The sequence below is a fragment of the Desmodus rotundus genome, chromosome 2 (genome assembly GCF_022682495.2).
Source record: "Desmodus rotundus isolate HL8 chromosome 2, HLdesRot8A.1, whole genome shotgun sequence".
NCBI classification, from domain to species: domain Eukaryota; kingdom Metazoa; phylum Chordata; class Mammalia; order Chiroptera; family Phyllostomidae; genus Desmodus; species Desmodus rotundus.
In genome coordinates, this window is record NC_071388.1 from 109,901,217 (window position 1) to 110,045,395 (window position 144,179).

Below are 144,179 nucleotides of genomic sequence, written 5' to 3' on the forward strand. Positions count from 1 at the left end.
ATTGGGTTTAGTGTGTGACAGGCAGCACAACTGCCAGTGTCTTTTCCTGTTTCAGTCCTGCTGGAGTAACTGGGAGATAACCTACTCCTCCCATGTCCTGCTCTGTGAAGACCCTTTTCCTTCTTTCAAGTCTCATTCACAGGCTCCTTGACACCAGAATGGATATTCCCCTTTAGGCTAACTGCACCACTTCTGGAGTCGGCTCCGCCTTCTGTCCTTGACTGTCATCAGTGCTCTGCCCAGAGCACAGGTGGGTACAGATCCCAGTCCTGTATTGTGGGGATCAGTAAATGGCACTGAGGCAGAGGGTGACCATGGTTTCTTTTTATTTTTTCCACTGAAAAATTACCAGATAATTATTTTTTGCAGATTTAATTTAATGGAAGTAGAGACCTTAACACAATTAGGAGCTTTTTAAAAAAATAATAATTATTATTTTCTTTATTGTTCAAATACAGTTGTCCCCATTTCCCCCCCATTAATCTCTGCTGCCCTACCCTACCCCACATTCAATCTTTATGGATTAATACTAAGTGTGGAGAATTAGAAACATTAAAACCAAACTTTCTGCTCTTTTGCATTTGTCTACTGGGAGATATTTGGAAGGCCAAGAGCAAGTTCGGGGGTGTCAGCCCTAAGTGATATATCCCCCTAAAACTCCCACCCATTGGTTTTGTTGCAGCAGCCTTTGATTTCAGATGTGCCTTGTAGGAAGACCATTTTGGTCATAGCAAGCCACCTAAGGATGGGTTGTATTGGGTATATGGTGGTGTGGGGAGGGATCAAATTCAGGTCCCTGGATGTATTCTCTTGGTCCTCATATTTCCAGCTGATGGAAAGTCTATTTCCTGAGTTTGGAATGAAATCTGAGCACATAACTCCCGAGCGTAAATTTCATTTTGACTTCTGCACACCCACAGAGCCTGCCCCTGCCTGCCTTCTACCAGGCTTTATAGGGACAGTGTAGAGTCTACAGAGCATGATGTTTCACAGGGAGTGCCTGTACTGTCCCCTCTTTCCTAATACGTAATCTTTCCTAATACATCTGGCTAATACTTATTGACCTGCCAGGGCTCAGAAAGTCATGCTCAAGTCCCAGAACAAGCTCCTGTCACACTTCTATAATGCATTCCTCTCTATATTAAAATCAATACTTTCTTTTATTTCTCATCATGGATTGGTGAGATCTGTGAGAACAGATTCTATACCTCATTTCCTTCTAGGTCCCTGGCCCCAGAGGAGTACCTGGCCCAGAATGCCACTTAATAGTCCAACACTGAATGAACAGCAAGAGTATGTTATCTGTGGCCAGAGGAAGACCAGCCCAATTTCCTCTGGCACAACTGACCTGTTAGAAGCCTTGCACAGCTGATATGGATCACTAGCCTCCTGACTGATAATTTCTTAAAGCAAAATGGTGTTTGAGATGCCACAGAAAGCACACCCCTCTATTCCTTTCTGGTGTTACTTCTATTAAATATTTGTGCCTAGATGCAATCATTCCTGCTGGAGGCCTTTAATAGCCCACTTGACCTTTTCCATTTTTCAGGTGGTTTTTCCTATTACCAGAAAATTGTTGTAATGGAACAAATAAATTTTATCTTTTTCTTCTTCAAAATCTGTTTCTAAATGGACTGTTTTTACCAATTTTTCAACAGCAGTAGGTATTCCCTGCATGAACGAGCTGGTGGCTTGAAAGAAATCATCAATGTGGGCCATAGAGCTGGGCCTGAGAAGATCTCCTCTAGTTCTTTCATTTCAGAGGTGAGGAAATGAGAGTCTAGGATGGAGGTCACTACTATTTTCACATTGACTGTGGCAGACTTGGCATACAGAACAAGGAGCCCTCATTGTTTATAAGTGTATTTATTTTTCAATTATCAATGATTGTCATTAAAACATTCAACAGTTCTTCCCTGAACTGTTGAAGCATGGGGATAAGAATAAAAAATATTAGACTATATTTTCAGCACCTGAGATGATGACAATATTTTAGTATATTTTTTGTTGTTTACCATGTATACATATTTTAACTCATTTAATAAATATGCAAATCTGAAAAGAAAAAATATAAAATATGAAGAAGGAAATAAAAAAGCTACTGATAACTATTAGCAATTTGATGTACAATCTTTGGAAATGCTTTTGTCTCGCTCTAATAAATTTTAAAAAGTCACACCACTCATCCTGTTGGCAACTTGCTTTTGTCACTTGCTAATATATAATTAACAACTTTGAGAACCAAGAAGTACCAATAGCCTCAGTTTTAGTAATTGGATAAGAGCCTATTACATAGATTTACCACCAATTATTTAACAGAATTGTTTTTATTTGAAATGTAAGCTACTCTAAGCTTTTGCTATTATATGTAGTACTTTGATAAATATCTTTGGCTATAGAAGAATACATTTTCACACTTTTATTTATTTATTTTTAATGGTAAATTTGCAAGGGTAATTCATAGACCACTGTGCCTGCATGTTTTGGAACCTTTGACATGGTCCTCCAAATTGCATTCCAGAAGAATGATTACTTCTTGATGAAAGGAAGATGGTAGAAGAGTGAATGGAAGTCACACTGACCTCCACCCAGAGCCAGTCTGGAATTACTACTCACTTGTGGAAAAAACACTCAGAACGAATGCCTGCAAAATAGCCAGAGACAAGCATATATGCTCGACATACAGAACCAGCTATGGTACAACAGTATGGTAAGGAGTACAGTAGAGACTCAAGAGGGTTGGCTGGGCACCCACTGGCAGCAGTGACAGCAGGATAACTAAGTGGCCGGTTGGACCCCATGAAGAAGATTGGGGTCTAAACCCTAAGCTAGGATTCCCAGCCTAGAACACCAGAACCCAAAGAGTACACAGATAACAACCAGTGGAAAGAGCAGCAGGGTTGCTCTCTGCTAGAGACAGACGGTTGGAGACTCAAGGACCGTTTTAAGGGCCAACACACAAATTTTCACTTGCAGCCACTTACCTGGGGCTCAAGCAAAGGCAGGGGCAGCATGGACTAGAGGTGCTTGAGGAGAGACTGGGTACAGAGGCTTTGGAGAGAGAACTGACAGAGTGGCTGCCAGCCCCTCTGGGGCAGAGGGCATACTGCATCCCCCAGATGGCAGCAGCCTTTGTACTCAGGCAGACCACTCCCCTCTGAGCAGCAGCAGCCTGAGGGGAAGCAATATCCCTGACCCCAGGAGGGTCTCTGCCCTGGCCCTTTGGTGCTTAAGCCTGACTGCTGAGTTCTAGTGACCAGATAAACAACCGAAGGAGACAGCCAGAGACAGTAGATCACTGGCAAAGGAGGGGCAGAGTGGACTAGAGAGACTTGAGGAGAGACTAGGGACGGAGGCTTTGGGGAAAGAACTGAGAAAGCAGCCACCAGGAACCAGTGCTGAGCCAACATCCATATGCAGCAACCATCCTGCTCAGGCAGACCACTCCCCTCCAAGCAGCAGCTACCTGAGGGGAGACAATGGCTCCCACCTCAGGAGGGATTCAGCCCTACCCTACAGTGCTTAAACCTTTCTGCTGAGTGCAGAGGGTCCATATTAACAATTGAAAGAGACAACCAGTGGCAGCAGATCACTGGAAGTATAGAACAGGCTGCCTAAGCTCAGATAGGGTTAACATCTGACATCACCAGAGGCACATCCCAAAAGAAAGAAAAACAGAAGTAAATACAAGAGACTACTGATGCAAAAGCCAGTGTGGTCTCCTTCATGACTTGCGATATTTTCTTTCCTGCATAGCTTAATAACATTCATTTACTGCCCAGCGAGTCTGTATATAATAAGTCACTAGATTTTATACTATAGTGTATTTCAATCCACATCTTTTTCCCCCTCCCTTCTCTTAGCCCATCTTACCCTCCTCTTTCCTTGCAATATTCTCGTTTCAAATTTGGTTTTCTCTCTAGCTACAACTTGTTTTTCCATTCTACATTCTTATTATTTCTCCCCTGTCCAGGCACTCAAAATGAATGAAAATGAAGAGTCATTTCATCTCATTTTGCCCAGCTATGAAAATACCCGTGTTTTCTCTACACCTGTAAAAAACTTTGCTAGTTGATTGTGGGTAGGGTAGTTGTTGTTGCATTGTTTTTTCAAGGTTGTCTCTAGAGCTTCACTAATTCTGTATTTCAAATATAAAATTTTACTGGACCCCTCTCCTGCTCATTTACTTTTTACTCAAATTTTAATGATGCCTTCTTAGCTTGTTTATTTCCTTTTTCTTTTTTGTCTTTCTTCTATTTCTCTTTCATACTGCCCTTTTAATTTTCTTTATTCTCCTTTTTTTCTTTTCCTTACATCCCAAATTTTAATTTTCCCTCACTTAGTCTAGTGTGTGTCCCTCACTCCTAGTATTCCCTCTCCCTCTATTATTACAAAATCCCTTCCCATTCCTCTAAACATCTCTTAGACTTTTCTTTGTTTCTTTTTTCCCTCTTATTCCTATACCACCTGTATTAATTTTAGCTCATTTGTTGGTGATAGTACTATGGTGGATCTTTCTCTCCAACTTGGCTCCTATAGATTTATTAATTATTTAATATTTTCCTTCCTTTTTCTTTCTCTCTGTCACTTATTTTATACTATTTTAATTTCTGTTTAAACCTAATATCATATGCTTCCTTTCTCATACTCCATTCCACACTCTTCATTCCCTTTCTTTATTCATGAGGTAAGCTTTATTTTCTCTATGTCCATTTCTCCAACTCCCAACCCTTCTCATTGCTCCTTCCTCTGACTTCTCAAAATCATTTCTTTTTCAGCAGGTCATCTCATATCCACTCTCTTTTCTTTAAATAGCCTTAATCTCATTACACCCTTATTAATACTGGTTCATTAGCTATAGATAGTAGATTGGGGGGAGTTATATTTGTGGTTGTGGGTTTGTTTCTTGGGCTCTGTGGTTTTGTCTGAGAGCACCTGCACTACAGCACACAAGACATGGTGGGGGAAGTGATCCTCAGTCAACCAGTGAAAGGGAAGGACACATGAAAGAATGACCCAACATTAATTAAAACTCTATTACATTGAGAAAACCAGTATAAAAGGTATAGATGGCATCCCAAGAACATCAAGTTCACATTATCAAAGAGACTGTACAACTGTACCTCACAGGCCTCCCACCATAGATGTTCACACCACAAAGTCATAAAATCAAAAAAGATCAATTTAATAAACAGAAGCAAACAAGAGGATTCCCACAAACAGTGGGAAGACAAACAACTCCCAATCTAAAGGAAATCAGGATCCTCAGAAAGAATGCTAAATTAAATAGAAGCAAGTCAACTATCAGATATGGAATTCAAGACAATGCTTATAAGGAAGCTCAATGAACTCAGTACGAACCACCAAAAACTACAGGGAAATAACGAGGAACATACTGCAAACTATATCAGCATGAAAAAAGACATAGAAACAATCAACAAGGGCCAAGAAGAAATGAAGAATACAATTTCTGAATTAAAGAACACAGTAGAAGGAATCAAAAACTTGATTGATGAAGCAGAGGATTGATTCAGTGAGTTGGGGGGCAAAGTAGAAAAAAACCTCCCTAAAAGAGCAAGAAATAGAAAAAAAGAAAGAAGAAAAAAAGGAGAGGGCTTAAGAGAAATGCAGGACAACATGAAATGGAAAAATATCTGTATAGTAAGGATACCTAAAGGAGAAGAAGAGCAAGGGATAGAAAACCTGTTTGAAAAGTTATGATGGTGGGGTGGGGTGGAGGGAAGGGGAGAAAATGCAGACAATTGTAACTGAATAAAAATAAATAAATTAATTAAGAAAAAAGAAAAGTTATGATGGAAAACATCCTTAATTTGATGAGAGAAAAAGTCACACAAATCCAGGTAGCAGAGAGGGTCCTTATCTAGAGGAACACAAAGAGGCCCACTACAAGACACATCATAATTAAAATGGCAAAATTTAAAGACAAAGAGAGACTCTTAAAAGTAGCAAAGGAAAAACAGGAAGTAACATACAAGGGAGCCCTGATAAGGCTAGCAACTGATGTCTCAATGGAAACATTACAAGCAGAACAGAATGGCAAGACATATTCCAAGTAATGAAAATAAAGGCCTGCAATTGAGACTACTCTATTCACCAAGGTTCTCAATTAAAACAGAAGGCCAAATAAGTAACTTCCTAAAAAGAAGGCTAGGGAATACACCACCAAAGCATCACTGCAAGATATGCTTAAAGAAATGCTTTAAGAAGAGGAAGAAAAACAGTGAGAGAGAAAGGAACAATGGTACAAAGGGAGTAAAATGACAATGAATAAGTACCTATACATAATAAACTTAAATGTAAATGTATTAAATGCTCCAAGCAGAAGATATTGGGTAGCTAATTGGATAAGAAAACATGACCCACAAATATACAGTCTCCAAGAGACCTGTGACAGAACAAATGACCTACACAGACTGAAACTGAAAGGCAAGAAAAAAAAATATTCCATGCAAACAAACAAGAGAAAGAAGCCGGGGTAGCAATACTTATATCTCACAAAATAGACTTCAAAACAAAGGCCATAAAAAGAAACCCAGAAAGACACTTCATTATACTCAAGGGAAGAATCCATCAAGAAGACATAAACATTATAAGTATACATGCACCCAACATAAGAGCACCCAAATACATAAGGAAAATTGTGGAGGACCTCAAGAAAGATATAAACAGCAACACAGTTATACTGGGAGATTCTAACACCTCACTGTCAAAAACAGACAGTTCTTCCAAACAAAATATCAACAAGGACATGGCAGCATTGAACAAGGCCCTGGATCAAATTGACTTAACTGATTATATATATATAGAACCTTTCATCCTAAAGAAGCAAAGTGTACATTCTTTTCAAATGCATATGGGACATTTTCAAGGATAGACCACATAATAGGACACAAAACAAGCCTCAACAAATTCAATAAAATTGAAATCATAGATAGCATCTTCTCAGACCACAACGGTCTGAAAGTAGAATCTAACCCCATGGAAAAAACCTCAGAAACACTCAAACTCACAGAGATTGAATACCATGCTATTAAACAATAAATGGGTTAAGAATGAGATAAAGGAAGAAATCAAAATTTTTTCAAAACAAATGAAAATTATCTCACAGCAGTCCAAAACTAATGGGACACAATGAAGGCAGTCCTGAGAGGGCACTTCATGGTGACACAGGCTTACCTAAAAGAGAAACATTTCAAATAAGCAACCCTACATCTACAAGAACTCTAGGAACAACAACAAAGGCAGCCCAGACCAAGTAGGAGGAAGAAAATAACCAAGATCAGAGCAGAATTAAACAACACAGACACTAAAGCAACAATTCTAAGGATCAATAAATCCAGGAACTGGTTCTTTGAAAAGATAAAAAAAATTGACAAGCCCTTATGCAGACACATCAAGTAAAAAAGAAAGAGGACCCAAATAAACACAATTAGAAATGAAAGAGAAGTTAGAAGTAACACCACGGAAATACAAAAGATTGTAAGAAATTTTGACAAAGAATTATATGCCAAGAACTTGGAAACCTATGTGAAATGGACAAATTTCTAGAAAAAATATAATCTTCCAAAACTGAATGAAGAAGCAGAAAGCCTGAACAGACCAATAACAGCTGATTAAATCACAGCAGTAATGAAAAATTTCCCAGCACACAAATCACTTGACTGGATGGTTTCACAGAAGAATTTTCAAAACATTTAAGGCATAGCTAACCCCTATTCTTCACAGACTATTCCAAAAAATCCAAAATGATGGAAGACTCCCAAACTCTTTTTATCCAGCCAGCATCATCATAATCCCAAAACCAGATAAAGACACAACAAAGGAAGAAAACTACAGGCCATTATCGCTGATGAACATAGATGTTAAAATCCTCAACAAAATATTGGCAAACTACATACAGCAATACATTAAAAAGATCACACAGCATGATTAAGTGGGATCCATCCCAGGGATGTAAGGATGATATAATATTCAGAAATAAATAAATGTAATACATCACATAAACAAACAAAAGCCAAAAATCACATGGTCATATCAATAGATGTGGAAAAGGCATTTGATAAGGTACAGCATCCATTTATGATTAAAACACTCAGTAAAGTGGGAATGGAGGGAGCATTCCTTAACGTAATAAAGGCTATATACCACAAACCTACAGCCAACATTATACTCAATGGACAAAAACTAAAAGCTTTCCCACTAAGATCAGGAAGAAGACAAGGATGTCTGCTTTCCCCACTTGTATTCAAAATAGTATTGGAAGTCCTAGCCACAGCAATTAGACAAGAAAAAGAAATAAAAGGCATCCAAATTGGAAAGGAGGAAGTAAAACTGTCATTGGTGGCAGATGACATGATAGTGTAAATAGAAAACCCTCATCTGTGGGAGGGACTCCAAGATGGCGGCAACATAGGTGGGAGCGGAGTCCACTTCCCCTCAACGCCAGGGAAATACCTAGCTGATCTGAGGAGCAGAGCGAACAGCCAACAGTATTCCAGCATATACGAAGATCAGAGACCAAAGATAGAGGACACTGAAAGATCTGACGGTGAGACAACAAAACCTGGAGTGCTGAAAAGACTAGAGTTAGACCGTGTTAAACACATAAACGTCAGCTCAAGACCAGTGAGCACAGGAGAGTAAGGAGACAGCACCACCGAATCCCATTGGCATTCTACCATAGAAGTTCATATCATAAATCCAGGGAGTCAGAACAAAGCAATTTAAGACGCAGAGGCCAACAAGAAGAGCCTCACAAACAATGGGAAGACAAAGAAACAATTCCCAAATGAAAGGAAAGGAGGAAGTCTCAGAAAAAATACTAACCGAAAAAGAGGCAAGTCAACTATCAGATACTGAGTTCAAAGCAATGGTCATCAGGAAACTCACTGAGCTCTCTGAGCTCAAAGAGAACTACCAGAAACTACAAGGAAACTACAATGAACTCACTGCAAACTATATCAACATGAAAAAGGAAATAGAAAATATCAACAAGAGCCAAGAGGAAATGAAGAATACAATTTCTGAATTGAAGAACACAGTAGAAGGAATTAAAAGCAGACTTGACGAAGCAGAGGATCGGATCAGCGAGCTGGAGGACAAAGTAGAAAAAAACACCCAGAAGGAGCAAGAAAAGGAAAAGAGGCTCAGAAAGAATGAAGAGGCAATAAGGGAAATGCAGGACAACATGAAACGTAACAATATCCGTATAATAGGAATACCAGAAGGAGAAGAAGAAGAGCAAGGGATAGAAAACCTGTTTGAAAAAGTAATGATGGAAAATTTCCCTAATCTGAGAAGAGAAAAAGTCACCCAAATCCAGGAATCACAGAGAGTCCCAAGCAAGAGGAACCCAAAGAGACCCACTGCAAGACACATCATAATTAAAATGGCAAATTTCCAAGACAAAGAGAGGATCTTAAAGGCAGCAAGGGAGAAAAAGGAAGTAACATACAAGGGAGCCCCAATAAGGTTAGCAACTGACTTCTCAATGGAAACGCTCCAAGCCAGAAGAGAATGGCAAAAAATATTCCAAGTACTGAGAACCAGAGGCCTGCAACCAAGACTACTTTACCCAGCAAGGCTCTCAATCAAGATAGAAGACCAAATAAAGAGTTTCCCAGACAAAAGAAGTCTAAAAGAATACACTGCCACAAAACCAGCTCTGCAAGAGATGCTAAAGGGACTGCTTTAAGGAAAGGAAGGAAAAGAGAAAGACAGAGGAACACAGGTAGGAAATAATGGCAATGAATAACTACCTATCGATAATAACCTTAAACGTAAATGGATTAAATGCTCCAATCAAAAGACATAGAACAGCTGAATGGATAAGAAAACATGACCCACACATATGCTGCCTACAAGAAACCCATCTCAGGACAAAAGACTTACACAGACTGAACGTGAAGGGCTGGAAACAAATCTTCCAAGCAAACGGACAGGAAAAAAAAGCAGGGGTAGCAATACTCATATCTGACAAAATAGACTTCCAAAGAAGGGCCATAAAGAGAGACCCAGAAGGTCACTTCATAATACTCAAAGGAAGAATCCACCAAGAAGACATAAACATTGTAAATATATATGCACCCAACATAGGAGCACCCAAATACATAAAGAAAATCTTGGAGGATTTCAAGAAAGATATTGACAGCAACACAATTATAGTAGGGGATTTTAACACCCCACTATCAAAAATGGACAGATCTTCCAAACAAAATTTCAAGAATGATATTGTGTCACTTAACAATACCTTAGAGGAAATGGACTTAACTGATATATACAGAGCTTTTCATCCCAAAGAAGCAAAATACACGTTCTTTTCAAGTGTCCATGGAACTTTTTCAAAGATAGACCACATGATAGGACACAAAGCAAGCCTCAACAAATTCAAGAAAATTGAAATCATATCAAGCATCTTCTCTGACCACAAGGGTCTGAAACTAGAAACCAACGCCAAGGGTAAAAACCCAAAACACTCAAAAGCATGGAGACTGAATAGCATGCTATTAAACAATGAATGGGTCAAGAACGAGATTAGGGAAGAAATCAAAATCTTCCTGGAAACAAATGAAAACGAACTCACAACAACCCAAAACCTATGGGACACAGCAAAGGCAGTCCTGAGAGGGAAGTTCATAGCAATACAGGCCTACCTTAAGAAGTTAGAAACAGTTCAAACAAACAACCTAACCCTACGCCTACAAGAACTGGAGGAACAACAACAAAGACAGCCCAGAGCAAGCAGAAGGAAGGAAATAACCAAGATCAGAGCAGAACTAAATGACATAGAGACTAAAAGCACAATTGTAAGGATCAATGAATCCAGGAGCTGGTTCTTTGAAAAGATAAACAAAATTGACAAGCCTTTAAGTAGGCTCATCAAAAAGAAAAGAGAGAGGATCCAAATAAACAGAATTAGAAATGAAAGTGGAGAGATTACAACTGATACCACAGAAATACAAAGGATCGTAAGAAATTACTATGAAGACCTGTATGCTAAGAAATTTGAAAACCTAGATGAAATGGACACATTTCTAGAAAAATATAATCTTCCAAAACTGAATGAAGAAGAAGCAGAAAACCTGAACAGACCAATATCAGCAAAGGAAATTGAAGCAGTCATCAAGAAACTCCCATCACACAAAAGCCCTGGACCAGATGGTTTCACAGGAGATTTCTACAAAGCATTTAAGGAAGAACTAACCCCTATCCTTCACAGACTATTCGAAAAAATCCAAACTGATGGAAGACTCCCAAACTCTTTTTATGAAGCCAACATCATCCTAATCCCAAAACCAGATAAAGACACAACGAAGAAAGAAAACTTCAGGCCAATATCGCTGATGAACATAGACGCTAAAATTCTCAACAAAATATTAGCAAACCGCATCCAGCAATATATTAAAAAGATCATCCACCATGACCAAGTGGGATTCATCCCAGGGATGCAAGGATGGTACAATATTCGCAAATCAATAAACATAATACATCACATCAACAACAGCAAAGACAAAAATCACATGATCATATCAATAGATGCGGAAAAAGCATTTGATAAGATACAGCACCCATTTCTGATAAAAACACTCAGCAAAGTGGGAATAAAGGGAGCAGTCCTCAACATAATTAAGGCCATATATGAGAGACCTACAGCCAACATCACACTCAATGGACAAAAACTTAGAGCTTTCCCACTAAGATCAGGAACTAGACAAGGATGCTCTCTCTCACCACTCCTATTCAACATAGTATTGGAAGTCCTAGCCACAGCAATCAGACAAGAAAAAGCAATAAAAGGCATCCAAATTGGAAAGGAGGAAATGAAACTGTCACTGTTTGCAGACGACATGATAGTGTACATGGAAAACCCTATAGACTCCACTCAAAAACTACTCGACCTAATAAATGAATTTGGCAAAACAGCGGGATACAGAGTCAATACCCAGAAATCAAAGGCATTCCTGTACACCAGCAACGAAACTGCAGAAACAGAAATCAGGAAAAAAATCCCATTCGATATAGCAACAAGAAAAATAAAGTACCTAGGAATAAACCTAACCAAGGAGGTAAAAGACCTGTACTCAGAAAACTACACAACACTGAAGAAAGAAATTAAGGAAGATACAAACAAATGGAAGCATGTACCATGTTCATGGACTGGAAGAATCAACATTATCAAAATGGCCATACTACCCAAAGCAATTTATAGATTCAATGCAATCCCTATTAGAGTACCCATGACATATTTCACAGATATAGAACAAACATTGCAGAAATTCATATGGAACCATAAACGACCTCGAATAGCTGCAGCAATTTTGAGAAAGAAAAAGAAAGCAGGAGGGATCACAATACCTGATATCAAACTGTATTACAAGGCCACTGTAATCAAAACAGCCTGGTACTGGCATAAAAACAGGCACATAGACCAATGGAACAGAATAGAGAGCCCAGAAATAAACTCAAGTCTATACGATCAATTAATATTTGACAAAGGAGGCAGGAGCATAAAATGGAGCAAAAACAGCCTCTTCAACAAGTGGTGTTGGGAGATCTGGACAGCTACGTGCAAAAAAATGAAACTCGATCACCAACTTACGCCATACACGAAAATAAACTCAAGATGGATAAAAGACTTAAATATAAGCCGTAACACCATAAAAGTCCTTGAGGAAAACATTGGCAGGAAAATCTCAGACATTCCACGCAGCAACATCCTCACAGACACATCCCCTAAAGCAAGGGACATAAAGGAAAGAATAAACAAATGGGACCTCATCAAAATAAAAAGCTTCTGCATGGCTAAAGAAAACAGCACCAAATTACAAAGAGTACCAACAGTATGGGAAAACATATTTGCCAACGATACCTCAGACAAGGGCCTGATCTCCAAAATATATAAAGAACTCACTCGACTCCACTCCAGGAAGACAAACAACCCAATTAAAAAATGGGCAAAGGACTTGAACAGACACTTCTCCAAGGAAGACATACAGAGGGCCCAGAGACATATGAAAAGATGCTCAGCATCACTAGCCATCAGAGAGATGCAAATTAAAACCACAATGAGGTATCATCTCACACCAGTCAGAATGGCCAACATAAACAAATCCACAAACAAATGTTGGAGAGGATGCGGATAAAAGGGAACCCTTGTGCACTGTTGGTGGGAATGCAGACTGGTGAGGCCACTGTGGAAAACAATATGGAATTTCCTCAGAAAACTAAAAATGGAACTGCCCTTTGACCCAGTAATTCCGCTGCTGGGATTATACCCTAAGAACACTGAAACACCAATCCAAAAGAATCTGTGCACCCCAATGTTCATAGCAGCACAATTTACAATAGCCAAGTACTGGAAGCAACCGAAGTGCCCATCAGCAAACGAGTGGATCCAAAAACTATGGTATATTTACACAATGGAATTCTACGCAGCAGAGAGAAAGAAGGAGCTTATACCCTTTGCAACAGCATGGATGAAACTGGAGAGCATTATGCTAAGTGAAATAAGCCAGGAAGTGAGGGACAAGTACCATATGATCTCACCTTTAACTGGAACATAAGCAATAGAAGAAAAAAGCAAACAAAATATAACCAGAGACATTGAAGTTAAGAAAAATCTAACAATAGCCAGGGCGGGGGTGGGGGGTGGGGGCGGGGATAGTGGGAAGAGGGTATTACAGGAACTACTATAAAGGACACATGGACAAAACCAAGGGGGAGGGTGGAGAGGGGGGAGGGAGGTGGGTTCACCTGGGGTGGGGTAGAGGGATGGGGAGAAAAGGCATACAACTGTAATTGCATAACAATAAAAAATAAAAAAAAAAAAAAAAAGAAAACCCTACAGACACCACTAAAAGACTACTTGATCTAATAAGTGAATTTGGCAAAACAGCAGAATACAAAGTCAATATTCAGAAATTGAACACATTTTTATACACAAAAAATGAAATATTGGAAGCAGGATACAAGGAAAAAAATCACATTTGCTATAGCAACAATAGAAATAAAATAGTTAGGAACAAACCTAACCAAGGAAGGAAAAGACCTGCACTCATAAAACTATACAACACCAAAGAAAGAAATTAATGCAGACATAAATAAATGGAAGCATACACCATGTCCATCGATTGGAAGAATAAACATCATCAAAATGTCAATACTACCCAAAGCAATTTATAGATTCAATGCAATCCATATTAAAATATCAATGACATATTTCACAGATATAGAACAATCATTTGAAAAATTTACATGGAACCATAAATGATCCCGAATAGTTGCACACATTTTGAGAAAGAAGAACAGAGTAGGAGGGATCACCATAACAGACCTCAAACTGTATTAGAAGGCCACAGTAATCAAAACAGTCTGGTAGTGGCATAATAACAGACACACAGACCAATGGAGTAGAATAAAGAGCCCAGAAATAAACCCAAGTCTGTACGGTCAATTAATATTCCACAAAGGGGGCATAAACATAAAATGGAATCAAAATAACCTCTTCAACAAATGGTGTTGGGAGAGCTGGGCAGCTACATGCAAAAAAAAATGCAACTTGAGCACCAACTTACACCTTAGACAAAAATAAACTCAAGATGGGTAAAAGACTTAGATATAAGTCATGATACCATAAAATTCCTAGAGGAGAAGACAGGCAGGTAAATCTCAGGTATTCCATGCAGCAATATTTTCACTAATATGTCCCCTAGAGCAAGGGACATAAAGGAAAGAATAAACAAATGGGACTTAATCAAAATAAAAGGATTAGCATGGCTAAAGAAAACATCAGCAAAAAGAAAAGGCAACCAACCCTATTGGAAAATATACTTGCCAATGATATCTCAGACAAGGATTTGATCTCCAAAATATATGAAGAACTCACAGGACTCCACATCAGGAAGACAAACAATCCAATTAAAAAATGGGCAAAGGAAGTGAACAGACACTTTTCCAAGGAGGACACACGGAGGGCCCAATGACATATGAAAGGATGCTCAACATCACTAGCCATCAGAGAGAAGCAAATTAAAACCACAGTGAGATACCACTTCACGTGGGTGAGCATGGCCATCAAAAACAAATCAGCAAACAGTAAGTGCTAGCAGGGTTGTCGAAAAGAAGGGAACCCTAGTACATTGTTGATGGGAATGCAAACTGATGCAACCTCTGTGGTGAACAGTATGGAATTTCTTCAAGAAACTAAAAATTGAATTGCCTTTTAACCCAGCAATTCTGCTGCTGGGTTTATACCCTGAGAATTCTGAAACACTAATTCAGAAGAACCTATGTACCCCAGTGTTTATAGCCAAGTGTTTTATACCACACAATTTACAATAGCCAAGTGCCGGAAGCAGCCTAGATGCCCATCAGTAAATGAGTGGATCAATAAACTGTGGTACATTTACACAATGGGATGCTACACAACAGAAAGAATAAAGGATGTCTCCTGTCTCCTGTCTCCTACCCTTTGTAACAACATGGATGGAACTGGAAATTATTATGCTAAGTAAAGTAAGCCAGGTGGTGAAAGGCAAACACCATATTACCTCACCTATAAGCATAACCTAATGAACAAAACAAACTGGCAAGCAAAATATAGTTGGAGACATTGAAATCAACAACAAACTGTCAGTAACCACAGGGGAGGGGAGAGGGAAATAATGTGGAAAGAAGGGAATGGGATGTAAAAGAACATGATAGAGGGACCCATGGACAGTGCCAAGGTGGGGTGGGATTGAGTATGGGAGGTAGACATGGGCAGGGCGGGGCAAAGTAGTGGTGGGAAAATACTGTATTCGAACATCAATAGAAAAAAGTAAAAACAAACAAACAAAAAATGTTTGTAAAAAGGAACCCTGGAAATATAAGATTTTATTTCAGAAATCTATGTGTCCAGGCAAATAACTGAAGAAGAAAACAATTTTTGCTGTCAGAGGTTTTCTTACCCTGCCCATATATCATGAGTGAAAATAGGCCTTCTAAATGAGGACTCCATCACTTTTGATTTTTTTCTTTAATTTTTAGAGTATCTCACAGCAAAATAAATTTGTTCATTCTAAATGTGACTAAAGATCCAATATAATATGTAATCTTACTTAAAATAAAGAATTTGTTTTAAATATAAAAAAATCACTTCTTACATAAGCATTAAAAAAAGCTAATTTCTCCATACCTTTCCTTGCTCCATTTGAATTTTCTCCTTATTTCATCAGTTTTGGTCAATCTATGTCTTGAAGACCATTTCTCTGAGTTTTAAAATTTTATGGTTGAGTTGTGCATAGTTTTCTTTTAAAAATATACAAACACATATCAGATGCCTGTGTTTGTAAGTCATTTCTCATAATATTTTGTTAAGAAGAACAGCTCTACGAATATTTCAAAATGGTTCCCTTCCCCTCTCTGTGTTACAAGGGGGTTTTCCTGGTATCTTCACTATGTATATGGGACAACTTCTGGATATAAAGACCACAAAAGTGTGGAGGTTTTGTCAATTACAGTTGGTTCTCCTCCCAGAACTGGGTTCCATGGTGGTGTCTGCCCCTGGGCTTCTTCCATCAGGTTCTGATTCCTGCACCCACTTTTCTGGGGACAGCGGTTTGCACAGTGATCTCAATTCTCTGATGGGTCTAAAAAGAGTTGTTGATCTTCAGTTTGCTCAGCTCTCTTTGTGCTGTGAGGACAAGAACAAACAGCAACTTCAAAGTCCTGGCCATATAAGACTGGGAATCAGAAGTCCTCCATGGAGAGTTCTGTCCGAGATGGAGGTATAGGTAGAAACAGTTTGCTTCCTCACACAACCAAAAGAAGGATAACAACCAATTTAAAAACAAAAAACAACCAGAAAAGCCAGAAAGTCATACTGCATGGAACTCTGACAACAGAGGAGTTAAAGAAACATTCATTCAGACTGGTAGGAGGGGTGGACATGGGCAGCCAGAGGAGAGGATGCACAGTAAAGCAGCAGACTGAGTGGCTGAGGCTGGGGCTGGCTAACCAGGTGGTCCCACATTCATGTGTGGACAAGCTGAGAGGAAGAAGGGGAGCCAGACAGACCGTGACACCCAGGCTTTCAGTGCGGGAAACTAAAGACTCTAAAGCTCTGGCTATAAAGTCTGTGGTGGTTGCGAAGGTGGGAGAAATTCCCAGTCTTACAGGAGAGTCCATTAGAGAGGCCCATGGGATCCTAGAACATACACAACCTACCTGAGAATAAGCACCTGAAAGGGCACAATCCACTTGTGAGAGTGAGGGAAGTGATGGAAAGTGGGGCGAGACCTGAGCAAGCAACATTGTTCCCTCTTAGTCCACTCCCCCACAGACAGCACTACAATGCAGCAAAGAGGGTTTCCCCACCCTGGTGAATATATAAGGCCCTGCCCCTTACAACCTAACCGGTGCACAGAGACAAAGAAATATGACCCAAATGAAGAACAGATCAAGACTCCTGAAAAAGAACTAAACACTGACGAAATAGACAAACTCCTATCAGATGCAGGTTCACAATACTGTAATCACAATCCTCACAGAAATGACTGAGTTCAGGCACAAAATGAAGGAAGAAATGAAGGATATACAAAGTGAAATAATGGAAAATATACAGGGAACCAACAGTGAAGGGAAGAAAATTGGGACTCAAATCAAGAATTTGGAACTAAAGGAAGAAATAAACATCCAACTGGAACAAAAGGAAGAAACAATAATTTTTTTAAAAATGAGGAGAGGCTGAGGATCCTCTGGGACAACTTTAAATGCTCCAACATCTGAACCATAGGGATGACAGTAGGAGAAGAGGAAGAGCAAGAAATTGAAAACTCATGTGAATAAATAATGAAGAAAAACTTCCCTAATCTGGCAAAGGAAATAGACTTCCAGGAAATCCAGGAAACTCAGAGAGCCCCAAGGAAGTTGGATCCAAGAAGAAACACACAATGACACAGCATAATTACATTACCCAAGGTGAAAGATAAGGAAAGAATCCTAAAAGCAGCAAGAGAAAAGGAGACAGTTACCTACAAAGGACTGCCCATTAGACCATCAGCTGATTTTTCCAAAGAAATCTTATAGGCAAGGAGGGGCTGGAAAGAAGTATTCCAAGTCATGAAAGGCAAGGACCTACATCCAAGATTACTCTATCCAGCAAAGCTTTCACCAAACCCTTATTATATGAACTGTTAAATGGACTTATCTAAGAAAAAGATAAAAAACTATGAACAGTCCTGGCTGGTGTAGCTCAGTGGATTGAGTGCCAGCTGCGAACCAAAGGGTTGCTGGTTCAATTCCCTTCAGGCCACAAGCCTGGGTTGCAGGCCAGGTCCCCAGTAGGGGCCATGTGAGAGGCAACCACACATTGATGTTTCTCTCCCTCTCTTTCTCCCTCCCTCCCCCTCTCTCTAAAAATAAATAAATAATATATTAAAAAATAAAGTCCCCCCAAAGCTTTAAAAAACAAAACTGTAAACAGTAAAATGACAACAAACTTACAACTATTAACAACTGAACCTAAAAAAAAAAAAAACAAAAAAACCCAGCAAACAACTTGAACAGGAATAGCAGCACAGAAATGGAGATCACATGGAGGATTATCAGTGGGGAGGCAGAGGGGAGAATGGGAGGAAAAGGTACAGGGAATAAGAAGCATATTTTGTAGGTACAAAATAGACAGGGGGAGGTTAAGAATAGTATAGGAAATGGAGAAGACAAAGAACTTACATGTACAATCCATGAACATTAAATAAGGGGAGGGAGGATACTGGTGGGTAGGGTGGTGCAGGGTTGAGGGGGATCAAGGGGAGGAAAAAGAGACAACTGTAATAGCATAATCAATAAAATATACTTAAAAACAAGTCCTCCATGCATAATCTTTTAATTTTTTTCTCCTTTTTGTCAATCAGTATTGTGAGATGTTTGTCTTTATTATGTGTCTTTTTACAAAGGATTTGAATGAATTATTTTCAACTGTTTTATAGTTAATAATTCTTTCTTTTTTAGGTTTTATTTTGCCACTTTTTAAAGCTGTTGAGTTAATTTTATTGTGTTATCTCTTAACTTGATCCTTTTGTTCTTCTAAAATCCTCAGTAAAACAAATTATGTGTATGTTTCTAGGTTATAAACTTCTTTAGGGCAAGGATCATGCATATTTTCTTCACCGTTTCCCTTCAGTTTGTGAAGCACAAAGAAAGTGCATAATCCACAATGGTTGAATAAATGATGAAAAAATGTGTGAATGCTAGATTTACATGGTCTGTAATTTTTATTCCTATATTTTCCCTCTTTAAATTTATGTGACTGTTTCTTCAACATTAAATTTTCTGCATAACAAAGTCCTGATTTTAAGCCAATTGTACCATATATACAATTTTATGTCTTGCTTTGTAAAATGTAATCTGGTTATTATATTTTACAGCTATAAGCAACTGGTGACTGGTGGTTTCATCACAACAATGAGCCCACTCAGGCATTACATTTCATGCAGAGATTTTTAGCAAAACATCAAATCACCCAGTTGACTCAGCCCCCCTACAGCCCAGATTTGGCAACCTGTGACTTCTGGCTTTTCCCAAAAGTAAATTCAGCTTGGAAAAGGAAAAGATTTCAGACCACTGATGAAATTCCAGAAAATATGACTGGGCAGCTGATGGTGACTAAAAGAACTGTATGAAGTCCTATGGTTCCTACTTTGAAGAGGACTGAGGTATCATTGTCCTATGTACAATGTTTCTTACATATTGTACATATATATCTAATATATATGTACAATATATATACAATATGAATGAATATATATCTTATATATTCTTCTCCATTAAATGTCTCTATTTTTCTTAGTACATGGTGGGATACCTTCTGGACAGATCTTGTATGCTTCCATTTATTTGTACCTCCCTTAGTTTCTTTCTTCAGTATTCTAAAGTTTTCTGAGTACAGGTCTTTTACGTCTTTGCTTAAGTTTATTCATTGGTATATTATTTTTTGTTGTCATTGTTGCTATAGTAAATGTGATTTTGTTCTTGGTTTGTCTTTGTGATATTTCATTGTTGGTGTAGAAAAATTTTGTCAATTTCTGGGGGTTTTTTTGCATTAAAATTTTTTTATTGTTATTCAATTATAGTTGTCTGCCTTTTCTCCCATCCCTCCACACCATCCCAGCTGAACCCACCTCCCTCCCCTACCTCCACTCTCACCCTTGATTTTGTCCATGTGTCCTTTAGACTAGTTCCTGTAAAACCCTCTCCCCACTGTCCCCTCCCCAGTCCACTCTGGTTATTGTTAGATTCTTCTTAACTTCAATGTCTCTAGTTATATTTTGTTTGCTTTCATCTTTTGTTGATTATGTTCCAGTTAAAGGTGAGATCATATGGTATTTGTCCCTCACTGCCTGGCTTATTTCACTTAGCATAATGCTCTCCAGTTCCATCCATCCTGTGGCAAAGGGTATAAGCTCCTTCTTTCTCTCTGCTGCGTAGAATTCCACTGTATAAATGTACCATAGTTTTTTGATCCACTCATTTGCTGATGGGCACTTAGGTTGCTTCTAGTACTTGGCTATTGTAAATTTTGCTGCTATGAACATTGGGGTGCATAGATTCTTTTGCATTGGTGTTTCAGGGTTCTTAGGGTATAATCACACCAGCAGAATTGCTGGGTCAAAGGGCAGTTCCATTTTTAGTTTTCTGAGGAAATTCCATACTGTTTTCCACAGTGGCCTCACCAGTCTGCATTCCCACCAACAGTGCACTGGGGTTCCCTTTTCTCCGCATCCTCTCCAACATTTGTTTGTGGATTTGTTTATGTTGGCCACTCTGACTGGTGTGAGATGGTACCTCATTGCGGTTTTAATTTGCATCTCTCTGATGGCTAGTGATGCTGAGCATCTTTTCATATGTCTTTCGGCCCTCTGTATGTCTTCCTTGGAGAAGTGTCTGTTCAAGTCCTTTGCCCATTTTTTAATTGGGTTGTTTGTCTTCCTGGAGTGGAGTCTTTATATATTTTGGAGATCAGACCCTTGTCTGAGGTATCATTGGCAAATATGTTTTCCCATACTGTTGGTTCTCTTTTTATTGTAATGCTGTTTTCTTTATCCATGGAGAAGCTTTTTATTTTGATGAGGTCCCATTTGTTTATTCTTTCCTTTATGTCCCTTGCTTTAGGGGACATGTCTGTGAGGATATTGCTGCATGGAATGTCTGCGATTTTCCTGCCAATGTTTTCCTCTAGGACTTTTATGGTGGTACAACTTATATTTAAGTCTTTTATCCATCTCGAGTTTATTTTTGTGTATGGCGTAAGTTGGTGAACGAGTTTCATTTTTTTGCACGTAGCTGTCCAGATCTCCCAACACCATTTGTTGAAGAGGCTATTTTTACTCCATTTTATGCTCTTGCCTCCTTTGTCAAATAGTCAAGTACTGGAAGCAACCTAAGTGCCCATCAGCAAATGAGTGGATCAAAAAACTATGGCATACTTACACAATGGAATTCTATGCAGCGGAGAGAAAAAAAAGGAGCTTATATACTTTGCAACAACATGGATGGAACTGGAGAGCATTATGCTAAGTGAAATAAGCCAGGCAGTGAGGGACAAATACCATACAATCTCACCTTTAACTGGAACATAATCAACAAAAGAAAAAAGCAAACAAAAGATAACCAGAGACATTGAAGTTAAGAAAAATCTAACAAGAGCCAGTGGGGGAGTGCGGAAGGGACAGTGGGGAGAGGGGATTGAAGGAACTACTATAAAGGACACATGGACAAAATCAAGGGGGAGGGTGAAGGTGGAGGAGGGAGGTGGTTTTGGCTGGGTTGGGGTGGAGAGATGGGGAGAAAAGGCATACAACTCTAACTGAAAAACAATAAAAATAAAAAAAGATTTTATTTATTTATTTTCAATACTTTTTTATTTTTATTTTTATTCATTTCCAGCAAGTACAATTTTTAATGTAATTTTTAAAAATTGTTTTTCAAGTACTGTTGTCTCCATTTTCTCCCCTCCACTCTTCCTCCTCTGCAGGCATGCCCACTTCCCACCGTTGATCCTACCACCCTTTGGTTCTATCCATATGTGCTTTTCATTTTAAATGGAAGGATATATTCTATAGCCATTACTAAGAGAGTTGAGAGTGGTAATAACTAGTGCAAGATATAGAAGTGATTTATGGATACTTAGGTTATTTAATTTGATTGCTACTCTGGAAAGATCCCTTAGCTAGCTGAAGTGCAACAGAGATAAGTGGAACAGGAAAAGGGTGTCTGAGGGAGTTTCTTCACCTTGTCTGCATGTCCATTGATGTGCATGGAATGCGAAGGTACAATAGAAAGACTAAACAAAACAAAACAAAACAAAACAAAAAAACCAACCAAACAAACAAAAAAACACCCTCCCTCCATTAACTTGTGGTTATAGAGCAGTTCCCTTCCTTAGAGTCACATTTGATATGAAGCTTGTCAAACTCCTCTCTCCAGCTCACCTCTTTCTCATCATTCAGTGACTGCTGACAGTGGGGACATTTACAGGTCAGCCATCATGTTCATGGCTGCTGACAAGCCTGTTACCCTGAAAAGAATTGAGACAGTTTGGCGACTGCCCTCCTTTTCAGAGTTTTCCCAAGAAATAGATCATCTGCAGTCCTCATAACCAGTGACAGTGTTGAACACCTCATAAGATGTCTCAAATTAACACAGTCAATAGTAGAGCAATCAGTAATGCAGCTTTGTGTTTGGTATGTAGGTTATGCATCTGAAATAAAAGAGGCATGAAGATCAAATACATAAATGTTAGAAACAACTGATTCAACTTGTCACCCTGGGCTCTGGCCATTTTTGCTTACCGTACATCTAGAGTTCCTGTGGAAAAACACCTCCACAGCAAGATCCTCTTTTCAATTCTTCCAGATGCTGTGTTATTAGACTCAAGGTGTGAGTCAATTATATGGTTGGCACCTCATTTTATGGACAAATAATTTTTCCTGTGCAGAGCTGGTCCTTAGTGCAGATATATGGCAGTTATCTCCTGGGTATGATTCGAGGGTCTCCAAAGTCCCCAGTGATTAGAATCTTTACAGCCTGGACATTTTGAATTTCCCTGTATCACACACCTGTCTCACATCTCCACACACATAGGCTCTATTATTATGCCAGCATTTCTCTAGAAATAAACACCATATACTGCCTTAAGAGTTTTTAAAACTGGTACTCTGGGATGACCCTAGGCTGATGGCTCAGTGCCAACTACTGAAACCAGAGATGTCTGGCTTGGTACAACTGAGAACCCTTTTTTAAAATAATATATCACTATTTTGGCCCTAGCTGGGTAGTTCAGTTGGCTAGAGCATTATCATGATATAACAAGGTTGTTGGTTTGATCTTCGATCAGGGCACATACAAGAAGCAACCAATGGATGCATAAACAAGTGGAACAACAAATCAATGTCTTTCTTCCTCAAACCAGCAGAGACACACACACACACACACACACACAAGAGTGAGGGATAACACTTTTACACTACTGAGATTTTGTGTTGTTTCGCAGCAAAAATTGGTAACTGGGGAGACATAATAATGAACAAATATACTAGGCCCTCATCAGCAGTTTTGCTTTTTGTGGTTTTAGTTAACAGCTGTCAAGTGCAATCTGAAGATATGAAACAAAAAATTCCAGGAATAAACACTTCATAAGTTTTAAATTACAGCCATCCTAAGTAGTGTAATGACATTTCATGTTCTTCTCTGTCCCACAGAGATGTGGATCATCTCTTTATCCAGTGTATCCACACTGTATGTACAGTATATAATATTTTGAGAGCAAGAAACACTCACACAACTTATATTATAGTTACTTCTATAATTATCCTATTTTCTAACTATTGTGGTCACTTTTCTAATCTCTTACTGTACCTGATTTATAATTTAACTTCTCATAGATATGTATGTATTGGGAAAAAACCCATAGTATATGTAGGATTTGGTACTATCTTTGATTTTAAGCATCCCCTGGGGGTCTTGGAACTATCCCACAAATAAGAAGGGAACTGCTATAAATGGTAGAGGAATGAATTGGAGAATCTGGAGGAAGCATGGTGCACGGGGTCTTTACCCAGGCATAGCTGTGCTGGTCCCAGCACTCCATGCCCCTTCCTGGCAGTGGAAGCTGGGCTCTGAAACCCTACCTGCATGCTTTATTTAACAAAGTTATTTGCTGGAACACATGCCTCTTTCTTCCATCTCTTACTGTTTAATTTTCTCCATGCTCATCATCTTCAGTTAGTGCTTCCCTAGCAACCTACGTGCAAGTCAAATATTAGCCTCCAGTTCAGCTAGAAACACTGCAATGATTCAGGAAGGACTATGGAGTGGTGAACATTGCACCTTAAATATTATAATATTGTCAAAAATTAAGTGACAAATTTTTGTCTTTTAGAAAGTATTGTGGAAGATTAAGAGATATTTTATATTTTCTCTTTAAACGCAGTTAAATTGCTAGTAACTCCTTTTGCCATATCTCAATTCTGAGGTAACTGTGTTAGTAAAATTATCTTAGTAATTACAGACAGAGCACGATGTTCAGAGGGCAGCACCTCCAGGGTTCAGAAGGCTGTTATTAGGGCCTCGCAGAATGGTGATCATGGAGATAACATGGTCCAAGACCAGCATTTGGACATTTAAAGTCCAGAAAAGTTAAGAGATGTGCCCAAGGCCACATAGCTACTTAGCTGCAGGTAGGAACTAAAATCTGTTGAGTATCTACCATGAGGCTTCTCTCTGCCCCTAAACTTTATGTTATCACATTTTCAACCTTATAACATTATTGTTCTTTCTATTGTTCTTTTTATTGTTGTTCAAGTACAGTTGTCTCCATTTTCTCCCCACCACTCTCCCCACCCCAGCCATCCCCACTCTCCACCCTTGATTCTACCCCTCTTTGGTTTTGTCCATGGGTCCTTTATACATGTTCCTGAAAACCCTTCACCCTTTTCCCCCCATTATTCCCTCCCACCTCCCCTCTGGTTACTCTCAGTTTGTTCTTAATTTCAATGTCTCTGGTTATATTTTGCCTGCTTGTTTTTTTTGCTGATTAGGTTCCACTTATGGGTGAGATCATATGGTATTTGTCTTTCACTGCCTGGCTTATTTCACTTAACATAATGCTCTCCAGATCCATTCATGCTGTCACAAATGGTAGGAGCTCTTTCTTTACTTCTGCTGCATAGCCTTTAAACCCACCAAGTGAGTTATGTGAGTCTTCCTGGATGCTGCAGGCAGAGTGGGGCTGGGCTTCGCTTTTCTCCCTTCCTATGGTTTTGTGAGGATGGGGCCCAGGTCTGGGCAGCAATATTCACAGTTGTCCAGTCTCCAACTCAGGTCCTCCATGAGGTGTTGGGCCCCCACTGTCCATCTGCACCAGGCCAGTGCCTTTAATCCACAGGTTGTGCTGCTGGTGAGGTGATACTAATTAGGAGCAACTCACACACCACCTTCTTCCTCTTTGCTGGTCCCGTGTGCTGTGTAATCTCAAAGTGTCTTCAGGACTGTTCAGCTCCCCCACTAAATTAAGTCTCCCTGGACTGCTAACTCCCTGAGACCTGCTGCCCTCCTTTGAATGGTCTATGTGGTCTGTGTGGTGTGCTTCCTCCTTCCTCTTCTGGAGCTTGCTGTGGCAGGAGCCAACCACGGTGTGAGAGTTCCTTAAACAGTGGCTGAGAGCCTTTTTTAAAAAAAATTATTTTATTTTTCAATTACCATTGTCTGCATTTCTCCCCCTCCCCCTTGGTTTTGTCCATGTGTCCCTTAAGGGTTCCTGAAAACCCTTCCCCCCATTATCCTCTCCCTCCTCCCCTCTGGTTACTGTCAGATTGTTCTTAATTTCAATGTCTTTGGTTATATTTTGTTTGCTTTTTTCTTTTGTTGAATATGTTCCTCGTATTTAAGCCAGCCATTCTTAACAAGCTCTTGGCTTTTCATACAACCCAACTTTCTAACCAGACTGGAGACTATCCAGGTCAGTGTCTGACATGGCCCAACTCTTCTCCCTTCTCCAAGTGTCACCCAGCTCCCCAATTTCTCTGGTACTGAGCTTGCTGGAGTCCATAGTCCAGTGGATGAACAATGCCTCTGTGCATCTCCCACTTCATATTTATTCTCTCCAACTACTTCAAGCATCCAGGTGCCTCCTGGTGCTGGGCTGTCCTCCCTGCTTTGGTAGGGGAAGGAGATGCTGATCTGTTTCTCCTGCAAGGATCCTGCAGCAGGATCTGGCCCTGGGGCCACAGCAGCCTTGGTCCCTGTGCAGGTCCGAAGGACCTTATCATCCCAACGTAATCTTGTTCCTTCTATTGTTCTACAGTTGGAGAAACTGAAGCTCAGAGAAGTTAACTGTGAAGTCCTCAGCCCCATCACCACCACCTCACAAGAGAAAAAGGTATTATTCTTTTCTCAGTAGCCACATACATTTAAGGCTTCAAAGGTAATTTCATTAAATTGAGAGTTTCAAATATCAAAAACACTCAAATATTGTTATGTACTTGATTTCAGTCCATATCCATAGGTCACTATGAGTCAACTTCTAAACTGATGTCCCTTCAGTTCAGCAGATGCTCATGGGAGGTCCAACCACATATTTGACCAGAAAAAGAGTTTTGTTGGATCACATGCAGTATTAAATTAAAATAATTTAAAAATTGGGATATTTCATATCCAAATCTCAATTTCTTGCTTCTTTTGAAAAATCCGAAAGTATAGAAACACTCAGGCCACATTTAAAGAGGTATATCAATGTCCCCAGGTCTTTATTGCCTGATGCTCACTGGGTTTTGTCATCTGCCTGGCCCCAGTAGGCATTGAAATCTGAAATTTCTGTACTTTATTGTGATGGAGTAAGCTATTCCTGAGGGAATGCATGGCTGTTTTCTCCTGGCATGACTCCTATTGATTTGTTAGGTGTTTAGCCTACTTCACCTTGAGGGTTTTCTTTACATGGTGGACATTTATCACAGAATAAGAGAAAAGGAGGGTGCGTGTTGGTGACTATCCTTCTTTTGCAGGTGAAACAGTTAAGTTTAACCATATTATAAAGTGGCCACCATGAAAAAACTGTATGCATTTTGGCCAAAAAAAAAAAAAAAAAGAAATTACTTTGAGAAGAGGAAGTCTTTACTCACTCAGAAATCTGGGGAAATAGATTTCCCCAGAGAGCACTTCACTCACTCCAAGATCAGGGCCATTAATAAATAATGCAAATGATGAGAACAAGAAATATCACTACTACTACTACTACTACTACTACTACTACTACTACTACTACTAATGTATGGGCTAATAAGAGCTATGGGTGGTCTCCTAGAAGCCTTTGGCTCTGGGGTAGTGACATTATTGCCCCTGAAGAAATGGCCAACCTGAGATAAGGTGGGAAATTAGGAAAGTGTGTGGCTTTGCTCTTTACTGGAGAATGTCACTTCATTTCACTTTGTATGCATTTTCATCACCTAAGTCTTCATGGAGGAACTTTATTTAACCACAAGTCTAGGGCTGATATATTATAACCCCTCCAGCATAGGCATGGCCTTGAGTCACTGGAGGCAATGGGGATGTAGGGCTATAAACAGAGCTGAGGCACTACCTGCCTGGGTTGGCTTTCTTGTTTTAGTCTTGTTGTGTACTATATTGTGGCAAATTTTGTGGCTGCTCTGGCCTCGCTGCTGCATATGTAAAATCGGTAGGATTTTAAGGAGGACTGTGTGGTGGTCAATGTAGGTGAAATCCTTAAAACAGAGCTTGGCACGTAGAAGTTTCGAACATGGCATTGGTGTTATTACTTCATTGTGATTGTCAAAGTATTTGCTTTGCTAAGAAAATGGTCATTCAGAGACCTGAAGAAAGACATCGGTTGGAGCCTCAAGTAGAAATACAAAGATTTTGTATATTATTATTATTGAGAATACAATTTATTTTCTCAGAAAGGTATCACTCTATGGATTAATTGTTTTATTTAAGATAATTTTTTGTGCTTGCATATCTATAAATTTTATAAAATAAAACATATTTTCTTGTTCAAAGTAAATAAGGAAGCCTGAAATCTAAAAGATGCAGTTTGCTATGATGTAAAAAGTTGATAACTAAAGACTTCTCTAGCTGTAGGATAAAATAGAAAATACACATGCTTTATGTCTGTTATTCTTCGGGGGTATATGTTCCTTCATCTTTAATTTCTTTTGACTTCAGGGTTAAACACCAGCATCGACAGGCTATCATGGTCAGAAATCATTTTTAGGCACAAGGTATACAATATATTTATACATTATTTCTTCAAATATTTTGAACTATTTATTTAATTTTTTTGATCCACATATTTATTTTGACTGGGAATTCTGAAGGAATCTGCATGCTTGCAAGTAAAAGTATGGCCTTGTCAGTCTTAGACAGCATAAGGAGGGCTCTCCTGGACTCTAGCTGGGGCCAGGGGTTAGGGCTCAAGTCCATAACTGGATATAGGGATCACCCAATTATCACTAAAAACAAACAAATGAGCAAAAATGAACAAATACATCAGACAGACAAAGAAAAAAAACCTCAGTATAGGTACAGAGGAAAGAGAAGTTTCAGAGAGTTTGTAGATTTGATTTTATTCTAATTTAGTTTAACTTTTACCCTAAGTGGTGAAATAGGTGACATAAAGATGCCTGTGTTGGTAGAATGGAGATGAATGTAGTACGCATGGCTTGTGCACACATGTGTACAGATGGATACACTCTCCCATTTTCTCTCTAGAGTGGAGTTGTTTTAGTTCTCCCTGCAGGGAGGGTTCATAAATGATATTCTGAACACATCTTGATCTTCTAAATACTTAGCTCATCTGCTTTCTTAATGGGCTCTCCAAGCTGAGGAGAAGTGATTGCTCCCATTAGTACTTAATGGAAAATCAGATATATTTGATCTTCGGAGCACTTCATTCCAGACCAGGCCTCTGAAAATCACAATAAATTACATTTGGCTTAAGATTGTTTTCTAAACATGTGAAGCAGTGTTTTGAAAGTATGACCCTCAGACAACCAGCATGAGAACCACTTGCTCCTTATAAATGTGTTTTCTAGGCCTTTCCTCAAACCTACTGAGCCATAACATCTGGAAGCAACTCCAAAAAAGCTTTTAGCAAAGTCACCAAGGGATGCAGTGATGATAGTGTCCTTTCTCACAACTCTGTATTGCTGGAACCCACATGAGACATGTGGGTTTGCTTTTGGTTCTCCCTAGGTACATTTGAACTTTTGAATTAAGTTTTTGCAGCTAAAAAGCCAAAGACAGAAAAACTCACCATTTAGAAAGACTGGTCTCCTCCTCTCCTTTATCCTGCCAGGGCCAGAAGCCAAAATAGACTTGCTTAAAGGAGAAGAAGAAAGTGCCTGGGAGTTTTGACAACCTTGAGCATGAAAAGAAATAATAGTTTTGTTATCTGATCATTTCTTTTAGGAATGTTCACCTTAATGTAGTTCTTAGATGGTCTCTGGTTTAAGTCAATTATTTGTTTCTTCTCCTGATTTTTATGCGCTCAACAAACATGCATTAATTGGCCCTGTGCCAGGAGCTATGGTAGTTAGGAGGGGTGAAAAGATGAACCAAACTGAGCTCTTGTTTTTGTTTTTGTTTTTTTTTTTAAAGTATAAAAGCAGATGACAGGAAGGTGTCATGTGTTCTGTGACAGGAATGCAATTATGGGAAATCAGGGTGAGCCTTTTAACTCGGGCTGGTGCCATTCAAGGCTATCCAGAGGAGGCCATCCTTACCCTGAATTTTGAAGGATGAATAGGAGTTGGCCAAATGCAGGGAGAGAAGGACAACTGAGGCAGAGAAGGTGATGTGTATAAAGCATGAAACAGGAGAGTGAGAAGATGGCGGTGAGATAGGTGGGAGCAGAGTCCACTTCCCCTCAACACCAGTGAAATACCTAGCTGATCTGAGGAGCAGAGGGAACAGCCAACAGTATTCCAGCATATATGAAGATCGGAGACCAAAGATAGAGGACATTGAAAGATCTCACGGTAAGAAGAGTGCTTAAGGACAATAAGGTCCCTAGGAACAGCGCGGGGGACCAGGGCAGCTGAAGACCCAGCCCAGGCGCAGGGTCTGCTGCAGGATTCTTGGGGGAGAGCCAGGCTGGGCTGTGTGAGCAGCCAGGTGCTTGTTTGGACCAGGGGGGCTTGAAAGGGAAGAATTTCTCAAAAAGGAAAAGAAAATAGCGGCACTCAGCACCTAGTTAGAGAACTCTCCAGAGCAGCCTTGGCCTCTGGAGCCCCTCCCCCCTCAGCCCCTGGACTGTGAACTCTGAAAAGCAGCCCCAGCGCTCACCTGAAATTCTGCTGGCATGCACCGAGATTAGCGGACTGGGGGCGCACAACTGAAACTCCAGGTGAGTGCGCGCCCTGATAAGCGGCCCAGCTGCCTGGACACAAGACCCAAAGTGCCCCAGTGGGCGCGTACCCCAGTCAGTGGCCTGGGGCCCACACCTGAAACCCCCGGTGGGCACATGCCCTGATAAGCTGCCCGGATGCCTGGGCGCACAGACAAAAAGAGCCTGGGTGGGAGCCCACACCTAAAACCCTGGCTGGGCGCCCACACCTGAAACCTCGGGTGTGTGCCCAACCTGATCAGTGGCTGGCTGCCCCGGAGCAAAGACCCAAAGCAGGGGATCGGAAGCCAAACCAGGCCCAAGGCCTAGATCAGCCAAACAACCTGATAAACTGCCTGGCTCCCTGCAGGCGACCACACCCAAAAGCACCAGCTGTGAAAAACTCCGACCCAGCCCCTGCCCACAGAACTCTGCAGGGCCTACTGGCTCTCTAGGAGGAAGGCAGAATGCCAGAAGAGGGGAGCTGCAGGGCTAGGGGCGAATGCATTCCCTGGAAAGACTCGACCCAGTAAGGGGCTGAACTACCCCATAGCAGCACCAAGAGCCCCTAGCATCTAAGACAGCAAAGAGCAAGAAGGTGGAATGTGAGTTGCCCCTAATTGGTGCAACTCAAGGACAGCACAGCTGGTGAACTAAAGGCCTAGTGGGGAGCAGAAGGACCCGAAGGAATGGGACTGAAAGCTGAACAACAGCAAAGAGTGTGGCTCAGGAAGGGAGAAAAGTGAAACCAATCCTTCCAAACACCCCCTCCTGTTCCACAGACAGGAAGACCAGCAGAACTAACCTGACCAGTTTAAAGCCAACGGAAGACTTTTTTTTTCTTTCCTCCTTTCCCCCTGATTTCCTTCTTCCTTTCTGTCCTTCTTTCTCTTTTTTATTCCTTCTTCCTTCCATCCTTTACCTTTTTTATTCCTTCTTCCTGCCTTCTTTTATTTATTGTTGTGTTTGAATTTTTGATAAAATTCCTTCTTATCTTGCCTCCGATCTTCCTTTGTTCCTTCCCCCTTCCTTCCTTTCCTTTTCTATTCCCTTTTTCCCCCCTTCCCTATTTTGGCCCCCATTCCTCTTTTTCCCACAGGTGAGACAATAAAACCTGGAGTGCTGAAAAGACCAGAGTTAGACTGTGTTACACCCACAAATGTCAGCTCAAGACCAGTGAGCACAGGAGATTAAGGAGAGAGCACCACTGAATCCCATTGGAATTCTACCATAGAAGTTCATACCATAAACCCAGGGAGTCAGAATAGAGCAATTTTGGAGCAGAGGCTAACAAGAAGAGTCTCACAAACAATGGGAAGACAAAGAAACAATCCCCAAATGAAAGGAAAGGAGGAAGCCTCAGCAAGAATGCTAACTGAAAAAGAGGCAAGTCAACTATCAGATACTGACTTCAAAGCAATGGTTATCAGGAAGCTCACTGAGCTCACTGAGCTCACAGAGAACTACCAGAAACTACAGGGAAACTACAATGAACTCACTGCAAACTATATCAACATGAAAACGGAAATAGAAACTATCAACAAGGGCCAAGAGGAAATGAAGAATACAATTTCTGAATTGAAGAACACAGTAGAAGGAATGAAAAGCAGACTTGATGAAGCAGAGGATCAAATAAGCGAGCTGGAGGACAAAGTAGAAAAAAACACCCAGAATGGGCAAGAAAAGGAAAAAAGCTCAGAAAGAATGAAGAGGCAATAAGGGAAATGCAGGACAACATGAAACATAACAATATCCATATAATAGGAATAGCAGAAGGAGAAGAAGTAGAGCAAGGGATAGAAAACCTGTTTGAAAAAGTAATGATGGAAAATTTCCTAATCTGAGGAGAGAAAAAGTCACCCAAATCCAGGAAACACAGACAGACCCAAGCAAGAGGAACCTGAAAAGGACCACTGCAAGACACATCATATTTAAAATGGCAAAATTCCAAGACAAAGAGAGGATCTTAAAGGCAGTAAGGGAGAAACAGGAAGTAACATACAAGGGAGACCCAATCAGGTTAGCAACTGACTTCTCAATGGAAACGCTCCAAGCCAGAAGAGAATGGCAAAAAATATTCCAAGTACTGAGAACCAGAGGCCTGCAACCAAGACTACTTTACCCAGCAAGGCTCTCAATCAAGATAGAAGACCAAATAAAGAGTTTCCCAGACAAAAGAAGTCTAAAAGAATACAGCTCCACCAAACCAGCTCTGCAAGAGATGCTAAAGGGACTGCTTTAAGGAAAGGAAGGAAAAGAGAAAGACAGAGGAACACAGGTAGGAAAATAAAGGCAATGAATAACGACTTTTCGAAAATAACCTTAAATGTAAATGGATTAGATGCTCCAAGCAAAAGACATAGAATAGCTGAATGGATAAGAAAACATGACCCACACATATGCTGCCTACAAGAGACCCATCTCAGGACAAAAGACTTACATAGACTGAAAGTGAAGGGATGGAAACAAATTTTCCAAGCAAACGGACAGGAAAAAAAAAAAAAAACCAGGGGTAGCAATACTCATATCTATTTTGGGAGACAAAATAGACTCCCAAAGAAGGGCCATAAAGAGAGACCCAGAAGGTCACTTCATAATACTCAAAGGAAGAATCCACCAAGAAGACATAAACATTGTAAATATGGATGCACCCAACATAGGAGCACCCAAATACATAAAGAAAATCTTGGAGGATTTCAAGAAAGATATTGACAGCAACACAATTATAGTAGGGGACTTTAACACCCCACTATCAAAAATGGAAAGATCTTCCAAACAAAATATCAACAAGGATATTTTGTCACTTAACAATACCCTAGAGGAAATGGACTTAACTGATATATATAGAGCTTTTCATCCCAAAGAAGCAAAATACACATTCTTTTCAAGTGTACATGGAACTTTTTCAAAAATAGACCACAAGATAGGACATAAAGCAAGCCTCAAAAAATTCAAGAAAATTGAAATCATATCAGGCACTTTCTCTGACCACAAGGGACTGAAACTAGATACAAACCTCAAACAAAAATACCCAAAACACTCGAAATGTTGGAGACTGAGTAGCATGCTATTAAACAAGGAATGAGTGAGGAACGAGATTAGGAAAGAAATCAAAAACTTTCTGGAAACAAATGAAAATGATCTCACAATAAACCACAACCTATGGGACACAGCAAAGGCAGTCCTGAGAGGGAAGTTCATAGCAATACAAGCCTACCTTAAAAAGATAGAAATATTTCAAACAAACAACCTAACCCTACGCCTACAAGAACTCAAGGAACAACAACAAAGACAGCTCAGAGCAAGCAGAAGGAAGGAAATAACCAAGATCAGACCAGAACTAAATGACATAGAGACTAAAAGCACAATTCTAAGGCTCAATGAATCCAGGAGCTGGTTCTTTGAAAAGATGAACAAAATTGACAAGCCTTTAAGTAGGCTCATCAAGAAAAACAGAGAGGACCCAAATAAACACAATTAGAAATGAAAGAGGAAAGATTACAACTGATATGACAGAAATACAAAGGATTGTAAGGAATTACTACAAAGAACTGTATGCTAAGAAATTTGAAAACCTAGATAAAAGGGACACATTTCTAGAAGAATTTAATCTTCCAAAACTGAATGAAGAAGCAAAAAACCTGAACAGACAAATAACAGCAGATGAAATGGAAGCAGTATTCAAAAAAATCCCAACACACAAAAGCCCTGGACCAGATGGTTTCACAGGAGATTTCTACAAAACATTTAAGGAAGAGCTAACCCCTATCCTTCACAGACTATTCGAAAAAATCCAAACTCATGGAAGACTCCCACACTCTTTTTATGAAGCCAGCATCATCCTAATCCATAAACCAGATAAAGACAAAACGAAGAAAGAAAACTTCAGACCAATATTGCTGATGAACATAGATGCAAAAATTCTCAACAAAATATTGGCAAACCGCATCCAGCAATACATTAAAAAGATCATATACCATGACCAAGTGGGATTCATCCCAGGGATGCAAGGATGGTACAATATTCGTAAATCAATAAACATAATACATCACATCAGCAAAGCAAAGACAAAAATCACATGATCATATCAATAGATTTGGAAAAAGTATTTGATAAGATACAGCACCCATTTCTGATAAAAACACTCAGCAAAGTGTAAATAAAGGGAGCATTCCTCAACATAATGAAGGCCATATATGAGAGACCTACAGTCAACACCATACTCAATGGACAAAAACTTAGAGCTTTCCCACTAAGATCAGGAACAAGACAAGGATGCCCTCTCTCACCACTCCTATTCAACATAGTACTGGAAGTCCTAGCCACAGCAATCAGACAAGAAAAAGCAATACAATGCATCCAAATTTGAAAGGAGGAAATGAAACTGTCACTGTTTACAGATGACATGATAGTGTACATGGAAAATCCTATAGACTCCACCAAAAAACTGCTCGACCTAATAAATGAATTTTGCAAAACAGCTGGATACAAAGTCAATACTCAGAAATCAAAGGCATTCCTGTACACCAACAATGAAACTGCAGAAACAGAAATCAGGAAAAAAATCCCATTTGATATAGCAACAAGAAAAATAAAGTACCTGAGAATAAACCTAACCAAGGAGGTAAAAGACCTGTCCTCAGAAAACTACACAACACTGAGGAAAGAAATGAAGGAAGACACAAACTAATGGAAGCATGTACCATGCTCATGGATTGGAAGAATTAATATCATCATAATGGCCATACTATCGAAAGCAATTTATAGATTAAATGCAATCCCTATTAGAGTATCCATGACATATTTCACAGATATAGAACAAAAATTTCAGAAATTTATATGGAACCATAAACGACCCCGAATAGCCGCAGCAATTTTGAGAAAGAAGAACAAAGCAGGAGGAATTACAATACCTGATATCAAACTGTATTACAAGGCCACTGTCATCAAAACAGCCTGGTACTGGCATAAAAACAGGCACATAGACCAATGGAACAGAACAGAGAGCCCAGAAATAAACTCAAGCCTTTACAGTCAATTAATATTTCACAAAGGAGGCAGCAGCATAAAATGGAGCAAAAACATCATCTTTGACAGATGGTATTGGGAGATCTGGACAGCTAAATGCAAAAAAATGAAACTCGAGCACCAACTTACACCATACAAGAAAATAAACTCAAGATGGATAAAAGACTTAAATATAAGTTGTACCACCATAAAAGTCCTTGAGGAAAACATTGGCAGGAAAATCTCAGACATTCCACGCAGCAACATCCTCACAGACATGTCCTCTAAAGGAAGGGACATAAAGGAAAGAATAAACAAGTGGGACCTCATCAAAATAAAAAGATTCTGCATGGCTAAAGAAAACAGCACCAAATTACAAAGAGAACCAACAGTATGGGAAAACATATTTGGTAATGATACCTCAGACAAGGGCCTGATCTCCAAAATATGTAAAGAACTCACACGACTCCACTCCAGGAAGACAAACAACCCAAGTAATAAATGGGCAAAGGACTTGAACAGACACTTCTCCAAGGAAGACCTACAGAGGGCCAAAAGACATATGAAAAGATGCTCAGCATCACTAGCCATCAGGGAGTTGCAAATTAAAACCACAATGAGATACCATCTCACACCAGTCAGAGTGGCCAACATAAACAAATCCACAAACAAATGTTGGAGAGGGTGCAGGGAAAAGGGAACCCTAGTGCACTGTTGGTGGGAAAGCAGACTGGTGAGGCCACTGGGGAAAACAGTATGGAAGTTTCTTATAAAACTAAAAATGGAACTGCCCTTTGACCCCGCAATTCCGCTGGTGGGATTATACCCTTAGAACCCTGAAACACCAATCCAAAAGAACCTGTGCACCCCAATGTTCATAGCAGCACAATTTACAATAGCCAACTACTGGAAGCAACCTAAGTGCCCATTAGCAAACGAGTGGATCCAAAAACGATGGTATATTTACACAATGGAATTCTACGCAGCAGAGAGAAAGAAGGAGCTTCTACCCTTTGCAACAGCATGGATGGAACTGGAGAGCCTTATGCTAAGTCAAATAAGCCAGTTGGTGAGGGACAAATACCATATGATCTCACCTTTAACTGGAACATAATCAACAGATGAAAAAAGCAAACAAAATATAACCAGAGACATTGAAGTTAAGAACAATGTAACAATAGCGGGGGGGGGGGGCGGTGAGGTCATTGAGGAGAGGGGATTACAGGAACTATTTTAACGGACACATAGAAAATCAAGGGGGAGGTGGAGGTGGTGGAGGGGGGGTTCAGCTGGGGTGGGGTGGAGGAATGGGGAGAAAAGGTATTCAACTGTAATTGGGTAACAATAAAAATTAAAAAAATAGAAAAGAATGTTATACCACATAAAATAAAAAGACTGTGGATAGATGTTTGTTCATTTTCCCCTTTTTGCTTGCATTCCCTCTTTCTCACTCTTTTCCTTCCTGTTCTTATAGCAGTCCCTTTAGCATATCTTACAGTGCTGGTTTCATGGAAGCATATTCTTTCAGCCTTCCTTTGTCTAGGAAACTCCTTATTTTGCTTTCCATTTTAATTGAAGGCCTTGCTGGATAGAATAGTCTTGGTCACAGGCCTTTACTTTTCATTACCTGCAATATTTTTTTTTTGCCATTCTCTCCTGTCCTGAAGTGTTCGTGTTGAGAAATCAGCTGCTAGCCTTATTGGAGCTCTCTTGTATGTTACTTCCATTTTCACCCTTGCTACTTTTGAGATTCTCTCTTTGAAAGTTGGCATTTTAATTATTTTGTGTCATAATAGGCCTCTCTGTGTTCATCTTGATTGGTACCCCCTGTCCTTCCTGTACTTGCTTGGTTTTCCTCTTCTCCAGGTTCGGGAAGTTTTCTATCATTATTTCTTCAAACAGGTTTTCTATACTTTGCTCCTTTTCTTCTCCTTCTGGTATTCCTGATTTGAATGTTGTCGTGTTTTACAATGTGTTGGAGTTCCCTTAAGCTGTCTTCATACTTTTTGAGTCTTTTTTTGTGCAGCTGCTCTACCTGGTTGTTTCTTTCCACCTTGTCTTCCATCTCACTAATTCGTTGCTCTGCTTCATTTAACCTGCTTGTAATTCCTTCTAGTGTGTTTTTTATTTCCTAAATTGTATTCTTCATTTCTTTCTGGTTCTTGTTTAGAGTTTCAATTTCCTTTTTCATACTGTGTAGTTCTCACTCAGTTCCTTGTAGCTATCTGTGAGTTCCTTAAGCAACCTTATAACCATTCTTTTGAATTCTATATCTGATAGTTTGCTTGTCTCTTATTTCATTTAGCTCTTTTAGTGGGGAGTTTTCCATTTCTTTTGTTTGCAGGTTCTTTCTCTGTCTCCCCATTTTAGGAGACACTTTTTGTTTGTTTGTACTATTCCTGATTCTTTGCTTTGCTAGCTGTCCTTTGTAGGGTGAACTTCTATGGTAGGAGTTCTTGGGATTCAGTGGTGTGATCTCTTTGAACTCCTTGTCTGGATGTTCTAGGGTGGCTCTTTCTTCTTTTTGTGTGGGATCTCTTCTTGTACTTGGGTTTTATCTGTTGGTGGTTCCTTTCTGGTGGGTTCTCTCCACCAGTGGTTTACTGGTGTGCACAACTCCCACCTTACTTAGTACGTGACCAATAGTCAGGGCAAAGTCCAAATGGATTAAGACACTGGGAGAGTATTCTATGGGATTTAAAGTACCAACAAGTAGAGAACAGAGATGAAATCCTTTGGAGAAATACAGCAATAACCATTATATTTTACCAAACTAGCCATTTTTTATGAAATGTGAAAAAGAGATAAGACTCTTATTAGAGATTAGAAAGAATGTGAGCAGAATTCAGAAAAGAGAGCACTTACTTGTGCATGGTCAGATAATGAGATATAATGAGAATAAAGGATAGAAAGCAGACATAGTGTGTGAGAGAATAGAGTTAACCATGCTCAGTTAACCAAGAATGCTCAGGAAGATAGTAAAATGGACCAAGACCAGGGAAGGGTTCTGTATAGTATTTACAATAACATGGAACAACAGTTATTTACAATAATACAGGAACAACAATATTATGACAAGAAATATATGATCTGAATAAAAAGAATAGAAATTAAAAGACCAACAGTAGTGCGCTTTTGGAATATGAATGAAGTGAAAGAAGAAAAATTGAAGTGCAATATGAAAGAAAGAACAAGGAAAACCAGCCAAACAATGCAATTAAACAATCAAAATGAAGAAAACTAAACAGAAAGAAGAGAAATAAAATATAATAATCAAATAAACAATAAAGATATGAAAATAATAATAATAAGTAATAAAATGCAAATTCTATAGGATAGCAAAGTGAAATTTGTCTCAGTTTCCCAGTTGTTGGTGTTAGCCTTGTGATCCCTCTCTGGATCTGTTTTTAGTCCTTTCACAGCTCCAGGGTTTATTATCTCACACTTGGGAAACAAAATAATCCTCCTGCTGACTTTAAATCACTAAGGGAGTTCTGCTGGTCTTCCTGGATGTTACAGGCAGAGTGGGTCTGGGATTCCTTTTTTTCCTTTCCTGTGGTTTTGCAAGGATGTGTGTAGGTCTGGGCTGCAATTTTCACGGGTGCCTAACCTCCAGCCCAGGCTTTCAGAGCAATGCTGGGCACCCCCTATCCATCTTTGCTTGGCCGGTGACTTTAATCCACCACACTGTTCTGCCTGGAGGTGCCATGATTAGGAGCAACTCACACCCAGTCTCCTCCCTCTTTGCTGGCCAGGGTGCTGAGCACTCTTGAAGTCCCTTCAGGACAGTTTAGTTCCCCTATTGATGCAGATCCCAGCCCGCTGGATCTGTGTGTTGTGGCAGCAATAGACAAATTCAGGTGGACTACAGAAATCCTGTGGAGAAAAAGGGATGGCATGGCCACTCTCTAAGTGAGAGAGAGGGCGAGAGGGCCAGAGAGAGCCCAAGAGAGCCCGACCCCTGCCTGGACAGGCTTTTATTGCTTTTCTGGGCACATTACATCAAGGATGGTCCTCATTTACTATGCACAGGTTCACGGTAGATGATTACCTTTTACAGACAATCAAAAACAGAATGCTGCTAATTACTTCAAAGAGAAGGATGTTACAGCTCAAGGGGGAAAGTGGTTGAACTGGTTACACTCCATACTTGGGAGGTTTAGCACAGACTTTAGGAAGTTAAAGATATTCAGTAAACATTTGCTGCCTCAATCCAGGGTGAGGAAGTTTTAGCAAAAGCAAGTCTCATAGCAGCCTAGGTACAAATGCAGGCATGATTCCCCATGGGAGAACTTATCCACAGGCATGGGTCCTGTGTTCTGGACCTTGCACCCACTGGCTTTTCTGAGTGGGAGCTGGGCTACATTTCTCACATGCGGAACAGTTCCCTATACCCTATAAATTAAGTCTCTCTGGTGATTTCTGCCCCTCTGAGACCTGCTGTCCCACTTTGTTCAGTCCCTGAGGCACCCTGCTTTGGAGCAAATTGCACCCCTCCTTCTCCCTCTTTGCTGGCCTAGCCTGTGCAGAAGTCCTTGAACAGTGGCTGAGAGCCTATTTTTTTTTTTTTAAATAAATTCCTCTTGTTTAGGCCTGCCATTCTTAATAAGCACCTGGCTTTTCACACAGCCCAACTCTCAGCCGTTTGGAGAGTATCTGGGTCAGGGTCCATCACAGCCTAATTGCTCTCTCTTCTCCAGGTGTCATCCAGATCTGCAGTTTCTCTGGTAACGTCCTAGCTGGTGACCACAGTACCAGTGAGGTAACACTGCCTTTGTGCCTCTCCCACTGTGTCTTTATTTCCCCCAGTGACTTTAAACATCCAGATCTCTCCTGGTGTGGCATTGTCTTCCTTGCTCTGGTAGGGAAAGGAACTGCAGAGTTACAATCACTGATCTTGCTCTCCTCCAAGGCTTCTGCCACAGCCACAGACCCTGGAGTCAAGTGCCAGGCCAGGGGCTGCAGCAGTCTTGGTTTCCATGCACAGGTCCCAGTAACTTTACTGTCCCAACAGTACTGTCCTTAATATATGTTTTATAGTGTCCTCTACAATTTTGCCTTCCAAACTTCATAAAAGCTGGGGTTCTGTTGGTGGTTTACTCTGTTCTTCAGAAGAACAGCTAGGTGTTCCTGTTGGGTGCAGAAATAAGTGGGTTCAGATCCCACCTACTTTGCCACCATCTTTAGTCCTCTCTAAATGTTTTTTTTTTTTTTTTTTTTTATTGTTGTTCAAGTACAGTTGTCTCCATTTACCCTCTGTCACTCCCACCACCCCAGCCATCTTACCCCATTTGGCTTTGTCCATGTGTCCTTTATACATGTACCTTGATCATCCTTCCCCCTTTTCCCTCACTGTACCCTCCAACCTCCCTTCTGGTTACTCTTTATAACCAGAAGGTTATATTTCTGTGGTTACTCAGTTTTCTCTTTATTTCAATGTCTCTGGTTATATTTTTCTTACTTGTTTGTTTGTTGATTAGGTTCCACTTATAAGTGAGATCATATGGTATTTCTCTTTCACCACCTAGCTTATTTCACTTAACATAATGCTGTCCAGATCCATCCATGCTTTCGTGAAGGGTAGGAGCTCTTTCTTTCTTTCTGCTGTGTAGCATTCCATTGTGTAAATATACCACAGTTTTTGGATCCACTCGTTTGCTGATGGGCACTTAGGTTGCTTCCAACACTTGGCTATTGTAAATTGTTCTGCTATGAACATTGAGGTGCACAAGTTCTTTTGGACTGGTGTTTTTGGATTCTTAAGGTATAATCTGATTGGGATTTCCTGCTACATAGTTTTTTATTTATTATTTATTTATTTTATAATTTTAATTTTTTATTGTTATTCAATTACAGTTGTGTGCCTTTTCTCCCCATCCCTCCACCCCACCCCAGCTGAACCCCCCCTCCCTCCCCCACCTCCACCCTCCCCCTTGATTTTGTCCATGTGTCCTTTATAGTAGTTCGATCTTCTCCTTTATCAATCCACTGTTGATTTCTTCTAGTGTATTATTCATTTCAGATATTGTATTCTTAATGGTTGACTAGGTGTTTTTATGATTTCTATGTTCTTTCTTATACTTGCATTTTCTTGTTGAAATTCTCACTAAGTCCCTTAGCATCCTTGAAACAATTGTATCTGGTAGAGTGTCCAAGTCCACTTCATTTAGTTCTTTCCCTGGGGATTTATTCTTTTCTTCATTTGGTGCATATTTCTTTGTCCTCTCATTTTGGCTGACTCTCTGTATTTGTTTCTGTGTATTAGTTATATCTGATATGTTTTCCAAACTTGGTAGTGTGTCATTGTTTAGTAGGTATCTTGTTAGTCTCAATGGTGCTGTCTTCCTCATCACTTGAGCTCAGTTCTTCAGGGACGGCCTTTATGTGTATTATGTGAGACCTTTGGTATAATATACTCATGATTATTGTTGACCCACTCATGGTGGCATTGGTCTACAGTCTAGCTGAGTATGAGAGTTGACCCCCAACCACAATGTAAACCCTGCTGTTTGTGAGCTGACTCCATGTAGAAGAATTTGCCCCAGCAGTGTCTCATGCCTGCTGAGACCTTCCTTTGATTGTTCCAATCCTGGAGCTCATCTGGTCATGCTCTTTTCTAGTCTGAAGTCAGCTACTGGGTTTTTGTTTCTGTGACCTCTTGGGAAGCACCCCAGTGCAAGTCAATATCAGACACTCCCTGTGACTGGGATATTTGTTAGGACCTACAAAGTGTCCCATGATTTGTGGCCACTTCTGGGCCTCTGTGAGTGTAGAAGGGACCAAGCTGCATACCAGGGGTGGCTGCTACTAGTATTGATCCTGAAGCATGTCAGTAAAATGCCAAAGGTACCATTATATCTGCCTTCACCTGTCAGCTGCCTGTTAGTTCCACCACTGAAAGACCCTCTACCAGTATGTGTGTTGTTTGAGGCATTTTCAAGGTCACAATATAGGGGAAAAATAGTGTTCATCAGGTGGATACAGATTCCAACTTGGTGCCAGTGGTGTGTGTGAGGCCACTCAGCAAAAGTATCAGGATACACCAAGGCCAACCACAACCAACCCGGGGCCTGCAATTTTTTTTCAGTGGAATGGGATCTTGGGGAGTCATCAGGATGGGGACTATAGAGTTCATCTGGATAAAACAGAATAAGATTTGGCCATATGGAGGGAGGGCTCTGCACACTAATAATGGCACAAGTCATGGAATGTCAGGAAAATGACCCTCACCCAAAGCCTCACAACTCAGTCTTCTCTCTGTGAATCTCTAACCCCTTGAATCGTCCTAGATCTCCTCAAGAGTTTTCCAAGAAAGACCACCATAGAGCCCCAGGCTTGTTGCAACCAGCAGACACCTTTGCTGAGAATGAGCTTGGCCAGGTGGGACCACATGTGTCAGGAGGGTGGGGCTAGTGCATGCTTCCATGCTGAAGCCACATGGAGGTGAAAGATGACATTTGTGGACATTGATAGAAAGGGACTACACATAGGGTTATTGGCAGCTGTTCCTCCAGCCCTCTTTTCCAATCCATACAACCTAATTTCTTCTTGTAGATCCCCTGCCAGAGTCCAGTGTAAGTGCCTGTGAATGAGATTTTGTGTGCTGGCTTTTTAAGAGGGCACCTGGTATTCTAGGCGACTTCCATCTCTTCTTAGGGGATGAAAATCCCTGATGATTTTCAAAGTCAGATGTTATATGGACTCTGTTTCCCAAATTGGTGCTCCATGCTTGTGAGTTAGGAGTGGAGTTGAGACCTCTCAATCCTCAGAGGGGACCTTTGAGCTGAGATATTCCTCTCAATTCTCAACCTTCACACGTGGGTGTGTGCTCAGCCCTTTCCCTGTCTCTGCCCTTCCTACCAGTCTGTATTGTTCTGTATATCGCTAGCAATAAAACTTCTGTTTATATAGTCTTCACTTGGCTTTTCAAGTTGATTGTTCTATATTTTAGCTATAATTCTGTTTTGGTTCTGGGAGAAGGTGAATGTAACTTTTACCTACTCTGTTGCCATTTTGGATCCCCGTTCATCTTCTCAAAGAAACAGATTTTGGTTTTGTTGACCTTTTCTATTGTTCTTTTAAACTCCATTTATTTACTTCCACTAATCTTAATTATTTATTTCCATCTATTAATTTGGGGCTTTTTTCTGATTTTTCTAGAATTTAGGTTTAAATTTAAATAGTTTATTTGAGTTTTTCTTGTTTCTTGAGGTAGTCTTGTAGTTCTATGAATTTTCCTCTCAGAACTGCTGTGGCTATGTTCCATAGATGTTTTGATCATTTTGTTTTCATTTTCATTTGTATCAAAGTCCCCTTAATACTGTTTGTCAACCCATTGGTTTTTAATAGCATGTTATTTAGCTTCCACATGTTTGTGTGTTTTTTGCACAGTTTTTTCTTGTAATTCATGTCTAGTTCAATACCATAGTGAACAGAGAAGATGCTTGATAGTATTTTCTTAAATTTATTTAAATCTTCTTAAATTTATTAAAACTTGTTTTATGGCCTAATAAATGGTCTGTACTTGAAAATGTTCCCTGTGGACTTGAGAATAACATATTGTTCTGCTTTTGGGTGACATGTTCTAACAATTTCATTTATGTTCATCTGGTTTAATGATGAACTTTAATGTGTCATTTAAGGTCATAGCTTTCTCGTTAATTCTGTTTGGATGATCTATCCATGATATCAATGGGGTGTTAAATTCTCCTACTATGACTGCATTACTATGTCTTCCTTTATATTTATCAATATCTACCTTATGTTGCTTGGACATTGGGTATATCAATATTTAAGAGAGTTATTATGTTACTCCTACATTGAACGTGTCAATGTTTAAAGAGTTATCTCCTCTTTTTGATTGATTCTATCATTATGAAATGCTCTTTCCATTGAGAAGTCATTAGGCTATGTGAAATAAGCCAGGCGGTGAGGGACAAATACCATATGATCTCACCTTTAACTGGAACATAATCAACAGAAAAAAAAAAAGCAAACAAAACATAACCAGAGACATTGAAGTTAAGAACAATCTAACAGTAACTGGGGGGGAGTGGTGAGGGGACAGTGAGGAAAGGGGATTACAGGAACTACTATAAAGGACACATGGACAAAATCAAGGGGGAGGGTGGAGGTGGAGGAGGGAGGTGGGTTTGGCTGGGGTGGGGTGGAGGGATGGGGAGAAAAGGCACGCAACTGTAATTGAATAACAATAAAAAGTTTAAAAAAAAGAAATGCTCTTTCTTTTGTTATAGCTCTTGTTTTAGAGTTTATTTTGTCTCATATAGTTATTGCTACCTTAGCTTTGTTTTGTTTTGTTTTTATTTGCATGAGATATCATTTTCCATTCCTTTAGTTTTAGTGTGTGTCTCTTTTGATCTTAAGCGGGTCTTTATAGGCAGCATATATGTGGGTCTTATTTTTTCATCCATTCAGTTATCCTATGTCTTTTGATTGTAATATTTAGTCACTTTACATTTAATGAAAATATTGACAAATATGTAGTTATTTCCATTTTACTAATTGTTTTCTAATTGTTTTTGCATTTCTTTTGTTTTTAGATTTTATTTATTTATTTATTTTTAGAGAGAGGGGAAGGGAGGGAGAAGGAGGGAAACTTCAATGTGCAAGAGATACATCAATCAGTTGTCTCCCACACCCACAAGTGGGGACCTGACCTGCAACCCAGGCATATACCCCTACTGGAAATCGAACTGGTGACCTTTTGGTTTGCAAGCCGGCACTCAGTTCACTGAGCCACACCAGTCAGGGCTGTTTTTGCATTTTTTTTCTGTTCCTTTTTTATTCTCTTTCTCTTTTCTCTTGTATGTTGATGACTTTATAATAGTGTTGTGTTTGGATTCCTTATTTTTTATGTCTTGTGTATTTGTCATAGATTTTTGGTCTGTGGTTACTGTGTGCTTGTTATATACTAAACTCTGTTTATAGTAGTCTGTTTTGAGATGGTGGTCCCTTATGTTCAAACTCATTCTAAAAATCTCTATAATATTTATTCACCCCATCCATATTTATTTTTGTCATTATTTTTTTACTTCTTTTGTGTATTTAGTGTATCCCTTTATTTATTGTCCTAATTTCAAATAATCATTTTACATTTGTCTGTAAATCTTTGTACTAGCTTTATAGTTGGTTGATCTACTTACTTTATTATGTGTTTGCCTTTGTGAAGGAGAATTTTTTTGCTTCATATATTTTCTTATTCATACTTTTGATCTTTTCTTCTTAGGAAAGTCCCTTTAATGTTTCTTGTAATACTGGTTTACAGGTGAAGAACATCTTTAGTGTTTTTCTTCTCTAGGAAACTCTTTATCTCTCCTGTAATTCTCAATGATAGCCTGGATGGTTAGAGTAATCTTGATTGTAGTTCATTGTTTTTTTTTTTGGTTTTTTTTGTTTTTATTCTTTTTTTTTTCTTTTTTTTTTATTGTTATTCAATTACAGATGTATGCCTTTTCTCCCCATCCCTCCACCCCACCCCAGGTGAACCCACCTCCCTCCCCCACCTCCACCCTCCCCCTTGGTTTTGTCCATGTGTCCTTTATAGTAGTTCCTGTAATCCCCTCTTCCCACTGTCCCCGCCCCCCGCTCCCCCCCCCTCTGGCTATTCTTAGATTGTTCTTAACTTCAATGTCTCTGGTTATATTTTGTTAGGTTTTTTCTTCTATTGATTATGTTCCAGTTAAAGGTGAGATCATATGGTATTTGTCCCTCACCGCCTGGCTTATTTTATCACTTTGAATATTTCATACCAACCTTTTTTAACCTGCAAAGTTTCTGTTGAGAAATCAGCTGACAGTCTTATGGGAGCTCCCCTGTAAGTAAGTAACTGCTTTTCTCTTGCTGCTGCTTCTAAGATTCATCTTTAATTTTTTCATCTTTAATTTTTTTTTCATTGTAATTATCATGTGTCTCGGTGTGGGCTTTTTTGAGTTCTTTTTGTTTGGGATTTTCTGTGCTTCCTGGGTTTGTCTATTTCCCTCAGCAGATTAGGAAGTTTTCAGTCATCATTTCCTCATATATGTTCTCAATCTCTTGCTCTCCTTCTCCTTCTGGTACCACTTTGATGCAAATGTTGATATTCTTGATGTTGTCCAGATGTAATTTCAAATATCCTCATTTGCTAAATTTTGTTGTTGTTGTTTTTTTTCTGATTAGATGTTTTTTGTTACCATACTTTTCCATATCAGTGATTCAATCTTTTGCTTCATCTCTTGATATCTTCTAGTGTATTTTTCATTTCAGATATTATATTATTTATTTCTGACTGGTATTTTTCATGTTTTCTTCTCCATTTATGTTTCCTATCTCTTTTGTGTATGTTCTGAGTTCCGTTATTTTTCCCTTAAGTGAATTGAGCATCCGTTTAACCAGTGTTTTGTATTCTGCATCTGGTAGGTTGCTTTTCTTTATTTTGTTTAGTTCTTTTTTGGAGGAGTTTTGTCCTCTTCTTTTATTTGGGACATGTTTCTTTGTCTCTCACTTTGGCTGATTCCCTGAGGTTTTCTGCCCCCCTCCCCCATATATTTGGTAGATGTGCTATGCCTTCCATTCTTGGAAGACTGACATTATATTGTAGATGTCCTGTGAATCTCCGTGGTGCAGTCTCCATTGTCACCTCAACCTGCTATGGAAGAGTATTTCTTGTGTGGGTTGTTATGCCTTCCTGTTGTAGTGAAGCCTTGATTGTTGTTGGCATGTCAGTGGGTAAAATTGACCCTCAGGCTGACTGCAAGGAATGTCTGTGGCAATAGTAGACAAAAGTTTTGTTTTGTGGGAGATGACCTTATGGAGCAGGACTCACTTTAACGGGCTCTTGTGCCTACTAATTCTTTCCTGAATGTGCTTGGGTGTTGCTCTGGTGTTTCTTAAACTTGCCACCAAGTATGTTGGGAGGAACTCTGGGGCAGGCTAAGGTCAACTACTGACTGCATTTGCCCTGGGGTCACCTGGTGCAAGCCACACACTTATCTGTGGTTTGTTGCCACGGATCTGCTAGGCTTGGAGGTATCTGGGAGAAGCTATGCTTCAATCTGAGCCCAGCTGCCATTAGTGTTGGGCTTGGGGCCACTTAGCAATAGGTACTGGGCACACTGAGGCCAGCGGCTGCTTGTTTTGGGTTTGTGAATCTTTGAGAGTTTTTAGAAAATTCTACAGCATGCCTTGAGGAAGGGGTTTCCTCTTATATAGAAAAGCCACTGGAAGTGGTTTGGGCTGCATACATAAGGTAGGGTGGGTGGGGTCTCATGGACTCACTAGTTCTGTACTGACATTATTAGCCAAATTAACGGATAGCTCAGATTTGGTGGCCACCTGCCCCTGCTGACTAGGTGGAGGGCTCCATACAGAAACAATGGTGTCCACCAGTACGTTGGTTCCTGGAGAGAGCTTCCATTCCACTTGCGCATTTAGCCCTCATCCTGAAGTGTGCCAGCTCAGCTCTTCCCTGTATATTCCATACTTTCGAGCTGCTTCCCCAGAACTGAAGAGTTTGTGAGTGAGTGTGTGTGTAGATCTTTTGAAACCTGCTGTTGCCTAGATCTCCAATATTCCTTCACTTCACTAGGAGGAAATCTTTGCTGGTTTTTACAGCCTGACGTTATAGAGACTTCTCTTCCCAACACTGGAGTCCTGGGTTGGGGAGTCTTATGTGGAGCTCAGACCCCTTGTTACTCGGGAGGACATCTGAAGCTGAGATATCCCTCCTGTTTTTTTAACAGCCATACCATGGGTATTAAATAGCCTATTTTGTGTCTCTGCCCCTTCTACCAGTCTTGATGTAGCTTCTTCTTTATATCCTTAGTCACAAAAATTCTGTTTAGCTATCTTCAAGAGATTCTCAATGATTGTGGCTCTGTTATTTAGTTGTAATTTTGATGTGGTTATGGAAGGATGTGAGCACAGAGTTTACTTTCTTTGCCATCTTGACTGGTTGTCTTTATTCTTGAATAAAGTTTTCTATTTTTTTGTGTGTTTGAAAGTTCAATTACAGTTGACATTCAATATGAGATGAGTTTTCAGTGTAGAGCATAGTGGTCAGACATTTATATAATGTACAAAGTGATCCCCCCAATAAGTCGAATACCCTCCTAACACCATACATAGTTATTATAATATGTTTTACTATGTTCTCTATGCTGAATTTTACATACCTATGACTATTTTGTAACTGCCAATTTGAACTTCTTTTTTTATTGTTGTTCAACAACAGTTGTCTCCATTTCCCCCCCGCCACTTCCCCCAGCTCCACCCATCCCACCCGCATTCCTACTCCTTTTGGCTTTGTCCATGTGTCCACTATACATGTGCCTTAATGATCCTTCACCTATTTCCCCAATAATCCCTCTCCCCTCTGGTCTCTGCCAGTTTGTTTTTTATTTCAATGTCTCTGGTTATATTTTGCCTGCTTGTTTGATTTGTTGTTTATAATAAAGTTTTCTTTTTGAGTAGAGAATTATTTATTTAAATCATCACCCAGGAATATGTTCATTGATCCGAGAGAAACAGATAGACAGACAGACAGAAACACTGATGTGAGAGAGAAACATTGATTGGTTGCCTCCTGTATGCACCCCGAGCAGCGACCAAACCCTCAACTTAGATATAGGCCTTAACCAGGAATCAAATCCTCAGCCTTTTGGTGTATGAGACAATGCTCTAAACAAGTGAGCCACCTGGGCAGAGCTTGAGACAATTCTTTTTTTTAAAATACAAACAATAATTTTTATTTATTATTTAAAATGAATCTAGCCATGGAAAAAAGAAGGATAAAAAAAGGAAAAAAAGAAAAGAATACAAGAAATAAACCTGGAAGAACCCCAAATAATAAAAGTTAAAAATAAAATGAATCACACCATGAAGAAAAGAAAAACATAACAATAAAAGCAAAAAAAAAAAAAAAAGAAACAGGTCAAAGAGTGAAGGTAAAACAAATTCAATAGATCCAACAGGTATCTCTAGAGCTGGCTCTGATGCATTTTCCAGAGGCAGCTCCTCCTCTGCAGGAGGACCCAGGGTATGCTAGATAGAGAGCTTTTCAAATAGGGGTGGTGGGGCCTCAGTCAGGTCAGGAGATGTTGCATAGGCCAGCCCTGGCTCTAGAGAGAGATGCGGGTGGAGCCACCACTGGAGGTGGCATGACTACTGGAGGCAGACACCCCTCAAAGTCAGGAGAGACCTCCATGTTTGCCCCTGCATCAAACTCCTGAGGATGTATGACAGTTGTTGAAGCAGAAGCCTGCCCTGCCTCCTGGGCTAGTGCCTGGGGCTCTGCCACTTTGGGCCCAAGGTCATATGACCTTGTGTATTTAACATGGGCACTGTGCTCCAGGATGCAGTTGGAAATGGCAAGCAGGCTACGGAGCCTAGGCAGCTTTGGGGATGGGGTCCTTCTCTGACTGTCAACTGGCCCTGGTTCACCAGACCCCACAGGTGGTCACTGAAGTCTCTGGCTTTAGGTGATATGGCACACCTGCCCCTGGCTGGTGGACATGGGGTAGGTGTGTTCACCGACCAGCTGCCATTCCTCCATGACCTGGGTGGAGCTCTCTGGGTCCCACTGTGAAAACAGCCACAGACACCTGGGATGGGTGCAGATCCAGTGGTGGCCATGATGGAACATATTATCAATGTTGCCTCTTTTGGGGCCATGACCTTGGGACATGGGCATACAACATGAAAATATATTGTTGGGTGTCAAACTTTCCTGCAAAATAGAACCAGAGACAAGGAAATAAGGGATAAACTGACAATGACCAGAGGGGAGGGAGTAGAGGGATAACAGGGGAAAAAGGGGAAAGAGTCTAGTCAGGGAACATGTATAAAGGAACCGTGGTAATGGACAACATGATGGGGATTGACTAGGAGAACAGGGGGTGGGCAGGGTAGGGGAGAGCAAAGGGGAAAAATTGGGGGAACCTGTAATTGAACAATTTCTTAGAAAAATTTAATGTTATTCAATTACAGTTGTATGCCTTTCACCACAAACCTACATGCCACCCTAGCGGAACCCACCTCCCTCCCTCACCTCCACCCTCCCCCTTGATTTTGTCCATGTGTCCTTTATAGTACTTCCTGTAATTCTCTCTCCCCACTCTCCCCTCCCCATTCCCCCCCTGGCTGTCATTACATTGTTCTTAACTTCAATGTCTCTGGTTATGTTTTGTTTGCTTTTATTTTCTGTTTCTTATGTTCCAGTTAAAGGGGAGATCATATGGTATTTGTCCCTGACCAACTGGCTTATTTCACTTAGCATAATGCTCTCCAGTTCCATCCATGCCATTGCAAAGGGTATAAGCTCCTTCTTTCTCTCTGCTGCATAGAATTCTATTGTGTAAATATATCATAGTTTTTGGATCCACTCGTTTGCTGATGAGAACTTAGTTGATTCCAGTACTTGGCTATTTTAAATTGTGCTGCTATGAACAATGGGGTGCATAGGTTCTTTTGGATTGGTGTTTCAAGGTTCTTAGGGTATAATCCCAGCAGTGAAATTGCTGGGTCAGAGGGCAGTTCCATTTTTAGTTTTCTGAGGAAATTCCATACTGTTTTCCACAGTGGCCTCACCAGTCTGCATTCCCACCAACAGTGCACTAGGGTTCCCTTTTCTCCGCACCCTCTCCAACATTTGTTTGTAGATTTTTTATGTTGGCCACTCTGACTGGTGTGAGATGGTACCTCATTGTGGTTTTAATTTGCATCTCCCTGATGGCTAGTGATGCTGAGCATCTTTTCATATGTCTCTGGGCCCTCTGTATGTCTTCCTTGGAGAAGTGTCTGTTCAAGTCCTTTGCCCATTTTTTACTTGGGTTGTTTGTCTTCCTGGAGTGGAGTCGTGTGAGTTCTTTATATATTTTGGAGATCAGGCCCTTGTCTGAGGTATCATTAGCAAATATGTTTTCCCATTCTGTTGGTTCTCTTTGGATTTTCATGCTGTTGTCTTTAGCCATGCAGAAGCTTTTTATTTTGATGAGTTCCCATGTGTTTATTCTTTCCTTTATCTCCCTTGCTTTAGGGGATGTACCTGTGAGGATGTTGCTGCATGGAATGTCTGAGATTTTCCTGCCATTGTTTTCCTCTAGGACTTTTATGGTGTTATGACTTATATTTAAGTCTTTTATCCACCTTGAATTTACTTTTGTGTATGGCGTAAGATGGTGATCGAGTTTCATTTTTTTGCACGTAGCTGTCCAGATCTCCCAACACCATTTGTTGAAGAGGCTGTTTTTGCTCCATTTTATGCTCCGGCCACCTTTGTCAAATATTAATTCCCTGTAAAGACTTGAGTTTATTTCTGGGCTCTCTGTTCTGTTCCATTGGTCTATGTGCTGGTTTTTATGCCAGTACCAGGCTGTTTTGATTACAGTGGCCTTGCAATACAGTTTGATATCAGGTAGTGTGATCCCTCCTGCTTTGTTCTTCTTTCTCAAAATTGCTGCAGCTATTTGGGGTCCCTTATGGTTCCATGTGAGTTTCTGAAATGTTTGTTCTGTATCTGTCAATATGTCATTGGTACTTTTATAGGGATTGCAGTTAATCTATATATCGTTTTGAGTAGTGTGGCCATTTTGATGATGTTAATTCTTCCAATCCATGAGCATGGTACATGCTTCCATTTGTTTGTGTCATCCTTAATTTCTTTCTTCAGTGTTGTAGTTTAGGGAGTAGAAGTCTTTTACATCCTTGGTTAGGTTTATTCCCAGGTACTTTATTTTTCTTGTTGCTATATCAAATGGGATTTTTTCCCCTGATTTCTCTGTCTGCATTTTCATTGTTGGTATAAAGGAATGACTTTGATTTCTGAATATTGACTTTGTATCCAGCTGTTTCGCAAAATTCCTTTATTATGTCAAGTAGTTTTTGGTAGAGTCTATAGGATTTTCCATTAACACTATCATGTCATGTGCAAACAGTGACAGTTTCATTTGCTCCTTTCCAATTTGGATGCCTTTTATTGCTCGCTCTTGTCTGAAAGCTGTGGCGAGGACTTCCAATACTATGTTGAATAGGAGTGGTGAGAGAGGGCATCCCTGTCTTGTTCCTGATCTTAGTGGGAAAGCTCTAAGTTTTTGTCCATTGAGTATGGTGTTGACTGTAGGTCTCTCATATATGGCCTTCATTATGTTGAGGAATGCTCCCTTTATTCCCACTTTGCTGAGTGTTTTTATCAGAAATGGTTGCTGTATCTTATCAAATGCTTTTTCTGCATCTATTGATATGATGATGTGTTTTTTGTCTTTGCTGTTGTTGATGTGATGTATTATGTTTATTGATTTGCGAATATTGTACCATCCTTGCATCCCTGGGATGAATCCCACTTGGTCATGGTGGATGATCTTTTTAATGTATTGCTGGATGCGGTTTGCCAATATTTTGTTGAGAATTTTAGCGTCTATGTTCATCAGCGATATTGGCCTGAAGTTTTCTTTCCTTGTTGTGTTTTTATCTGGTTTTGGGATTAGGATGATGCTGGCTTCATAAAAAGAGTTTGGGAGTCTTCCCTCAGTTTGGATTTTTTTTCGAATAGTCTATGAAGGATAGGGGTTAGCTCTTCCTTAAATGCTTTGTAGAATTCTCCTGTGAAACCATCTTGTCCAGGGCTTTTGTGTGTTGGGAATTTTTGATGACTGCTTCAATTTTGTCTGCTGCTATTGGTGTGTTCAGGTTTGCTGCTTCTTCTTCATTCAGTTTTGGAAGATCATACTTTTCTAGAAATGTGTCTATTTCACCTAGGTTTTCAAATTTCTTTACATACAGTTCTTCCTAGTAATTTCTTACAATCCATAGTATTTCTTTGGTATCAGTTGTAATCTCTCCTCTTTCATTTCTACTTGTGTTTATTTGGATCCTCTCTCTTTTTTTCTTGATGAGCCTACTTAAAGGCTTGTCGATTTTGTTTATCTTTTCAAAGAACCAGCTCCTGGATTCATTGATCCTTAGAATTGTGCTTTTAGTCTCTATGTCATTTAGTTCTGGTCTGATCTTGGTTATTTCCTTCCTTCTGCTTGCTCTGGGCTGTCTTTGTTGTTGTTCCTCTAGTTCTTATAGGCATAGGGTTAGGTTGTTTGTTTGAAATGTTTCTATCTTTTTAAGGTAGGCCTGTATTGCTATGAACTTCCCTCTCAGGACTGCCTTTGCTATGTCCCATAGGTTTTCGGTTGTTGTGAGTTCATTTTCATTTGTTTCCGGAAAGGTTTTGAATTCTTCTCTAATCTCATTCTTGACCCTTTCTTTGTTTAATAGCATGCTATTCAATCACTATGATTTTGAGTGTTTGGGGTTTTTTTCCTTTGGGGTTCGTTTGCACTTGTAGGAGCTTGTGGTCAGAGAAAATGCTTGATATGATTTCAATTTTCTTGAATTTGTTGAGGCTTGCTTTGTGTCCTATCTTGCAGTCTGTCTTTGAAAATGTTCCATGTACACTTGAAAGGAATCTGTATTTTGCTTCTTTGGGAAGAAAAGCTCTATATATATCAGTTAAGTCCTTTTCCTCTAGGGTATTCTTAAGTGACACAATATCCTTGTTGATATTTTGTTTGGAAGACCTGTCAATTTTTGATAGCGGGGTGTTAAAGTCCCCTACTATAATTGTGTTGCTGTCAATATCTTTCTTGAAATCCTCCAAGATTTTCTTTATGTATTTGGCTGCTCCTATGTTGGGTGCATACATATTTACAATGTTTATGTCTTCTTGGTGGATTCTTCCTTTGAGTATTATGAAGTGACCTTCTGAGTCTCCTCTTATGGCCCTTGTTTGGAAGTCTATGTTGTCTGATATAAGTATGGCTACCCCTGCTTTTTTTCCCTGTCTGTTTGCTTGGAAAATTTGTGTCCAGCCCTTCACTTTCAGTCGGTATAAGTCTTTTGTCCTGAGGTGGGTCTCTTGTAGGCAGCACATGTGTGGGTCATGGTTTGTTATCCATTCAATTATTCTATGTCTTTTGATTGGAGCATTTAATCCATTTACATTTAAGGTTATTATTGATTGTTACTCATTCATTGCCATTTTTTCATACCTGTGTTCTTCTCTCTCTCTCTGTTCCTTCCTTTCCTTAAAGCAGTCCCTTTAGCATTTCTTGCAGAGCTTGTTTGGTGGCGGTATATACTTTTAGACTTCTTTTGTCTGGGAAACTCCTTTTTTGGCCTTCTATCTTGATTGAGAGCTTTGCTGCATAAAGTAGCCTTGGTTGCAGGCCTCTGGTTCTCATTACTTGGAAAATTTTTTCCATTTTCTTCTGGCTTGGAGCGTTTCCATTGAGAAGTCAGTTGCTAACCTTATTGGGGCTCCCTTGTATGTTACTTCCTGTTTCTCCCTTGTTGCCTTTAAGATCCTCTCTTTCTCTTGGAATTTTGTCATTTTATTTTTGATGTATCTTGCAGTGGTCTTTTTTGGGTTCCTCTTTTTTGGGACTCTCTGTGTTTTCTGGATTTGGGTGACTTTTTCTCTCATCAGATTAGGGAAGTTTTCCATCAATACTTTGCCAAACAGGTTTTCTATCCCTTATTCTTCTTCTTCTCCTTTCGGTATCCCTATTATATGGATATTATTATGTTTCTTGTTGTCCTGCATTTCCCTTATTGCCTCTTCATTCTTTCTGAGCCTCTTTTCCTTTTCTTGCTCTTTTTGGGTGTTTTTTTCTACCTTGTTTTCCAGCTCGCTGGTCCGATCCTCTGCTTCATCAAGTCTGTTTTTGATTCCTTCTACTGTGTTCTTCAATTCAGAAATTGTATTCTTCATTTCCTCTTGGCCCTTGTTGATAGTTTCTATTTCCTTTTTCATGTTGATATTGTTTGCAGTGAGTTCATTGTACCCTGTAGTTTTTGGTATTTCTCTGTGAGTTCAGTGAGCTTCCTGAGAACCATTGCTTGAACTCAGTATCTGAGAGTTGACTTGCCTCTATTTCAGTTAGCATTCTTTCTGAAGCTTCCTCCTTTCCTTTCATTTGGGATTTGTTTCTTTGTCTTCCCATTGTTTGTGAGACTCCTCTTGTTAGCCGCCTCTTCTTAAATTGATCTCTTCTGACTCCCTGGGTTTATGGTGTTGACCTCTATGGTAGAATGACAGTGGGATTCAGTCATGTCTCCTTAATCTCCTGTGCTCATGCTTCTTGAGCTGATTTTTATGGGCCTAACAGTGTTTAACTCTGGTGTTTTCAGTGCTCTAGTATTTATTGTCTCACCTGCGGGAAAAGGAGAAAGAAGGAAAAAAAGAGGTGAAGGGAAGGAAGAAAAAATGGAATAGAAAAGGCATGGAAGGAAGGAGGGCAGGAAGAAAGAAGAAATAAAGAAAATCAGAGGAAAGATAAGAAGAAGAAATTTAATAAAAATTAAAACAAAAAAATAAATAAAAGAAGACAGGCAGAAGGGATAAAAAAGTATAGGATGGAAGAAAGAAGGAATAGAAAAAGAAAGAAGTACTGAAAGAAAGAAGGAATTTAGGGGGAAATGAGAATAAAAAAAGAAGAGAGAGAGAGAGAGAAGAAAAAAAAATTCTTCTGCTGGCTTTAAACCAGTCAGGTTAGTTCTACTGGTCTTCCTGTCTGTGAAACGGGTGGGGTTGTTTGGAAGGATTGGTTTCACTTTTCTCCCTTACTGAGCCACTCTCTTCACTGTTGTTCAGCCTCCAGTCTAGTTCCTCAGGGTCCTTCTGCTCCCGCCTAGGCCTTTAGTTCACCAGGTGTGCTGTCCCTGAAGTGCACCAATCAGGGGCAACTCACACTGCACCTTCCTGCTTTTTGCTGTCTTAGATGCTAGGGGCTCTTCGTACTCCTTCGGGGTAGGTAGTTCAGCCCCCTACTGGGTCAAGTCTTTCGTGGGACTGCAGTCTCCCCTAGCCCTGCAGCTCCCCTCTGCTGGGTGTTGTGCCTTCCTCCTAGAGAGCCAGTAGGCCCTGCAGGGTTCTGTGTGCAGGGGCTAGGTGGGAGTTGTTTAGAACCAGTGCTTCAGTTATGGTCCCCCGCAGGCAGCCAGGCCATTGATGGTGTTGTGGAGCCAATCCCTGGCTTTGGGCCTGTGCACTGGGGCAGCCAGCCACTGATCTGGGTGCGTACCCACCTGTGGTTTCAGGTGTGATCGCCCATTTGGGGTTTCAGGTTGGGCACCCAGGCCGCTGATCAAGGTGTGCGCCACCCAGGCGCTTTGGGCCTGTGCACCTAGGCAGCTGAGCCACAGATCTGGATGCACACTGATCCCTGGCTTTGGGCCTGTGCACCCAGGACAGCCGGGTCGCTGATCAGGGTGCGCACCCACCCGGGGTTTCAGTTGTGGGTGCCCAGTCCTCTGATCTGGGTGTGCTCCAACCGGGCTTCAGGTTGTGCTGGGGCTGCTTATCCCACGTGTAACTGTACAATTTTTTTAAAATCTTGGAACACTGGTAACCAGGCAACCACATTCTAAAACTACCCCTAGCCAGCTCATTTGAACAGAATTAATTCTTGACCAAAGGAAATACTTTCCTTTAGAATCCTGAGAAAAATATTTTATTGTATTTTTTCATTTAATGCTGTCAATAGAGAGTATTACACTAATTTAATATTTTTTCCTAAGTAAGTTACCTATTTCTACCTGTAGGAGCTTTTGATTGTTTTCTTTTCTTCAGATACTCTTTATGATGAGTACTTATGGGCCTTCATTTGACATTATTTGGGCTCTACCTGAGGTTTCATATCTGTTTTAAATTCTAAGTTTCTCCTATTATTGATTTGTGTATATTTCTCCCATCCTGGTTTCCACTTGGAATTACTATTAGAACTTATTAGAATAGGTACCATATGATTTCGCCTATAAGTGGAACGTAATAAAGCAAACAAACAAACAAACAAACAAGCAAAATATGACCAGAGACAATAAAATTAAGAAAAAAAAAACCGTGACAGTAACTAGAGGGGAGGTGGGAGGGGAGAAAGGTGGTAAAGGGGGAGGGGTTTTCAGGAATATGTGTAAAGGATACATAGACAGTACCAAACGGGGATAGGATCAAGGGTAGGGGGTGGGGATGGCTGGGATGGGGTAGAGTGGTGTGGGGGGGAAATGGAGACAACTGTACTTGAACAACAAGAAAAAATGTAAAATACAAACAAATAAAATTTTTAACAAAAGGGGATGTTTAAGTGGAGACTTCAAATTCTAGAACAAGTAACTATGGCAGTGTGTTTGAGAAAGACTCCCATGTGGACCAGGGGGAATGAAAGGGAGAACATTCCATTGCAGGAAAACACATCAATCCAGACCAAGAAATGAAGCGGTATTGCTTATCTAGGGAACTAAAAGTATCTCAGCATGTTGATGGTACATGACAGTGGATTTTAAATTTGTTCAATTTTGGCCCATAGTAATAAATCTATTTTACAGTGGGATCCACTATCCAACATGTACACACATAACTCCAACTGGAACAAAAGACAAAAGATTCACGGAATAATATTTGCCCCTGATACTTACTTACAGCATGCTTTGATATTTTATTTCCTTATTTCAGTTTTATTTCATTTTTAAAAATGCTAATCATGACATTAATTTGATTAAAATTCATGAATAGATCATTACCCACATTTTGAAAACAACGGTGTGGATTGTAGGAACTTAAGTAAACATTACAGGCTGGAAAGCCAGTGACAATCAGATCAATGCAGGGGAGGGGGTGGGAGTCTTGTTTGAATATAAGTGTCCCAGAGTGAAGAAAATTACTAATGGGGACTTTATAATTTAATTTTCTCTGCTCCTTCTCTCAGTATCTCCATCTTCCCTCTCAGTAAAATTTGTTTGGGTTCTGTTCTGTTATCTCATGATTCTGATGTCTGCTAGCTTATTTTGTAACTCAACTAGCCTACAATGTTAATGGGAACTGCGTTTAATGAGACTACCATTTACATGTTGATTTATAGTTTATAATATTCTATTATTTTTAGAACAATTCTATAAAGTTGTAATTTTACTCTATATTACACACTTTAAGAATGAAGGCTCAGTGAAATTAAGTAACTTTTATAAGATACACTCAGCCAGTCAATGGTGGCTCTAAAGATTTCATGCTAATGAGAACCCCATCCTCCCATATCATACTACCCCTTGTTGGATTGATATTATTACTCTCTTACATAATGTTTAAATTTTGGCTGGGGGTTTCTGGGATTAATATTAATTGTATATGATAGAGACACTTCATATTTATAGCTGGTTGGAGAGGGAGGTATGTTTGAGCAGGAATGCCATTTTGTAGCCTTCTAATTATGCCATAAGTGATCACCTCCTACACCTCTGGGCAGCACTATGGCTGCTTGTATATAAAATGTTCATGACCTAATAAGTATGTATATACCTATATATCTATATATTTAAAGAAGTGGTCTACTCATTTTAAGTTTTGATTTTCCACAGGGAGAAGTTCAGCTTTTTCAAGGTATTTTTCTTTAATTATAATGGAGGTATTTATTTTCTCTTATTTATAATAGGTTAGGACATTTTCTTTCTTCTTATTGTTTTTTTAGTTATAGTTTTACTACCTTTTCCCCCATATTCTTGCTTGCCCTGTCCTCCCTCCCACTTCCACAGTCAATGCCGCCCCCATCCATTGTCTGCCCATGAGTCTTCTATTCATGTTCTTTGGCTTGCCCCTTCCCCAACTTTCTCGCATTATCCCCTTTATCCCTCTCTGGTCACTGTCAGTTTGTTCTTTATTTCCAAGTCTCTGGTTCTGTTTTGCTCATTTGTTTGTTTTGTTGATTAGGTTCCACTTATAGGTGAAATCATAGGGTATTTGTCTTTTACTGCCTGGCTTATTTCACTTAGCATAATGATCTCCAGTTTCATCCATGCTGTTGTGAAGGGTAGGAGTTTCTTTTTTCTTTCTGCTGCATAGGATTCTATTGTGTAAATGAACCAGATTTTTGATCCACTCATTTACCGATGGGTACTTAGGCTGTTTCTAGCACTTGGCTATTGTAACTGTGCTGCTATGAACATTGCAGTGCATATGAATTGTTATTCATATGCACTGCAATGTTCAAAGGTTATTTTTAATTGGTGACAAAGGGAACTTTTTCAAAGTTTGACAGGCTGTATTAAATTTAAAAGACAAATCACCAACTTACGCCATACACAAAAATAAACTCAAGATGGATAAAAGACTTAGATATAAGTTGTAACACCATAAAAGTCCTTGAGGAAAACATTGGCAGGAAAACCTCAGACATTCCATGCAGCAACATCCTCACAGACTTGTCCCCTAAAGCAAGGGACATATAAGAAAGAATAAACAAATGGGACCTCATCAAAATAAAAAGCTTCTGCATAGCTAAAGAAAACAGCACCAAACTACAAAGAGAACCAACAGTATGGGAAAACATATTTGCTAATGATACCTCAGACAAGGGCCTGATCTCCAAAATATATAAAGAACTCACACGACTCCACTCCAGGAAGACAAACAACCCAATTAAAAAATGGGCAAAGGACTTGAACAGACACTTCTCCAAGGAAGACATACAGAGGGCCCAGAGACATATGAAAAGATGCTTAGCATCACTAGCCATCACAGAGATGCAAATTAAAACCACAATGAGGTACCATCTCACACCAGTCAGAGTGGCCAACATAAACAAATCCACAAAGAAATGTTGGAGAGGGTGCGGAGAAAAGGGAACCCTAGTGCACTGTTGGGAATGCAGACTGGTGAGGCCACTGTGGAAAACAGTATGGAATTTCCTCAGAAAACTAAAAATGGAACTGCCCTTTGACCCAGCAATCTCACTGCTGGGATTATACCCTAAGAACCCTGAAACACCAATCCAAAAGAACCTGTGCACCCCAATGTTCATAGCAGCACAATTTACAATAGCCAAGTACTGGAAGCAACCTAAGTGCCCATCAGCAAACGAGTGGATCCAAAAACGATGGTATATTTACACAATGGAATTCTATGCAGCAGAGAGAAAGAAGGAGCTTCTACCCTTTGCAACAGCATGGATGGAACTGGAGAGCATTATGCTAAGGGAAATAAGCCAGGGGGTGAGGGACAAATACCATATGATCTCACCCTTAACTGGAACATAATCAATAGAAGAAAAAAGCAAACCAGAGACATTGAGGTTGGGAACAGTCTAGCGGTGGCCAGCGGGGAGTGGGGTGGGGACAGTGGGAAGAGGGGATTGCAGGAACTATTATAAAGGACACATGGACAAAATCGAGGGGGAGGGTGGAGGTGGGGGAGGGGGGTGGGTTCAGCTGGGGTGGGGTGAAGGGATGGGGAGAAAAGGCATACAACTGTAATTGAATAACAATAAAACAAAAAAGAAATGCTGACTAAAAAAAAAAAAAAAAAGACAAAAAGCCTAGATGAGCCCCACCATCAATATGGACTCAAGATCTCAGTAAACAAAGCCTTTTGGTAGCATGTAAATCCAGATGAGGAGGTAGCTCCTGGCTGTGCCACTTTTCTCAAAGAAACCTTCATTCACTCATTCAATAAATATTTGTTTATCAACTAACAAATGCCAGGATGTTGCAAAAATAAGTGTGAAGGTGGGGAATGAGTTAAGATTTACCTACCCTACTTCCCCTAGTGTTTTCTGTAGAGATAACAGGTTTCCTGTAGAGATAACAGGAGGTGAGAGATACAGTAATGTAGAGGTAGTATGGAACCATGAAATATCTACTTTATTGCATATAATAGCTTTGCCAAAATTAGTGGACGATTTAATATGTCTGTAATTTTCAGGAGGTCCTGGGAGAGCAAACTCACTTTAGCTCCTCAATTCTTTCATTATCTAATCTTTTGATTTGAAACAACTCTATTCAAGATACCTCCCTTGAAGTTTTCAACAGTGTATCCTGTATATGCCATTTGTTGCTTTGACCCTGATTACTAGTTACTTAATTTGTATTTACATTTTCACATTATTAAATCTTTATCATTAGTAGGGAGCCAGTTGTCAAGGCATCTATGAGTGGTGAATGCACAGCTTCTCTTTTACCAAAGGTGTAACTCAGTCACATACCAATTATGTTCCTTTCTCTTCTCCTCTCTTCTTCCCCTTTTCCTCTTCCTCTTCCCCTTTCCCTTCCCTTCCCTCCTTTTCTCTTATCTCCTCTCTCTTCTCTCACTTCCCTTCCCTTCCTTTCCCTTCTCGTTCTCTCTTTTTAAATATTTTATTTATTTATTTTTTAGAGAGAGGGGGAGGGATGGAAAAAGAAAGAGAAATATCAACATGTAAGAGAAACATCCATCAGTTGCCTCTCATGTGCCCCCAACTGGGGAGCTGGCTTGCAACCCAGGCATGTACTCCCAACCAAGAATTGAACCAGTGATCTTAGTTTGCAGGATGCCCAATGTAGTGAGCTACACCAGTCAGGCCCTGGTTCTTCTCTCTTCTGTGTTTGAAAATTGTAAACCATCTACAGATCTTTTGGCATCTTCTTCCTCTTTTGTTCATCTCTCTAAAAGATCTCACTGCCTCTTCCCCAATATTTTTTTCAAAATTTTATTTCATTTTTTAAAGTAATAGGTTAATAGTACTAGAAGATTTATGACAAAAATGTTTGCCTACTGCATTAATTCTTGCCATTACTATCCCTAACTCTTGCTCCCACAGACAACCATTTTTAACACATTTTAGTTGATTATTTCAGTATTTTATTTATATTTCTAAATAAAAACTTAAATGATATATCTTAGTTTTTCAGTTTTATTTATAATCTATTAAATTTATATAGAGAAAGATATGAATTTAGTTTTTGTTTTCTCTGCACTCCCCATTTTTCTCTGATCTTCCTCCTGTCTTTTAACTCAGGTTCTTCTTGCAGCTGCTATCCCAGGAGCTTAGTAAAAACCTTGAAAATAAAGTCAGAAGTGTAGGCATGTGGGACCTTCTAGGTACTGTGAGGATTTGGGTTTTTATCCTAAATGTGATGGGAAGCTACCAGAGAAATTGACCCAGGAGAGTCACATGATCCACCATGACGAAAAATCACTTTGCAAAACTGTCAAGAATAGATTATAAGAGACAAGAGAAATCAGAGAGACCAGTGAGGAACTTAAGTAATCCTGAGGAGACATAATGGCAGCTTTAACCCATGTGGTTGCCACATGAATTTGGAGAGAAATGATCAGATCTGGGACATGTCTTCAAGAGAGAACAGTAGTACATCATGATTAATTGTATGTTAGGAGTTTGTAAAAACTGGAGAGATGAATCAAGGATGACTCTTAGTCATTGGCTTGAACAACTGGATGGATGATAGGATCATTTGTTGAAATTAGCAGTGGGTTTATGTGTGTTTCTGTGCACTTGAAGGGGTGTTAAGCAAGAACTTTGTTTTGAATGAGATAAATTTGGGATGACTATTGATGTTCAAGAGGAGAGAAAAACAGGTAGCTGAGTAGACTTCGCTGTTGAAGATGTCTGGGCCTAGATGTATAAAGTAAATGCCATATGGGTGTTACTTAAAGCCATGGACTTCCTGAGATCACACACAGAAAGAATGCATATAAAGAAGAATAGAGAGCCTAGTTCTTGGCTCAATGTATCTTAAAATGAAAGGATCTAGCCAAGGGAGAAAAGATAAATGTAATCATGGGAGCTGATGGCTAATATAAGGAAGACTAGGTGGCTATGGTGACCTTAAAATACCAGCAAGATAGAGTTTTTAAGAAGAAGGACACTTTCACTTGTCAATGCTGATGAGATGTCAAGTGGCATTTGACAACATGGACACCAAGATTTTCCTGAGTAGGGGAATCACAGGAACTACTACTCAGGAAAATCTTCTTGATCTCCTTGACTAGGCCATGTTCCTTTCTAGTATGTTCTCACTGCCTCCTGGGCTCTGGTTTAGGTTTGAAGTCTGAAGAGTGAGAAAGTGTTAAATATATTGGATGTTAAGGAGAGAAAAGTGTTTCAGGAAAAGGAAACAGCATGTAAGAAGACTCAGAGGCAGGCATAACATGGTATGTGCCAGGAAATGAGAGAAGGCCAAAGAATGTAGGAAAGTGGTATGAGGAAGAGCTTGAGGGGAACTCAGAAAACTGTTTTGTGAGACATGATAATCTATTTGTCTATCCCAAGTGCAACAGGGTATTTTTGAAAGGTTTTTAAAAGGAAGTTTGGTAGTTTTAAAATATAATGTGGATATTATGGTATATAAAAAGCTGACAGGAGATGCGTGGGTGTGGCCAGAGACAAATAAATTATCAGGCTTTTGCAGTGGTCCAGGTGAGAAATGAAAGCAGTTTATTCTAAGCATTTGGGTAAATGAAGGAATTATGTCACAGAAATCCTTCATAGAACAAAGAAGCAATTTCAACAATAGATGTAAAAGTGTCTTATATTTGGATATAAGCATGACTTCGCATTTGACAATATCTCATGATAATCTATTCCATTGTCTAACTGTTCTTTGGGAAAAAATGAACTCATTCACCATTAAGTTTGACATGTTAAATTAATCAGATCTCTTAAAAGTCTTTCAAATTCTGAAAGCAGCAGACACTTCAAAATTGCATCCATATTTGTCAACACTCTTTTTAACATGATATGCAAAGAAAAATAATCTCATCCATTCCTGTCTATGGGGACATTTACTGAATAACAAATTATTTATCCATTATTGAAGATGAACTGATTGCCTTAAACTTGGCTCTGTTATCAATCTATTATTCATTAATAAAAGCCTTAAAATACAACATTTTAAATATAGTAACATAGTAGATCATGTTCTAATTCCTGTAGTGATAAGTTTCTTATCACTACATTTCTGATTTTGATATTATATTCAAAAATATTATCTTATCTCTGTAATGAAATACAATGCCTATAACACATTTCCTATTATACTGCCATTTTACTTTAATGGAGCTCAACTTGAAGGTTCCATTTTTGCTTGGAGCAAAATGAAATTCTTTTGTTAAGCTGTTGTATTAGCAATTCCTGTTGTGATGGTTCTAGTTCTTCAAAACTCCAAGTAACATTTATTCACTCATTTCTCATATGTCATCCATCTTCCCACATATCTGGCTGATCCTAAACACTCTCTTCTAAAATATAATCTTTATGTCTTTTTATTAAGCTTTTATCTTACTTGTTTAACTTTATTTTTAATTTTCTTTATTTTTATTTTTAATTAATTAATTAATTTAGTTTATTGTTGTTCAAGCACAGTTGTCTCCATTCCCCACCCCCCACACACACAAAACACCCACACCCACCTCCCACCCTCAGTACTTCCCCTCTTTGGCTTAGTCCATGTTTCCTTTATACATGTTCCTTGAAGACCTTTCCCCTTTTTCCTCTGGTTTTTAGCTCCCCAGACCAATCTGGTTACTGTCAGTTTGTTCTTTATTTCAATGTCTCTGGTTATATTTTGCTTGCTTATTTGTTTTTTTGATAAGGTTCCACTTATAGGTGAGATCATAAGTAATTTGTCTTTCACCCCCTGGCTTATTTCACTTATCATAATGCTCTCCAAAACCATCCATGCTGTCACAAAAGGTAGGAGCTCCTTTTTTTTTCTTTCTGCTGTGTAGTATTAATTTTGTAAATGTACCATATTTTCTTTTAATTAATATTTTTACTGACATTCAAGTAGAGTCATCTTTATTCCCACCCCACCATCACCCCCTGTGTGACTTATCCCCCCTTCCGCCTTCCAACCTAGCTCATTTGGCTTTGTCCACATGTCCTTTATACATGTTCCTTGATGGCCTTTCCACTATTTTCCCCTGTTATCATTCTTCCCCATCTTCTCTGGTTACTGTCATTTTGTTCTTTACTTCCACGTTTCTGGTAGCATTTGGCTTGCTTATTTGTTTTCTTGATTAGGTTCCACTTATAGGTGAGATCATATGGTATTTGCCTTTCACCACCTGGCTTATTTCACTTAGCATAATGCTCTCCAGTTCCATCCATGCTGTTGCAAAGGGTAGGGATTCCTTCTTTCTTTCTGCTGCGTAGGATTCCATTGTGTAAATATACCAGTTTTTTAATCCATTCATTTCTGATGTGCAGAGGTTGCTTCCAACACTTGGCTATTGTAAATTGTGCTGCTATGAACATTGGGGTGCACACGTTCTTTTGGATTGGTGTTTCAGGGTTCTTAGGGTATAATCCCAGCAGTGAAATTGCTGGGTCAAAGGGCAGTTCCATTTTTAGTTTTCTGAGGAAATTCCATACTGTTTTCCACTGTGGCTGCACCAGTCTGCATTCCCACCAACAGTGCACTGGGCATTCTTTTTCTCCACAACGTCTCCATCACTTATTTGTTGATTTGCTTATGATGGTCATTTTGATTGTTGTAAAGTGATATCTAATTGTGGTTTTAATTTGTATCTCTCTGATGCCTAGTGATGCTGAGCATACTTTCATGTCTCTGAGCCCTTTGTATGTCCTCCTTGGGGAAGTGTCTCTTTAGTTCCTTTGCCCATTTTTTAATTGGGTTGTTTGTCTTTCTGGAGTGGAGTTGTGTGAGTTCTTTATGTATTTTGGAGATCAGGCCCTTGTCTGAGGTATCATTGGCAAATATATCTTACAATATGGTTGGTTCCCTTTGCATTTTGCTGATTTTTCTTTAGCCATGCAGAAGCTTTTTTTTATGAGGTCCCATTTGTTTATTCTTTACTTTATGTTCCTTGCTCTAGGGGACATATCAGTGAAAATATTGCTGCATGGAACTTCTGAGACTTTCTTACTAATGTTCTCCTCTAGGACTGTTATGGTGTCATGACTTATATTTAAGTAGTTTATCCATCTTGTGTTTATTTTTGTGTATGGTATAAGTTGGTGGTCGAGTTTCATTTGTTGCATGTAGTTGTCCAGATCTCCCGATACTATCTGTTGAAGAGGCTATTTTTACTACATTTTATGCTCTTACTTCCTTTGTCTAATGATAATTGACCATAAAGACTTGGGTGTACATCTGGGCTCTCTATTCTGTTTCCTTTGATCTATGTGTATGTTGTTATGCTTATACCAGACTGTTTTGATTACAGTGGCATTATAATGTAGTTTGATATCATGTATTGTGATCCCTCCTACTTTGTTTTTCTTTCTTAAAATTGCTGTGGCTATTTGGGGTCATTTATAGTTCCATATAAATTTTTGAAATGCTTGTTCTATATCTGTGAGATATGGTGTTCGTATTTTAATAGGGATTGTGTTGAATCTAAATTGCTTTGGGTAGTGTGGACATTTTGATGATGTTAATTCTTCCAATCCATGAACATAGTATATGCTTCCATTTATTTGTGTCTTCCTTAATTTCTTTCTTCAGTTTTGTGTAATTTACTGAGTCATTTCTTTTACCTTCTTGGTTAGGTTTATTACTAGGTATTTTATTTTTTCCGTTGCTGTAGAAAATGGGATTTTTTTCTTGATCTGATTCTGATATTTCATTGTTTGTGTATAAAAATGTCTTTGATATGTGAATATTGACTTTGAACCCCACTGTTTTGCCAAATTCTCTTAGTAGGTTGAATAGTTTTTAGGTGGAGTCTATAGGGCTTTGTATATACACTATCATGTCATCTGCAAATAATGACAGTTTTGCTTCCTCCTTTCCAATTTGGTTGCCTTTTATTTCTTTTTCTTCTCTGATCACTGTGGCTGGAACTTCCAATACTATGTTGAATAGAAGTGGTGAAAGAGGACACCTTTATCTTGTTCCTGACATGAGTGGGAAAGCCTTTAGTTTTTGCCCATTGAGTATGATGTTGGCTGTATGTTTCTCACATATGGTCTTTATTATGCTGAGGTATGCTCCCTCTATTCGCACTTTGCTGAGTGTATTTATCATAAATAGAGCCCTGCTGGTGTGGCTCAGTGGGTTGGGTATCATAAATGGGTGCTGTACCTTATTTAATATGCTTTTTGCATATTAATAGATGCATTTACAAAATGCATCTATTGATATGATCATGTGATTTTTGTCTTTCCCTTTGTTTATGTGATGTATTGCATTTATTGATTTTCAAATATTGTACCATTGTTGCATCCCTGGGGTGAATCTCACTTGTTCATGGTGTATGAACTTTTCAATTCATTTTTGGGTCCTGATTGCCAATGTTGTGTTTATTTTTATTTTTGACACTATTATAGATGTCCCTGTTTCTGCTCATCTTTGCCCACCTCTACTCAGCTCCCATACTCTCTTCCATCTGGTCATTACCATACTCTTGATTGTGTCTATGTGTCATGCACATGTTTTCTTTGGCTAATCTCTTCACATTCTTTCATCCAGTCCCCCTTACTCTGCCTCCTTACAGCTATCAGTATGTTGTTCCAGGTATCCTTGTCTATGTTTATATTTTGTTTATCAGTTTATTGTATTCATTAGTCTTCCCTTGCATCTTACTACCTCGTTTAAATTGAGCTTATCATTTTCTATTCTTAAAAATGTGGTTCTTTTTTTAGGTATTCCTAAAACTGACTTTTGTGAAACTTAGATAGAATAAACTTTCAAGGAAATGTTTTCAGTCTTGAAGCAAGATCTAACTACATCTCTGTCTACAGTTTGTAAAGCCTCAATGTGAATGAACGCTTTGTTGATCTCAAGAATTTTGAGAGTGTTTCACTATCTTTGAGCAAAATTGCATTTGTTTTCTTTCTGTCTTTCTCATTATCTCTCTGTAACTCTCTTTGCACTTTTTTGAAAATCTTGACCTGCCTCTTCCTACCCTTTTCTCACATGCATCTTGCCACTGTTCCACTGGCTCATGATAAAAGGCTCCCAATTATCTTTCTTTTCTGGAGATTATATTCATCTTTCCCATGGACTCTTTTCCCATGGCTCTAATAGTCTATATTTTATCTTTTTATCTACTTGCACACTGGTTATGCTTTAATGTACTAGATTATTAGGTGTCATTCATTCATTCATTCATTTGGTCAGTCAGTAAGCCCTAAAACACTCATGATATCCTCACTACTTGTCTGGCACTGTAGTGTATACTAGGAATGCAGACATGAGTGAGACATAATCTGTGTCCTCAAGGAATATACACGAAGGAACAACATATTTAAGCCTGGACTCAAAAGGAAAACTATTGGAAGACTTGCTGTACTGGAGCCTGATTACTGAAAAGCACTAATACCAACAAGAATATAAGGATTTTCTTTGAGCTTCTATTGTATCTAAAAAGGGATTTTTGCATTTTTAAGTACTTACTAAGAGTCTTGCATTATGCAGGCCTATAACAGTCATTAATCTCCAAAGCAATCATGGGGGAAAAAAACCCTTATTATATCTGTTATATTAGTGATAATATCAAAACTCAGAAAACTTAGAACTTGTTCAATATCACACAGCTAATAATTAATTTGCAAAGGTATTTTTCTTTTACCTTTGTTAAGTAAAATACAAAAGGGTCAAACTTAGAAATGCCCTGAACAGACAAAATCATTTAAGCTAGAAAAACAACACTAAATCTAGTTTATTTCATGAACAGAAGTACAACTAAATTTAGGTTAATTTTTTGTAAATGCCTCTGATAATCTTAAAAGAACTTAAATCACCTTCCTAAAATTGTATGAAATAATCACTTTCAACCAATCCTCTGCAAAAACCTCCATTGTAATAACCAATCACTGTCAAGGTTAAACAACTTCCTAATGTTTTGTTAATAAGTGTTCTATATTATCATATCCCTGAGCTTATAAGTGTTCTATAATATCATATCCCTGAGCTTTATATCAGTTTTGAATTTGAAAGCCCCAAGTTCTTATATGCACAATAAGCTGTTCATATATGCACAATAGACTCTTCTAAATACTATTTACCAATCTGGTGATTTTAAATTTGGTATTTCTATATTTTGACACCTCTTATTATGAACATTTTTAAACATGCATTAATTTAGCACCTATCACTCATTTTCATTAATTATCAATGTCTTGCTCCTCTTTTTTTATCCATTAGTATGTTCCTCCACATTTCCTTTTTTGGGGGGAGGAGCATGGGAGTATTTTAAGTAAATTTAAAGTGTCATATCATTTCACCTGTATACATTGCAGAATGTGTCTGCAATAGATATGAATGTAAAACTATACAATGTTTTTATAACAGAAAACCACATTGACAATTTTCATTAATATTTGCTTAATATCATCTAATACTCAAGTGGTGCTCACTTTCTCCTGATTGTATCAAAATGTCTTTTATGGAATTTCTGTTTAATTAACAATTAAGTTATCAAATATGTCCATCCATAAGCTGCATTTGGTTAATACATCTATTAATAATTTCCTCTTCCTCCCCCCTTTTTCATGCCAACTATTTGTCAAACACATTTGGTTGTTTCTTCTGTAGAACTTACGACATTCTGGGTTGGCCTGATTGTTTTGTTTGCTTTTGCTTAACATCTTCCTCTGTGCCCCATATTATATATGAACTAACTGCCAGGTCAATCTAGCAGCATTTTTAGATTCAGATTAGTGTGCTTTCTTTTGGCAAACATTGTTCTTGTTGTTGGTACAGTGTACTGCTTTCTATTGCATCACTTCACAAAACACATGGGTCTGGGTTAGATGTTCCCGGTGATAACTGGGTTCAGGTGTTGTCAATCTGAGCTACACTTTGTAAAATCCCCACAAAGCTTCCACTCATCTTTTGAAGCCATCCATGAGCATTGTCCAGGCCTACTATGTCACTAGGCATAGTAAAAGAATGATTTCTGTAACTCTATAATTCTTGCTACATTCATTAGTTACCATTCTTCTGGAATAAGAATTTTCCCTTCAATTATTTTGTTATTCTGAAAGGCAGAATAAATGCTTGATTCAGACCATTTTTACCAAGGTTCAGAATAGTGAGTTGCATTACAATACAGAGCTAGAACCCAGGATCATGTGGCTCAAAGCATTTTTGATTTCCTGTCATCCACAAAACATGCCCTTACACTGGCTAACTGCAGCCACCTCTGCCTTTTGAAATGTGGTTCCTTGTCCAGAAATTTTATTCTGTAGTAATACATTTCTCTGTTCTAGGAATATTCATTGTGTTACTAGTGTTACATAAGATGTCATAGTTTAAACGAGTCTGTCCATTTGCAATATAGTGATAACTTATTTAAAAGAATGTTAGTTGAATGGATAAGTAAAAGCAGCAGTAGTAATAACAACAGGAAGATATTCCACAAAGGCATCTCAACAACCAACGCATTAAATCTCAGTAGTTTCTTTCCAGTAGTGTACTATTGAGGACAGGGGGAGGAAGGGGGGTTGGATAATATAAATCATTCCACACCAGGAGCCAATCCTGATCTGAGTCTTGAAGTGCTGTACCACCACCATATCACACATGGGAGTGCTGGAGCTTCAGGAGCCTGGCACAGCGTACTGGGTTGACTCTTAGGGCTGCGCACCCATATGTCTATGTGGAGCACCATCCTTTACCCAGGGTGACTATGGCCTGTGCTGCTATGCAAGGCTGTGCTCACCCCCAAGCTGCTGGGCAGTGTGGGCAGGGTGACAAGAGAGGGAGTCACAGGCTGACCCTGTCACACAAGAGGGCTCTACTCCAGGTGCAGGAAGTTAACTTGCTGGCCCAGGTGGAGCTTGTTCTCCTCTGTTGGCCAACAGCAGGGCTGTGTCTGTGAGAGCAGGGTGCTGATTCTTACAATGACACAGGGTCCCCTGATATTTCCTCAGGGACATTTTTTTTTTCCTGATTTATAAATGTGTTCATGTGAGAAGCTCTATCTCCCTCAATACTTATTTCAGAACCAAGAATTGCATAAATACTTAGTTTCTCTACCTACAGAATAGACTACAACTCACCAGGAAAGTCATGTCTCCCTTTTGCTTCAACCCCTCCAGTGACCTATGCACTGGAATCAGATCCAGATGTCTGACCAGGGTCTATTTAACCCATCCCTTGCATTCCCATCTCACATCTTGGTACATTTTCCCTTGGCTCACTTTCTCCTAGTTCCATTCCTTCTGCCTGGAGTTCTCTTTCCTCAGATTTCTCACATGTTCCTCACAATTCTGATGTTAGGTCATGGTAGCTTTTCCTGTGACCCTATGCAATGAAGGCTACCTTCTCCCCTTATTTCCATCCTTTTCCTTAGGACTGAGAATTGGATGGGGTCCAGGAAGACAAGTAAAGATGACTTTCTGGTCATGTTCTAGATACTGTTACATCTCTGTAAATCTATTCTATTTTACTGGTCTTACCCTATTTCCACCATAGACTCCTAACTTGTGACTTGGATGCTCTCTGTCTGTCTAGGAATTGAGCTTTGGTCTAGCTGTGAGGCCAACCTGGTTAGTGGCTATCAGTTCATCTGGCTCCTGGTTCTTGATTCCTTACCACAGCCCAGTGCTGTGTCCTCCTTTGTCCTATGAGTCCATCCATCCCCCCATCTTAGTTTGTCATTCGTAATTCTATATACAGCCCTTTGCAGAACACAATAATCTAGGGCACAAGTGCTGTATCAACTAGAGACATGGCAAACTGGAAGGTTTTATCCATCCAGCAATTCCTTCTGCAAAAATCTCTCAGAAATTACTTATCAGTAGATATTCTGCTCTCATCCCCATCTGAGTGACTGTGAGACAAATGGTAGAAGATGGAGACAAAGACTCTGTTCCAAAGAAACTGGGGGATAGACCAGCACATGAGAAACAACAGTGAGTAGTACCAGGTAGTGCACACATGAATACTGAAACCCTGCTGTCAGTGCCTCCCAGGGCTCTGTATCATTGTCAGTGGGGAGTTTGCTACAACACAGATTCACAGACCCTGCCCCAGGCCAGCCGAGTCTCTGATGATAAACCCATTTTATTGTTGTTCAAGTAGTTTTCTGTACTTTCCTCCCACCACTCCCCACAACCACAGCCATCCACACCTCCCTCCCCTGCTTCCACCCCCTTGTTTTTTGTCCATGTGTCCTTTATAGTTGTTCCTGAAAACCCTTCCTCCCTTAGCCCCCATTATTCCCTCCCACATCCCCTCTGGTTACTGTAAGTTTGGTCTTAATTTCAATGTTTCTGGTTATATTTTGCTTGCTTGTTTGTTTTTGTTGATTAGGTTCCACTTAAAGGTGAGATCGTATAATGTATAGTAAGACTGTACATTTTAAAGCAGTTTTAGGTTGAAAGAAAAATTGAACAGAAAGCAGAATTCCCACATAACCCCATCCACCCTGCCCTCAGTTTTCACCATTATTAACAATTTGCAGTAGTGTGGTAATATTGTTACAATCAATACACTAATATTGATGCATTTTATTTACTGAGTTTTATAGTTTACAAAGAATAGGTTTATTCTTTTTGTATTGTGCAGTTCCTATGGAATTTGTTAAATGCATAATGCCATATATCCATGACTGTATTATTATATGATAGAGTTAACTGCCCTAAAAATCCTCTGTGATCCACCAATCTCTACCCTTTATCTCCCTGCTACCCCACAACCATTCCCAATCAATAATCTTTTTAATGTCTCCATCATTTTTCCTTTCCCAGAATGTCATGTAGTTGGAATCATACAATATTTCACATTTTTCGGACTGGCTTCTTTTACTTAGCATTTGAACTGAGGTTCCTCTATATGTAATTATGGCTTGTTAGTTGATTACTTTTAAGAACTGAGTAATATTTCATTGTCTGGAAGTCCCAAAGCTTATTTATCCATTCACCTACTGAAGAACATCTTGTTGCTTCCAACTTTTGGCAATTATGACTAAAGGTGCTACAAAGAAAATGCATGCACAACCATGGATATGGGCAACAATATGAGTATTGGCTGGGGGTGGGGAGAGGGTGGGACTGGATGGAGGTGAGGAAAGGGACATAAATCAGGAGCAACTGTAACAGCATAAACAGTAAAAATAAAACTAAAAATGGTGATATAAACATTCATTTGCTGTTTTTTGTTTGGATGTAAGTTTTAAAGTCTTTTGAGTAAATACCTAAAAGTGCAATTGCTGAATTGTGTAAGTCTATATTTAGCTTTGTAAGAAACTGCCAAACTTTCTTCTGAAGTATCTATAATTTTTCATTAACACAAGAAAGGAATGAAAAATGTTGCTCCTGTTGCTCTACATCCTTCCTGGCATTTGTTATTGTTAGTATTTTGGGTTTTAGTTTTTCTGATAGATGTGTAGTGATATCTCATTGCTACTTTAATTTGCATTTTCCTACTGACATTTGATATCGAGCATCTATTCATTGACATATTTATCATTAGTATACCTTCATATGGTGAGGAGTAACAGACCTTTTGCTCACTTTTTAATAGGGTGTTTTGTTTTCTTATTGTTGAGTTTCAAGAATTCTTTGCATATTTTAATACAAGTTTTTTATCAGTTGTATATTTTGTCAATATTTTCTTTGAGTTAGTGACTTACATTTTCATTCTTTTAAAGGTCTTTAAGAAATTTGCCAGGCCTTTTAGGATTACTGGGCTACACTACTGGGTGTATCAGACTTCAGAACAGAAGGTAGAGTCATCTATGATAACTGAATGGAATTGGTACTTATAGCCACTAAAAACAGCCTCAGGATTTCATAAAACAAAACGAACATAAAGTAAAATAAGATAACTAAATGAAAATATTTTAAGTAGATGACACTTTATATGAACATTAAAGACAGAGAAGATATTAGATAGTTAGGATGGAATGGAAATTAACTCATTAATAAAATGTGAGTGGGGAATCCAAGATGGTGGAGGAGTAAGTGGAAGCTACATAAACCTTTCAGGACCAATCTAGGATTACAACTAAATTACAGAGAACTCATCCTGAATGACCAACTGAACGCTAGCTAGAGAGAAGCCTTATAAACAAGGAGAGACAGAAGAAACCAGTTAATGACAACAAGATTGGTAGGGAGTGTAGAGAATGCATGAGAGAAATGCGTGAGAATGCATGGGCTCCCACAGGTGGCAGCTGAAGTTATAGAGGGATATTTCTGTGGCCAGTAGTTTCCCCTGAGAAGTGTGGAGTCTAAACCCAAAGCTGGGCTCTCAGCCTACATCACCAGAGCCAGAAACGACCCAGATAACATCCAGCTGTGAAAAGCAGCAGGGATTCTGTCTGCCAGGGAGAGATTGATAGAGACTCAGAGAGCCTCTTAAAGGACCAACATACAAAAATTAATTTGCAGCCACTTACCCTGGGCTCTGGCAGAGGAAGTGCAGAATGGATTAGGGATGCTTGCGGAGAGTCTGGCATTGGTGGCTGTGAGGAGAGAACTGAAGGAACATCTACCAGGATCTCTGTTCTGAGTAATTCTCCATATTGCAGAAGCCATCTCTCAGGCAGAGCACTCATCTCTGAATGGCATCAGCCTGAGGGAAATCAACAGCCTTACCTAGTGGACATACTCTGCCCCACGCTTTGGAGTTTAAGCCCAGCTGATGATTATGGCTTGATTAGTTCAGCAACTGATATGTTTAACAGCTGATTAATTAAAAAGCTAAGGTGGAAAATACAAAGAAGCAGTCAAAATGGGAAGAACAAGAAACAGACCCCAAATCAAAGAATAAGAGAATTCTCTAGAAGAACTAGATGAAGTGGAGGCAACTTTTCTCAGAGTTTAGAATAATGACTATAAGGGTACACAACAGCATGAAAAAATACATAAAAACCATAAAAAAGAGGAGTTCTGGCCAACATGGAGATGTAGATAGAAACCCTTCACTTCCTCACACAACCAAAAGATGAAAACTGATGTAAAATCAATAAACAATCAGAAGTGCCAAGAAATCAAACTGCATGGAACTTCAAAAACCAAGGAGTTGAAGAAACAGTCAACCAGACCAACCAGACCAGTAAGACGGGAGGAGGGAGAGAACCCAAGGCAAGGCAGCAGACCACGAAGGTGAGGCTGGCTGAGAGAACCCGTGGTGAAGTGGCGGACTGTGCAGGAGGAGCTGGCTGAACAGAAAACTGAGATTCAGAGTTGACTATGGATTATGGTGGGGGTTGCTGCAGTGAGAGAAACTCCCAGTCTTACATGAGGGTTTGTCAGAAAGACAAACAACCCCCTTGGGGCTAGAGCCAAGCAGGAGAGCTTCATTGTTCCCCCTCTGGCCCCTGCTCCACAGACAGTGCTACAGTGCAGCGAAGAGGGTTGCCCTGTCCTGGTGAGCACCTAAGGCCCCACTCCCTTACAATTTTACAGGGCTGAGACAAAGTAATAGGGCCGAAATGAAAGAACAGAACAAAACTCCAGAGCTAAGTGATGAAGAGATAGCCAACCTATCTGATGGAGAGTTTAGAGCCCTGGTAATCAAAATGCTCACAAAACTGCTTGAGCTTGGTCACAAAATGAAAGAACAAATGAAGGATATTCAAAGTGATATAAAGCAAAATATTCAGGGAAACAACAGTGACAGGAGAAAAAAAAACAGGACTCAAATCAATGATTTGGGACAAAAGGAAGAAATAAATATCCAACCGGAACTGAATGAAAAAACGAGAATTCAAAAAAATGACGAGAGGCTGAGGAATCTCTGGGACAACCTGAAATGTTCCAATATCTGAATTATAGGGGTGCCAGAAGGAGAACAACAGTAAGAAATTGAAATTTATTTGAACAAATAATGAAGGACAACTTCCCCAACCTGGCAAAGGAAATAGACTTCTAGGAAGTCCAGGAAGCTCAGAGTCCCAAAGAAGTTGGACCCAAAGAGGAACACACCAAGGCACATCATCATTAAGTTACCCAAGATTAAAGATAAGGAGAGCATATTAAAAGCAGCAAGAGAAAAGGAGGTGGTTACCTACAAAGGCCTTCCCATTAGACTATCAGCTGATTTCTCAAAAGAAATCTTACAAGCAAGAAGGGGCTGGAAAGAAGTATTTTATGAAAAGCAAGGACCTACATCCAAGATTACTCTACCCAGCAAAGCTATCATTTAGAATGGGAGGGCAGATAAAGTGCTTCCCAGATAAAGTCAAGTTAAAGGAGTTCATCATCACCAAGCCCTTATTATGTGAAATGTTAAAGGGACTTATCTAAGAAATTGAAGAAGAGCAATCACTATGAACAGTAAAATGACAATGAACTCACAACTATCAACAAATGAACCTTTAAAAAAAACAATGAAAACAAAAACTAAGCAAACAACTAGAATAGGAACAGAATCAGAAAAATGGACATCACATGGAGGGTTTTCAGTGGGGTTGGGAAGGAGAGGAATAGGGGAAGGTAAGTATTGGGAATAAGAAGCATAACTGGTAGGAATAAAATAAATGGGGAGAGGTCAAAGTGGTGTAGGAAACAGAGGATTCAAAGAACTTATATGTACAACCCATGGACATGAACTAAGAGGGGGAATGCTGGAGGGTGGGGTGCAGGGCAGAAGGGGGATAATGGGGGAAATTGGGAATACTGTAATAGCATAATCAATAAAATATACTTTAAAAAACAAAAAAGGACCAGTCAGAAATAAACAATGTAATATCTAAAATAAATAATACACTGGAAGGAATAAACAGTAGTTTCAATGAAGCAGAGGACTGAATCAGTGATTTGAAAGACAAGGTAGAAAAAAAAAAGCAGAGCAGAAAAAAGAAAAAAAAATTTTAAAAATGAGGAGAGCTTAAGAAACATTATGGACGAGGTGCTCCCGGCTCTTCCCACCCTGGGAGCCGTTTCCACGGACGCAGCCTCAAGGGAGCCATGAGGTGAGGAGACCATCTGCGCCATATACAGGACTCAACCCCGTGAGAGCCTCTGGGTGAACTCGAAGATTCCGGCCGGCGGGCGCGGAGGTGCAGAAGTCGAGCCGCGTTCCTGGCACTGTGCTAATAATTGGAGATGCAAGAATAAATGGGACACACAGGGCCTCTTCCCTTAGCTCACCAATTCTCTGGGAACCTTGTCAGAGGACTGACTAAAGATTTTGGGAAGATGGCGGCAACATAGGTGGGAGCGGAGTCCACTTCCCCTCAACGCCAGGGAAATACCTAGCTGATCTGAGGAGCAGAGCGAACAGCATATATGAAGATCAGAGACCAAAGATAGAGGACATTGAAAGATCTGACGGTAAGAAGAGTGCTTAAGGATGGTAAGGTCCCCGGGACCCGGGACCCGCGCGGGGTCAAGGGCTGCAGAAGCCCCAGCCCAGGAACAAGGGCTGCTGCAGGAGTCTTCGGAGAGGGCCAGGCTGAGCTGTGAGCAGCCAGGTGCTTGTTTGGACCAGGGGGGCATGAATAGGAAGAATTTCTCAAAAAGAAAAAGAAAATAGAGGCACTCAGGGGCTGGTTAGAGAACTCTTGGCAGCAGCCTCGGCCCCTGGCGCCCCTCCCCCATCCGCCCCTGGACAGCGAACACGGGATAAACAGCCCCTGCGCTCACCTGAAGCCCGGTTGCGCACACGCAGATTAGTGAACTGGGGGCCCAGGCATGAAACCCCGGCAGGGCGCCCACACCTGAAACCTCCGGTGGGAGAGCATCTGGAGCAGAGGCTAGCTGCTCCACCCACAGGCCCAAAAAGCCGACCCCAGTGCTGCCCGACTCAGTCCCAGGGCAGCCCCACCCGCCCCAGCTTCTGAAGCCCAAAGCACCTGGATTGGCTGATCAACGGCCTGGTTGTCTGCCAGGGACCACAACTACAATGCCTACCTATCACCTGCGCACGGAGCCCTGCAGGGCCTACTAGCTCTCTAGGACAAAGGCAGAACACCCAGCAGAGGGGAGCTGCAGGGCTAGGGGAGACTGCATTCCCTGGAAAGACTTGACCCAGTAGGGGGCTGAATTACCCCATAGCAGCACCCAGAGCCCGAAGCATCTAAGACAGCAAAGAGCAAGAAGGTAGAGTGTGAATTGCACCTAATTGGTGCAACTCAAGGACACCACAACTGGTGAACTAAAGGCTTACTGGGGAGCAGAAGGACCATGAGGAACTGGACTGCAGGCTGAACAACAGCGAAGAGTGTGGCCCAGGAAGGGAGAAAAGTGAAACCAATCCTTCCAACCACCCCCTGCTGTTCCACAGACAGGATGACCAGCAGAATTAACCTGACAGGTTTAAAGCCAGCACAAGATTTTTTTTATTCCCCTTTCTTCCTTTCCCCCTGAATTCCTTCTTCCTTTATTTTTTTTTTCATTCCTTCTTCCTCCCATCCTTTACCTTTTTTTATGCCTTCTTCCTGCCTTCTTTTATTTATTCCTATGTTTGAATTTTTGTTAAAATTCCTTCTTATCTTGCATCCGATCTTTCTTTATTCCCTCTTCCTTCCTTCCTTTCCTTTTCTATTTTCTTTTTCCCTCCTTCCCTTCTTTTTTTGTTCTCTTTTTTTTCTTCCCCCCTTTCTCTTTTTCCCATAGGTGAGACAATAAAACCTGGAGTGCTGAAAAGACCAGAGTTGGACCCTGTTATACCCATAAATGTTAGCTCAAGACCACTGAGCACAGGAGATTAACGAGCCGGCACCACTGAATCCCATTGGCATTCTACCATAGAAATTCACACCATTAACCCAGGGAGTCAGAATAGATCAATTTAAGATGCAGAGGGTAACAAGAAGAGTCTCACAAACAATGGGAAGACAAAGAAACAATTCCCAAAAAAGGAAAGGAGGAAGCCTCAGAAAGAATGCTAACTGAAAAAGAGGCAAGTCAACTATCAGATACTGAGTTCAAAGCAATGGTCATCAGGAAGCTCACTCAGCTCTCTGAGCTCAAAGAGAACTACCAGAAACTACAGGGAAACTACAATGAACTCACTGCAAAATATATCAACATGAAAAAGGAAATAGAAACTATCAACAAGAGCCAAGAGGAAATGAAGAATACAATTTCTGAATTGAAGAACACAGTAGAGGGAATGAAAAGCAGACTTGATGAAGCAGAAGATCGGATCAGCAAGCTGGAGGAAAAGTAGAAAAAAACACCCAGAAAGAGCAAGAAAAGGAAAAGAGGCTCAGAAAGAATGAAGAGGCAATAAGGGAAATGCAGGACAACATGAAACGTAACAATATCTGTATAATAGGAATAGCAGAAGGAGAAGAAGAAGAGCAAGGGATAGAAAACCTGTTTGAAAAAGTAATGATGGAAAATTTCCCTAATCTGAGGAGAGAAAAAGTCACCCAAATCCAGGAAACACAGACAGTCCCAAGCAAGAGGAACCCAAAGAGACCCACTGCAAGACACATCATAATTAAAATGGCAAATTTCCAAGACAAGGAGAGGATCTTAAAAGCAGCAAGGGAGAAAAAGGAAGTAACATACAAGGGAGACCCAATAAGGTTAGCAACTGTCTTCTTAATGGAAATGCTCCAAGCCAGAAGAGAATGGCAAAAAATATTCCAAGTAATGAGAACCAGAGGCCTGCAACCAAGGCTACTTTACCCAGCGAGGCTCTCAATCAAGATAGAAGGCCAAATAAAGAGTTTCCCAGACAAAAGAAGTCTAAAAGAATACACTTCCACCAAACCAGCTCTGCAAGAGCTGCTACAGGGACTGCTTTAAGGAAAGGAAGGAAAAGAGAAAGACAGAGGAACACAGGTAGGAATAAAGGCAATGAATAACTACCTATTGATAATAACCTTAAACATAAATGGATTAAATGCTCCAATCAAAAGACATAGAATAGCTGAATGGATAAGAAAACATGACCTACACATATGCTGCCTACAAGAGACCCATCTCAGGACAAAAGACTTATACCGACTGAAAGTGAAGGGCTGGGAACAAACTTTCCAAGCAAACAGACAGGAAAAAAAAGCAGGGGTAGCAATACTGATATCAGACAAAATAGACGTCCAAAGAAGGGCCATAAAGAGAGACCCAGAAGGTCACTTCATAATACTCAAAGGAAGAATCCAGCAAGAAGACATAAACATTGTAAATATATATGCCCCCAAAATAGGAGCATCCAAATACATAAAGAAAATCTTGGAGGATTTCAAGAAAGATATTGACAGCAACACAGTTATAGTAGGGGACTTTAACACCCCACTATCAAAAATGGACAGATCTTCCAAACAAAATATCAACAAGGATATTGTGTCACTTAACAGTATTCTAGATGAAATGGACTTAACTGATATATAGAGAGCCTTTCTTCCCAAAGAAGCAAAATACACATTCTTTTCAAGTGTCCGTGGAACTTTTTCAAAGATAGACTACATGATAGGACACAAAGTAAGCCTCAACAAATTCAAGAAAATTGAAATCATATCAAGCATTTTCTCTGACCACAAGGGGTTGAAACTAGAAACCAACCACAAAGGAAAGAACCCAAAACACTCAAAATCATTGAGACTGAATAGCATGCTATTAAACAATGAATGGGTCAAGAACGAGATTAGGGAAGAAATCAAAAACTTTCTGGAAACAAATGAAAATGAACTCGCAACAACCCAAAACCTATGAGACATAGGAAAGGCAGTCCTGAGAGGGAAGTTCATAGCAATACAGGCCTGCCTTAAAAAGATAGAAACATTTCAAACAAACAACCTAACCCTACGCCTACAAGAACTGGAGGAACAACAACAAAGACAGCCCAGAGCAAGCAGAAGGAAGGAAATAACCAAGATCAGACCAGAACTAAATGACATAGAGACTAAAAGCACAATTCTAAGGATCAATGAATCCAGGAGCTGGTTCTTTGAAAAGATAAACAAAATCGACAAGCCTTTAAGTAGGCTCATCAAGTAAAAAAGAGAGAGGATCCAAGTAAACACAATTAGAAATGAAAGAGGAGAGATTACAACTGATACCACAGAAATACTATGGATTGTAAGAAATTACTAGGAAGAACTGTATGTAAAGAAATTTGAAAACCTAGGTGAAATGGACGCATTTCTAGAAAAGTATGATCTTCCAAAACTGAATGAAGAAGAAGCACAAAACCTGAACACACCAATAGCAGCAGACGAAATTGAAGCAGTCATCAAAAATTCCCAACACACAAAAGCCCTGGATAAGATGGTTTCACAGGAGAATTCTACAAAGCATTTAAGGAAGAGCTAACCCCTATCCTTCACAGACTATTCGAAAAAAAATCCAAACTGAGGGAAGACTCCCAAACTCTTTTTATGAAGCCAGCATCATCCTAATCCCAAAACCAGATAAAGACAAAACAAGGAAAGAAAACTTCAGGCCAATATCGCTGATGAACATAGACGCTAAAATTCTCAACAAAATATTGGCAAACCGCATCCAGCAATACATTAAAATGATCATCCACCATGACCAAGTGGGATTCATCCCAGGGATGCAAGGATGGTACAATATTGGCAAATCAATAAACATAATACATCACATCAACAACAGCAAAGACAAAAATCACATGATCATATTAATAGATATAGAAAAAGCATTTGATGAGGTATAGCACCCACTTCTGTTAAATACACTCAGCAAAGTGGGAATAGAGGGAGCATTCCTCAAGATCATAAAGGCCATATATGAGAGACCTACAGCCAACATCACACTCAATGGACAAAAACTTAGAGCTTTCTCACTAAGATAAGGAACAAGACAAGGATGCCCTCTCTCACCACTCCTATTCAACATAGTATTGGAAGTCCTAGCCACAGTAATAAGACAAGAAAAAGCAATAAAAGGCATCCAAATTGGAAAGGAGGAAATGAAACTGTCACTGTTTGCAGATGACTTGATAGTGTACATGGAAAATCCTATAGACTCCACCAAAAATCTACCTGACCTAATAAATGAATTTTGCAAAACAGCTGGATACAAAGTCAATACTCAGAAGTCAAACGCATTCCTGTACACCAACAACGAATCTGCAGAAACAGAAATCAGGAAAAAAATCCCATTTGATATAGCAACAAGAAAAATAAAGTACCTAGGAATAAACCTAACCAAACAGGTAAAAGACCTGTACTCGGAAAACTACACAACATTGAAGAAAGCAATAAGGAAGACACAAACAAATGGAAGCATGTACCATGCTCATGGATTGGAAGCATTAACATCATCAAAATGGCCATACTACCCAAAGCAATTTATAGATTCAATGCAATCCCTATTAGAGTACCCATGACATATTTCACAGATATAGAATGAACATTTCAGAAATTTATATGGAACCATAAGCGACCCCGAATATGTGCAGCAATTTTGAGAAAGAAGAACAAAGCAGGAGGGATCATAATACCTGATATAAAACTGTATTACAAGGCCACTGAAATCAAAACAGCCTGGTACTGGAATAAAAACAGGCACATAGACCAATGGAACAGAACAGAGAGCCCAGAAATAAACCCAAGTCTTTACAGTCAATTAATATTTCACAAAGCATGCAGGAACATAAAATGGAGCAAAAACAGCCTCTTCACCAGATGGTGTTGGGAGATCTGGACAGCTACATCCAAAAAAATGAAACTCGATCACCAACTTACGCCATACACAAAAATAAACTCAAGATGGATAAAAGACTTAAATATAAGTTGTAACACCATAAAAGTCCTCGAGGAAAACATTGGCAGGATAATCTCAGACATTCCACGCAGCAATATCCTCATAGACATGTCCCCTAAAGCAAGAAACATAAAGGAAAGAATAAACAAATAGGACCTCATCAAAATAAAAAGTTTGTGCAAGGCTAAAGAAAATAGCACCAAATTGCAAAGAGTACCAACAGTATGGGAAAACATATTTGCTAATGATACCTCAGACAAGGGCCTGATCTCCAAAATATATAAAGAACTCACATGACTGCACTCCATTAAGACAAACAACCCAATTACAAAATGGGCAAAGACTTGAACAAACACTTCTCCAAGGAAGACATACAGAGGGCCCAGAGACATATGAAAAGATGCTCAGTATCACTAGTCATCAGAGAGATGCAAATTAAAACCACAATGAGGTACCATCTCACACCAGTCAGAGTGGCCAGCATAAACAAATCCACAAACAAATGTTGGAGAGGATGTGGAGTAAAGGGAACCCTAGTGCACTGTTGGTGGGAATGCAGACTGGTGAGGCCACTGTGGAAAACAGTATGGAATTTCCTCAGAAAACTAAAAATTGAACTGCCCTTTGACCCAGCAATTCCGCTGCTGGCATTATACCCTAAGAACCCTGAAACACCAGTCCAAAAGAACCTATGCACCCCAATGTTCATAGCAGCTCAGTTTACAATAGCCAAGTACTGGAAGCAGCTTAAGTGCCCATCAGCAAACGAGTGGATCCAAAAACGATGGTATATTTACACAATGGAATTCTATGTAGCAGAGAGAAAGAAGGAGCTTCTACCCTTTGCAACAGCATGGATGAAACTGGAGAGCATTATGCTAAGTGAAATAAGGCAGGCAGTGAGAGACAAATACCATATGATCTGACCTTTAACTGGAACGTAATCAGCAAAAGAAAAAAGCAAACAAAATACAACCAGAGACATTGAAGTTGGGAGCGGTCTGGCAGTGGCCAGGGGTGAGTGGGGTGGGGACAGTGGGAAGAGGGGATTGCAGGAGCTATTATGAAGGACACATGGACAAAATCGGGGGCGATGTTGAGCGTGGGGGGAGGCCGGTTCGGCTGGGGTGGGAGGGAGGGAAGGGGAGAAAAGGCATACAACTGTAATTGAATAACAATAAAAATTGAAAAAAAAAGAAACATTATGGACAACATGAAGAGTTATAATAATATCTTCATCATGGGATACAAGAAGAAGAAGTGAGTGAGCAAGGGATAATGATGAAATACTTCCTTAATCTGGTGAAGGAAAAAGTGAAACAAGTCCATGAAGCTCAGAGAGTACCAAACAAGTTGAACTTAAGAGGCCTGCATGGAGACACATCATAATTAAAATGACAAGGCTTAAAGACAAGGAGAGAATGCTAAAATCCCCAAGAGAAATACGGGTAGTTACCTACAAGGGAGGACTAAATAAATGTCATTTGATTACTCAGCAAAAACATTTTAGAACAGAAAGAAATAGTGTAAAATATTCAAGATGATGAAGAGAAAGGGCCTACAATATAGGCTACTTTACCCAGCAAGGCTAACATTTAAAATCAAAGGAGAAATAAGGAGCTTACCAGGAAGAAAAAGCTAAAGGAGTTTAACACCAAACAAGTACTACAACAAATGTTAAAGGGCTTGCTTTATGAAGAAAAATAGAAAAAAAAAAGGAAAACAGTCTAACAACAAAATGACACTATAAAACGGAAAAAAAAATAACAAAGGAAAGCAGTCTAACAATAACATGATAGATGTACATATCTATTAATAATCAACTTAAACGTAAATGTCTTAAATGTTGCCACCAAAAGACACAGGGTAGGTGAATGGATAAGAAAACAAGACTCATATATATGCTACCCCCAAGAGACCCAACGCAGATCAAAATTAACACACAGACAAAAAGTAAAGGGATGGAGGAAAGTATATCATGGAAATAGAAAAGAAAAAAAAGAGCTGTTATAACCTCAGATGGACAGATGAATCAGCTTCAGCACAACATGACTGCACCTGCAAAACAGCATATAAGATATTCTGGGTGGGCTGGCCCTCAGTTAACCAGCTGTAGGGAAAGACCCACTAAAGAATGACCCAATAACAATCAAAACCAAATTACATGGCATAAAGGGCATCCCAAAAGCATCACATCTAGGAGATCAAGGAGACTAAATCACGGAATCTCACAGGTCTCCTACCATAGAAGTTCACACCACAAATTCAGGGAGTCAAAACAGATCAATTTAGGAAGCAGAGGCAAACACAAAGTCTCACAAATAATGGGGAGACAAAGAAACAGCCCCAAATAAAAGGAAAGGATGAATCTTCAGAAAGAGAGCTAAAAGAAATAGAGACAAGTCAACTATCAGGTATTGAGTTCTAAATAATGGTTATAAGGAAGCCCAATGAGCACAGTGAGACTTACCGAAACTACAGGGAAGTGATGAGGAATTTACTGCAAGCTATATCAGCATGAAAACAGACATAGAAAATATCAAAAAGAGCCAAGAGGAAATGAAGAATACAATTTCTGAATTGAAGAACACAGATGAAGGATACATAGACAGACTAGATGAAGCAGAGGAATGAATCAGCGAGCTGGAGGACAAGATAGAAAAAAAAAACAGAGAGAGAAAGAACAGGAAAAAAAGAATCAAAAAGAAGGTTAGGGGTTAAGGGAATTGTAAGACAATATGAAACATAATAATATCCATATAATATGAGAGGAGAAGAAGAGGACCAAGGGGTAGAAAACCTGATTCAAACCAAAGATTGCAAAAGTAATGATGGAAAACTTCCCTAATTTGGTGAGAGAAAAAGTCACACAAGTCTGGGAAGCAAAGAATGTCCCAATCAAAAGGAATTACAAAGAAGCCCACTCCAATACACATAATAATTAAAATGACAAATGTCAAAGACAAAGAAAGAATCTTAAAGGAAGCAAGAGAGACATAGGAAGTAACATAAAAGGGAGATCTGATAAAGCTACCAGCTGATTTTGCAATGGAAACACTACAAACCAGAAGGTAATGGCAAGAAATATTCCAAGAACTGAAAAGAAAAAGTCTGCAACCAAGAATACTCTACCCAGCACATCTCTCAATTAAAATGGAAAGGAAAATAAGGAGTACCCCAGAAAAAAGAAGGCTAAAAGAAAGTTTGGTCCTCCACCAACCAGCATTGCAAGAGATGATAAAGAGACTGCTTTAAGAAGAGGAAGAAAAAGATTGAGAGAGAGATGAACACAGGTGAAAAGGGAGTAAACTGGCAATGAATAAGTACCTATCAATAATAACCTTAAATGTCAATTAATTAAATGTTCCAATCAAAGGACATAGGGCAGCTGAATGGATAAGATATCATGACTTGCACATATTCTGCCTATAAGAGACCCACATGAGAGCAAAAAACCTACACAGACTGAAAGTGAAGGGTTGGAAAAAATATCCTAAGCCAATGGACAGAAAAAAAATATGGGGTAACAATTCTTATATCAGACAAAATAGACCTCAAAACAAAGGTCATAAAAAGAGACACAGAAGGACACTTCATAATATTCAAGGGAAGAATCCATCAGGAACACATAAACATTATAAACATATATGCACCCCACATAAGAGGATCCAAATGCATAAAGAAAATCTTGGAGGACTTGAAGAATGATATAGACAGCAATATACTTATGCTAGGGGATTTTAACACCCCACTGTCAAAAATGGATAGATCTTCAAAACAAAAGATCAACAACAATATTACAGCATTGAACAATGTCCTAAATCAAATAGACTTAACTGATATTTACATATAGAACCTTTCATCCCAAAGAAGCGGAAACACACATTCTTTTCAAATGCACATGGAACATTTTCAAAGATAGACCATATAATAAGACACAGAACAAGCCTCAAAAATTTCAAGAAAATTGCCCTGGTTGGTGTAGCTGAATGGATTGCATGTGGGGTGTGAACCAAAAAGGTCGCAGGTTTGATTCCCAATCAGGGCACATGCCTGGGTTGCAGGCCAGTTCCTGAGTGAGGGGCATGCAAGAAGCAACCACACATTGATATTTCTCTCCCTCTCTTTCTCCTTCCTTTCCCATCTCTCTAAACATAAATAAATTAAATTTTAAAAAAATTCATGAAAATTGAAGTCATATCAAGCATTTTATCAAACCACAAGGCCTAAAATTAGAAACTAACTTTAAGGAAATAAACAATGAATGGGTTAATAATGAGATCAAGGAAGAAATATAAACATTTCTGGAAACAAATGAAAATGAACTCAGAATAGTCAAAAACTCATGGGACATAGCAATGGCAGTGCTGAGAGAGAAATTTATAGTGACTCAAGCCTACCTAAAACAGATAGAAAGATTTCAAATAAAGAACCTATGCCTAAATCTACAAGAACCAGAGGAACAATAACAAAGCCCAGAGCAAGTAGAAGGAAAGAAAGAACCAAGACCATAACCGAAATAAATGACATAGAGACTACAGGAACAATTCTAAGGATCAGTAACTGCAGGAGCTATTTTTTTTTTGAAAGATAAAAAAATTCAACAAGTCTTTAAACAGTCTCATCAAGAAAAAAAAAAAAAAAGAAGGGACCCAAATAAACAAAATCAGACATGAAAGAGGAGAGATTACAATGGATACCACAGAAATTAAAAAAAAAAAAAAGATTGTAAGAAACTACTACAAACAACTATATGCCAAGAAATTTCAAAACCTGGGTTAAATGGACAAATTTCTAGAAAAGTATAATCTTTCAAAACTTAATGAAGATGCAGAAAGCCTGAACAGACCAATAACAGCTGGCAAAATTGAAGCAGTAATCAAAAACTCCCAACACACAAAAGCCCTGGACCAGAAGGTTTCACAGGAGAATTTTACAAATCATTTAAGGAAAAGCTAAACCATAGCCTTCATAGACAATTCCAAAAAGTAGACTCCCAAATTTTTTTATGATACCAGCAACATCCTAATCACAAAACCAGATAATGACAAAATATAGAAAGAAAACTACAGGCCAATAGTGCTGATAAACATAGATGCTATAATTCTAAACAAGATATTGGAAAACTGTATCCAGAAATACATTAAAGAGTTCATATATCATGATCAAGTGGAATTCATCCCAGGGATGCAAAGATGTTACAATCTTTGCAAATCAATAAACATTACACATAACATTAAAAAAAGGAAATGCAAAAATCACATGATCATATCAACAGATGTGGAAAAAGCATTTGATAAGGCACAACACCCATTTATGTTAAAAAACTCAGCCGAGTGAGAGTAGAAGGAGCATACCTCAACATAATAAAGAAAAACCTATAGCCAACATCATGCTCAATGTGCAAAATCTAAAAGCTTTCCCACTAAGATCAGGAACAATAAAAGGATGTCCTCTTTCACTACATTTATTCAACATAATATTGGAAGTCTTAGCCAGAGGGATCAGACAAAAAAAAAGAAATAAGAGGCATAAAATTGGAAAGGAGGAAGTAAAACTGTCACTGTTTGCAGATGACATGATAGTGTACATAGAAATTCCTATAGAGTACGCCAAAAAACTATGTGACATAACAAGTTAATTTGGCAAAACAGTGTGATACAAAGTCAATATTTCAAAATTGAAAGAAATTTTGTGTACCAACAATGAAATATCAGAAACAGAAATCATGGGGAAAAAATCTCATTTGATACAGCAACAAGAAAAATAAAGTACTGAGGAATAAACCTAACCAAGGAGGTAAAAGACATATATTTGGAAAATTATTGAATGTTGTAGAAAGAAATTAAGGAAGACACAAATAAATGGAAGTTTATATTGTGTTCATGATTCAGAAAAGTTAACATCATCAAAATGCCCGTACTACCCAAAATAATTTGTAGGTTCTATGCAATCCCTAATAAAATACCAATGACATATTTCACAGATATAGAAAAAAATTTTCAAAAATTTATATGGTACCATAAACAATCTTGAATAACTGCAATAATATTGAGAAAGAAGAACAAAGTATGTGGGATCACAATACATGACATCAATCTATATTACAAGGCCAATGCAATCAAAAAAGTCTGGTACTGGCTTAAGAACAGACACAGATCAATGGAATGGAATAGAAATAAACTCATGTCTCTACAGTCAAGTAATGTTCAACAAAGGGCTCAGAAACATAAAATTGAGTAAAGATTACCTATTCAAGAAATGATGTTGTGAGATCTGGACAGCTACATGCAAAATAATGAAACTTGATCACCAACTTAAAGCATACACAAAAATAAACTCAAGGTGGGTAAAAGACTGAAATATAAGTTGCAGAACCATAAAAGTTCTAGAGGAGAACATATGTAAGAAAATCTCAGATATTCCACACAACAATATTTTCACCTATAATGTCCGCTAGAGCAAAGGACATTAAGGAAAGATTTTGAAGAAGTTACTTCATCAAAATAAAAAGTTTCTGCATGGCTAAAGAAAACATAAGCAAAATCAAAAGGAAATATATTTGCCAATGATACCTCACACAAGGGTTTGTTCTCCAAAACATATAAGGAACTCACATGACTCCACGTCAGGAAAACAAGGAATCCAATTTAAAAATGGGCAAAGTGTCTGAAAAGACACTACTCCAAGGAGGACATACAGAGGGTCCAGAGACATATGAAAGGATGTTCAGCATTACTAGTCATCATAGAGTGGCAAATTAAAACCACAATGAAGTACCACTTCACCCCAATCAGAATGGAGATCCTTAATAATCACAGAGAATTACTGGCAAGGTTGTGGAGAAAAGGAACCCTAGTACACTGTTGGTAGGAATTTAGACTGGTGCAGCCACTGTGGAAAACACTATGGAATTTCCTCAAAAAATGAAATATAGAACTGCCTTTTGACCCAGCACTTTCACTGCTGGCATTATACCCTAAGAAACTTGAAACACCAATTCCAAAGAACCTAGGTACCCTAATGTCATAGCAGCATTATTGACAATAGCCAAGTGCTGGAAGCATCCTAAGTGCCCGTTAGTAAATGAGTGGATCAAAAAACTATGCTACATGTACACAATGGAATAGTATGAAGCAGAAAGAAAGAAGGAGCTCCTACCCTTTGCAACAGTGTGGTTGGAGCTAGAGAGCTTATGCTAAGTGAAATAAAGCAGATGGTGAAAGATCAAAGCCATATGATCTCACCTATAAGTGGAACCTAATCAACAAATCAAACAAGGAAGCAAAACACAACCAGAGACATTTAAATAAAGAACAAACTGACAGTAACCAGAGGGGAGTGAGGAGATGAACAGGGAAAAGAAGGTGAAGGGTCATCTAGGAACATATATAAAGGACCCATGGACAAAGCTGAAGGGAATTTGGATTGAGGGTGGGAAGTGAGGGTTTATGGAGCTGGCTAAAGTTGTGGTGGGAAAATGGAGGCAACTGTACTTGAATAACAATGAAAAAGGAAAAAAAAAAGAAAAAATATTGGCTAATAGTACTTTTGTCCAATCAAATAGACTTTAGAACCAAGGCTATAGTAATACACAAAACAAGGCACTATAGAATAATAAGGGAATAATCCAATAAGAGGATATAAACCATGTAAACATTTACACACCCAATTTAGGAGCTCCTAAATATGTGTAGCAAATCATGATGGATATAGAGGGAGAGAATAACAGAAACACAATCATAGTTGGGGATTTTAAAATCCTCATTTACTTCAGTGAATAGATCTTCAAGACAGAAAATCAGTGAGGAGATAGTAGCTTTAACCAACATACTAGATCAAATGGATTTTTATTATATCTTCAGAGCATTTCACCCTAAGCAGCAGAATATACATATTTTAGAAGTTAACATGGAATATTTTATAGTATTGACCACATGTTAGGACACAAAACAAGTCCTAAAAATTTAGGAAGTTGAAATCATATCAAGCATCTTCTCTGACCCCAATACTATGAAACTAGAAATCAACCACAAGAACACTGAGAAACACACAAAGGCAGTGAGCTAAATAACATGCTATTAAACAATAAATGAGTCAATAAAGAAATTAAGGAAGAAATCAAAAGGTACCTGAAACAAATGAAAATGAGGACACAACAATCCAAAGTCTGTGGGACACTGGGAAAGCAATCCTAACAGGGGGATTTCATAGCATTTCAGGATTATCTAAAACAAAAACAAAAACAACACACACACACACAAGAAAAGGAAATAACGCACATAAACAATCTAAGTTTATACTTGAGAGAACTTGAAATAGAACATCAATGCCCAAAGTGAGTAGAAGGAAGGAAATAACAAAAACCATAGCAGAAATAAATGAAATAGAGCCTCAAGAACAATACAAAAGGTCAAATAATCTAAGAGCTGGTTCTTTGAAAGATAAAGAAGACTGATAAACCTTTAACCAGGCTTATCAACAAAATGGAGACAACTGTACTTGAACAACAATAAAAATAAATAAATAAATAAATGAATGGATAAAGTATGAAATAAAAACAGAAAAAAAGAAAAAAAGAGAGAGGACCCAAATAAATAAAATCAGAAATGAAAGAGGAGAAATAACAACTGATGCCAAAGAAATGCCAAGGATTGTAAGAAAATGCTATGAACAATTACATGCCAAAAAATGGGACAACCTGGATGAAATGGATAAATTCCTAGTTACATACAATTTTACAAAACTAAATCAGGAAGAATCACAGAATTTCAATAGACAGAAAACACTTAGTGAAATAAAAAAAAATTCCCCCAAAACAAAAGTCCTGTACCAGATGGCTTCACAGGTGAATTTTACCAAACATTCTGAGACCTAACACCTCTTCTTCTCAAACTATTTCATAAAGTTCAATAGGAGGGAAGCCACCCAAACTCAGTTTACAAGGCCACCATTATCCAAATTCTAAAACTAGATAAAGACACCACAAAGAGAGAAATGTATGGGCCAATATCCCTGATAAACATTGACGCTAAAGTCCTCAACAAAATATTAGCAAATAGAATCCATCTAAAAGATTATATGCTGTGATCAATTGGGATTTATTCTGGGAATGCAAGGTTGGTACAATATTCATAAATCAGTAAATGTGATTTACCACATAAACAAAATGAAAGATAAATACCATATGATCATATCAACAGATACAGAAAAAGCATTTGATAAAATCCAGCCCCCATTTATGAAAAAACTCTCAACGAAGTGGGAATAGGGGGAACACAACAAAATATAATAAAGGACATATATGACAAACCCACTGCCAGCATAATACTCAATGGGCAAAAATTATAAGCATTCCCTTTAAGATTGTGAGCAAAACAGGGATATCCACTTTCACCCCACTTTTTTGACATAGTACTGGAAGTTCTAGTCACAGCAATCAGATAAGAAGAAGAAATAAAAGGCATTCAAATTGGAGAGGAAGAAGTAAAATTGTCATTATTTGCAGAAGACATGATACTGCACATAGAAAACCCCAAATATTCCACTAAGAAACTACTAAAACTAATAAATGAATTTAGCAAAGTGGTAGTATACAAAATTAATATCCAGAAATCTGTTGTATTTTTATATACTAATAATGAACTAACAGAAAGAGAAATTAAGAAAATAATTGCATTCATAAGTCCTACAAAAAGAATAAAATACCTAGGAATACACCTAACCAAGGAAGTGAAAACCTGTACTCAGAAAATTATAAGACACTGAAGAAAGATACAGAAGATGCAGAAAAGTGGAAGCACATATGGTGTTCATTGATAGGAATAATTAATATCATTAAAATGTCCATGAAACCCAAAGCAATCTAAAGATTCAATGAAATTCCTATCAAGATTCCAGTGATGGTGGTGACGGACAAATACCATATGATCTCACCTTTAACTGGAACATAATCAACAAAAGAAAAAAGCAAACAAAATATAACCAGAGACATTGAAGTTAAGAACAATCTAACAACAGCCAGTTGGGAGTGGGGAAGGGATAGTGGGGAGAAGGGTTTATAGGAGCTACTACTATAAAGGACACATGGACAAAATCAAGGGGAGGGTGGCAGTGGGGGAGGGAGGTGGTTTGGCTGGGGTGGGGCGGAGGAAAGGGGAGAAAATACACAACTGTAATTGAATAACAATAAAATTTTAACAAAAGATTCCAATGATGTATTTCACAGAACTAGAATAAATATTTCAAATATACATATAGAACCACAAAAGGCCTTGATTAGCAACAGCAATTCTGAAAAAGAAAAAAGTTAGAGGAATCAGCTACCTAATATCAAACTATACTACAAAGTCATATTAATCAAAACTGATACTGGAATACAATAACACATAGATCAATGAAATAGAATAGAGAGCCCAGAAATAACCCCGTATCTTTATAGTCAATTAATATTTGACAGAGGAAGCAAGCACATACAATGGGCTAAATACAGTTTATTCAATAAATGATTTGGGGAAAAATGGACCAATACATGCAGATAAATGAAACTCGACCACCTTCTTACACCACACACAATAATAAATTCAAAATGGATCAGAGGCTTAAATGTTGGACCTGAAACCATAAAAATTATAGAAGAAAACATAAGCAGCAAAATCTCAGACATTGCTCTTTACAATATTTTATTGGACATATTTCCCCAGGCAAAAGAAAAAAAAATAAACAAATGGGACTACATCAAACTAAAAAGGATTTGTGTCACAAAGGAAAACATCAACAAAATAAAAAGACAATCCACAGAATGGGAGAATATTTCGCCAATGCATCACATAAGGGGTTATATCCAAAATTTATAAAGTACTTACAAAACTCAACACAAAAACCCCACAAACAACCCAATTAAAAAATGGGCAAAGAACTTGAATAGACACTTTTCTGAGAAGGACACACAGATGGCCTGTGGATAAATGAAAGATGCACAACATCAATAATCAGAGAAATGCAAATTAAAAACACAATGAGATGTTATCTTACGCCTGTCAGATGGCTATCTTTTTTTAAATTTTGATTGTTATTCAATTACAGTTGTCTGCATTTTCTCCCCATCCCTCCACCCCACCCCAGCCAAACACACCTCCCTCCCCCACCTCCACCCTCCCCCTTGATTATGTCCATGTGCCCTTTAGAGTAGTTCCTGTAAACCCCTCTCCCCACTGTCCCCTCCCCACTCCCCTCTGGCTGTTGTTAGATTGTTCTTAACTACAATGTCTCTGGTTATATTTTGTTCGTTTTTTTGGTGTTGTTGTTGATTATGTTCCAGTTAAAGGTGAGATCATATGGTATTTGTCCTTCACTACCTGGCTTATTTCATTTAGCATAATGCTCTCCAGTTCCACCCATGCTGTTGCAAAGGGTATAAGCTCCTTATTTCTCTCTGCTGCATAGAATTCCATTGTGTAAATGTAACATAGTTTTTTGATTCACTCATTTGCTGATGGGCACTTAGGATGCTTTCAGAACTTGGCTATTGTAAATTGTGGTGCTATGAACATTGGAGTGCATAGGTTCTTTTGGATTGGTGTTTCAGGGTTCTTAGGATATCATTCCAGCAGCAGAATTGCTAGGTTAAAGGGCAGTTCAATGTTTAGTTTTCTGAGGAAATTCCATACTGTTTTCCACAGTGGCTTCACCAGTCTGCATTCCCACCAACAATGTATTAGGGTTCCCTTTTCCCACATCCTCTCCAACATTTGTTTGTGGATTTGTTTATGTTGGCCACTCTGACTTGTGTGAGATGGTACCTCATTGTGGTTTTAATTTGCATCTTTCTGATGGCTAGTGATGCTGAGCATCTTTTCATATATCTCTGGGCCCTCTGTAGGTCTTCCTTGGAAAGATATCTGATCATGTCCTTTGCCCATTTTTTAATTGGGTTGTTTGTCTTCCTGGAGTGGAGTCATGTGAGTTCATTATGTACTTTGGAGGTCAGATGATCTCCTGCTTTCCCTCCTGCTTTGTTCTTCTTTCTCAAAATTGCTGCATCTATTCGGGTTCATTTATGGTTCCATGTGAATTTCTGAAATGTTGTTCTATACCTGTGAAATATGTCATGGGTACTTTAAAAGGGATTGCATTGAATGTATAAATCACTTTGGGAAGTATGGCCATTTTGATGAAGCTAATTATTCCAATCCTTGAGCATGGTACATGCTTCCATTTGTTTGTGTCTTCCTTAATTTCTTTCTTCAGTGTTATGTAGTTTTCCGAGTACAGATCTTTTACCTCCTTGGTTAGATTATTCCTAGGTTTTTTATTTTTCTTGTTGCTATATCAAATGGGATTTTTTTCCTGATTTCTACTTCTGATGTTTCATTGTTGGTATACAAGAACACCTTTGCTTTATGAGTATTGACTTTGTATCCAGCTGTTTTGCCAAATTCATTTATTAGGTCGAGTAGTTTTTTGGAGGAGTCAATAGGATTTTCCATGTACACTATCATATCATCTGCAAACAGTGAGAGTTTCATTTCCTCCTTTCCATTTTGGATGCTTTTTAATTCTTTTTCTTGTCTGATTGCTGTGGCTAAGACTTCCAATACTATGTTGAATAGGAGTGGTGAGAGAGGGCATCCTTGTCTTGTCCTGATCTTAGTGGGAAAGCTCTAAGTTTTTGTCCGCTGAGTATGATGTTGGCTGTAGGTCTCTAATATATGGCCTTTATCACATTGAGGAATGCTCCCTCTATTCCCACTTGCTGAGTGTTTTTATCATAAATGGGTGCTGTACCATATCAAATACCTTTTCTGCATCCATTGGTATGATCATATGATTTTTCTCTTTGCTTTTGTTTATGTGATGCATTATGTTTATTGATTTGCAAATATTGTACCATCCTTGCATCCCTGGGATGAATCCCACTTGGTCATGGTGTATGATATTTTTAATGTATTGCTGGATGGGGTTTGCCAATATTTTGTTGAGGATTTTAGCATTCATATTCATTAGTGATATTGGCCTGAAGTTTTCTTTCTTTGTTATGTCTTTATCTGGTTTTGGGATTAGGATGATGTTGGCTTCAGAAAGTGAGGTTCGGAGTCTTCCACCTTCTTGAATTGTTTGAAATAATCTGTGAAGGATGGGGGTTAGGACCCCCTTAAATGCTCTGTAGAATTCTCCTGTGGAACCTTCTGGTCCAGGGCATTTGTGTGTCGGAAGCTTTTTGATTACTGTTTCAATATCATCAGGTGTTATTGGTCTGTTCAGGCTTTCTGCTTCATCTTTATTGAGTTTTGGAAGGTTATATTTTTCTAGAAATGTGTCCATTTCAACTAGGTTTTCAAATTTCTTGGCATGCATTTCTTCATAGTAATTTCTTACAATCCTTTGTATTTCGGTGGTATCGGTTGTAGTCTCTCCTCTTTCTGATTGTGTTTACTTGGGTCCTCTCTCTTTTTTTCCTGATGAGCCTGCTTAAGGACTCTACGATTTTGTTTATCTTTTCAAAGAATCAGCTCCTGGATTCATGGGTCCTTACAATTGTTCTTTTAGTTTCTATGTCATTTTTTTCTGCTCTGATCTTGGTTATTTCTTTCCTTGTACTTTCTCTGGGTTGTCTGTGTTGTTGTTCCTCGAGTTCTTGTAGGCGTAGGGTTAGGTTGTTTATCTGAAATGTTTCTATTCTTTTTAGGTAGCCCTGTATCACTATGAACTTCTTCTCAAAACTGCCTTTGCTGTTTCTCATATGTTTTGGATAGTTGTGAGTTCATTTTCATTTGTTTCCAGAATGTTTTTGATTTCTTCCCTAATCTCATTCTTCACCCATTCATTCTTGAATAGTATGCTATTCATTCTCCATGTTTTTGAGTATTTTGTCTTTTTTCTTGAGATTTCATTCTAGTTTCATTTCCTTGAGTTCAGAGAAAATGCTTGATATGATTTCAAAAATTTTCTTGAGCTTGTTGAGGTTTGTATTTTGTCCTATGATGTGGTCTATCTTTGAAAATATTCCATTTGTATTTGAAAAGAATGTGTATTTGGTTCTTATGGGATGGAAGGCTCTATATATATCAGTGAAGTCCATTTATCTAGGGCATTGTTCAATGTCACAATAACTTTGTTGATTTTTTTTTGGAAGATCTGTCCATCTTTGACAGTGGAGTGTTAAAATCCCCTACTATAACTTTGTTGCTGTCAATATCTTTCTTGAAGTCCTCCAAGATTTTCTTTATGTATTTGGTGCTCCTATGTTGGGTGCATATATATTTACAATGTTTATGTCTTCTTGGTGGATTCTTCCTTTGAGTATTATGCAGTGAAACTTCTGTGTCTCATTTATGGCCCTTTTTTTGAAGTCTATTTTGTATTGCTTCTTCAGCTTTTTCTTCTGTCTGTTTGCTTGGAAAATTTTTACCAGCCCTTCACTTTCAGTCTGTGTAGGTCTTTTGTCCTGAGATGTGTCTCTTGTATGCAGCATATGTGTGGGTCATGTTTTCTTATACATTCAGCTATTCTATGCTTCTTGATTGGAGCATTTAATCCTTTTACATTTATGGTTATTATTGATAGGTACTTATTCATTGCTATTGTTTTGTACCTGTGTTTCTCTGTCTCTTTCTCTTTTCCTTCCTTTCCTTAAAGCAGTTCATTTAGCATTTCTTGCAGAGCTGGTTTGGTGGTGGTATATACTTTTATACTTCTTTTGTCTGGGAAACTCCTTCTTTGGCCTTCTATATAGGTTGAGAACCTTGCTGGATAAAGTAGTCTTAGTTGCAGGCCTCTAGTTCTCATTACTTGGAATATTTTTTGCCATTCCCTTCTGTCTTGGAGCTTTTCCATTGAGAAGTCAGCTGCTAATCTAATTGGGGCTTCATAGTATGTAACTTCCTGTTTCTCCTTTGTTGCCTTTAAGATTCTCTCTTTATCTTGGAATTTTGCCATTTTAATTTTGATGTGTCTTGAATTAGGCTGTTTGGTTTCCTCTTGATTTGGACTCTCTGTGTTTCTTAGATTTATGTGACTTTTTCTCTCATCAAATTAGGAAACTTTTCCATCATTACTCTTTCACACCAGTTTTCTATCCCTTGCTGTTCCTTCTCTCCTTCTGGTATCCCTATTATATGGATATTATTATGTTTCATATTGTCCTGTATTTCCCTTAACCCTCCTTCATTCTTTTTTAGCCTCTTTTTCTTTTCCTGTGCATTTTGGGTGTTTTTTTTTCTTCCTGTGCTCAATTTGCTGATCCAATCCTTTGCTTCATCGAGCCTACTTTTGATTCCTTCTACTGTGTTCTTCAGTTCAGAAATTGTATTATTCATTTCGTCTTTACCCTTGTTGATAGTTTCTATTTCCTTTTTCATGTTGATATAGTTTGCAGTGAGTTCATTGTAGTTTGCCTGTAGTTTTTTTTGTAATTCCTTGTGAGCTCATTAAGCTTCCTTACAACCAATCCTTGGAACTCAATATCTTACAGTTGACTTGCCTCTTTTTTCATTTAGCATTGTTTCTGAGACTTCCTCCTTTCCTTTCATTTGGGGATTCTTTCTTTGTCTTCCCATTGTTTGTGAGACTCTTCCTGTTAGCCTCTGCTTCTTAAGTTTCTCTGTTCTGGCCCCTTGGATTTATGGTGTAAACTTCGGTGGTAAAATTCCTGTGAGATTTTGTGGTACAGTCTCCTTGATCTCCCAGGCTTACTGATCTTGGGCTCTGGTTCATGTTGGCTCTTTTTATGTCTTTGGTTTTTGGTTCTCGTTGAGACTTTCTGTAGTGGGTCCTCCCACCAGCTGGTTATCTGAGGGTCAGTCTGTCCCCCATCTCTTGTTGTCTGTTGTGCAGGTGTGGGCAGGTTGTTTTGGAGCTGGTTCTTCTCCATGTACAAGGTTTCGAGGCTTTTCTCTTGCTCTTGTTTAGTTGTTTGTTCTTAGTAATTTCTTTACTATTTAGTTGTATTTCCAGGTACGTACTGGGTTGAGTTAGTATTTCTTCCACTCCCTCCTTCACGTTCTTCTGTTCTTAGCTGTTGGTGGTTCCTTTGTTGGTGGGTTTCCTCTTCCAGGAGGTTTCCTGGTGTTTACAGCTTCTACCTACTCTTTTTTGTGATAGGTTGTAGGGGGAAGGCTAAATGGTTTAAGAGAACAGGAGTGTATTATATGATATTTAAAGTACCAGCCATTAGAGAAGAGATAGGAGATCCTATATATATGTATAGTGTTAACCATGAGAATTCAACCACCTAGCCACTTTTTGGAAAGGGTGGAAAGAATATAAGTCTCTTGTTGCAGGGGGGAAGGAGTGTGAGTTGGGTCTAGAAAGCTGTGAGTTTGTGGGAGGTCAGATCATGAGGTAAAGTGAGAGCAAGGGGTAGAAAAGAGGTGTAATGTATCAGAAAATAAAGTTAACCACACCAGTGATAAAGTTCAGGAAACAGTGAAGGGGGCTGAGATATGGGAGGGGTTCTGTGTAGTATTTACAATAGTAATTGAGCAACAATCATATGACAGTATCTATGTGATCTGGATAACTAGAATAGGGAGTATAAGTCCTAGAGTAGTGTGCTAATGGAACCCAAGTGAAGTGAAAGACAGTTAATTAACAATACACTGTGAAAGAGAGAAAAAGTGGAAGCCAGTCAAACAATGCAAATTACCCAGTCAAGCAAAGAAGACTAAACAGAAAGAAGAGAAATACAAAAATGCTAATAAAATGAGTGATGTAAGAATTATGAAAAAACAATAATACAAATATACAATAACTTGCAAGTTCTCTGGAGTAGCAAAGTAAAATTTGTTTCACTGTCTCAGCTGTTGGGATGCCCCCTCTTTGGGTCCAACTCTGGTCTTTCACACTTTTATGTTTTATTGTCTCACTTGTAGGGATTAAAAAAATGATGGAAGGAAGAAGAGATATAAAGGGAGAGAAAGAAGGAGTAGAGCAAGAAAGAAGGAAAGAGAGGAAGATCATATTAAAAGAAATAAAAAATAATAATAATTACTTTAAAACAAAAATAGAAAAAAAAAAAAGCCTGCTGGCTTCAAACTGGCCAAGCCAGTTTTGCTGGTCTTTTTGGCTGCATCCAACTCAGGGGGCCTAGCCCAGGTCTTCTGTGTTCTGACCAGCACTTAGACAGCCTCAGGCCCAGCTCTCCAGAAGCCCCTGGATACATAGGTTCAGTCACTCACCTTCCTCCGGGCTATGGGTGCATGCAGAGGGCCTTCCGTGGTCGGTACTCTCCCCAGTGCCTGTGGTCTCAGGCCCCCCCAAGGTGTGCAGTCTCCATGGTGCTTCGTATTTGGGCTCAATGTCCCCAACACCCTTGCGGGAGCACTGGGTGGCAGGGTGGAGAGAAGACTGGAGCTGATGCTGCAGGATAATTCCCCACACTGCCCCCAAGGGTCTTTTTCTTTTTAAGAATATACTCCTGCTCAATCTTGATGCTCCATACAAGGAAGGCCCTGTCCTCTCACACAGCCCAACTCTAGACTGGGGACTGTCTGGGTCAGGGCCTGACACAGCCCAACTCTCAACTCTCCCCAGCCGTCACCCACAGTCTCCCTGGGTTTACCACTTCATCCTTATTCCCCTCCCTGCAATTTCAAGCAACCAGGTCTCTCTTGGTGCTGCTCAAGCCTTGTTTGGCCGGGGAGGGAGCCATTAACTCAGCTCTCTCCCAGGAGTACTTCGGCAGGCCTGGTATGACAAGGCCTGGGGCTGCAGCCACCCTGGTCCCTGTGATGGTCCCAGGGACCTTTTCGTCCTGAAGCAATCCTCTTACCGTCTGTTTTTTTTTTTTTTTTTTTTAAATTTTTTTTTATTGTTATGCAATTACAGTTGTATGCCTTTTCTCCCCATCCCTCTACCCCACCCCAGGTGAACCCACCTCCCTCCCCCCTCTCCACCCTCCCCCTTGGTTTTGTCCATGTGTCCTTTATAGTAGTTCCTGTAATACCCTCTTCCCACTATCCCCGCCCCCACCCCCACCCCCGCCCTGGCTATTGTTAGATTGTTCTTAACTTCAATGTCTCTGGTTATATTTTGTTTGCTTTTTTCTTCTATTGCTTATGTTCCAGTTAAAGGTGAGATCATATGGTACTTGTCCCTCACTTCCTGGCTTATTTCACTTAGCATAATGCTCTCCAGTTTCATCCATGCTGTTGCAAAGGGTATAAGCTCCTTCTTTCTCTCTGCTGCGTAGAATTCCATTGTGTAAATATACCATAGTTTTTGGATCCACTCGTTTGCTGATGGGCACTTCGGTTGCTTCCAGTACTTGGCTATTGTAAATTGTGCTGCTATGAACATTGGGGTGCACAGATTCTTTTGGATTGGTGTTTCAGTGTTCTTAGGGTATAATCCCAGCAGCGGAATTACTGGGTCAAAGGGCAGTTCCATTTTTAGTTTTCTGAGGAAATTCCATATTGTTTTCCACAGTGGCCTCACCAGTCTGCATTCCCACCAACAGTGCACAAGGGTTCCCTTTTCTCCACATCCTCTCCAACATTTGTTTGTGGATTTGTTTATGTTGGCCATTCTGACTGGTGTGAGATGATACCTCATTGTGGTTTTAATTTGCATCTCTCTGATGGCTAGTGATGCTGAGCATCTTTTCATATGTCTCTGGGCCCTCTGTATGTCTTCCTTGGAGAAGTGTCTGTTCAAGTCCTTTGCCCATTTTTTAATTGGGTTGTTTGTCTTCCTGGAGTGGAGTCGAGTGAGTTCTTTATATATTTTGGAGATCAGGCCCTTGTCTGAGGTATCGTTGGCAAATATGTTTTCCCATACTGTTGGTACTCTTTGTAATTTGGTGCTGTTTTCTTTAGCCATGCAGAAGCTTTTTATTTTGATGAGGTCCCATTTGTTTATTCTTTCCTTTATGTCCCTTGCTTTAGGGGACGTGTCTGTGAGGATGTTGCTGCGTGGAATGTCTGAGATTTTCCTGCCAATGTTTTCCTCAAGGACTTTTATGGTGTTACGGCTTATATTTAAGTCTTTTATCCATCTTGAGTTTATTTTCGTGTATGGCGTAAGTTGGTGATCGAGTTTCATTTTTTTGCACGTAGCTGTCCAGATCTCCCAACACCATCTGTTGAAGAGGCTGTTTTTGCTCCATTTTATGCTCCTGCCTCCTTTGTCAAATATTAATTGATCGTATAGACTTGAGTTTATTTCTGGGCTCTCTATTCTGTTCCATTGGTCTATGTGCCTGTTTTTATGCCAGTACCAGGCTGTTTTGATTACAGTGGCCTTGTAATACAGTTTGATATCAGGTATTGTGATCCCTCCTGCTTTGTTTTTCTTTCTCAAAATTGCTGCAGCTATTCGAGGTCGTTTATGGTTCCATATGAATTTCTGCAATGTTTGTTCTATATCTGTGAAATATGTCATGGGTACTCTAATAGGGATTGCATTGAATCTATAAATTGCTTTGGGTAGTATGGCCATTTTGATAATGTTGATTCTTCCAATCCATGAACATGGTACATGCTTCCATTTGTTTGTATCTTCCTTAATTTCTTTCTTCAGTGTTGTGTAGTTTTCTGAGTACAGGTCTTTTACCTCCTTGGTTAGGTTTATTCCTAGGTACTTTATTTTTCTTGTTGCTATATCGAATGGGATTTTTTTCCTGATTTCTGTTTCTGCAGTTTCGTTGCTGGTGTACAGGAATGCCTTTGATTTCTGGGTATTGACTCTGTATCCAGCTGTTTTGCCAAATTCATTTATTAGGTCGAGTAGTTTTTGAGTGGAGTCTATAGGGTTTTCCATGTACACTATCATGTCGTCTGCAAACAGTGACAGTTTCATTTCCTCCTTTCCAATTTGGATGCCTTTTATTGCTTTTTCTTGTCTGATTGCTGTGGCTAGGACTTCCAATACTATGTTGAATAGGAGTGGTGAGAGAGGGCATCCTTGTCTAGTTCCTGATCTTAGTGGGAAAGCTCTAAGTTTTTGTCCATTGAGTGTGATGTTGGCTGTAGGTCTCTCATATATGGCCTTAATTATGTTGAGGACTGCTCCCTTTATTCCCACTTTGCTGAGTGTTTTTATCAGAAATGGGTGCTGTATCTTATCAAATGCTTTTTCTGCATCTATTGATATGATCATGTGATTTTTGTCTTTGCTGTTGTTGATGTGATGTATTATGTTTATTGATTTGCGAATATTGTACCATCCTTGCATCCCTGGGATGAATCCCACTTGGTCATGGTGGATGATCTTTTTAATATATTGCTGGATGCGGTTTGCTAATATTTTGTTGAGAATTTTAGCGTCTATGTTCATCAGCGATATTGGCCTGAAGTTTTCTTTCTTCGTTGTGTCTTTATCTGGTTTTGGGATTAGGATGATGTTGGCTTCATAAAAAGAGTTTGGGAGTCTTCCATCAGTTTGGATTTTTTCGAATAGTCTGTGAAGGATAGGGGTTAGTTCTTCCTTAAATGCTTTGTAGAAATCTCCTGTGAAACCATCTGGTCCAGGGCTTTTGTGTGATGGGAGTTTCTTGATGACTGCTTCAATTTCCTTTGCTGATATTGGTCTGTTCAGGTTTTCTGCTTCTTCTTCATTCAGTTTTGGAAGATTATATTTTTCTAGAAATGTGTCCATTTCATCTAGGTTTTCAAATTTCTTAGCATACAGGTCTTCATAGTAATTTCTTACGATCCTTTGTATTTCTGTGGTATCAGTTGTAATCTCTCCACTTTCATTTCTAATTCTGTTTATTTGGATCCTCTCTCTTTTCTTTTTGATGAGCCTACTTAAAGGCTTGTCAATTTTGTTTATCTTTTCAAAGAACCAGCTCCTGGATTCATTGATCCTTACAATTGTGCTTTTAGTCTCTATGTCATTTAGTTCTGCTCTGATCTTGGTTATTTCCTTCCTTCTGCTTGCTCTGGGCTGTCTTTGTTGTTGTTCCTCCAGTTCTTGTAGGCGTAGGGTTAGGTTGTTTGTGTGAACTGTTTCTAACTTCTTAAGGTAGGCCTGTATTGCTATGAACTTCCCTCTCAGGACTGCCTTTGCTGTGTCCCATAGGTTTTGGGTTGTTGTGAGTTCGTTTTCATTTGTTTCCAGGAAGATTTTGATTTCTTCCCTAATCTCGTTCTTGACCCATTCATTGTTTAATAGCATGCTATTCAGTCTCCATGCTTTTGAGTGTTTTGGGTTTTTACCCTTGGCGTTGGTTTCTAGTTTCAGACCCTTGTGGTCAGAGAAGATGCTTGATATGATTTCAATTTTCTTGAATTTGTTGAGGCTTGCTTTGTGTCCTATCATGTGGTCTATCTTTGAAAAAGTTCCATGGACACTTGAAAAGAACGTGTATTTTGCTTCTTTGGGATGAAAAGCTCTGTATATATCAGTTAAGTCCATTTCCTCTAAGGTATTGTTAAGTGACACAATATCTTTGTTGATCTTTTGTTTGGAAGACCTGTCCATTTTTGATAGTGGGGTGTTCAAATCCCCTACTATAATTGTGTTGCTGTCAATATCTTTCTTGAAATCCTCCAATATTTTCTTTATGTATTTGGGTGCTCCTATGTTGGGTGCATATATATTTACAATGTTTATGTCTTCTTGGTGGATTCTTCCTTTGAGTATTATGAAGTGACCTTCTGGGTCTCTCTTTATGGCCCTTCTTTGGAAGTCTATTTTGTCTGATATGAGTATTGCTACCCCTGCTTTTTTTTCCTGTCCGTTTGCTTGGAAAATTTGTTTCCAGCCCTTCACTTTCAGTCTGTGTAAGTCTTTTGTCCTGAGATGGGTTTCTTCTAGGCAGCATATGTGTGGGTCATGTTTTCTTATCCATTCAGCTGTTCTATGTCTTTTGATTGGAGCATTTAATCCATTTACATTTAAGGTTATTATCGATAGGTAGTTATTCATTGCCATTATTTCCTACCTGTGTTCCTCTGTCTTTCTCTTTTCCTTCCTTTCCTTAAAGCAGTCCCTTTAGCATCTCTTGCAGAGCTGGTTTGGTGGAGCTGTATTCTTTTAGACTTCTTTTGTCTGGGAAGCTCTTTATTTGGTCTTCTATCTTGATTGAGAGCCTTGCTGGGTAAAGTAGTCTTGGTTGGAGGCCTCTGGTTCTCATTACTTGGAATATTTTTTGCCATTCTCTTCTGGCTTGGAGCGTTTCCATTGAGAAGTCAGTTGCTAACCTTATCGGGGCTCCCTTGTATGTTACTTCCTTTTTCTCCCTTGCTGCCTTTAAGATCCTCTCTTTGTCTTGGAAATTTGCCATTTTAATTATGATGTGTCTTGCAGTGGGTCTCTTTGGGTTCCTCTTGCTTGGGACTGTCTGTGTTTCCTGGATTTGGGTGACTTTTTCTCTCCTCAGATTAGGGAAATTTTCCATCATTACTTTTTCAAACAGGTTTTCTATCCCTTGCTCTTCTTCTTCTCCTTCTGGTATTCCTATTATACGGATATTGTTACGTTTCATGTTGTCCTGCATTTCCCTTATTGCCTCTTCATTCTTTCTGAGCCTCTTTTCCTTTTCTTGCTCCTTCTGGGTGTTTTTTTCTACTTTATCCTCCAGCTCGCTGATCCGATCCTCTGCTTCATCAAGTCTGCTTTTAATTCCTTCTACTGTGTTCTTCAATTCAGAAATTGTATTCTTCATTTCCGCTTGGCTCTTGTTGATATTTTCTATTTCCTTTTTCATGTTGATATAGTTTGCAGTGAGTTCATTGTAGTTTCCTTGTAGTTTCTGGTAGTTCTCTTTGAGCTCAGAGAGCTCAGTGAGTTTCCTGATGACCATTGCTTTGAACTCAGTATCTGATAGTTGACTTGCCTCTTTTTCGGTTAGTATTCTTTCTGAGACTTCCTCCTTTCCTTTCATTTGGGAATTGTTTCTTTGTCTTCCCATTGTTTGTGAGGTTCTTCTTGTTGGCCTCTGCGTCTTAAATTGCTTTGTTCTGACTCCCTGGATTTATGATATGAACTTCTATGGTAGAATGCCAATGGGATTCGGTGGTGCTGTCTCCTTACTCTCCTGTGCTCACTGGTCTTGAGCTGACGTTTATGTGTTTAACACGGTCTAACTCTAGTCTTTTCAGCACTCCAGGTTTTGTTGTCTCACCTGTGGGAAAAAGAGAAAGGGGGGGCGAAAGAAAAGAAAAAAAAAAAAACACACTCACACACACACAAAACAAACCAAAAGAAAGATGGGAAGGAGGGAAAAAGGAAATAGGAAAGGAGGAAAGGAAGGAAGGAGGGAAGAATAAAGAAAGATCGGAGGCAAGATAAGAAGGAATTTTAGCAAAAATTAAAACATAGAAATAGATAAAAGAAGGCAGGAAGAAGACATAAAAATGGTAAAGGATGGGAGGAAGAAGGAATGAAAAAAAGAAAAAAGAGAGAGGAAGAAGGAATTCAGGGGGAAAGGAAAAAAAAGAAAAAGGATAAAAAACAACAACAACAACAACAACAACAACAACAAAAAAAACCTTCTGTTGGCTTTAAACCGGTCAGGTTATTTCTGCTGGTGTCCTGTCTGTGCAACGGGAGGGGGTGTTTGGAAGGATTGGTTTCACTTTTCTCTCTTCCTGGGTCACACTCTTCGCTGTTTTGTAGGTGTGGTCCCTGGCAGTCAATCAGTCCGTTGATCAGCCAATCCAGCTGCTTTGGCTCGTGACGCGTGCGCGCGCAGCAGGGGAATCCAGCCGCTTTGGGTCTGTGACGTTATTTTGTGCCCTGAGCGCGCAGCCGGCGGACCAATAGAGCCGCCAGGGCTTGGAACGCTGGCGCGCAGGTGGCGGATTCAGCCGCCTTGGGGTTAGGACACTCGCCAGCAGCTTTGTATTTAGAAAACAGGCACCCAGCCGGCCCTGTGCTTGGTGAGCGCGCGCAGCCCGCTGATCCACAGGCTCTGTGCTTGGGGGCCCGATCCAGCCGCCCTGGGCTTGAGTCTCTCGGGCGGGCGGGGCCGCCCTGGGACTGAATCACGCGGCACTCGGTTCCGAGGTTTTGGGCCTGTGGGTAGAGCAGCTAGACTCTGGTCCAAATTATCTCGGAGGTTTCAGGTGTGGGCGCCCCTCCGGGGTTTCAAGTGTGGGTCCCGTTCGCTAATCTGCTCGCGCGCGCGACCGGACCTCAGGTGAGCGTAGCAGTCCAGGGGTGGAGGGGGAGGGGCGCCAGGGGCCTCGGCTACTACCGAGAGTTCTCTAATTAGCCCCTGAGTGTCTCTATTTTCTTTTTCTTTTTGAGAAATTCCTCCTTTTCAAGCCCCCCTGGTCTAATCAAGCACCTGGCTGCTCACAGCGCAGCCTGGCCCTCTCCCAAGACTCCTGCCGCAGCCCCTGCGCCAGGGCTGGCGCTTCTGCCGCCCTTGTATCACGCGGTCCTGGGTCCCGTGGACCTTATTGTCCTTGAGCACTCTTCTTACCGTCAGATCTTTCAGTGTCCTCTATCTTTGGTCTCTGATCTTCGTATATGCTGGAATACTGTTGGCTGTTCGCTCTGCTCCTCAGATCAGCTAGGTATTTCCCTGGCGTTGAGGGGAAGTGGACTCCGCTCCCACCTATGTTGCCGCCATCTTCCCACCACTCAAAGGCCACCGTCTGTTTTTTCAGTGTCCTCTATACTTTTTGGTCTCCTATCTTTATAAACGCTGGGGTATTGTTGGCTGTTCGCTTTGTTCTTAAGTAGATCAGCTACGTGTTTCACCCATGTTCAGGGGGAAGTGGACTCGCTCCCACCTATCTCACTGCCATCTTGAGAACGCAATATTCTTATATCACAATTTAGATGTGTGCTGAAGATTCATAAATGGCACTGAGAAAATGTAGAAAAGGTGATGGGCCTCATACTTATTTACAGTGCATGGAGTTACATAAATAAAAACAAATATAGGCAAGGTATTTAGATACCCCCATGACCGTGGACAAAATAAAGCAGGGAGAAAGAAAAGGCTTTCATCTGAACACAGGGGAGAGATTATAAACCTGGGCAGGCTAAGTATAAAGTCTGCCTATTACCTGTTGCCCTGAAAAACTGGCTCCAATTCCATATGAATATTTTCCCCATAAAATCCCCTTTGCTGTAGAAAATTGCAGTACATGAAGGAGGAGTAAGGTGTCTTCAATGCATTCTGTAGAGGTGTACACTACATTGAGGGCATTCATAGAAATATCAAGAGCTAAACATTTTTTTATTGTTGTTTAAGTATGGTTGCCTGCATTTTCACCCAACCATGTCCCCTGGCCACATGCATCCCCACCTCCCACCCTCAAACCTACCCCCCTTTGGCTTTGTCCATGTGTTCTTTATACATTTAAAGATAAGTGATTTAATGTTCAAGAAATAAAATGCCTCATGATTTCATTTTATTCCCCATTAATACCAAATGAACAATTCCCATTTCACTCAGCTGTTCTGAATTCCAATCTGGATGTCCTTTGTAAGATCCACAATTAATACCTGACAGAAGGAAGGCATGGGCTATGGGTGGAAAATAAGCAAACCTAATTTGTAGAAGAACTGGGCAATGGAATTTGCAAGGAAACATACAATTATAGCTGTTTAGGAGACTGACATTATGGGCCTCCCAAAGAGTATTGTATTTTTCAGACTATAAGACACACCTAGGTTTTAGAGGAGAAAAATAGGAAAAAAAATTGAAGCAAAAAGTGTGGTAAAATATTTAATAACATAAATAATCCCCCCCACTGCCAGCGAGCCAGGTAAGATACATTCGGACTATAAGATGCACCCCCATTTTCCTCTCAAATTTGGGGGGGAAGTGGGTCTTATAGTCTGAGAAATATGGTAATTTCCATTTGACCACGGTCTTAGTTTTTTAAATGGACACAGCAGGGAAACCAGCAGATGAAACTGGGTGATCAGACACATTTTAAGCACTCTTGGCTGCCCCTTCCTTCGGTTTGTATTGGTCACATAATTTGGGAAGTAATAGAGAAAGCACAGGTTGCAAATTTTAGCTTTCAAATTATGAAACATTTATTACCTGATTCTTCAAAGAGAAACGTGTGTGCCTAGAAGAAGTTGAGCACACCTGGGGGGATCCCAGAGACATCCTTCCATCTAATGATTTAATACCTATTTATCACATGTCAGCAGGAATGTGAGCACCTGGATTCATCCCACCAGTCCCAGAACATAAAAACTCCATTTGTTTTTCTGTTACCACTTTCTTCTTGCCTTTCTCTATGAAGAGTGGATAAATGGGCACACATTCCATTGCCTACTTAGGGACATAAAGGCCACTTTTGAATTTCAAGTTCAACATCTACTAACACAACTGTATCTTAGGAAGACTTTTTAAAAAAAATTTGGAGTTTTTTCTTATTTTATTTAGTATCAAGTGATATGTGCAATCATTTCTTATGTTTCTTTTGCTTTATTTCAATTAATCTAAATAGTTTTTCATTTTCTACTTAATCATTTATTAATATTTATTAGACATCTATTATGTGAAAGTCATTTTGCTAGCCCTGTGACATAAAGATAATTAAGGCATAGTCACTGTCCTCAAAGAGCTCTAAGTATAGAAGGATCTCTATAATTCATAAGGGAAGCCATATAGAAGCTTTGAGACTGATTTCACAGCATATTGTTGCCCATAACACTCAATAAATTAAAACTGAAAAATGAATCTTATTGAGGTCCTTATCAGTGCTTAAAGTCATTAATTAAGCTATTAATTAATTCAAAAGTATTTATTGAGCATGCACTAAGTGGCAGGAGCTCTGATGAACCTTGTATTTTTGTCAGATAGTGATAAAGGCAGGGAAGAATACTTAGTTGAGGCCATAGAGAGAGATGAGGTGCTCAGTGACATTTGAACACAGAAGGCGTGAGTCTTACAGATATCAGGAACCTTCAGAGGTCCTAAAGAAGTGGTAAACTAAGCATATTCAAGACATATTCAGGAATTCAGCTTCCCTATAAAAAAGGAAGGGGAAATAAGTAATGAGGAAGAGAAGTGAAGCTGACTACAGAAATCCTGTGGAGAAAAAGGGATGGCATGGCCACTCTCTAAGTGAGAGAGAGGGTCAGAGGGCTAAAGAGCTGGACCCCTGCCTGGACAGGCTTTTATTGCTTTTCTGGGCATAGTACATTGAGGATGGTCCTCATTTACTATGCACAGGTTCACTGAAGGTGATTAACTTTTACAGACAGCAAAGGAAAGAATGTTGCTACTTACTTCAAAGAGAAGGATGTTACAGCTCAAGGGGGAAAGTGGTTGAACTGGTTACACTCCATACTTGGGAGGTTTAGCACAGACTTTAGGAAGTTAAAGATACTCAGTAAACATTTGCTGCGTGAATCCAGGGTGAAGGAGTTTTAGCAAAAGCAAGTCTCATAGCAGCCTAGGTACAATGCAGACTTGATTTTCCACAGGAGAACCTGTCTGTGGGCGTGGGTCCTGTGTTCTGGACCTCGAACCAACTGGCTTTTCCGAGTGTGGGCTGGGCTACATTTCCCATGTGTGGAATGGTTTCCTATAGTCTTATATATAGAGGCATCATTACATAGTTCCTGATAAGGATTTTGGATTTCACAGAGTGTCTAAGAAGGCTGGAAACAGATGAATATAAATGTTATTTAATATAATGTTATACTACAAAAACAAAACTCCTTTTATTTCCAAACCTTACATCCACCCAGTATAAGTAAAGATGTGGGCAGATTGTAGTGTGTATTGAGAAGAAGAGTAATGATCTGTTTTTTTGAAGAAGTTTAGAGTATGCCACCCCAAAATATGCCACACTGGTAAGTGGATTATTTTGACTTAAAGACAATTGAGAAAAAGCAAAGAGAAGAAAAACTTTCTGCCTTCCCCCTTTCTATAAGCAGGATGGATGGGACTTTCCTTAACGACATCAGAGACAACTCTAGATGCTTATCAGCCCAAGGATGGCACCAGAAGGCTCTGTGTTGCAAATCTTGCTAAAAATGTCTTTATTTCTATAGTTCCCCCTATATATTTAAATTTTCACAATTTCCTGCCCTTGCCATCTCAAAGACTCTTTCCTTTGTATTGTCACATCTCTAGAAAGTTATGTTTTTGTTACAATGCTTATTAAGTCAAGTTCTAACCACCTTTGTGAGTTACCTGTCAATGAGTATTCCCATGTGTCTATGCAATGCACACATTAATACATTTCTGTTTGTTTTTCTCTTATTAATCTGTCTTTTATCCTGTCTGGTTTTCAGGATCCTACATGGAGAACCTAAGAGGGTAGAGGGAAAAAAGTTATTTTTCCTCTTCTACACTCTTTTTAGAATATATTACATGTGGTAATTTGAGAATAAAAAAAGATGGCTATGTGTTGAGATGGGCTTCTGGACTATGGATAAGAGTATCTCACTAGTTATATTGAACTCACCACATGTGTATTTTATATTTATATTTCAGCAAAAAGACAACTTTTTCATATCATTGACCTTTGGGTCTGATAACATATAATTGAAATGTAAAAATTTAAAGTTATAAATGCCACAAGCCAAAAACCAAGTTATATGGAGTTGTGATAGAAGAACATGTGCAATTTGGACACAAAAATAGAAATATTCTATTTTGCTTTTAGTGTCTTTTTTATTTATAACTTACTTTATTCCAAATTGTAATCTTCCTGCAGGTAAAATTTGTGTCTAAAATTCCCATTGCTTACAGAAGCTTAAACTAAGTGCCTGGGAGTATAACAAAGAATTTTAAAAAACAGAAGCATAAATCTTCTAGTTGACTCACTTTGGTCAATGTGTAGATGCTGCATACCTCTCAAATTTTGTTTTTTACATATATGGTGATTTAGACTCTTAAATCCTCAGGCTAACTCAAGGTAACAGGAATATGTGTTTTGTGTGGCCCAGGATGGCTATGAATGCAGCCCAATACAAAATTGTAAATCTACTTAAAAACTTCTTTTGCTCTTTAGTTTTCATTAGTGTTTGTGTATTTAACGTGTGACCCAAGACAACTCTTCTTCCTTCCAGTGTGTCCCAGAGACGCCAAAAGTTGGACACCCCTGGTACACAATGTTGGCTAACATGTAAGAGCTGGGGGATTGCACATGAACATCCACATTTCTGGTTTCTTTTGTAAAACTGGCCTGGAAAAAAACTAGGCTGGAGCTGAGTCACAACTACCTCAGGTAGATAGGGCATGCATTCAGTATTCAGCCTGTCAAAATTCATATGCAACCAAATTTATTGATTTAAATTACCTGAATAAGCCTTATAGGCAGTTGAGTTTTCAATCATTGACTCAAATGATTTATTTAGCATATAAATTATTGCAACTTGAGTCTTCTTTTAATGCAACTCCATGTAGCTCAGCTATAAACACATTTCAAGATGAGAAAATTGTCTTCTTCTTGGTATTACATTGTTTTGAATGTTAATTTGAATGCTGTAAAATTGTACTTACATTATTTTTGATATGTCAAAATAAAATGTATATGGTTCTGATTGAGATAATAAACATAAAATATAATATTTTCCAATGTCAAAGTATTGTTAAAGTTGGTAGGTTAACTAACTTTAGCAGTAGATATGTCCCATATTGCATCTGCCATCTAAACCATCATGCTAAAATTTCTGAAATGGCTTTGATTAGTTGGTTCACATGTTTATTCACTTACTGTGTATTGATGCGTTTTATGTGCCAGATACTGCTAGGAGACTGAGATTAGAAAGGATGGAACTTGTTTCCCTGCTATCAGGATTCCATGGGAAGATAAATACAAAAATGATCATGATCCAGTGAAATAAATTCTAGGAGAGTGTCAGGACAAGGTATTATGGAATCACAGATTAGAGGAATCACTGACACTAAAAGAGGAGCTCTCAATGTAGGTAATCCTCAGCTTCTTTGTTGAATATCATATGCCTTATTTAACTTTGCTACTCTTTTGTGTCAGTGTGTGATGTGTCCGCATTAAATCTTATTGATGATTCTATCTCTCAATTGCTAGAGAGTTAGGGAGGGAGAGAAAGAGAAAGAGAATGGGGAGGACATAAAAAAAAAATAAGGGGAGGGAAAGGAAGAGAAGGAGAAGGAATTAAAAGATTTTAAGATAGTTCCCAGAGAAGAGTTTATGTAACAAAGTAGGGGCTAGTTAGCAAATAACTTTGCTGCCTTTAGCTTTGCCATTTGCCATGGATTGGACAAATCCTTTATATTCTCTAACTTCAGTTTGCATGTGTATTAATGAAGCATTAGTTTACATTAGCTTTTTCAGGTGAACTACAGAACACAGTGATGTGAGCAGCTAATTTCTTGATTCTTCCAACAATGGTATATAAGTAGTGGATGCCTTAATGAGTTCAGACTTAATTCTCCTAAGAACACTACTGGGTCCTGCTGTTGCTTTTATTTGGTTCATTTAAATTGGTCCTGCTCTATTCCTCACCAGCCTACAAACCAGAAATCCTCATTATGATTAAAGAATGTAGGTCACCAGGTGTCAGTGTTATATCACACTTCTCTGTGTGATATAAGCCTCTGCTAGAAAGATAGGGTTTGGTTTCTGTGGACAGCTTCTGCTGAGGCCAAAGTTAACATTGTCAGAAGTTCTGCTTCCTTGAAAATTGAAATCCCAATGGTCCAAGAAAAGTAAGGAAGGAGACCTCTAGTGATCTAATATGATTTTAGATCTAGACTTATGATAAGCCAATACTTTCACTTAGTTTACCACAGAGAATTATGAATTTAAACCCAATCTAGCCTACCATTGATACCTCAGAGAGTAATGGTTCCAAGAGAGCATATTAAAATAACAATGGCAGTTGTCCACCATTGAGTAGTTGTTTTATACATGACCACATTAAATCCTCATAAGAACTCCTGAGCTACTTTTCTTGTTCTCCACTTAACAGATGAGGGAACTGAGAGGAGTTAGGTTATTTACCCAAGATCTAGGAGTGGAAGTCTAGTAAGTGGCAGAAGCCAGGCGCAAATCATTGCCTCTATGACCTATATAACTTTATAATATGCAGCTCTATTTTTACTTATTTTTAGAGACAGGGGAAGGGAGGGAGAAAGAGAGGGAGAGAAACATCAATGTGTGGTTGCCTCCTGGGCACCCCAAAATGGGGACCTGGACTGCAACCCAGGCATGTGCCCTGACTGGAAATCAAACCAGAGACCCTTTGGTTTGTAGATTGGTGCTCAATCCACTGAGCTACACCAGCCATGGCTGTAATATGAAGCTCTTCATCATGGACTACAGAAGTTAGGTTACACTTAACAAAACAAAGACTCCAGACCTTTCAAAGCCCTGTGAAGACTGAACATACATGGCGATAAATAGGTTGAGGCTTGGAGGCAACAGGGTTTCCAGGGAATATACTCTAGGGAGATAGATATACTCCTTACACCCAGAGAAGAACCCTGCATGGAAGAATGTATTACCAGTTCCACCTTTCCACTTCTGGTGGGGCCAAGTGTAAGCCCCATGCTGACTTCCTTAGGATTGATGTAGTGGTCAGGAAGAGAGTGCAGAAAGGGGAGCCTGCAGATCCAGACACCTGCCTTCAGGTTAGTGACTAAAGGGCTGGTATTGGTGCTGTTTGTGGATCCACCTGTTGGAGAAGGAACTTGTGCTCATATTTTTGGTTGTGATAATTTGCTCTGTAATATTACAGCAGAACTTTGGTGCTCTGCGTACATCCTCTGAGATCCATTTTAATGATTCTATGCAATTCTCCTCAAGTTGGGCAAGTTCTTGTGTTAATTCAGGTACTCTCTTGAGGCCAATAGAATGATTCTTCCACAGCAGCCCTTTCCGGTAACTTACTGGTACAACATCATGGAGGCCCAGTTCCTTTACCTGCTCAAGGCAGCTCCAAACATAACTTACACTCCTGATCCCCACTGTAGCATTGTCTGAAACTGTGTCTGCACTATGATGTTTGTCCGACTTTGCACCTTTTTTGGCTCTTTTTTTCTCTGTCTCACTAGTTTCTCCTTAACAAGTAATTTGCTCATGATCCTTGTCTTGGGATTTGCTTCTGGGGACACTCACCTAAGACATGCAGTATGCATGTTTATACGTTACATATTTATATATTCATGTCCCAACTCATGCAGAATAATGTTTATGGAAGAAAAAATACAGTGTTTGGAGTCAGATGAATCTTCCTTAACTGCAAGCCTAACCTCTGTTCCTGAGCTGCTTGGGCAAGGCACCCCTCCCCCACCTTGCTTGTTTCAGAATATATGGAATGTCAGTAATGGTACTTATATTGGAGGAGTCTAAATTTAGTGGGATAAAGTATTTAAAGTACCTGGTACTTATTATAACCCCAAACAAAATCAGTTTTGAGTTATCTACTCCCAGAACTGTCATGAAGAAACTGTATTTAAGATACAAATAATTTGTCATTTATTATGTTCTTGCATAGACTGCTCTCATGTGAAAAAATAAAAAGAATCTTTATATTACTGGCAGACAATCAGTGTCCACTAGGAATACTATATCGTTGCTACCAATTTGTTCTCATTCTCAGAAGGCACAGTGGCCTGTGGACAGAGAAATAAATATTTGTTTGTTTCTTCATTTAGTATATGTCATCCTGCATTGATCTTAGCTATTTCCCTCAAAGGGGTGTGTGTTGAAGCAGTTTTCACAGCACAGATAAATATTAAAGGCATGTTTATTTCTCCACAGTGAGCAAGGCTAAGAAGACAAACAGGTCCATCACTGAAGGGTATGTTTGAAGGTATGTTAAGGGCTGGTCATCAAGGTGACACATATATAAGTCCTAAGAAGTGTGCCTGGCCTGTCACCTTCCTTATGTTTGGTTGTGCAAGATGGACTAAGCCTGATGTCATTTCTGCCTGCAAGCCCCATAATACTTCTTCCCTGACTCAATATTAGGCACTATATTCACAGAAGCATGCAGAATTGATTTTTCCTATTGTGTATAGAATGGGATCTTCTTTCTTGGAAGTGGTGTGGGCTTTGGTTTGGTACCTGTTTGCCTCAAGAAGAGGTTGAGAAAACCTTAAACATTAATTACACAGACCCCATTTTTAGTTTGGGATGAGGAGCCATTAACTGTCTTCTGTCTATTCCAAACACACCAGGCTTCTTTTTTTCTCTCTCTGCCTTGGTTAATATATTTTCTCTGCCTTGAATTTCCATTCTTTTATTAACCCTATACCTGTATCCAGTTACCTGAACATCAGCTACTCTTCCTCCAAGATTCGGCTCTAGCAACATCTGCTATAATTAGCCTTCTTCTAATGAGTCTTGTTCCCATAACCTGTTGCCCCTCTGGCCCATTATGAACTTCCACTGAAGCAGCTGTAACAAGGTAGTGCTAGGGTATTGTAATTTCTCAGGAGCAAAGATTAAGACATTCATTTTGGGTTCTTCAGTGTTGGGCACATAATATGCATTCAATGCCTGTTGGCTAGTAAAGGAAAAACTACTATTGTGTCAGACAAGATATTTAGGAAAAAAAATTAATGATACTTTCCAGAATTAGAAAACCCACACATTTCCAATCCCATGAAGAATGGGATTTCAGCCTATTTGGTTCACAGATGTTTCCAATCCCTCAGAACAGTATCTGACATAAAGTAAGCCCTTATTAAATATGTTATGAATAAAATAATTTATTCTACTTGGTAATAGTATGATGCAGATCTCGTCCGGCAAGATCTGCTGTTGAGGTTTCAGTATTCAAACACACATACACACGGACTATAGAAATCCGGTGGGGGAAAAGGGGCTACGTGGCCACTCTCCAAGTTAGAGAGAGAGACCTCTTCACCCCTGCCTGGACAGGCTTTATTGTTTTTCTAGGCCTCCTACATCAAAGATGGTCCTCATTTATTATTCATAGGTTTGTTTGGGGTGCTTATCTTTGCAGACACAGGAGAGGGAGTCACTGAGTACATCAAAGGGGGATATTTGCAATGTAAAAGGAGAAATGGTCGAAAAGGCTTTGTCCCATACCTGGGGGGTCTAGCCCAGATTCTGGGAAGATAAAGATACTCAGTAAACATTTGCTTCCTCAATTCAGGGTGAGGGAGTTTTTTAGCAAGAGCAAGTCTCCTAGCAGTCTAAGTACAATGCAGGCCTGATTTCCCACGGGAGAACTTATCCATGGACGTGGGTCCTGCCCGCCTACTTCGCTCCCCACTGGTTTTCCAAGTGGGGGCTGAGCCACATTTCCCACGCTTGGAATGGTTCCCCACAATAGTATAGATTCATCTTGTCTTATATTATAACATGAGACATTTCTTGCTTTGGATTGCCAAATCAGGCATTCTCCTTTAAAATGTGATGGATATTTTAAACCTTGGCCTAACCAAACAGAAACAAATTAAATTTTTGTTTAAATTTGCTTTTCAAAGGTTCTGATTTGTTAGATTCTTAAATGGTACCTAGAGGCCAAGAGAAGCTGGTGGCTTTTGAGCTCAAATAGCTACTGTAAGGAATGTTATGCAGGTTCTCATCCATCTAGTCATTAGCAGCCACAAAAAATATGTGTTGAGCTGCATATTGTTTTATCCAATTTAGGTAGAAAATGTCTTCCTTATTGGAAGTCATTTCTGCTCTCCCTAGCTTAGTAGGTACTTCATCACAAGGGTATGTTTTCTCATTCTGTATATAATCTGGAAGGTTTGTAGAGGCCTTAAAACTTTTAGTAAATGACTTTTAACAACTACAGGAGTAATTCCTGAAAGACTCACTGCAGACATATCTGTAGGGATTTTTGATGGCAAAGTGGGATAATAATATCTTGACATCCTAGAACAGTTAATATACTAATACAAGATAGATAAGAAATTACAAAAGATAATTTCATTCCAAGAGAGAAAATGTAATGAGATTAAAGTTAGCTGTGATCAAGAGTAGTAAAAGGAAGAAAAAAAATGAAAAAAAAAAATCTAGGAACATTTACCGCATGAGTTTTATCTTCGAATGTACTAGTTGTTAGTATTACTGTTTACTGTTATAGAGGTACCCATTTAGACATATTTTGGGAAAAATCAGTTTAATATTCTGACGCTTAGAAAGGAATAAGCTTCTCAGTTCAAACAAGGTAATTAAAAAACCTTTGCTCCACACCAACAATTTTCTGGAAGAAAAGAAGAGGAAAGTGATTTAGGACAAGAAGTAATTTGGCATGTACCAAATTGGAGAGGGTTTGGGGAAGCACCAATGGGGAGATCAGGCAATAAGGAGGGCTTTGCAGCTCCTGAAGATGATGAGAGGACAGGCATTAGCTAAGTACCTTATTGCAAGTTCCTGCCACATAAATCGCAAATTCTTCACCAGTTCTCTTCTGATCTTTTCTTTCTGACAGAATGACAGAAGGGATAAATGATTGTGGGGATAGTGAAGACATGATGAGAATAGAAATTATGATTTAGGGAAGCCAGTGGAATGGCTGCAATTGACTAAATGTGTAGGAAGTCTTGCATGTGTATTCTAATGTGTCTTTCCTTCCCAACTATCCCTCCAACTGCCTTTGCCTGACAATGAAATATGAGTTGCATCCATTAGGATTTTTATCTGGGAAGGCTGTTCGTTATTCTGTGATCCTGGAGACAATGGCTTGCAATGTAGTACCCCTTGGGGTTTTCAGATTTAGCAATTCATTCTCTTGGAAAATATGACTGTATTAATATTTATGTTCATGGTAAAGGGATTATTGTAAAAATGGAATAGTGGAAGAGTCACTTTTATTGCTTCAACTCATTTACATTGATTCTGTAGAGGGATATGTAGGTATTTTTATTTTTTTAGCATTGCTTCTTTGTGATCAAAAGAAAAGAAACTATGTTTCCTGAAATGAGCTCTTCATTTTTCAAAACAGAATCAATAAACTGTCCCATTTCAGGGAAAGAAGAAGATGATGCAAATGGTCTGAAACCTGCTATCAATAGTGCAGTAAATTCACCCTTATCTTTTTCTGTCCCATTGAAGAAAGACAGTTGTGGGAAGAAAGAGTAACATCTCTCTCACTACTTAAATCCTCATTCATTCATACCCTCATCCAAACCACAAAGTGCTTGATCTCCTTGGTCCTCCACAGGGGCTTTTGTATAATGTCTAACATGAACTCTTATATGTGGTAATTGTCATCCCCATCTAATCTGATGATTTTGGAGCTCTTGACTTACAGAGTTGGTGAATAGTGAAGTTAAGACTTGAATCCAGCGTTTCTTACTCAAGAGCCTATATGTACAGCAAGCAGGCTTTCTTGTTTATTCCTTAATCATTAATTAATAATTTAATCCAGCCAATATTTTGGCTTCTATATTATACAAAGAAGCAGTTAGGATTGTGTATTTGTTAGCATTCTCCAGAGGAACAGAAGTAGTAGGATATGTATATATACCTAATAAATTAATATTAAATTAACATAAACATTTTTTCTATAATGCATTATATATATATAATATATTGAATATATATAATGAATATATATATACATATATTCATTATATACAGGGTCCAGCAGAAGTAAGGCTTACTTGAGTGTGGTTGGTAGGGTATGTGAATGTCTCACACAAGATGGACAGTAATTTTAACATTTCACCTAAAATGTCATGTGGTATGCTTGAGTGTGATATTGTTATGTTACACAGTTACATGCTTATGATTTTGTAATAAAAGGTTTTGTAATAAAAAGGGCGTTATTTGTGCCAAACCCTGTACATGATATATATAGTATATATGTATTATATATAATCTATATTATATATATAATCACATGCAATAATGGAGGCAAAAAAGTCCCACTATCTGACAATCTGCCATCTGCAAGCTGCAAAGCCAGGAAAGCTGATGGTATAATTTTAAGTCCAACATCCTGAAAAGTCAGGGGGTTGATGAAGTAAGCCCCAATCTGAGTCCAAAGGCCTAAGAACCAAGAGCATCAATGTCTGACAGCAGGAATGTATTAATGTTTCACTTCAAGGCAAGAGAGAGAGAAAACTTACCCTTCCTCTTCCTCTCTTTCTATTCAGACCTTCAGTGTATTAGATGATGTGAAATTACTTTGGTGAGGGCAATGTTTTTCATTGTACTGGTTCAATAAATGTTGCTAATATCTTCCCAAAACACCCTCACAGACACACCCAGAAACATGGTTTACCAGCTGCTTGATTCCCCTTAGCCCAGACAAGTTGACATATACACCATCATAGGCCCAATGCAAAATTTTATTATCTTTGTAGATAAAAAATCTATGGTGGAATATGTTTTTTGAGATAAGTGAGCAAAGAGGAGTGAAGTTGTGGAGATAGGAAGGATGATTAGAAAGTGTTTTCTGGGGAAAACACTGGATGTCATTCCCTGGGGCACCTGGCTGCTTACCTTAGTCTGGTGGTCTCTCCATGTGAGCATGAAGACCACATGCTGGATTTGATTTACAAAGTGGAAGGCACTGTTTTTCTCAATGGAAATGCATGCATCTCAGAGTTGTGCTCGAGAGTAAGCACCATCCTACAGTCTACCATCCTTCCTTCTATTTTAGGAGACAGCATTATGTAGTAGAAGGAGAATGGCCTTAGAGTACAATTCTCAATCTCCTCTTGTAGTTGCCCCCAGCTGGGCAAGTGAAGGGAGCTGGGTGCCCTGCAGAGGAACACACACTGCTCAGGGGTGATCACTGGCTGTTAGTAGAAATGTTACCACAGGCAGGTTCCTTACCTGATCTGAGCCCCAGCTTTCTCATCACCTATAAAGTGGGGACAATAAATATTATGCTGTATACAAACCCATGAAGTTTATATTTGAGATAGATGATATATGGGATACATAATGACTTTCAAGGATGTCTGGACCATAACAAGATCTATGTAAGGGTTTTACCCTCTCAGTTATTTATTCCCTGGTAAACAGGCATGATAATATCTTCCTCATGGGCAGGGTTTAAATTAATTTGTAACCTTAGGGCTGTGGTTTTCAAATGGAAACAAATATGGCCTTGGGATATATTTGGCAATGTCTGAAAATATTTTTGATTATTAAAACTGAAAGGGGGTACTAATGGCATCTAAGAGGTAGAGGCCAGGGATACTACTAAATATTCCACACTGTTTAGCATCCTACATCTCAGTACAGATCCCCGAACAAAGTGGTATCCAGTCTAAATGCCAATAGTGCTGAGGTTAGAACCCTGCCCTAGGTGTGTTCCAGGTATGCAGGGTGTAATGGTGCTTTTCTTTTTTCCATCCTCAATCTGTACCATTCTGCCAAATTTCTGTTTTCACCAGTGTTCATTTATAGTCAACAATGCTACTTGATGGCTCACCTTTCTCTACTTCTTCCTTCAAGAATACACCAGCTATTGGGCTCTTGTGGCAATCTTGAACTCATGACCTACCTCCACATGTGATTTTTTTAGTGGTCCTATTTTACAGGTCTCTTTAGAACTGCAAGAAGATGGATGACAGAGAGCCAACCTGAACTTGGAGTTCAGAGTCTTGGAATCTACAGTCATTTAAGAGTTATTTTCTCCATTTGTTAAATTCAGACCAGACCAGGGCATGTTCTTTTCCTATAGTAGATTCCTGGGGATTTGAGTAAAATCCTGGAAAAGAACAGAGTGCTTGGTTAGTAGGGGAGAAGAGTTTTCATTTACCCTTTTTTTTCTTTATGAAAATCCTCACAATTGGAAGCAGTTGGTGTCATTAATGAGAAGAAAAAATAATGAACATGCAGAGGATCATTTCAGAAACTGTCTTTGAGACCTACCTGGGTCAGCTTCCATAGCCACAAGTAAATTTATTGCTTGGAGGAAGATAATTTTCTGAATTATTATGATAACAGTTGGTTCTCTATACACATTTCTTAAAGCATGAAAGTTTTGAAGTCTACCAAGTTTATGTTGCCAAATGAAAAGAAAAATGATCTTAAGCATTATGGTGTTATTCAAAATCTTAGAAAATGTTCTAATAATTAGATGTGTATTCAGAGGAAGCTTCATTGGAATCAAATATGCCGTAATTAACTGCTGAACTCAAATTATACCTTGCATTTGTGTGAAATGGATTATAGTATTAACCCTTATTTCAATGTTTGACTCACCATGTTCCATTTTTCTCAAAACTGTTTAACTGTCTCTCATCTCAAAGATGAATTATGGTTTTAGAATGAGAAATATAAGCAGGACGGACTTTTTCCTAAAAGTAATACAACATTTTATTTTCAGGATTATAGAGTGTTATTGAATATGAATGCAATGTGTCTGTAACCTCATGGTACCTACACTGTCTGTAAAAATGTACATTTGGTAAAGACTCAGATATGAACCATGAATCACAGCAATTTTTCAAAACCATTGTGCAGTATTCTTATGACAGCAATAAATGCCTAAATATCAGTTTAATAATTGAATTCTGACAAATTTTCCATCTTGGCCACATATAATCAAAATTATTTATTTAACAGCTCTCAGGGGAAAAATACATAGGATACTTTTCTATAAGATATCTTCAAGTTAACAACAACAAAAACAAAAACTCAGAAAACAAGTGAAATTAAGAACAAACTGACAGTAACCAGAGGGGAGGTGGGAGGAGATAATGGAGGGGAAAGTGGGAAGGGTTTTCAGAAACAACTATAAAGGACACATGGACAAAACAAAAGAGGGGTGGTATCAAGGGTGGGAGGTAGGGATGGCTGAGGTGGTCGGGGAAAATGGAGACAACTGTACTTGAACAATAAAAAAAAAGTTAAAAAGAAAACAAGTGGAGAGGAAGTACTTAAAAAGCTCAGTTTTGCTAAGTATTTTGCATTAGTCTTATGTGAGGAGCAAGGAGCAATGGTGTCTTGTATTGCATAAGCAATCATACCTACGTTTAAATTTTGATCCTCCTATAAATCTTTCTGTAATCTTGGATATTTCATTTAACCTCTAATTTTAAAGCTTTTTTTTTTCAAAAGGGAATGTTGTGAAGATGAAATTAGATAGTGTACACAGACATCTTTGCACAGGTTTTTGGAACATAGCTAGTGCTTAAGAAATTATATCAAAAGCTTCTATGGTGAATGTAGTGATATTTACAAACATGACATTTTGAGATTTTAAACCATTTATTATCTATCTCCTTTTTGGAAATCTTTGGAGTTGGGAGAGTTTGAAAAAAATTGGGTATATGGCACACTTCTAGTCACATTCAACTCAGGTGAACGTAGACGCTGTACTGGTGGGATAAAGACTGTCTGGAAACATTAAGGAAGTAATAGCCAGATTTTAGGCATCTTAGGAGCAGGGTGAAATTTTTTGGACTTCCCTAAATGCTAAAGGAATGGCTGTGTGGTGATGATTTGCTAACATGCATGATTGGCTCTGCTCTATTCTTAGTTCAAGTTCAAATATGACAAAGAGAAATCTTATAGATATTCTCAGATTCTTTGTTTATATTGTTTTTTGAATCCAATTGAAAGGCAAATGTTTCCAAGTTCCCTGTCACTAACTATCTGTATGATTTTAGGCAAGTTATTTAATCTTTCTGAACCTCAATCCCTTCATGTGTAAAATAGTACTAACCAAGTACCTGTCCCTAAAAAAACAATAGATGCTAATTAGTCTCCCAGAATCTTTTGCATTTGCTTTGGATCTTTTTGTCTGCCTTGCCAAGGAGGACAGGAGAGTGTGAATGTGAGTCTGTGAGTTCCTGAAGATTGCTTTCCTTAGCCATGCAGAAGCTTTTTATTTGATGAGGTCCCATTTGTTTATTCTTTCCTTTATATGCCTTGCTCCTAGGGACTTATCCATAAAAATATTGCTGTATGGAATATCTGAGGTTTTCCTGACTATGTTCTCCTCTAGGATTTTAATGGTGTCACAACATATATTTCAGTCTTTTATCCACCTTGAATTTATATTTATGTATGGTGTAAGTTGGTGATTGAGTTTCACTTTTTTGCATGTAGCTGTCCAGATCTCCCAATGTCATTTCTTGAAGAGGCTAGTTTTACTCCCTTTTATCCTTCTGCCCCCTTTGTAAAATATTAATTGACCCTAGAGACTTGGGTTTATTTCTGGGCTCTCTGTTCTGTTCCATTGGCCCATGTGTCTGTTCTTATGCCAGCACCAGGCTGTTTTGGTTACAGAGGCCTTGTAATACAGTTTGATATCAAGTATTGTGGTCCCTCCTATTTTGTTCTCCTTTCTCAAAATTGCTGCAGCTATTCACTGTCATTTATGGTTCCCTATAAATTTTTGAAGTGCTTGTTCTATATCTGTGAAATATGCTACTGGTACTTCAATAGGTATTGCCTTGAATCGATTAAAATGAAAAGAGAACCAACTGTATGGGAAAACATATTTGCCAATGACAACTCGGACAAGGGTTTGATCTCCAAATATATATGTAAAGAACTCACATGATTCCACTCCAGAAAGACAAACAACCCAATTAAAAAATGGGTAAAAGTTCCGAACAGACACTTCTCCAAGGAGGACATACAGAGGGCCCAGACGCATATGAAAAGATGCTCAGAACCCCTAGCCATCTGAGAGATGCAAATTAAAACCACAATGAGATACCACTTCACACAGGTGAGAATGGCCATCACAAACAAATCAACAAGCAACAACTGTTGGAGAAGTTGTAGAGAAAAGGGAACCCTAGTGCACTGTTGGTGGGAATGCAGACTGGTACAGGCACTGTGGAAAACAGTATGGAATTTCCTCAGAAAACTAAACATGGAACTGCCTTTTGACCTGGCAATTCCATTGCTGGGATTATATCCTAAGAACCCTGAAATACCAATCCATAAGAACCTATGCACCCCAATGATCATAGCAGCACAATTCACAATAGCCAAGGGCTGGAAGCAACCTAAGAGCCCACCAGTAAATGAATGGATCAAAAAACTATATGTTGGGAGCTGTCCTGCCTGATTTCAGGGACTGTGGCCGCATTTACAGACAAGAACATCCCATGGTTAAGGCTGGGTGAAAAGGCCTTGGGGACATGAGCCACTCAGGAGAAAGAACATTTCCTCCTGGCAGAAGTGCAGCCCCTGCCTCCCTCTTCCCCCTGCTTGGCCTGGGTGGATGACTGGTTAGCCAATGATGAGTAAGTCTCCTCAAGGGAGGGGCAACCTAAGACAAGCACAGTTGTGATGGGCCATTAGGGAAGGACTTAGAGGTCTACAGAGAAGAGAAAGAAGGACAAACAACCCTTAGTTTTGTCATAGCCTGAGTCCTCAGTCTTTCTATAAAGTCTCCTAGTCTCTTGGCTGCTTTGCTCTCCCCATCTGACACAGCCTGGGAACAGTGCCAGAGGCAGCTGTGAACTTGTATTGGAACAGACAGCTCCCTGGGTGAATCTGGCCATAGAAAGAATATAAATTGTTTCCTTTGAGCCTTGCTCTGCCCTGTTGTTATGAAACAGACACTTAAGCTACAGTCAAACCTAACCAGAGACAGTTTTTCATGACTGTAGCTTTTTGAGCTTTGGTTGATGAACTTTACATGAATACTATGTATCTTTGTATGAGCTGAACTTAATAAAGATGCAGGGAAGAAAATGTTCAGGACCTTTCTCCTCTGAGAGACTGGTCACCAAAGTAGATCATATCTTGGTAGATTTATTCTCATCTGCGATTGCAGGGGAGCTCTGCAGGTGGAGCTCCCCCCACAACTGTGGAAGACTTGCACAAAGGAATACTGCAAAACAGAAAGAAAGAAGGAACTCCTACCTTTTGGGACACCGTGGATGGGAATGGAGAGCATGATGCTAAGTGAAATAAGCCAGACAGTGAAAGACAAATATAATATGATCTCACCTACAAGTGGAACCTAAACAACAAAACAAACAAGCAAGTAGGATATAACCAGAGAAATTGAAAGCACAAACAATCTGATGGTAACCAGAGGAGAGGTGGGCAGGGATAATGGGGGAAAAGGAGGAAGGGTTTTCAGGAACTACTATGGGGGACATGTGGACAAAACCAAGGGTGGGTGGAATCAGGGAAGGGAGATGGGGATGACTGGGGTATGCAGGAGTGGAGGGGGTAAAATTCAGACAACTGTACTGGAACAACGATGAAATAATTAATAAAAAAATAAAATTAGAATTACTATATGATGCATTAAAAAAAAAAAAAGACTGCTTTCCTAACATCCTTGTGCAGCTTCCCCAGGGAGGAGATAGGATTTGTTTTTGTTTTCTTTTGTTTTGTATTGTCTTTTAAATTTTTATTGTTATTCAATTACAGTTGTATGCCTTTTCTCCACATCCCTCCACCCCACCCCAGCCAAAACCACCTCCCTCCCCCACATCCACCCTCCCCCTTGATTTTGTCCATGTGTCCTTTATAGTAGCTCCTTTAAACCCCTCTCCCCACTACCCCCTCCTCACTCCCCTCTGGCTATTTTTAGGTTGATCTTAACTTCAATGTCTCTGGTTGTATTTTGTTTGCTTTTTTCTTTTGTTCATAATGTTTCAGTAAAAGGTGAGATCATATGGTATTTGTCCCTCACCACCTGGCTTATTTCACTTAACATAATGCTTTCCAGTTCCATCTATCCTGTTGCAAAGGGTATAATCTCCTACTTTCTCTCTGCTGCATAGAAGTCCATTGTGTAAATGTAACATAGTTTATTGATCTACTCATTTGCTGATGGGCACTTAGGTTGCTTCCAGTACTTGGCTATTGTAAATTGTGCTGCTATGAACATTTGGGTGCACAGGTACTTTAGGATTGGTGTTTCAGGGTTCTTAGGGTATAATCCCAGCAGTGAGATTGCTGGGTCAAAGGGCAGTTCCATTTTTAGTTTTCTGAGGAAATTCCATAATGTTTTCCACAGTGGCCACACCAGTCTGCATTCCCACCAACAATGTACTAGAGTTCCCTTCTCTCCACATCCTCTCCCAAATTTGTTGATTTGTTTATGTTGGCCACACTGACTGGTGTGAGATGGTACCTCATTGTGGTTTTAATTTGCATCTCTCTGATGGCTAGTGATGCTGAGCATCTTTTAATATGTCTCTGGGCCTGTGTATGTCCTCCTTGGAGAAGTGTCTGTTCAAGTCCTTTACCCATTTTTTAATTGGGTTGTTTGTCTTCCTGGAGTGGAGATATGTGAATTCATTATGTATTTTGGAGATCAGACGCTTATCTGAGGCATCATTGGCAAATATGTTTTCCCATTCTGTTGGCTCTCTTTTCATTTTAGTGCTGTTTTCTTTAGCCATGCAGAAGCTTTTTATTTTGATGAGGTCCCATTTGTTTATTCTTTCCTTTATGTACCTTGCTTTAGGGGACATGTCTGTGAGGATGTTGCTGCATGGAATGTCTGAGATTTTCTTGCCAATGTTTTCCTCTAGGACTTTTATGGTGTTATGACTTATATTTAAGTCTTTTATCCATCTTGAGTTTATCTTTGTGTATGGCGTAAGTTGGTGATTGAGTTTCATTTTTTTGCACGTAGCTGTTCAGATCTCCCAACATCATTTGTTGAAGAGGCCATTTTTGCTCCATTTTATGCTCCTGCCTCCTTTGTCAAATATTAATTCCCTGTAAAGACTTGGGTTTATTTCTGGGCTCTCTGTTCTGTTCCATTGGTCTATGTGCCTGTTATGGTACTGTTATGCCAGTACCGGGCTGTTTTGATTACAGTGGCCTTGTAATACAGTTTGATATCAGGTAGTGTGATCTCTGCTGCTTTGTATTTCTTTCTCAAAATTGCTGCAACTATTGGGGTCGTTTATGGTTCCATATGAATTTCTGAAATGTTAGTTCTATATCTTTGAAATATGTCATGGATACTTTAATAGGGGTTGCATTGAATCTATAAATTGCTTTGGGTATTATGGCCATTTTTTGATGCTAATTCTTCCAATCCATGAGCATGGTACATGCTTCCATTTGTTTGTGCTTTCCTTGATTTCTTCCTTCAGTGTTGTGTAGTTTTCTGAGGACAGGTCTTTTACCTCCTTGGTTAGGTTTATTCCTAGGTTCTTTATTTTTCTTGTTGCTATATCAAATGGGATTATTTTTCTTGATTTCTACTTCTGATGTTTCTTTGTTGGTATACAGGAATGCCTTTGATTTCTGAGTATTGACATTGTATCCAGCTGTTTTGCCAAATTCATTTATTAGGTCCAGTAGTTTTTTGGAGGAGTCGATAGGATTTTTCAGGTACACTATCATGTCATTTGTAAACAGTGATAGTTTCATTTCCTCCTTTCCAATGGGCATGCCTTTTACTTCTCTTTCTTGTCTGGTTGCTGTGGCTAGGACTTCCAATACTATGTTGAATAGGAGTGATGAGAGAGGGCATCCTTGTCTTGTTCCTGATCTTAGTGGGAAAGCTGTAAATTTTTGTCCATTGAGTATGCTGTTGGCTGTAGGTCTCTCATACATGGCCTTTATTATGTTGAGGAATGCTTCCTCTATTCCCACTTTGCTGAGTGTTTTTATCAGAAATGGGTGCTGTACCTTATCAAATGCTTTTTCCACATCTATTGATATGGTCATGTTGTTTTTGTCTTTGCTTTTGTTTATGTGGTGTATTATGTTTACTGATTTGTGAATATTGTACCATATTTGTGTGCCTGGGATGAATCCCACTTGGTCATGGTGTATGATATTTTTAATGTATTGCTGGATGCGGCTTGCCAAAATTTTGTCGAGGATTTTACCATCTATGCTCATCAGTGATATTAGCCTGAAGTTTTCTTTCTTCATTGTGTCTTTATCTGGTTTTGGGATTAAGATGATGCTGACTTCAGAAAATAAGGTTCAGAGTCTTCCACCTTCTTGAATTGTTTGAAATAATCTGTGGAGGATTGGGGTTAGGTTTCCCTTAAATACTCTGTAGAATTCTCCTGTGAAACCTTCTGGTCCAGGGCTTTTGTGTTTCAGAAGATTTTTGATTACTGTTTCAATTTCATCAGGTGTTATTGGTCAGTTCAGGCTTTCTGGTTCATCTACACTGTGTTTTGGAAGATTATATTTTTCTAGACATGTGTCCATTTCATCTAGGTTTTCAAATTTTCTGGCATACAGTTCTTCATAGTAATTTCTTACAATCCTTTGTATCTCACTGGTATCGGTTGTAGTCTCTCCTCTTTCATTTCTGATTGTGTTTATTTGGGTCCTCTCTCTTTTTTCTTGATGAGCCTGCTTAAGGGCTTGTTGATTTTGTTTATCTTTACAAAGAACCAGCTCCTGGATTCATTGATCCTTAGAATGGTGCTTTTAGTCTCTATGTCATTTTATTCTGCTCTGATCTTGGTTATTTCCTTCCTTCTACTTGGTCTGGGCTGTCTGTATTTTTGTTCCTCGAGTTCTTGTAGGTGTGTGGTTAGGTTTTTTATTTGAGCTGTTTCTATTCTTTTCAGGTAGGCCTTTATTGCTATAAACTTTCCTCTGAGGACTGCCTTTACTGTGTCCCATAGGTTTTGGATTGTTGTGAGTTCATTTTTGTTTGTTTCCAGGAACTTTTTGATTTCTTCTCTGATCTCATTTTTCACCCATTCATTGTTTAATAGCATGCTATTCAAAATCCATGTTTTTGAGTGTTTTGGGGTTTTTTCCTTGAGGTTTGTTTCTAGTTTCAGTCCCTTATGGTCAGAGAAAATGCTTGATATGATTTCAATTTTCTTGAATTTGTTGAGGCTTGCTTTGTGTCCTATCATGTGGTCTATCTTTGAAAATGTTCCATGTGCATTTGAAAAGAATGTGTATTTTGTTTCTTTGGGATGAAAGGCTCTATATATATCAGTTAAGTCCATGTCATCCAAGGCCTTGTTGAATGCCACAACATCTTTGTTGATATTTTGTTTAGAAGATCTGACCATCTTTGACAGTGGGGTATTAAAATCCCCTACTATAATTGTGTTGCTGTCAATATCTTTCTTGAAGTCCTCCAAGATTTTCTTTATGTATTTGGGTGCTCCTATGTTGGGAGTATATATATTTACAATGTTTATGTCTTCTTGGTGGATTCTTCCTTTGAGAATTGTGAAGTGAACATCTGGGTGACTCTTTATGGCCCTTCTTTGGAAGTCTATTTTGTCTGATATGAGTATTGCTACCCCTGCTTTGTTTTTCCTGTCCATTTGCTTGGAAAATTTGTTTCCAGCCCTTCACTTTCAGTCTGTGTAGGTCTTTTGTCCTGAGGTGGGTCTCTTGTAGGCAGCATATGTGTGGGTCATGGTTTATTAGCAGCTCCATTAGCATGTCTTGCAGAGCTGGTTTGGTGGAGGTGTATTCTTTTAGAAATCTTTTGTCTGGGAAACTCCTTATTTGGCCATGTATCTTGATTGAGAGCGTTGCTGGGTAAAGTAGTCTTGGTTGCAGTCCTCTAGTTCTCATCACTTGGAATATTTTTTGCCATTCTCTTCTGGCTTGGAGTGTTTCCATTGAGAAGTCAGTTGCTAACCTTATTGGGGCTCCCTTGTATGTTACTTCCTTTTTCTCTGCCTTTAAGATTCTTTCTTTGTCTTGGAATTTTGCCATTTTAAATATGATGTGTCTTGCAGTGGGCCTCTTTGGGTTCCTCTTGATTGGGACACTCTGTGATTCCTGGCTTTGGGTGACTTTTTCTCTCATCAAATTAGGGAAATTTTCCATCATTACTTTTTCAAACAGGTTTTCTATACCTTGCTCTTCCTCTTCTCCTTCTGGTATCCCTATTACGCAGATATTATTGCGTTTCATGTTGTCCTGCATTTCCGCTTAACCCCTGTTCATTCTTTCTCAGCCTCTTTTCCTTTTCTTGCTCTTTCTGGGTGTTTTTTTCTACCTTGTCCTCCAGTTTGCTGAACCAAACTTCTGCTTCATTGAGCCTGCTTTTGATTCCTTCTACTGTGTTCTTCAGTTCAGAAATTGTATTCTTCATTTCCTCTTGGCCTTTGTTGATAGTTTCTATTTTCTTTTTCATGTTGATATAGTTTGATATAGTTTGATATAGTTGATATAGTTTGGAGTGAGTTCATTGTAGTTTCCCTGTAGTGTTTGGTAATTCTGTGTGAACTCATTAAGCTTCCTCATAAGGAATTCCTTGAACTCAGAATCTGATAGTTGACTTGCCTCTTTTTCATTTAACATTGTTTCTGAGACTTCCCCCTTTCCTTTCCTTTGGGGATTGTTTCTTTGTCTTCACATTGTTTGTGATATTCTTCCTGTTAGCCTCTTCTTCTTAAGTTGCTCTGTTCTGACCCCCTGAGTTTTTGGCGTAAACTTCTGTGGTAGAATACCTGTGAGATTTAGTGTACAGTCTCCTTGATCTCCTGATCTTACTGATCTTGTGCTGTGGTGTCTGTTGGCTCTGTGTATGTCTTTGGTTTTTGGTTCTTGTTGGGTCTTTCTTTCGTGGGTCTTTCCCACCAGCTGCTTATCTGAGGGTCAGTCTGTCCCCCACCTCTTGTCTTCTGTTGTGCAGGTTTGGGCTGGTTGTGTTCGAGCTGGTTCTTCCGTGTTTACAAGGTTTTGAGATTTTTCTCTTGCTCTTGTTCAGGTGTTTGTTCTCACTATTTAGTTGTATCTCCAGATAGGTCCTGGGTTGAGTTAATGTGACTTCCACTCCCTCCTTCACCTTCTTCTGATATTATCTGTTGGTGATTCCTTTGTTGGTGGGTTTCCTCTTCCAGGAGGAATCCTGGTGTTCCCAGTTTCTACCCACTCTTTTTTTATGGTAGGCCTTCTCTGGGCTATGGGTGTGCGTGAAGAGCCTTCCTTGATTCGCACTCTCCCTGGATCCACTGGTCTCAGTTCAATCGGAGATAGGTACAGACACTCCAAATTCGCTGGGCACCCTCCCCCGGGTGGTTCCTGTAGTCTCAGCTCCTTCCGAGATGAGGTGTGAGCACTCCCTGGTGGATAGGCACACTCCCATTTGGGGGGTACCCTGGCCCGGGTGGTGCCTGCAGTCTCAGCTCCCTCCTCAGCTCCCTCCAAGATGAGGTGGGTGGTGCCCGCAGTCTCAGCTCCCTCCGAGATGAGGTGCACACAGTCCCCGGTTGATGTGCACACTTCCGGGACTGGCGAGTGGCCGGGTGGAGAGCAGACTGGAGCTGTTGCTGCAAGGGAATTCCCCAAAGTGCCACAGAGGGTCTTTTTCTTTTTGGGAAAAATCCTCCTGCTCCATCCTGTGGCTCCCTCCATACAAGGAAGGGCCTGACCTCTCACACAGCCCACCTCTCCAGCTAGGCAGGGGGCTGTCCAGGTCAGGATCGCATGCAGCCCAACATTCAACTCTCCTCGGCCAGCGCCTGCGGTCTCCCTGGGTTTTCCACTTCCTCCTTCTTCCCCTCCCTGCAACTTCAGGCAACCGGGTCTCTCACAGTATTGCTATGGCCTTGTTTGGCAGCTGAGGGGGCCTTTAACACGGCTCTCTCCCAGGAGTCCTGCGGCAGGCCCTGCATGGGCGGGCCTGTGGCTGCAGCTGCCCTGGTCCCTGTGTTGGTCCCAGGGACCTTTTTGTCTTGAAGCAAACCCCTTACCTTCTCTTTTCTCAGTGTCCTCTGTACTTTTTGGTCTCCTATCTTCATAAACGCTGGGCTGCTTTTGGCTGTTCGCTTTGTTTCTCAGTGGTGCAGGGGGGAAGTTAACTCCACTCCCACCTATCTCGCCACCATCTTATCTCCCCTCCTCTTTCTTTTTTTCTTTTAACATTTTTTTTATTATTGTTCAATTACAGTTGTTAGCATTTTTTCCCCACCCCTCCACTCCACCCCACCCAAACTCACCTCCCTTGGCCGCTTCCACCCTCCCCCTTGGTTCTGTCCATGTGTCCTCCACAGTACTTCCTGAAAACCCCTCTCCTCACTATTCCCTCCCCACTCTTCTCTGGCTATTGTTAGATTGATTTTAACTTCAATGTCTCTGGTTATATTTTGTTTGTTTTTTTCTTTTGTCGATTGTGTTCCAGTTAAGGGTGAGATCACATGGTATTTGTCCCTCACCGCCTGGCTTATTTCACTTAGCACAATTCTCTCCAGTTCCATCCATGCTGTTGCAAAGGTTATAGGCTCCTTCTTTCCCTCTGCTGCGTAGAATTCCATTGTGTAAATGTAGCATAGTTTTTTGATCCACTCATTTGCTGATAGGCACTTAGGTTGCTTCCAGTACCAACTTACACCATACACAAAAATAAATTCAAGGTGGGTAAAAGACTTAAATATAAGTCATAACACCATAAAAGTCCTAGAGGAAAACATTGGCTGGAAAATCTCAGACATTCCACGCAGCAACATCCTCACAGACACGTCCCCTAAAGTAAGGGACATAAAGGAAAGAATAAACAAATGGGACCTCATCAAAATAAAAAGCTTCTGCATGGCTAAAGAAAACAGCACTAAAATGAAAAGAGAACCAATAGTATTGGAAAACATATTTGCCAATGATACCTCAGGCAAGGGCCTGATCTCCAAAATACATAAAGAACTCACATGACTGCATTCCAGGAAGACAAACAACCCCATTCAAAGATGGGCAAAGGACTTGAACAGACACTTCTCCAAGGAGGACAAACCACAATGAGGTGTCATCTCACACCAGTCACTGTGGCCAACATAAACAGATCCACAAACAAATGTTGGAGAGGATGTGGAGAAAAGGGAACCCTAGTGCACTGTTGGTGGGAATGCAGACTGGTGAGGCCACTGTGGAAAACAGTATGGAATTTCCTCACAAAACTAAAAATGGAACTGCCTTTTGACCCAGCAATTCTGCTGCTGGGATTATACCCTAAGAACCCTCAATCACCAATCCAAAATGTTCATAGAAGCACAATTTACAATAGCCATTTTTAGATTTCTGATGAAATTTTATACAGTTTTCCACAGTGGCTGTAACAGTCTGTATTCCCTCCAATAGTGCAGTAGGGTTCCCTTTTCTCCACAGCCTCATGAGTACTTGTTGTTTACTGTTTTGGTTATGATGGCCATTTTGACCTGTGTGAACAGATATCACATTGTTGTTTTAATTTGCATGTCTTTGATGGAGAGTGATGTCGAGCATCTTTTCATATATCTGTGTGCCCTCTGAATGTCCTCCTTGGAGAAGTGTCTGGTCAGATCCTTTGCCCATTTTTAAATTGGGTTCTCTGTCTTCCTGTAGTACAGTTGTGAGAATTCTTTATATATTTTGAAGATCAAACCCTTGTCCAAGGTATCATTGCCAAATATTTCCCAATACACTTGGTTCTTGGTTCATTTTAATGCTGTTCTCTTAAGCTGTGCAGAAGCTATTTATTTTGATGAAGTCCCATTTGTTTCTTCTTCTTCTTCTTTTTTTTATTGTTATTCAATTACAGTTGTATGCCTTTTCTCCCCATCCCTCCACCCCACCCCAGCTGAACCCACCTCCCTCCCCCCTCTCCACCCTCCCCCTTGGTTTTGTCCATATGTCCTTTATAGTAGTTCCTGTAATCCCCTCTACCCACTGTCCCCGCCCCCACCCCCCACCCCCGCCCTGGCTATTGTTAGATTGTTCTTAACTTCAATGTCTCTGGTTATATTTTGTTTGCTTTTTCCTTCTATTGCTTATGTTCCAGTTAAAGGTGAGATCATATGGTATTTGTCCCTCACTTCCTGGCTTATTTCACTTAGCATAATGCTCTCCAGTTTCATCCATGCTGTTGCAAAGGGTATAAGCTCCTTCTTTCTCTCTGCTGTGTAGAATTCCATTGTGTAAATATACCATTCTTTTTGGATCCACTCGTTTGCTGATGGGCACTTAGGTTGCTTCCAGTGCTTGCATAAGCCTTCAAGGGGAGGGGGTGGTTGGAAGGATTGGTTTTACTTTTCTCCCTTCCTGGGTCATACTCTTCGCTGTTTTGTAGGTGTGGTCCCTGGTAGTCAATCAGGCTCTTGATCAGCCAATCCAGCAGCTTTGTTCTTGGGACACTCAAGCTTCGGCTCCAGCGGCTTTGGCTTGGGACTCGTGCTTGTGCAACAGGGGAATCCAGCCGCTTTGGGTTTGTGACGCTATTTGTGCCCTGAGCGCGCAGCCCGCCGACCATTGGAGCCGCCCGGGCTTGGGATGCTGGAGCGCAGGTGGTGGATTCAGCGGCCTTGGGGTTAGGACACTCACCAGCAGCTTTGTGCTTGGAAAACGCGCACCCAGCCGGCCCTGCGCTTGGTGAGCGCGCCACCCGCCTAGCCAGAGGCTCTATGCTTGGGGGCCAGATCCAGGGGCCCTGGGCTTGAGTCTCTGGGGCAGGCGGGGCTGCCCTGGGACTGAATCACGCGGCACTCGGTTCCGAGGTTTTGGGCCTGTGGGTGGAGCAGCTAGCCTCAGCTCCAAATGATCTCGGAGGTTTCAGGTGTGGGCGCCCCTCAGGGTTTCACGTATGGGCCCGTTCGCTAATCTGCGCGCGTGCGCAGGCACAACCGGACCTCAGGTGAGCGCTGTGACTCCGGTGCTGTTTATCCCCTGCTCGCAGTCCTGGGGCGGAGGGGGGAGGGGCGCCAGGGGCCTCGGCTACTACCGAGAGTTCTCTAACTAGCCCCTGAGTGTCTCTATTTTCTTTTTCTTTTTGAGAAATTCCTCCTTTTCAAGCTCCCCTGGTCCAATGAAGCACCTGGCTGCTCACAGCGCAGCCTGGCCCTCTCCCAAGACTCCTGCAGCAGCCCCTGCGCCAGGGCTGGCACTTCTGCCGCCCTTGTACCGCGCGTTCCTGGGTCCCGGGGACCTTATTGTCCTTGAGCACTCTTCTTACCATCAGATCTTTCAATGTCCTCTATCTTTGGTCTCTGATCTTCGTATATGCTGGAATACTGTTGGCTGTTCGCTCTGCTCCTCAGATCAGCTAGGTATTTCCCTGGCGTTGAGGGGAAGTGGACTCCGCTCCCACCTATGTTGCCGCCATCTTCCCAACCCTCTCTTCTTCTTTTTTTTTTATGTGCCTTGCTCTAGGGGATATATCTGTAAAAATAGAGCTTCATGGACTATCTGAGATTTTCTTTCCTATGTTGTCTTCCAGGACGTTTATGGTGTCACAACTTATATTTAAATTTTTTATCCATCTTGAGTTTATTTTTGTATGTCATATAAGTTGGTGATTGAGTTTCATTTTTTTGCATGTAGCTGTAGAGTTACCCCAACACCATTTGTTGAAGAGGCTTTTTACTCCATTTTATGCTTCTGCCCCCTTTGTCAAATATTAATTTACCATAGAGACATGGGTTTATTTCTGGGCTCTCTGTTCTGTTCCATTTGTCTATTTGCCTGTTGTTATGCTAGTATAAAACTGTTTTGATTACTGTGGCCTTGTAGTATAGTATAAGGAACTGTTCCACGCATGGGAAATGTAGCCCAGCTCCCACTTGCAAAAGCGAGTGGGTGCAAAGTCAGCAGGCAGGACCCACACCCACAGACAGGTTCTCCCATGGGGAATCAGGCCTGCATTGTACCTAGGCTGCTATGAGACTTGCTTTTGCTAAAACTCCCTCACCCTGGAGTCAGGCAGCAAATGTTTACCAAAGTATCTTTAACTTCCTAAAGTCTGTGCTAAACCTCCCAAGTATGGAGTGTAACCCGTTCAACCACTTTCCCCCTTGAGCTGTAACATCCTTGTTGTTGAAGTAATTAGCAGTTTTCTGTCCTTAGTTGTCTGTAAAGGCAATCACCTACAGTGAACCTGTGCATAGTAAATGAGGACCATCCTCATGTAATGTGCCCAGAAAAGCAATAAAAGCCTGTCCAGACGGGGGGGGGGGGGGGGCTCTCTCTTGGGCTTTCTCTGGCCCTCCAGCCCTTTCTTACTCAGAGAGTGGCCATGCCATCCCTTTTTCTCCACAGGATTTCTGTAGTCCAGTGTATTTGTCTATTGCTGCCACAACACAGGATCCTGCTGTCTGGGAATCACATCAATATAGTTTGATGTCAGGTATTGCGATCCCTCCTACTTTGTTCTTTCTCAAAATTGCCATGACTATTTTTGGGTCATTTATGATTTCATATAAATTTTTGAAGTGTTTGTTCTATATCTGTGAAATTTGTCATTGGTACTTTAATGGTGATGGTGTTAAATCTGTAAACTGCTTTGAGTAGTATGGACATTTTGATGATGTTAATTCTTCCATACCATGCACATGGTATGTGCTTCCATTTACCTGTGTCTTCTTAATTTCTTTTTTCATTGTTGTGTAGTTATCTGAGTACAGGTCGTTCACCTCCTTGGTTATGTTTATTCTTAGGTACTTTATTTTTCTTCTTGCTATTGCCAATGGGATTTCTTCCTGATTTCTGTTTCTAGTATTTCATTGTTGATGTACAAAAATGCCTTCAATTTCTGAATACTGACTTTATATCCTTCTGCTTTTCCAGATTTTCTTACTAGGTTGAGAAGTTTTTTGGTGGACTCTATAGGATTTTCTATTTGCACTATCATGGCATCTGCAAACAATGACAGTTTTGCTTCTTTGTTTCCAATTTGGATGCCTTTTTTTTTTTTCTTGCCTGATCACTGTTGCTAGGACTTCCAATACTATGTTCAATAGACATGGTGAATGTGGATATCCTTTTCTTGTTTTTTATCTTAGTTGGAATGCTTTTAGATTAGTCCCTTGAGTGTGATGGTGGCTGTAGGTTTCTTGTGTATGGCCATTATTATGTTGAAGTATGCTCCCTCTACTCCCACTTTGCTGAGTGTTTTTCTCCTAAATGGGTGCTGTACCTTATCAAATGCTTTTTCTGCATCTATTGATATAATCTGTCTTTTTGTTATTTCTGTCTTTTTGTTTATGTGATGCATTACATTTATTGATTTGAGAATGTTGGACCATCCTTGTATCTCTGGGATGAATCCCACTTGATTGTTGTTTATGATCTTTTTTTTAAAATTTAACCTTTATTGTATTTTTCCATTATCATTTAGTCCCCTAATACCTCCCTCCCCCCCAGCAATCACCACACTGTTGTCCATGTTCAAAGAGCCATTTCAAAACACGGTCAGATGTCATTTTTTTTAATAGGTACAACTTTAAGGGCATTCCTCCATTGCCTTCTACCCTGATCCAACTCTTCACAGCTGAGGGTGACCTTCCAAAATGCCTCACTCAGACCTCATGATTCTCCAGCCACAAAACTGCCCAATGCTCCTCCCAGTCTATAAACATTGCTCAACATAATCAGCTTCAGAGCCCTCCACGATAGAAGCCATGAAGGTTTCACTTTTCAAGTTTATTCCTCTTCAACCTTCCTCCCACCCTCTGCCCTTCAGCCACACAGAGCTGCCCTTTAGTCCCCAAAAGGGACATCCCCTTTCTTTTCCCCTCTAAATAGAAGTCAAATGCAGAGAGCCTCAGCTCCATCCACATTTTTCTTACTGGTCAGAGTGAAACCCCTCCCTTGTTTTATTATTTGTCCCTATCATGCCCCACATCTACTCTCATCCTTCTCCACCTCAGGACCCCCTTGGATTCGGTTTGCCAGTAATTTGTTTAGAACATTAGTGTCTATGTTCATCAGCCATATTGGCCTGTGGTTTTCTTTCTGTTTTGTCTTTATCTAGTTTGGGGATTAGGATGATGCTGGCCTCATAAAAAAATAGTTTGGGTTTCTATTCTCTTCTTGGAATTTTTGGAATAATATGTGAAGGATAGGGGTTAGCTCTTGTTTAAATGATTTGTAAAATTCTCCTGTGAAACCTTCTGGTCCAGGGCTTTTCTGTGCCAGGAGTTTTTGATTACTGCATCTATTTTGCCAGCTGTTTTTGGACTATTAAGGCTTTCTCCATCTTCATTTAATTTTGGAAGATTATATTTTCCTAGAAGTTTGTCCATTTCACCCAAATATTGAAATTTCTTGGTATGTAGTTGTTCATGTTAATTTTTTACACTCTTTTTCTATTTCTGTGGTATCTATTGTAATCTGTCCTTTCATTTCTGTATTTGTTTATTTGGCCCCTTTTTATTTTCTTGATGACTCTGCTTAAAAGCTTGTTGAATTTGCTTATCTTTCCAAGGAACATCTCCTGGGGTTATTGAGCCTTATAATTGTTCCTGTAGCCTTATGTTCTGTAATTCTGCTCTGATCTTGGTTATTTCCTTCCTTCTACTCACTCTGGGCTTTGTTGGTTGTTGTTCCTCCATTTCTTGTAGATGTAGGGATAAGTTGTTCATTTGAAATGTTTCTATCTTTTTTAGGTAGGCCTGTATCTCTATGAACTTCCCTCTCAGGATTGCCTTTGTGGTGTCCCATAAGTTTAGACTCTTATGACTTCTTGTTTCTAGCAAATTTTTAATTTCTTCTTTGATCTCATTATTAACCTATTCATTGTTTAATAGCACACTATTCAATCACCATGAATTTGAGTGTTTTTGAGTTTTTTTCCTTGAGGCTGGTTTCTAATTTTAAGCCCTTGTGATCTGAGAAAATGCTTGAAATGATTTCAATTTTCTTGAATTTGCTGAGGCTTGTTTTATGCCCTATTATGTGGTCTATCTTTGAAAATGTTTCATGCAGATTTGAAAAGAATGTGTATTTTGCTTCTTTGGAATGAAAGGTTCTATATATATCAGGTAAGTCCATTTGATCCAGAGAAGGGGTGTCAAACTCATTTTCACCAGGGGCCACATCAGACTCATGGTTGCCTTTAAGGGGCTGAATGTAATTTTAGTACTGTATAAATGTAACTACTCCTCAACCGTGAAGCAGGAGCTCAGTCCTGCACCAGGTAGAAACGAGGTTACAGGCCAGATAAAACAAGGTGGATGGCTGGATTAAGCCTGCAGGTCTTGTGTTTGCCACCTGTGATCTTGGGCATTGATCGATATAGCAATATCCTTGTTGATATTTTGTTTTGAACATCTATCCATTCTTGACTGTGGGGTGTTAAAAATCCCCTAGTATAAGTGTTTTGCTGTCTATATTATTCTTGAAGTCCTCCAAGATTTTCCTTATATATTTAGGTGCTCCAATGTGGGGTGCATATATGTTTATAATGTTTGTCTTCTTGATGGATTCTTCCCTTGACTATTATGAAGTGTCCTTCTGTTACTCTTTTTATGTCCTTTGTTTTGAACTCTACTTTGTCTGATATTAATATTGTTACCACATATTTTATTTTATTTTAGTTTTTTTTGTCCATTGGCTTGGAATATTTTTTTTCCAAACCTTCACTTTCAATCTCTGTGGGTATTTTTTTCTGTGATGGGTCTCTTGTAGGCAGCATATGTGTGGGTCATGTTTTCTTATCCATTCAGCTACCCTAAGTCTTTTGATTGGAACATTTAATCCATTTACATTTAAGGTTATTTTTAGGTAGTTATTCATTGCCATTTTACTGCCTTCATACCTGTGTTTCTCTCTAACACACACTATTTTTCTTGTTTTCCTTAAATCAGTCCCTTTCGTATATCTTCCAGTGCTTGTTGGTGGAGTTACAATCTTTCAGCCTTCTTTTGTCATGGAAACTCCCTTTTTTTGCCTTCCATTATAATTGAGGACCTTGCTGGGGACAGTACTCTTGGTTATAGGCCTTTCTTTTTCAATTCTTGGAAAATTTCTTGCCATTTCCTTCTGGCTTGTAAAGTTTCTGTTGAGAAATCAGCTAGTAGCCTTATCAGTTCTCCCTTGTGTGTTACTTCCTGTTTCTTCCTTGCTGCTTTTAAGATTCTCTCTTTGTCTTTGAATTTTGTCATTTTAATTTTGATGTGTCCTTCAGTGTGTTTCTTTGGGTTCCTCTTTATTAGGACTCTCTCTACTTTCTGGGTTTGTGTGACTTTTTCTCACATCGTATTAGGAAAGTCTTGAATCATTACTTTTTCAAACAGGTTTTCTATCCCTTGCTCTTCTTTTCTCCTTCTGATATCCCTATTATATGGATATTATTACATTCATGTTGTCCTGAATTTCCTCTAACCCCTCTTCATTCTTTTTGGGTCTCGTTTGCTTTTGTTTCTCGCTCTGAAAATTTTTTTCTACCTTGTTGTCTAGCTAACAGATTTGATACTTTGCTTCATCTAGCTTGCTTTTGATGCCTTCTGCTGTGTTCTTCAATTCAGAAATTGTATTCTTCATTTCCTCTTTGCTCCTGTTGATAGTTTCTATGTCTCTTTTTATGCTGGTGTAATTCAAGTAAGTTACTTGTAGCTTCCCTATAGTTTTTGGTTATTCTCACTGGAATAACCACTCAGCTCATTCAGCTACCTTATAACCATTGTTTGGAACTCAATATCTGATAGTTGACCTTGACTCTATTTCATTTAGCACTCTGTCTGAGGTTTTTCCCTTTTCTTTTTATTGGGTGTCATTTCTTTGTCTTCCCATTGTTTGTGAGACTCTTCTTGTTTGCCTCTGCTTCTTAAATTGAGTTTGTGGTGTGAACTTCTATGGTAGGAGACCTGTGAGATTCAGTAGTGTGGTCTCCTTGATCTCCTGAACTTGATGCATTTGGGATGCCCTTTATGCCATTTATGTTGGCTCTCTGGATGTAATTGGATTTTGTTATTTGGGTTATTCTTTGGTGGGTCCTTCTCTCCAGCTCATTGACTGAGGGTCATGCCACCCACCATATCTTCTATGCTGTTTTGCAGGTGCTGCCAGAATAAAACCACAAAGCCCAGGGAATAGACCCACATCAGCAAAAATATCTCCCCCTGCAATCCCACTATCAACAGCAGATGAACCAGTATTAATAAGGGTGTAAAGAGATTAAGACTATTATGAGAAAGAGAGAAAGTGACTATAGTATAAAATGTAGTGACTTAATATGCACAAACTTGATGGACATTAAATGAATGTTAAAAAGCTATGCAGGAAAGAATATATCACAAGTCATGGAGAAGTCCACTGTGGATATCATCTCGGTAGCCTCTAGTATTTACCACTGCTTTTCCTTTCTGGATCCTCCTGTGGTGATATCAAATGTTGACTCTGTCTTACCTTAGGCCTCCTGCTCTGAGACTGCCAGGGATCTTCTTTATGTGGCTGTCTCATTCAGTTAATCTAATCACTCCTCACACAGCATTCAGGCTTAAGCCCCATAGGGTGGGACAGAATCCCTCTTGATGTTGGGGCTATTTTTTCTCCTCAGTCTGCTGCTTATCAGAGGGGAGTAGTCTGCCTGAGCAGGATGGCTGCTCCCATAGAGGTAATGACTCAGCACATGTATCCCAGCAAATAGTCTCTCAGTTTTCTCCCCAAAGCCTCCATCCCCAGTCTCTCCTTAAGTGTCTCCAGCCCACTCTGCCCCTGCCCCTTTGCCAGCAATCTACTCCCTGTGGCTGTCTCCTTTAGCTGCTAATCTAGTTACTCTGCTGTCTGCATACAGGCTTAAGCAAAACACAGCTGGGGCAGAGTGTCTCCTGGGTTCAGGGCTGTTATTTTCCCTCATGCTGCTGCCGCTCATATGGGAGTGGTCTGGTTGACCTGGATGGCTGCTGCCATATTGGGGATGACTCAGAGCCAGGATTCTGGCATCTACTGTCAGTTCTCTCCCAAAAGCTTCTGTCCCCAGTCTCCCTCAGGCATCTCTAGCCCACTCTGCCCTTGCCTTTGCCAGAGCCCCAGGTAAGTGGCTACAAATGAAAATTTGTGTGTTGGCCCTTTAAACAGCTCTTTGCATCTCTAGCAGTCCATCCCTGGCAGAGATCAACCCTACCACTTTGCACTGCCAGTTTTTATTTCTGTAATTTGGGGGCTCTGGTACTCTAGGCTAGGTATCCCAGCTGAGGGTTGAGCCCCCACTCATCTCAAGGGGATTCAAGTGGACACTTAATTATCCATCTGGTGCTGCCACCTCTGCTGGACACCCAGCCAGCCTTCTTAAGTTTCTACCACATTCCTTACCAGTCAGTTGGTGCTAAAGATGATTCTTCTGTCCATCTGAGTTTATAAGGCTTCTCTTTTGCTATTGTTCAGTTGTTTATTCAAGGTGATTTCCCCACAGTTTAGTTGTAAATCCAGACTGGTCCTGGGAGAAGGTTAGTGTGGCTTCCCTTCACTCCTCCACTATCTTGCCTCTCCCCCAGAAATATTTTGAAATTAATCTCAAACCTTGCCTTTTCTGAGCAGTCTTTCCTGATTTTATAATGGTGACTGACCACTGTCTGCTCTCAGTTCCACTTACATAACTCAAGTGTATATAGATTTAGGGATAATGGCATACAGAAGTAAGACTGTGTTATGATGTGTGTGTTTGGATCCCTTACATTCACATGTTGAAGTTCTAACCTCCAACATGTTGGTATCTGAAATTGGGGCTTTTGGGAGTGTTAATGGATTTGGCAAATTAACACCAGTCTAATGGAGCACAAAGTGCTGTATATTAGCCACAGTGCAAAAGCAGACCAAAAGAAATACTGAAATAAAGAATTTTATTATTCACATGTCCTGGAAGAAGGACTCAGAGACCCTCAAGGGGCCACAAAGAAGTCAGTGCAGGGTGTACACAGAGAGAAAGAGACAAGATCTGAGGCATAAGCATTTATTAGGGTCTGTGGGTGGAGAGATTTGGTGCTCCCAGTCTAAAGCCAGATTGGTCAATTCAGACTAAGAGTGTGGAGTTCTGATAAGCCCCATGTGGGTTCTTATCTAAGAGACACACAAAGGGAAGGTCCTGGGAAACAGAGGTGACTATTGCTTATTAGGCTTATTAAAGAGTCCTGTCAGGAACTGATATCTGCTTAAAACTCTGTGTGCTGCTGTCTAGGGCACATGCTTTTGTGAAGGGGGACAGTTTATAGTCACTGCAGGATACCCCACCAAACAAAATGAACGGTGAGGTAGCACTATCATGGAGTAGGTGAGCTATGTTCTTGACAGGGAGATAATCAGATTGTGAGGGTCGAATGCTTATGATGGAATAAGTTCCCTTTAAAAAGAAATAGGAGAGAAATAAAATCTATCATGTGAGGCCACAGCTAAAAGTATTTGTCTGCAAACAAGGAAGAGAGGTCTCAGCAGGAACCAAATCATCTGGAAACTTGACCTTAGATTTCCCAGGCATCAGAACAGATTTTCCAGCCATCAGAACTTTGAAAAATAAACATTTATTTTTAAATCCCTTGGTACATGATGCAATTGAAATTGTGCTAGAAAAAATCTTTGTGTGTAGTTAGAGAGCTGCATTGGTCAACTGGGATAAAATAGATCACAATGTAAATGCGCTTTTAAAAATTTATCATTAACATAACTACAACCCTGGAAAATGCAACAAATAAACATAAAAAATAAAAAAGGCAAAACAAAACAATCTTCCTCCATCAATTATAAAACCTTTTGCCTCTTTGAACTTCAGGACACTAAATTTACTGCATCAAGGAGAATGGTGGGGAAGCTGTGAAGTTCTTAAGGAAAACATATCTCCCAAAGTAGAAAGTGGACAGAAATATTCCTTCTAGAAATCAGAATCAAAGCCTAATCAAAGAGCTTCCCTCACCCTCTGAATTAACTGGATTTCATAACTGGGCCAGTGACTTCCATGTGTTTTCATTCTTTCTTGCTTATACTGGGAATTTTCATTGTCATTCTCCTAACCTTTGCCCACCCCTGCTTATCTAGTGGGCATGCATGTGTGCTGGG